This window comes from Delphinapterus leucas, chromosome 12 (genome assembly GCF_059928025.1).
Source record: "Delphinapterus leucas isolate spDelLeu-1000000601 "Yukka" chromosome 12, BTC_Dleu_Yukka2, whole genome shotgun sequence".
NCBI lineage: Eukaryota > Metazoa > Chordata > Mammalia > Artiodactyla > Monodontidae > Delphinapterus > Delphinapterus leucas.
Window position 1 is genome coordinate 67,213,726 of NC_143140.1, and position 144,179 is coordinate 67,357,904.

The 144,179-nt window shown below is 37.0% G+C and overlaps 1 protein-coding gene and 1 pseudogene across 1 annotated transcript; one reads left to right on the plus strand and one right to left on the minus strand.

The window, feature by feature from the left end:
• Positions 1-10,416: 10,416 nt before the first annotated feature.
• EYA4 (EYA transcriptional coactivator and phosphatase 4) lies at positions 10,417-81,211 on the plus strand (the record flags this gene model as incomplete). The annotated part of the gene is made up of 17 exons (XM_089921674.1): positions 10,417-10,564; positions 11,958-12,026; positions 18,820-18,912; positions 23,311-23,377; positions 24,605-24,747; positions 24,896-25,039; positions 26,759-26,838; positions 30,723-30,906; positions 38,759-38,895; positions 40,340-40,423; positions 59,143-59,232; positions 64,964-65,022; positions 65,130-65,290; positions 68,171-68,285; positions 72,236-72,357; positions 74,394-74,494; positions 77,830-81,211. Coding segments are annotated over 17 exons (1,878 nt in total), but the record flags the coding sequence as incomplete, so codon positions are not given.
• On the minus strand, positions 62,515-64,916 carry LOC111163347 (10 kDa heat shock protein, mitochondrial pseudogene; annotated as a pseudogene).
• Positions 81,212-144,179: the final 62,968 nt, after the last annotated feature.

A 144,179-nucleotide genomic window follows, 5' to 3' on the forward strand; every position in this document is an offset into this window, starting at 1 on the left:
GTGTGTGTTCCCCTTAAATGTTCATGGTTGGAACACATCTAACTCTATGCAATATTTAGACACCTTTTTGGCAGTGAGACTCATGGGACAGTGATCTCAAAGCTTCTCTCATCCTACATTTTATAGGCTACACATCAACTGATTTCAGAATTTAGGAGCAGCCATCTGTATTTTCTAGGCAGAATTTACAGAATGATTTTGCTTTGGAAAACGAGAAAAGTAAAGATTGCATGTGAGCCTAACAAAATACCATTCAATTTGCCTGATAATTTTTGCCAAGATTTTTGTCTTGAGGGCTGACCATAGAGCATTATTCCACACCCCCAGCTTTTGCAAACCACCCATCTTTTCCTAAGGGACCTTAACAGATGAAGCATTGAATTCTCTGCAGTCAGTGTTACCTCCCACCTGGGAAAAAGACAGCCCTGTAATTGAATCCCAGCATATGCATTGTCATCCCTCCTGCCTGTCCCTCTGGTGCTACAGCAAATTAAAAGATCTCTAAGCTCAGCCTGCCTTCCAGCTGCCAGCCCCTGGTAGACATGAGGGAGCCAGAAGGGACCAGGTGGAGCAGTTTTGAGTTGCATTAAACACACAGCACAAGGAGGTTGGCCGTAACTTCCCAATGAATATTTATACCAGCCCCATTTCTCATCTTGCTCTTTGGCATGGATCAGAGTGCTGAGCTCCTGCTGATTTCAAGGGCCCTGCATTGTGTTTGGACCTGCTCCGTGAAGTATTACGTCAGATGAGCAATGGGCCCCAAGTTCCTATCACTAAGATGGCTTGTTTGACTTTTTTTTTTAGTGGAGACTATCATGTTATGGGGTCATAAGGGTGGGGCAGTGGGGGAGTTCCCCGATGTCTCCTGGCATTGCTGGCTGTTCTGTGAATTACACACAGGAAGCAACCATTGCTTCCTGTGGAGTGGAACTTTAATTGCTTGTATTAAGAGCCGCACAACACTCCGGTTGGTATATTGGTATATTACTGCATTTTCTTCATTGTTTTCTTAGAGGTTTTTTTTGTTTGTTTGGTAAAAGGTCAGGCACTTATCACAGGGCTCCCTCCTCACATTTCACATTCTGATCCCCCGTGGCAGGTGCTAACTTCCTTGCGTTCAAAGTGAATGGGTTGAGTAACCTCATAAAGATACAGAATGTCTTGGCATAGAAAGGGAGAGAGTACAGAATGCCTGTCTGTGGAGGACTCACTGTGTTATTTCGAGAGCCGTGTAAACCTGAGAAGATATTAGGAAAACCATCTACACACACACCCATTAACTTTTCCTTAGTAGTAGATCATAGACTTAGATTCCTGTTCCTCCTTCCCCATCCATATTGTTATCTAATAAAGCACATGCCATATGTGTATTTTAGGATCAGATTTCTAAAGAGAAATCATTTTTACATTGTTTCATTGTGTGACACAATAAACTTTAGACCAGTGATAAAAAATGAACTTATTTACAAAACAGAAACAGACATAGAAAACAAACTTAAGGGTACCAAAGGGGAAAGGTGGTGGGGAGGATAAATTAGGAATTTGGGAGTAGCATATATACACTACTATATAAAATAGATATTTTATATATTTTATGTATAAAATAGATAAACAGTAAGGATCCACTACTGTAGAGCACAGGAAACTACACTCAATATTTTGTAATAACCTGAAAAAGAATATATATATATATATATATATCTGAATCACGTCACTGTACACACATATATAGGTGTGTATATACATATATATGTATATCTCAATCACTTCGCTGTACACCTGAAACTAACACCACTTTGTAAATCAACTATACTTCAATAAAAATTTTAAAAATTAAAATAAAATGTTCTAAATCAATCTCAAAAAAATAAAATTACCTTCTTAGATAACTAAATATAAATAATTAGAAAGAGGGCTGTGATCATGAGAATCCAGCATAAGTTCTCTAAGCAAAAGCCGTGCCAGAATAGCCTGACAGCAATACCAGAAAAGAGGAACAAAGGCCCACATTATACTCAGCACATGTGGCATTCAACAGCGTGTGTCTCAAAGCTCTTGATATATTTATGAGGAAAATACAGAAAAATAGAGACTGAAAGATAGTACTGCTATTAGCTCAATAACTATCTCCCAGTGATATAGATCTAAAGATATAACTCTAGTGCCTTCTTCAAGACCTGTCCTTGACATTGGCCTGTTCAACATGTTTATTGTGATTTGGCAATGAGCGCATGCTAGGAAAGTTTATGGGTGTCATGGCACAGGGAAAGAATACTTGGAACAGCAGAATCAGAATCTGACAGGACAAGATAAAACAGTGGACTCAATCCAACAAGATAGCATTTAAGAGGAACATATGAAAAACTGTTCACTTAGGTTCCAAATGCCAACGGCATGTGTTGTGGCTGAGAGAAAACAGGGCTCTAAAGCATCACATGGGACAAATCATAGGGGTTTGGTTGGCTGGGTTTCAGTGTATGTTCATACTGTAAAGTGTCTGATAGCAAAGCTAGTATACTCTGCAGACTATACTGATGGGTCCAGAGTGATCCTTTTAATATTCCTGCCATGTTTTGCACCTTTAAGGCTCTGAGTTGGGACATTCCTCTTTGAGGTTTGAAGGGAAGTTATGGGAAAGAAAGTTTAGACTTACCCCATGTCAATGGGTTAAATTTCTTCCAGGACCAAAGTTGCATGGAAACCATGTATGGAAGACTTTCTGATTAATAAGTGAGTGGAAAATGAAATGGGCTGCCTCTTAAGAAAACAATTTTCTTGATACTACAGGTTTTCAAACAGACAAATCAGACATTTATTGACAGCATTGTAGAAGTGACTTTAGTAATAGCTAACATTCATAAAGATACACTGTGTGCCAAATTCTGTGTAATTTGCGTGCGTGATCTTATTCACTCAGTAACCCTCCAGTGGGTATCATTAACTCCATTTTTGAGCCTAAAGTCCATTGACTGGTAAGTGATAGAGATGGAGTTTAAAACCCAGGTTTCAGCCTATAGGACAGGCCCTTAACATAGTACTCACAGCCTTGCGCATAAAATGGTATTTTTGCATTCGAGGACATTGAATGTCCCTCAAGACTCCGAAATTCCATCATTTTCATAGGGAGCTATCTTTATTGTGTACCTTATGCTAATGCTTTGCTCTTTTCAATTCAACATTCTAGCATTGAAAAACCCTCATTCAATCATCCAGTAAAATGTTTGATCCTTACTGGTAGAGTTTTTTCCTTAGAAAAAGAGTCTATATATTTCTTGGTATAATTAATGGTATTAGATGTTTTTATTGTGGCGGTATGGCTTTATTCTTCTGCTTACTGGAGGGAAATAATTTCCTGCTTCATTAACCATGGTTTGTAACTGATCTAACGAAACTTGAGTCCTGTACTATTCAAATAACGGTTGGAGAATTCATTGGGCTTTTTTTTCCTTTGTTTTCAAAGTAAAGGGGGGGGCTTTGAAAACCTAAATTTAGAGAAATGCTTTAGAGATACACTTTTTAAAAATTTACTCACATTTCTTGGGTGGGGAGACCATGTTTTATGTAAATAATCTGTTAAGAGTCGTAGTGAAGAAAGGGCCAGAGCTGTAGGACTCGTCTAGATCTGTAAGGAAGCCCTGGAAAGGAAGGACTGTAAAAGTGTCCAGAGAACAGTGTGTCCATGGCTTTATTTGCTGTTACTCCAGGGCCTGAGGTCACTCTGGCAGACGGGTCACTTGCACTGCAAGCATTCGGGCTGGCCTCAGGGACAGGCATGAGGTCACTGACAAATTGCAAGAATAGCTCCCATTATTCATGGCCCACTTCCCTGATCCTTGTTGATAGGGGTTTTCTTCCTCCAACATTTCCTTTTCTCTGCAGCAGAACCCAGTTCTGATGATGTCTGCTGAAATGGGCTGGTGAGGGCCTCCTTCTGGGACTGTCTGGCCACCTGACCAGTGACATAGACACCGTGCAGCAGAAAGCATCCACATCTCCCAGCCTAACTGAGCCAGGGGAGAAACTGGCTCAGGACTGCAGCTGGGACAAGGGTTTCTTGGCTCCTAATCTGAAATGTGTTCGTTTAAGGTGGACGGATGTGCTTTTTCCAGAGAGTGGGAATTGGCACCCAGTAGTGACATGCCTATGACTTTCATCCAATCTAAGTTGACCAAATGGCTTTATTATATTTTTTCTCGCACAGTGGTTTTCTGTATCCATGCAGGGCATCTTCCTCCCCACCCTCTTGCACGCTCATGGGTGCACACACACACACACACACACACACCTCACTCATTTGGGAGTTCTAACATTGCACATGCAGATATGAAACCTTCCATACACATTGACATCACAGTGCTAATCCCCGTCTCCCTCCACCCATCCCTTTGCTCTCCTACTAGCCTCCAAGCTCTCAGAAGATACTTTCTGGATTCCTAGAAATGTCCCTGAACTTCCTGGATGCTCAAGCAGTGTTTGTTGAACCAGAGTACTCTTGACTCCAAGTTATTCAAATCACTTCATCAGCATTTTTCCTATTCCTATTTTATTATTCATCCTTAGCACTCACTAAGTACCCCACACAATTCTAAGTGTAGAGGAAAAAAGCAATGAATAGAAAATAATCCCTGCCCTAATGCAACCTATACTCTCATTATTTAAGTAAAAGCTGATTTTGTTATTCCAATTTTTCAGCTAAGGAGGATGAAAAGGCTTATATTACATAAAAAAGGAAGTTATGAGTAAAGCAAATACCTGAACTCTTGCCCTTAAATGCATTCTGACGGTCCAAATGAAAATTGGCTAGTTAGGTAGACTCTGAGAGCTTGGGACACAGAGCCCTGCATACACACTGTCCACTTTATGCAAAGAGAAAAGCTGGCATGGGAGTGAATGCCTTTGAAAGTCTAGGATGTTTTTGCATTTCTTGGGTCATGAAGAATTGGTGGAATCTTAGCCTGTAAATAAACAGTCTATGACTCATTACCAGGCTCTGTGCAGAAGGAATCATGGTTTCTGAGTTACAGGAGACTCTAAATGCACAAGTATAAAGCATGCTCTTCCTTGGGTTTGAAGAGGATATTTAAGTCTGCTAGAAATAAATTCCACCTGTGCTGCAGAAGAATGCAGACAAGAAGTAAGAAAACAGCTGCAAGTGACCTGCAAGTCTTCTTTCTTTTCTTTTTTTTTTTTTTAAGAGTTTTTGTGTTTATGGATAAGTTTGTTTTTTATATTGTCCAGAAAGATGCTAGTATTCACATGGCCTTATGACATGGGTTGAAAGTGACATCTCGGAAGATAAAAAGGGGCACCTTTATACATATATATACATTCTTTTAAAAATTCTTTTCCAGTGTGGTTTATCACAGGATATTGAATATAATTCTCTGTGCTATTTAGAAAGGGGTCTCCTTTAAATATGGTAATGTAGATTTGTCAGAGTAGAAGCTTATATTGAGTTGAGAATTTTTTGAAAACCATTCAAAATGTGTTATTGCAAGAATATGCATTCCTGATTGTGGTTTCACAGTGTGAAAAAATTAAAGCCACTTTTAAAAATGGGAAACATATAATGTGACAGAAAGAACCTGGGCTCCGGCATCAAATAGACTTGAGTTCAAGTCTTGGTGCTGCTACTTTCAACCTATGAGGCCTTGGGCATGCTGTATATCCTCTCTGAGTCTCAATTTCTTTATCTATAAAATATGGAAAATAATATGCACATCAGTGTGTTAATGTAAAGATTAACAGAGAGGATATATTTGAAGTACCAAGCGTAGGCTGTGTCTTACAATATGTACTCAGTAAAAACTGGTAGCTGTTAAACATTTTCTGCTGTTGAACTCTAAGGTAAACTTTATATTTTATATGTTACATATTGTATGAACTAGACTTAAAAAGAATCTGAAGTTTAACATACAAAAGAAAGTACAGGAATATTCTTACTGTATAGTTTATAGCAATAATGTATAGTTTATAGCAATAATGCATGCCTATTCTCTAAAGGCTCTATTAATTGTAAGAAATATCAACCCATTAAAATAAATTCAAGCAAAGGAGACTTACTGTAAAGAGGCAGATAATTGCATTTTGGCTTCCTGGAAACTGGAATGTAAGATACAAAGGCTATCTTTCTTTTGTTTTCCAGGAGTGACATATTCCTGCTCCTCTCTGTAGTGTGGGCTCCATCCTTTCATTCCTGACTGATTTTCCTTGCTTCTTCATGTTGCATGTGGTTCAGATTGGCTGTGAGCCCCTACACTACCTTGCAGTTTCAGTAACACTATCAACCAGATGCTTCCCCTAGAACCCCTTCTTTGAATTCATCAAAACCCAGCTAACAATTTCTGAGAAAATTTTCTAGACTCTTTAAGTGAGTTCACAGTATTAATAGTAACAACACTCCCTGCCCCACTCCTTGGAAAACTCGCCTCTATAATCTCCCATCAACCCATCTTGGGTGTAGTAGTCTTGTGGCGCAGGCACCCTGCGCGCCAACAACCGCTGCTAACATCAATCCTCCAACTGATTTTTTTCATGACTCCCCAGATCAACAACCCTCGATGCCTCCTCATTGCCTATGGGTCAAGAATAAACTCCCTGGCGTTCCAGTGGTTAAGACTCTGCGCTTTCACTGCAGGGGGCGCTGGTTTGATCCCTGGTCGGGGAACTAAGATCCCACGTGCCGCATGGCATGGTCAGAAAAACCCAGAAAAACAAAAAAAGAGGGATAAACTCCTCAAGTTTGACAGCACATTCCCCTGGCACCCTAAAATGAGCTTAGTGTGATGAAACCTCTCTGGCCAAAGGTTTCTGTCTTGCTTTGGCCTCTGCTCCTGAATGCTCCCCTCTGAGGGCCCCATCCACCTCCTAACTCTTATGGAGCCTCTTACCTTCTACGCAGCATTTATCCCAACCACTTAAAGAATTTCTGTACAACTCCTTCAGGCGTAACCCAGTAGTGGACGCATGGTAAAGCTGGAAAAACCTATTCATATGTCTCCCAAGCCCCACAGGCCTCTGGTCAGAGGGAGGGAATGCAGCTCTCAATGACCTTCTCCAGGATGTGCCCCCAGGCTCTGTCTGGATACTTAATGTACTGTAGTTTTCTATGCACAGGATCTGCTTTCTCATTTAGATCATAAATTTCTTTGAGGGTAGGACCATGGTTTCTCCATTTAGCAAGCCTAACACCTGTGACAGTACTTTGCATGTAATAAGCAATTATTCATTTATTAGTTCAATTAAACTAAAAATATTTATGTTGGGTGGGTTCGGTAGGAGAAGATAAAATCATGAGCATTTGTTGTTTACCGTAATTAAGCCTGTTATCAGGAGTGTGCTACCGATAATACTTTTGGGGGTTCCTACTATTCTCCTCTCCTCTGTGTCTTTTTTATCCGATTGCTATAAAGATTTCTCTTTATCTTATTTTAAGAATTTGACTGTAATGTGCTGAAGGTTTGGTTTTCTTTTTCTTTTTCTCATTTATTATGTTTCAGGGCTTTATGGGTTGCTGTTTATTATCAAATTTGGCCATTATTTATTCTGAAATTATTCTGTCTCTTTCCCTTTCTTGCTTTCTAATAATATTCCACAGGTTACTTTTACTTTATTCAATATTTTCCCCAATATTTTGTCTGTCTGCTTCAGTTTGAATAACTTCTACTGGCCCAGTTTCAGATTTACTGAATTTTTTTTTTTTTTTTTTGCAGTGCCTTGAAGTCCATCCAAAGACTATTTTTTTATTTAATATATTATAATATTCATTCTAGAACCTTCATTTGGCTCTATTTTGCAGTTTTCATTTTTTTCTATATGCAATATTTAGATGTAATACATACACGTTATATTCATAATTACACATACATATAAAATATATATGGCACATATGTATATATGCCATATATGTATATATCCATATACGTGGCATATTTATATGTTTATACCTTGTGTACGTATCTTTTCCTATAAATTATTTCACATATACACAATAGTTTTTTAAATCCTTGTCTGCTAATTCCAAATCCTGAGTCATCTACAGGTCTGCTTCTATTTACTATGTTTTCTCTCTACTATGGGTCATATATTCCTGCTTCTTGTTATGACTCAAGATGTCATTCTGAACATTATGTACAAAATAATTTATAGTATTCTGAAAATCATGTATTTATAGTTTTCTGAAGATTATGTACAGAAACTCAGTAGAGACTGAAGCATGGTATTTGTTTTGTTTTATTTCCCAAAGTGTCTAAGTCATTTGTTCTGGCTGGCTGTGAAAACAAGGGTCTGAGCATTCAGATTCCTTTTGGAGTTGAGTTGAGCTGGAGCGGGACTGTGAATAACCCAACTTCCAACCTCCTGAACAGCCACTGTTTTGGTAGTTCAGTGTTTGAACTAGGAAGGCACTGACTGATGTTTCAGATATTTTTGATTCATGTTTTTATTTATTATTGGCAAGGCCCTTGTACCTGTAACTTTGGTAAATCCACCCATTAGTTCTCGTAGGGTTTTTCTTAATGGATTTCTCAGAATATTTTACATAAACAATTATGTTACCTGTGAATTAACAGGTTTTTTTTTATACAGCAGGTCCTTATTAGTTAACTATTTTATTGAATTCACAATTTTTCTTTCTAAGCTTTACCCCTTTTACTTATTCATTTTTGTTTTCTCCCACTGACTAAGAGTGCCAATAAAATGTTGTAATGAAGTGGGAAAAAGAGATACTCTTGCCTTAGTTCTGATCTTTCTTTAATGAGAAATCATTCAATATTTCATGAAATAAGATGTAGATTTTTCAAGAATGGTCTTTATCATATGGGAGGCAAATGCTTCTTTTCCTAGTTTTCTGAGAGTTGTATCATGAATGGATAATGAATATTGTCAAATGCACTTTACACCCGTTGAAAGTATATTCTGTTAATATATTGAATTACATTTATTGATTTTTACGTGTTAACTCAACTTGAATTCTTGGAATAAAACACACCTGGTCATCATATATTACCCTTTTCATTGCTGGATTTTATTTGATAATAGTTTTTGAAATATTGTTTCATCTATGTTCATGAGAAATATAAATCCATAATTTTTTTTTTCTTGGAATTGCCTTTGGCAGACTTCGGATCAGGGTAATTCTGGTCTCTTACAGTGGAGTGAAAAGTGTTACCTGCTATTTTTTTCTAAAAGAATTTATAAAAGATGGCTGTTATTTTTCCTTAAATGTTTGCTAGCATTCACTAATGTGACCATATGGCCATGGAGTTTTTTAAATGTTTAATTATGAACTCAATTTCTTTAATTGGTATAGGACAGTTTTTAAAAGTTGTTATAAGTTTTTATAGTTTGTGTCTTTCAAGAAAGTCTGATTTTATCTAAATTATTGAATTATTTGGCATAATATTGTTCATAATATTCTCTTATCATCCTTTTTAATATCTTCAGTATCTCTAATGATCATCTTCTGGATTTGTAAATTGTCTCTGTTGTTCATAGATTTTCTATTTCAGTGATTTCTGCTTTTTATTGTTTCCTGTCTTTTACTTACTTTGGGTTCAGTTGCCTTTCTGTCACTGGTTTCTTAAGGTAGAAACTTAGATCACAGATTCTAAACCCTTCTTTTCTTATGTAACCGTTTAAAGATATAAATTTCTCACTAACCACTGCTTTATTTGCATATGACCAATTTTGATTTGATTTTTCCTAAGATTTTATTTTTCAGGGTAGTTTAACACTTACAGCAAAGTTGAACAGTAGGTACAGAGATTTTCCATCTACCCCCTGCCCTGCACATGCATAACCTCCCCTATTATCAGCATCCCTCACCGGAATGCTGCATTTGTTACCAAGGATGAACCTACACTGAAAGTACATAGTTTACCTTAGTGTTAATTCTTGGTGCTGTACATTCTGTGAGTTTGCATGATGTATAATGACATACATCTTTCACTACAATATCATAGAGTATTTTCACTGTCCTAAAACTTCTCTGTGCTCTGCCTATTCATCTCCACCCCAATCCCACCCCTGGCAACTATTCTTTGTGCTGTTGTTGTCACATATACTTTTATCCTATATCATAAATTACACAGTTCACTGTCTTTCATGAATTAAGAGAAAAATAAGATAATCTTTTGTATTTACCTACAAATTTACCTTTCTGTCACTCTTCATTCCTTCCTGTAGATCTGAGTTTTTGTATGGTTATTACAAATAACAAACAAATGAGGAAGCTTAACTATCATGGAAGCTTTACTTATTTATTAATTTTTAATGGACCCGTCACGTTCACCTGATTAACCAAAAAGTCTTAGCTGTGGGTTTCAATTCCTATTATTGTGAGATCACCTGCATGCTCAGTAGAGTGATATACAGAGTTTATTAAGAAAGCATTGCTGAAATTTCAACTTTTTCTCTGTTGCTTCCTACTCCAACAGGTCTATGGAAATGCAGGACCTAGCGAGTCCTCATCCTCTTGTTGGAGGTGGCGATACTCCTGGTAGCTCCAAACTGGAGAAAGCTAATCTCAGCAGCACATCGGTCACCACAAATGGAACAGGAGGTAAGTGTACAACCCTGAAGACACCCAGCATCACGTTTCAAACTTTGTTGTGGCTTTACATGTTAGGGATCTGCTAGTAAATAAATATTATATCTCATAAGCAATAACATCACAGCATTATACTCAAGTAATATATAGTTAATGGATTATTTATTGTTCTGTTGATTTTCTTGAAATTTTTGCTCCTCCTCTATAGCTGGAAGCATTCAGAAAGAATAGATAGCCCCGAGCAACATTTTGAAGGCCTTTAGCAAGGCTTCCTTTTTGTATTTGCCCTTGTACATATTTTTCAAAATGTAAAAAATGTGGCCCAAGGATTTACTCTCTGATCTTACTTAACAACAACAAAAATAGAAAACGGAAAAGAAATTCTATTAGTTTTTGGTTTTATTTTGAATTTTAAGAGAAAGGCTACTCCAAAATTTTTCTTAAAAATGGTTTTGGGAATGGAAAAATGTCCATATCTGCTGCATTTTCTTTTCAAAGAGAGAAATACCTAACATCTATTTAAAATAGGAATTGAATTTTTTTCTAGATACCTTTTCATATGATTAACTCATAATTATGCCACAACATATGGCAACAATAATAACTATTTCAAATATTTCACCCTATTGTTTTTATAAAATGCATTCAACCTGTCAGAAAATACGATCTGATTTTTGCATCAGAATATGTATACGTAGAAAGCCTATACATATATATATACATATATACACATATATAAGCTGCATTTTAAATTACTCACAATTATTTTGAAGTTTTGTAGATTTAGTTGTTTTTGTCGAGTGAAAAATTACTTGAAAATTAATTTGTAAGCTATTCATATTATTAGATATCAGTATTTGCCACATCATATTTTCTTTTAAATTTTCAGTAAATATTTATTAAATCGATACACCTCTTTCCACTTATTTTAGAGTAACTGTGAAATCTAAAATTTTCTTTGTAAAGTTGTGTGGATTGCAACTTGCCTGTATTTAATAATGTTTTACATAAAACCCTTTGTAAATTAACATTTTCCTTGTTTATAGTGTTTGTCTCTAAACATGCGTCTATAATTTTGCCTAATTAATTATAGGATTGCAAATTTATAAGACTGTTTAGTGATAACTTGTGGAGTAAGAACATTTATATTTAAACCTTAACTTGGGTGCAAATAATAAGATTAAAAAAAAAAATGCACTCTGAAATCAGACTTTGAAGGTCACTAATCACCATGTATGTATATTTAACTGAACTAAAACATACCTGATAAACTAAAATGTAAAAGTGATACCATGCAGTTATAATTTTGGCAAAAGGGTCAGAAACCAGTACAAGCACTGAAGACTATTCTCGTACACTGAGCAGGCATTCAGACAATGAACCCTTATGCTGTTCCTGTTCTCAGGGGACAACATGACTGTTTTAAACACTGCAGACTGGTTGCTGAGTTGCAACACCCCCTCCTCCGCAACAAGTATGAGAGATGATGGTACACTGCATGTGTTTGGGTGTGTGGATTTGCCCTTCTGGTTTGCTTTCTGTTGCTATTTCTGTTTGCACTCTCTTTTCTGTGTTCAGTACTTGTTATAAAAAAAAAAAAAAAGGAGACATGAACACACCTTTTAGTTGTTTATTGATAACAGTTGGCTATGTTTTTCTTATCAACTAGTATTCTAATCTTAGGTCAGTAGTATTCTTTTCTTAGCTTTTTCATAATTTTGCACAAATGGGTGCATCTACTATTTTTCTATCAGTTTATTAAGTGATAATTCAACACAACTGTCACGTCAATGAGCAGTTGAAGCAGATTGCGCCTATGTACAAACTCAATCTCCATAGCCTATAGGCTTTCATAAATTAAATTAAATTCATAACATGGCAAAATGATATTTCCTATTTTACAGACTTAAATAAATATTCCAATTAAAATACCTAAAGTAGTATTAACATTTAAAAATCCATCATTTAAAAAATTACCAGTGATGAAAGCTATACATTTAAAATTATAAATTAATATTAAATCTCTTAAAATGTTTTGAACTATATATATTAACTACATTCCTATATTTATATATATATAATATAAATAAACTTTTTCCCAAACCAAAAGTTAATATGCTATCAAAATTTAAAAATTAAAACAAAACCACATAAAACTTCTGTAGAACCACCCAATTCTAGCATTAAAAAGAAGAGCTCATGACCTGTTAGAAATGTGCATTACAAGCAAGCAGTTAGAATAGGCACAGTTTGCCTGGACCTTGCTGTATGTAGATTAAATTAGAATATATGACCAGTGGATGAAAAGTACTCCATTATGCCCGTTATTTAAATTTTTTTCGTTTTAGTTTCTTTTTTTTTAACTCCACACTTAAAATATACTTTTCATACTTAAAAAATATGTTGCCAGAATTTAGTTCCTCTTAATTCTCACTCAAGGTTCTTTTTTTGCAAAGAACCAGACAGGAAATGTTTTAGGCTTTGTAGGCTATGCTGTCTCTCTCTGTCTCATCTATGCAGCTCTGTCACTGTAGCTCAGATGCAGCCATAGGCAATACGTAAATGAATGAGAGTGGTCAGGTTCCAATAAAACTTGATTTATGGACCCTGAAATTTAAATTTCATATAATTATCACGTGTCACAAAATATTCTAATTTTGATTTTTTTTTTAAACATTTAAGATGTAAAAAACATTCTTAGCTCACTGGCTGTTGTTCTATTCTGACATATTAATGTAACATAGGCAACTTTACAATAGTGAATATATACAATCAATATTTAGTAATTTACGTCTAATATCCAACAGAAAAATTTTTTTAAGTGTAAAACATCAAGTTTTCCTTGTTCTTAGTATAAATGTTTAAGAGTTGTGTGACCATGTGGGAAAAAAAAGGACTTCTGTGTCAGGAAGACCATGGATCTGAAACCTGGCACTACATTTACTAGCTGTGTCATCTTGGACAAGTTACTTAACCTCTCTGAGCTTTCATTCTTTTCTGCAAAAGAAGGATAATAATACTTTACTGGCAAAGCTTTTGTTTTAAATCATATAATGTATGTAAATTTGGGGCAATATAAACCAATATATTTTCCTTAATTAATAATTCAATAATAATTAGGCAACAGCTTTTTAAGGAAAATGGAAACATGCAGTCAGTGTGTTAAAAGACTCTCCAGTGTTTGGTCAGATAATAAATTTTTCTGCATTTAGAACATGTAAACTGGCCACAGTTTATTATTATTATAATAAAACAAAAGGCAAAAGCAAAAGCTAATTTAGTGGCTTTTCAAGATCTTTCCATTAACTTAGATTTTCAAAAAGATAATTTTGATAGTTTTTACTGATACGAATGAGTCAACAGTATCACCTTAATATCCTACCCTACTGCCTTGGTGCTGTTTAAATATATTACATTACTCCTGAAAGTAATTTTAAAGGGGTTCATCACCTTAATCCTAATTCTGTAATTACATCTGCAGATTTATATTAGAACCTAGATTTTCCTTTCAAATTTTTGTCACTTGTGAAATTGTTAAAATGAAGAACTGTCAATAAAAATATAATAAATATAATCATATCTTAGCATACAGATCAGTGGTCAACAAACTTTTTTTGTAAAAGGTCAGATAGTAAATATTTTCAGCTTTGCAGGCCATATGGTCTCTGTTGTAACTATTCAGCTGTGCTTTCATTGCACAAATGGAGCCATAGACAATATTTAAACAAATGAGCTTGACCATATTCAAATAAAACTTAATCTATGAACACTGAAATTCAAATTTCGTAAAATTTTTATGTCACAAAATTTTATTCTTCTTTGATATTTTTCAACTATTTAAAAATGCAAGAGTCATTCTTAGCTCACGGGCTATACAAAAACAGGCCATGGGGTAGACTTGGCACTTGAGATGTAGTTTGCCAACCCAGATATAGATTCATGTATGCTACTTCATGTATATGTATATACATGCATGTAAATGCATGCCAATCATGTGAAAAGTTACTTCCATATATAAGTAAGATTTTAATTTCCCTAATGGTGTCAAGATACATGATTAACTATACTTTATATACAAAATACTTAGATTTATTGGAAGTGCTTAGGATAGGGTCTAAATGTGAATTTTCACTTTCTAACTTAAAATGTATCAGGTTCCTATTATATGCCAGGTTCTGTGCTAGGAAATGGGAACCCAATGACCTATAGAACATGATACTAGCCATCAAGGGACCAAAAGTCTAGCAGAGGAAAACAGAAAAGAAAATAATGAGTGAATAATGTGTTCAAGGTGGGTGCACAGCAGAGGGAGGGAATATTTGATTCTACATGGAGATTAAGAAAATACTTCAAAGAGAAGATTTGGGGGAACCAAGATCAGACATTCTGATTTGGGGGAACCAAGATCAGACATTCTGATTGGGTTTATGGTGTTTTCTATATTTGAAATCTGTAGAGCATAGAAAAGAATCTCCCAGAGTTTTTAATATATAGATGATTGATTCACATGGGATGAATTTGTTTCTGAGTATTATGTGTCTGTGCAGTAGAACCAGCTACTACTGTGGCTCTACTCTTTTTAGATTTTCTTTCTGGAATGAAAGCCGTAAATTGGAAGCATCATCAAATTATTTTACAAAACTAAATACTTCATGGATATTTAGAAATGAAAGACACTTGGTGCTCATAGGTTTTTGAGTGAAAAAATTGATTTAGAAAAACATAAATCATAAAACTAGTAGGCAATACCTCTTTCCTCCCCTGCAGTGTTGTAAATTGTATCCTTCCTGATCTAACTCCTCCTGAAATTCTTTGTAGAACCTAAGTTGTCAGAGGTGGCTATGTGAGATTTTGTGGTTCAGGAAGGAGTATATTTGGAATTACATATATAGTCTTTTAAGTGGACACCAGTCTAAACACAAATCTCTGAAGATGAAATGTAAAATGTAAAGTACTTGGGTTACCTCTCTTTCAAGGGTTAATTAAGCCTAATATTGCAAAAAATGAACATGAGCATTAAGTTATGATAATAACATAGACTTCCTCTAAAAATAATTAATATATATTAATGTTGTACTTGAGTTCTAAAGATAATCTGAGGGCACTAGATTAAATTTGCTTTGAAAATACTTGTATGAGGGTATGCAAGAAGGTTGGGATGTAAAGAGAGAAAATCAGTGATTTAGTAGCCATAGCTGACAGTAATCTCATGCAATCTTGATTTAGTCCACAGAGATCAATTATTTTTGAAGGTTAAAAATAAAACCCAATCATGTCAATATAATAAAATGACTTTGACTTTTTTTTACTATTTGGCTTTATGAAAAACATCTAAGTTGCAAGTGGATAACTAGTGTGGAGGGGGCCTGGCAATATAATTATTTCTTGAAGTAATGGTTCTGTACAAAGTGTTATATGTATGTAGATTTTCCATCCCACCTTTTGGGAAATGAACCTTGAATCACTTATTTCGAGCATGTAGAAGAATAAAACCACAAAATTCTCTAACCTAAGAATCAAAAAATGATTGCGGCTTTTGAAATCAAAATGTTTATGTTGTAAGTTTGAATTTTGCTCATAAAGATGATACTTTTCTTCTATAGAAGGTTATTCTTTCCGTTTGATAGCATGGACTGTAATGATATTGGACACAGTCCTTAAAATAAATTAAAAGCCCTGTTTAACTTCTGTGTTAACTTAAGAAAAATAGAATACAGTAAAAAAAAAAATACATTTGAACATGACAGTGAATGTACATTCATAAACTTTTGGAATGAGTATTTTTATAAGTTTTAGAAAACAGATGCATAAAACTAGATTTGTTTCATTGATGAACATCTTTCCAATAGTGTCTTGCACATATTAAATGTGTGGAAACAAAAGCAAGACAAAAGAAAATGGAATACATTTCAAATATATTCAGACCTGTAGTGAAAACGACTTCCATTTTTCAAACTTTATAATTATCATAATGTTTACTTTATAGTCATTACTTGTTTTCTAAATATTAAGACACTTCTTTGTATTTTAACATCTTTTTAATAAATCAGCTAATCATATAAAGAATGCCCATTTCACTTCTCTAAGTTTTCTGTTCCTGAAAGAAAGTAATATTAAGTAATAATAAGTTTTTTTCTATAAGTTTTTTCTATAAAAATCAAATCAAAATAACTTTGCATCTTACTCAAGAGATGTTTGCTGATGCTGCCCTCCTGTGAACAAAAATTATTTTCTGTAGCAGCATGATTAATTTTCCCCCTTTTCCCTATTATTCACCTCTTACCCACATATGAAAAATAAGTTTGGATTAATGTGTAATGTTTTCCCCCAAATGTTAGCATCCATTTAACTATTACTTTTAAATCCATGTGTTTTAGTCCACTGAACACATCTTGATGTGTATGCTTCTCTTTATATACTTTCTAGTGATGCCTCTTCTCAGCTAAATGAGCCTCCTTTGTCTTTGACTAAAAGCAGACCTTTAAAATTTTAATGACAGATGATTCCAGGATAATGAATGCAACCACAAACTCTCTCTCTGGCTTTTCTTCGTTCTCCTTTCAAACTCTCTGGCTTTTCTTCCTTCTCCTTTTGACCACCTGAAACTTTCAAATTGAGGAGATTATAATCAACACCAATACTAAGTTTTTGAAATCAAACCTCAAAGTTGGGATCCAAAGTAACAAAACTAAACCTCATGTCTAGCTTGGTTAGTTTTTTAGATATTCTGCTTCCCCTCTCCCCACTTCACAAGTGAAATATATTTAACCATTAGTATTAATACATCTATTTTAAAAATATTGTTATAGATTTAGACATGTTTAAATAGGAATTTAGCCATGATTAGAATTTGGAAGTCTCTTATCTTAGTTTTGCTGGAGGCTTTGGACGATTCCTTTTTGTCATATGTCAGAAGTCAGATGGGGACATTGCATCATAGAGAGTAGCTTTTACACCTTTCTAAACCCTACTCTGGATCATCTCTATACAGATGAAAGGAATTCTTGGTTAGTTAGTGCTGCCTGTGAGGCAGTGTGGTTTAGAGTTTGGATTCTTTCCAACCTTTACAGTTCGACTCTGAATCTTCCAGCAAATCTTCATGACATAGTTAAATCCCGGATGCTAAATTAACCCCAGAGCTCACTGAGGGAGGGTCCAGCCAATTCTCTTCATGTGGAAAGGGAACATAATCATTACTGCATGTTTCTCCATCATTAATTGCTTTTCTAACAGAGTAACGTCGCTGACTTGCTTGCTTGGTGGGTACGCTCTGAGCCCACTATTCTTTTGGCCATATTTGTCCGTGGTTGGCTAGTCTTCAGCTTTCTTCTTTATAGTTTTCTGCTTGCTTCTGAGGTTTTGAACTGTGTCATTCCATTTATGACCAGGAAACATAAGAGGTGTTAAGCAGAAAATAATTTAGTTTATTCCCTTGCTGCTGTGATACATGGAGCTCTGGCCACAAAGGGAAAATATGGTGTGACAAAATGGGTAGAGGCTTGCCCCTGCCAAACTCGTTGCATCTAATAATGACAGTGATGTATACCTCAGTGGCTACATCATTGCCAAGTGAGGATTTTGCCAAAATATACCACCTCAAAGGAGAAATAATATATGAAAGAGTTTTCAAAAGATACAATTAGTGTTGTAGAAACCATCTCTTATTCTATGCTTATGTCTATAATGTATTAAAAATTGTTATACCATTAGAATAAAAAGCCCAATACCTTATGGCTCTTTTGGCTTTTGTAGAGCAGAAATTTACTGAGTGCTTCATTTTTCAACCACCATATGAATACACCCCTGGTTTCTGTATTTGCATATGCCTCGTTGTATTCTTAAGCAATCTTTTTTTTTTTAATGTCATCTTGGGAAGAATAAAATATAAGCAGTAAATCTCTTTGTTACGATTTGGATTAAATGTGCTAAAGACTGACTGACGATTCCTTTCTTCTGCCTTTTGACTGTAATACCAGAGTGTGCTTAGGTGATTTAAAAATGCAAATACACGTACTGCTGTTTCACTGTGTAAGGTTGACTGCCTTTATAAGCCAGATTCGAGAAAACCAGCTTAGGCAGAAGATTTTTAGATTAAATCCTCTATAAATGCATGTCCATTTAGAAGCTAAATTAACAAAACTCTCCTCATCGACTTCCCAAGTTTTCTCTTGCATGCCATGGTAGCTAGAAAAGCCACTAGTCGTACAGTCAGCATCTTTGATATAAAGTTAGAAATAAAACTCACATGTACTTATTCTTCTACGTAGTGTCTCTCCTTGCAGTCAAAACAGAGCCTTTGAACAGCAGTGAAACCACAACCACGACTGGAGATGGAGCGCTTGACACTTTTACTGGGTCAGGTAAAGCCTTAAGCTCGTGTGTTGTTCTGTACGCATTGGGGTCCACCTCATCCTCCTGGTGAATAAGCGAGAATTGGATTTTTATAAATTCAGCAATAAATTCACTTTTTGGAAAACTCATTGTCATAAAATTATGCTTTTTTTAGAAATGATGTTTAGAATAGTTTTGCTGAATCTGCAGTTGACAGCAAAGCAATCCCCTGACTTTCTTATTAGAAATAAGCAGAACTGACTTCTTTCATAATTATTTTATACAGTGCTTAATTTAATTATTAGGTTGTAATTGTTAACTTTGTTCCTTCAACTTACCCATTTAAATGACATAAAAACTGCCTTCTCTCCAACATTCGAGATGTAAAACTATCCATTTGATTCTTTCTAAATAACCTTGTTTCCTCTCTGGGTTTTAAAAAAAAAAACCTTCCTGTGTAAGCAGCTGAGTGACAGGTATTAAAGGTTAATGGGCTGCAGGAGAGCACATGCTGGTCGCATTAGAACCCAGCCTCTGAGAGCACGACTTTTGCTCAAATGCTTCAAAGAGAACAATAGTGTGTCTTTAAACATCAATCCTCTTTAAATATAAATACCTGATAACTCCCAGGTGGGCAAAAGGACAGGCAATAAGTTGACTTAAAGATTTTTTTTCGTTACTATATTTCGTTTGGTTGATTATCTGGTGAAAGGACGTTTTTTTTTTTTTAACCTGAGGAGGAATTTGTATAGCAGAAAGATGAACATTAAACCTAGAAAAGTATTTGTGATAATTAAATCTTGGTTCTGTTATTCTACTCTAATATATACTTATTCATGTTCTCATATACAAGGATTTTGTGTGGGTATGCTTCTCATGTAAAAAGAGCTGAGGTAAATCCTTGACTATAATGTCATTATAGCATATATTTGATTTTTATAGATACAGATGATCCCGTTTCATTGGTTCACACTGATTGGAAACAGCTGCCATGTATTCACTTAAATATTAGTACTCCAAACAGAAAGATATAATAATTTATACACTTTGTATAGAGAAGCATGTGTCCTAATTCACATCCTTTCTAGCAATTCTCTTGCCTCTTAGCAGATAAATAGGCACCAACTTACCCTAGCATTTATATTACTTACCATAACTGTTGTAAACTTTCTGCAAAGTAAATGCATATATGAACACAGTTTTTAAGGATAGGAATGAAATTAAGTGATTGCTGATATACTTAAATAGTACACTACAAGTCACTGAAAGATGAATGAAAAAATTATGGGATGTTAGCTCCAGAAGGAATTTCAGAGATCTGTGATGATCCGTTTTATAGGCAAGAATATGGAGGCCCAGAGAAGTTAAAGGTGGTTAAGGCCATACAGTCAAGGCCTCACAGGTGGTCACTGGTAAAAATGATTCTAGAATAATGTCCTGGTCAGTCCAACAATCTTTTCTTTAATACCCCACTGGAAAATATAAAGATGGAAAAAGAAACAGGTGTGAACTGTCAAGCTGTCTGGAATTTACTCATATTATATTTACAAATAGTTTCCCAGTTTTCTTTTAAGAATTATCTAGGGCTATGCTGTCCAGAAAAGTAGCCACTGGCCATATGTGGCTATTTAAGTCTAAATTAAATACTATTTGGTAAAACAAAAATTTTTTATCTAGTCACATTAATTACATTTTAAGTGTTTAATAGTTGTATGTGGGTTTTTTTAGTGGCTACCATAATGGACAACTCAGATATAGAACATTTCCAACGCCATGGACCAAGTTCAATTAGACAGAGTGCTTTAGGTCAGGGATTCTCAACAGCACCACTATTAAAAACTTGGCTAATTTTTTTAGTGTGGGAGAGCTGTCCTCTGCACTGTAAGGTGTTTAGCAGCATTCCTGGCATCTATCCCAAGTTAACAGTAGCTTTCCTAAGTTGTGACAACCAAAGATGTCTTCTAGCATTTTAAATGTTCCCTGGCAGGCAAAATTTCCACCCATCCCCCAACTTCATCTCCCACCTCTCATCCCATTGAGAGTCACTAATCTAAGGTGTTACAGTATTACCGGTAAAACCTTAAAACTGCTTGACACCACCCTATGAGAATCTGATAATATTCATTAAAATGTGTTTTAATTAATTTTCAGGACATTTTGAAGACAAGCACTTTTGCTAACTTTTGTATGCAGAAATGATGGAGTATAATGAGTTGAGTGCTTTGCATACATCTCTTGATTAATTAAATGACAATGGGGAATAAAAGGAAGGTCTCCTAAATTTGTACATGGGATTCCAGAAATCATACTGGAAAGATTAGGCTGCTCTGTGTAGGAACAGTCTTTACTTTGATCAGCATAATCTCAGCTCACTTTAATCCGATTTTGTTGTTGTTTTCAATTGTCTGCAGACTTATTAGTTAGAATAAAATATATACAGCTTCGTTAAGAAGCATAAACTTTCTAAGTTTTATGTAAACATAGTTTTCTGAGTCAAAGGTTTTGTTTTCTACCTAGAAAATGAACATATAGACATTAATATGAAATTTTAAAGGTTGAGCCTTTATACTGTTATGGGTACATTATTCTAATGGTATCTAGGTTCATTCATTAGAGGGAAGAAGCATCCTATATATTCGGATTTGTGTTCATATATGTGAAGCTTTTTTTCTGAAATAATTTTGTTCTTTGGCTAATTCAATAAAAGCTGCATGTTTCTTTTTATTATTTGATGTTTCTTTAGAAAAGCCTCGAGTTTCACAGTCTTGAGAGTAACTGATCAGTATAGTCTGAGTCTTGAGTGTACCACAACGAAGTTTTATAAATGAAGCAAAAAATGTGGAACTGAGCCTTACTTAAGTATATTTCTGCTAAATAGAGTATAATTATTGTGAATCAATGAATCAGACTGAATTTCCTGTGCAGTACACTGTTGCTATTATGTAGCCCATAGTGTGAGAGAAAAGGCCTGTTCTCATTGAATTGATTTGAAAGTTTTAAACATTCTTTATGTTTTTAATAAATAAGTAGAAAATTAGTGGTTCAGTGGTCCATGTGTTTTCAAATATACATAGCAAATTCACTTAAATTTGATTGCTGAAAATATTTAGAACATAACACCTCTAACCATATTCAGTGATTGTCAAAATTGATTCATAATATTCTTGAAAATGTACTCTCTGCATTATTGCTATGAAAACTGTAATATACTCTCCGTACTCAGAGCTTACAGTCTAAATAGCATTTTAAATACATTAAATTCTATGTGTTTATGAAGCAATAGATCACAAGGGTACTTAATAGCATTTGGATATAGAAATATATCATGTTTCATAAAATAGTTAGCAACCTAAGCCTATTTGTCACTTTTACAATTCTAAAAGTTTAGCTCCAGAATTATTATGAACAACTTAGAAAAGACATAGTACTTTGAAGTATAACTATGATTGATTAGACTAAACTAATTCCAGCACTGCATTGTATACTACTTTAATCTTTTTGAAAAGTGAATGAACAGCAGATGGCCTAATAAAGACACTCTGTGTGCTTGCCCAGTATGGATTGGCTCTGAAGGGACTGCCTTAACACTTTAGGGTCCATATATTTGCAGTACATCTGTCTTAGTCAAGGCAGATGGTTAAAGGAAAGAGAAACTTCCAAACTTTTGGATGCATTCCAGTTTGGGACTGCATGTTTGGCTGAAATGTTAATAGGACATGATTTTCACCTTTAAGTTCTTCTCAAAAAAGTACAATCTCTGATAGTTCAAAATATATTTATAAATATGATTGCTGCTGCTTCTTGCAGTTAGGTGTTTTTTTTTTTAATGTTGCATTATCACCCATGCTTTCTGTGTATATTCCAATTATTATTAGAATTATTTGGACCCTGCATTTTTAACTACTCATTGGATTGGCAAAATGAAAGGAAAGAGAAAACGATATCATTTTACAACTTGAAAATGAAGGTTGAAGCATCATATTTTTCTTAATTTTTATTATATTTCTAATAGAATAAATACACAGGAAGAGCAATATATTTGGAATTTAAACATAAAGTCTGCAAATTAAAAAATTTACCTTTAATCATGAAAGCTTAATTACCTATAGTCAAGGATATCTATCCATAGCATATTAATACGTAAGAGCATGCTACGGATTTAAGAAAATGGAGGAATGATGAAGGGGAATGATTTGTGAAAAAAGTTTGTGTCATGCTCCTAGCACATACGTGAAACAGTTTAATTAGAAGAAAATGTTCAGGCATCTGTTTCTGTCGAGAAAATGAGTGAATTTTCTGTTTAGAAAATGAATGAATTTTTTGAAACATATCTCTAACATAGTCATTTCTTGAAATAAGTTTTGCACACTCCAGTGAAATATATTTATAAAGCAACCTTTTTTTGCACTGGTTTTTGTGTCTTACAGTAATAACAAGTAGTGGCTATAGCCCCAGATCAGCGCATCAATATTCCCCACAGCTGTATCCTTCCAAGTAAGTGGTCAGTAGTCTTTCAGATTTGTTAGAATGATTTTCCAGCATTATCTTGATTAATCATGTTTATACAATATAACAACTTTAAATCAGGATATATTTATGTATATAAATGTTATAGATAGGCAGTTGAATTGATAGATACTTGGATAGATTCATTGGATAGATTAGACATTAGGTAAATACCCTTCACAAGTCTAGGAATACCCTCACTTATATCTAGACAATTGCTTTAATTCTGGATATTTATATACTTTGAGGAAAGCATCAAGCTCAAACCGGAATACACAGATTTTTTAATGAAAATTCAAAAATGCTGACTAGTTTAAAGAAAATCTAAAAAGATTACATTTTATTCAAACATCAACACTTCATAATTTGTTCCATCATTACAATATTTTTATTGGATTTCAAGTTCTAATAAACATTTTTGAAAAATATACACTATTGCTTTTATGACTAATATAGTCAACTTTCTGAGCACAGTGGTAGAAATTTCAAGTTTAACTACATTGGATGTATCTGAATTTGGTTACCATCAGCCAGATGTGTCAAGATTTTGGGTTCCTCCTGATCATGTACATTTAAAAGTTATTTTCCACAGCAGCTAGAGTGTTTATCCTTAAGTATAGGCTAGAGATTGGATATCCATTTTGGGAACATTCCATAAGATGTGGCATGATGAAGGGAATGGCATTCCATTTCTTTTCGGGAAGCTGCCTACTTTTTAATTTTTTTTTAAATTTTATTTATTTTTTAAGATTTTTAGTTCTCTGTAGAGAATTTTTGGTAGGGCCTTTAATGACTTTTGTAGTCATTACATAGCATTGGGTCATGCATGGTAACAGGAAATATGCTCATGAGTGTACTAATTAACTGGCCTGGGCTTTACTTTCCTCATCTACATATCAGTTGGAATACTATTTCGAATGTAAGCAATATAGACCTGGAAGAGACTTTAGGTGTGATATCTAAACCAAAGTTTTCTTTTCACAGGTGAGGTGTAGACTTAGCAAGTTTAAATTATTTGTCCAAGGTAACTAGACTGGTTTGTAGCAGAGCCTGGGCTCCTGACATTCAGACTCTTGTCCTTTTCCATATTGTTAAAATGATATTATGGATAAAGAGGATTACTTCCGGGCTATTATCAGGTTTCACTGAATCTAAGCTGTCTGAATTAATATGCAGTCTTTGTTGCCACAGTAATGCTATTTTTCTGATATTTAGGCCCTATCCACACATTCTTTCTACACCAGCAGCTCAAACAATGTCTGCCTATGCAGGCCAGACTCAGTATTCGGGGATGCAGCAGCCAGCCGTCTACACAGCGTACTCACAGACAGGACAGCCCTATAGCCTGCCCACTTACGGTATTTCACATCTTCTCTCTTCTTCTTTGGTTATAAGCACGTAATCCTGCTGGCTAGTAGTTGTATAGTCTAATATATTGATATGTTACAACTCAGAAGTAAGATCACTTTACTAATGAAATGGGTTGCACATGCGTTTTCCAAACAGATCTGGGCGTGATGTTACCAGGCATCAAGACAGAGGGCGGACTCTCACAAACTCAGTCACCGTTACAGAGTGGGTGCCTCAGTTACAGCCCAGGGTTTTCTACCCCGCAGCCAGGCCAGACACCTTATTCTTACCAGATGCCAGGTAAGTACCACACAGGAAACATGTTATGTGAGAAAGAATTCTTTGAATGAGACTCCTTGGCTTCAGACTAGGAATATAAAGTCATGAGGACAGTTTTAAATCTTACCACTGCTCACACGACGTCATCAGAAAAGACAAGTAACTAGGAAGAAACATGATGAAAAGAGTTCAGTATACATCAAGAAACATGACCCATATCAAAGTTAAATATTTAAGTTTAAGTTGCATGAAATTGGCAGGAAACTAAGTCCAAGCAAAGCAACCTCCAGGCCAGTCGCCACACCAGTCACATGTTTGGCATCTATTGAAGTGATTTCAAAGATTCATGACAAAACCCAGTATTTTCTTGTCAGGATTCCTTACATACGTAATGCTTTTTTGATTAAATTTAAAATTGAATTAGCACTTCTCTAAGTCCCATTTATTGTTGAACAATTGAAGATTTTTTTTGTTCATTTCTAAAATCTCTCCCCTGTTAATACTATATTTCTTGAAGAGGAATAATTAGATAATTTGTACCTCCACCTTAAAAATTTTTTCTCCATGTACAATCATTATTTAATTTTTCTTTTTGTTTTTGTCTCCAATTAAAAATTATTTTTGAACATTGTGTAGTAGTTGCAGAAAATATTTTAGTGACATACTAAAAACATTAAAAGGTTATTTCCTATCTGTCATTTTCTTCTATATGGTTAGTCATAGTTTGGGGGCTATATTAACATTATTTGAACTAACTGATATTGCCATTTTAGTTGACTGACTAAAGTGAAATAATTACTTAGACCTTTTTGGCTGAAACGACAGGTCTCTTTTTTCCTTATAACGTTGGTAGATACATCTATGCATACATGCCTCAACCACAATAAGCCACTGTGGGAAATGCCATAGAGACGTATCCATTTATTCCCCAGAATACTTTCATATCGGATATTCCAGGCCATGTCAGTTTGTGTCGATTACCTAATACGATTGCTATTCAAGACACATTGATAAAACTAGTAATCAGCTGTCTCAGTAGTCTTTTATTTTATTCCTTAACAAGTACATTCCATGAGAACATTTTTTTTTTTTGGAACCTGTAAATTGATAGTTCACTTGTTTTTGCTCTAATTTTAAAAATAATTAAATAACTTTCAGACCTTGTCGTAAAATTTTAGAAGGTCGTCAAACCTTAGATGATTGCAGTATAAACAGTTCTGCCTTGGGTCTGAGCCCTAGCTCACAGCTTTTTTTGTTCTAAAGAAAGGACATAGAGGAACAGAAAGATGGGGAGCTGGAAGCATGAACTCTAAATGGATTCCATGTGTTTATTTCCTAAGCTAGCCCCAGCCAAATGTTTGAACTTGAGTAGTTTTTGTATGTATATGCAGTTGATATGACCACTGGAAAGTTCCAGTAGTTTCCTGGAAGTAGTCTCAGTATGGATAATATCTTATTCTTTGAGTACTTCTGTACGTGTAGGCATTGACCCTTGAAGGTTAGCCAAGTCCTTGGTAAGACTGTTCCCACAAGCTCCTGTTTACCTCTATAGACTTCTAAAGAAAAGACTTTACCTGTTGTCACAAGACACAGCTAAGGACATTTTCCTTAGAAATCTCTCAATTTTCAATCTCACTGCCTCAACAACAAAATTTAATATATATTTCATTGAATTCTGTGAAATATTTTTAATATTTTTCAAGAAATATGTTTAAAATGCAATTTGTTCTTTACCTCTAGGTTCTAGCTTTGCACCGTCATCTACTATTTATGCAAATAATTCAGTTTCCAATTCAACGAATTTCAGTGGTTCACAACAGGTATAGTAGCTTTTTATGTTTATGCTTTTATATATATTTCAGATTTTTGAAGAATAGTATCAGGTTAGTAAGGTTTATGTATTTAAAATTGAGATGGCATTTCAGGGTAGTAAAAATGAGCTGTCTGGAATTCTTTGGATTTGTGTAATTCTGGATGTTTCAGTTTTCCTGATTGCTAAAGTTTTGCCCTTTAAACATTTAAGCCATGATTGTTTTAGTCATTTGACAGGAAATCTATTGCATATTTTCCTATTATTTTAAGCTATACTAAACATAATTTTATTTTTCTTGATAAAACAGTTATTATGAAAATTCATAGGTTGAACTATAATCAATAATCAGATTATGATGTAGACTATAAAACACTCTTGGTCCAAAACCAAATCATTTGTTCCTAAACAAAATGCCTCTCAAACTACTACTGGCTTTTATTTTTTAGTTCTATGATTTTTTTTTTTGATAACTGTTAAATTCCTACTGCCCTGACAGCTGTAATTTTTTGCTTTTGTCACCCACTACACTTGCTCCTAGAATTCCTTAGTCCTCATAGTGATGTTTGCTTAATAATTTTGTGTTTTGAAACCTGCGATTGTTTTTAGAATCGTGTTAGCATTATGTGTGGAACAAGCGTGGATGTGCCTGAATGAGTGAGTTAGCATGGAACGACATGAATTTGTGATATATTCAGAAAGTTTTGTCCCTATTTCCTGCTTCTCAGTCATGTTCAGAGTAGCTGAGGTAGAAGGGTAGCTGATTTCATGGGTAAGCAATACACTAACATAATCGCTGGACTTCTGTACATTCTAAAATATGTTACTGCATAAGTGTTTGCTCTTTGGATTTACTGAAGGAATTATATTAATTGCCTTCTTTCAATTTTTATTAAGGTAACAAGAGGCAAAGAGGGAAATTTGATGATTAAACACTGGAATAATGATATTTTTGACAGGATTAAACTGTATAGTTTGGCATTAGTTTGAAAAATGGTTTCTTAAAACAGTAAACATCAAAGTCAGTATGCATATTTTATTATAAAAAATTGAGAATTTTTGATAATCCAGGTAGCTTAATTTCACTTGCTCATTTATTAATACACCAAACATTTATTGAGCACCTGTTAGCCATTAGATTTTTCGACTGTGCATTGGAGATTCGAAGTCGGTGTTCCCTGCTCTCTGGAAGGATACAATCCTCCTGAAGACACAGACATGAAAATAATATGGACAGGGAGTGGAATATTTGGAATATAATGATAGAAATATACACTAGGCAGAGTGGTAGCATAAGGGGAAGACTGCTTTGTTCTTTGTTGGGAGGATTAAAAAAATGATTAATAAGGAGAAGAAAATTTATTGACAAACAGTTTTATATCACAAAATACATCCAGTACTAGCAGTATATTTAATTCAGTGGCCGCAATATAATATGTAATCTGTATTTTGGACCATGGTCTGAAGACTGATTCTTTTAGCAAATACTCACTGAGTGCCTATTAGATATTAGGAACTGGTCTGTATCCTGGGGAGCTGAAGGTAGGAGCAGCGTGAATGGAACCTGTTTCTTGCTTTAGGGAGCTTTCTGTCTACTGAGAAAAGCAGACAATAAATCAGTAAACACCTGAGTAAATATAGAATTGGAAAGCATGAAGGGAGAGAACAGGGTCCTATTAAAAATATTATGAGAGGGCTTCCCTGGTGGCGCAGTGGTTGAGGGTCTGCCTGCTGATGCAGGGGACACGGGTTCGTGCCCCAGTCCGGGAGGATCCCACATGCCGCGGAGCGGCTGGGCCCGTGAGCCATGGCCGCTGAGCCTGCGCGTCTGGAGCCTGTGCTCCGCAACAGGAGAGGCCCGCGTACCACAAAAAAAAAAAAAAAAAAAAATATTATGAGAAGGCTAATTTTGAGTAAGGGGGATTTTGTGGAAGGCTTCTCCATGGAAATGACATTTAGGCCAAGTCTTCCAAAAGTTAGGTGAAGACTGAGGGCAAGGGTGTTCAGGCATAGAAAGCAGCATGTATCACATCCCTGAGGGGTGAAAATCTTGGGGTGTCAGTGAACTCAAAGAAGGCTGGAGCTTAGTTTGCACCTGAGGGGCATGTGGGGAAACATCCATTTATGGAGGTAGGCTGCAGCCTGCTAATGTAGGGCCCTGTGGCTTATAATAAGGAACTTCAATTCTATTGCAAGCCCAAAGGGAAGCTATTAAAGAATTTTTTAGCAGGAGAATAACATCATGTAATTTATTTTTGAAAAATATTACTCTGGCTTCAGAGACTTTGGAAAAAGACAAAAATGGAAATGAGGAGAGCAGTTAGAAAACTGGTACATTGGCTACAGCAGGCAGTGAAGGTAGCTTGGACAAGGTGATAAGAGTGGAGATGAAGAGTAGGGGGAATCTTTGAGATATACTTGAGTGCAAAAGGACACTATAATCACTGGAAGCTGGTAGACTGGACCTTTCCAGTGAGTAACTTCATCTTCCTCTCCGGGCACTGGCAGCCCAGTGGAGAGCTTCCCACACAGATAGATGCTGGAGTCAGTCTCTCTGGCTTCCAGTTTGAGCCCTGAAACTTGCTGTCTGACTTTGGGCAAATCACTTTAAACATTCTGTGCCTTTATCCCTTTACTTCAGTGTAAAATAGAGATAGTAATAATACTGCATAGGAGGTTGTGGGATTTCAATGAGTAAATCTACTAAAGGCCTTAGAGGAGTGCCTGACACAAAGTAAGCACTGTGTTAATATTTGTGATCCATGTTTTACTCTTGAGAAAAATACGTTACTAGGAATTTTGTCCAAATACTGCCAAGAGTTTTCTGGTTTTTTGTTTGTTTGTTTGTTTTGTTTTTGACTCTCAGGTAATAGTGGGGAACATCAGATCCTGAAATTAACAGACAAATAGAATTTTCATTTTCTGCCATACTGCTTAACCCTTTCTGATGATACATATATTTGCTTATACATATATTTACGAACGCAGAGAATTTCCTCTTTTGGAAACCACATCAACCATGGATCTTTGTTTCCCTTAGAAACGTGCATTAGGGAATCTTCATCCTGACCAAGGATTTGTCATCACTGATAACAATTTGGGCTAAAACATGTCAGATATATTAAACACCAACTATTGCAACAAATACTTATTCCTTATCTTAATATGTAAAAGGATTTTGAAGGATTATTTACATCATTTTAAGATTATTTTAAAATTTTTTAATAAAAAGCAGGTGAAAGGAATTGACCCAATGGCTTTCTTTTTTCTCTAACAAATGATGCAAACTAAATATATGAAAGCCTCACGAAAGACTTTAGGTCAAGGCCTCAGGTGGCATGTAGCCTGTGAGAAACTGGGTAAGAATATCTTTTATTCATTTTCTTTTCTCTACTGTTTACCTCCTGCCAAGAAAACAAAATTATCAAGAGTAGCCTAAAAAGGGAACAAAAATCACAATAATGCAGCCCAAGGTCTGTATGGAAGCGGGGAGAGGGGCACACCTCCTCCTTGCTGGTGATATCAGAAGATGAGAATGAATGCTGTGGATACGAACACCTCCTTCTCTCCTCTTCAAGTGTATAAGACCCGAGGATGTCCATCCTTGGAAATGTAATTCTGGGGGGAAAGTGATGCATATACAACCTTTAAACAGATTAAAATTTGTGTACTGGACCTGGTTTGCAAGACCCGCAAGGTATTTCATTACTATGTGCGTGTAGGAGATGCCCACAGAATGGTCTCTGCTTATTAGGATCACCTCAAAGCTGGGGACTCCAGAACCAGTGGAGCCAGATACTAATCTTTCCATCGCCATTGTGATTGCTTTTCTTTGGAGTATACTAGAGGGTAATCTGTCTTTCAAACACACACACATGTCAATTATTATTTCAGGATTATCCATCCTACACAGCCTTTGGCCAAAACCAGTATGCACAGTATTACTCTGCATCAACATATGGAGCATATATGACATCAAATAACACAGCTGATGGCACGTCCTCCTCGACCTCAACCTACCAGTTGCAGGAGTCTCTCACAGGACTGACTAGCCAACCAGGTACAGATCTTCATCCAGGTGAAATACTTTTTATATGTTTTGCTGTATCTAATAATATGGAGAAAATGGGCATTTTAAAAACAAGGCTGAAAGCTTCCAGATAATTATGCTGATGTTCAGTCTGTGCTAGTACCACTGATTTAGGTGAGGCTTTTCTGGCATTCCAGAAACCTTTCTTTTAGGTGTGGGATAGTTAGGAGATTTTAATATCAAATGACAGAATACATATGAATATGGAGATAAAAGGTAAGTGGACCTTTTACCAGACTAATTATTTCATGGAGATCTTGACAACATAGAAAAGTTGTAATATTATCTTCTTTGGGTAAAACTGATAATATTTCCTTTATGCTTGAGAAACTGTATAACTTTTTCACCCTACGAGTCATCAGTAGCCCCAGCCAGTGAACATTTCCCACATTCCTAGGATTTTTAGAATCAGTGGTAGGTAGTTTAATATCTTTGTCTGATCAACACATATTTAAAATCCATCATAGTCTTCATTGCCAGAAGCTTGTCTGTATTCTTATTAGAATTGTATTTGCTGACACATATTTAACACAGCTGAAGAACTTAAAGTGAAAAGCAAGTTTAATAGAGATTCATTGTAACCCCAATCAAAATTCCAGCAGGATCTTTCGGAGAAATTATCAAGATGATTCTAAAATTACAAGGAAAGACAAAGGAACTAGAATAGCCAAATAATTTTGAAAAATAAGAACAAAGTTTGAGGACTCACATTGCCTGATTTCAAAATTTATAAGATATAATAATCAAGAATGTTTGGTATTGGAAAAAATATTAGATACATAGAGCAATGGAATAGAATAAAGAGTCCAGAAATATATATATTTCTGGATATATTTTGTATATGTTGTATATAATATATACAACATATACAATGATACAACATATACTAAAAGTTTGGTTTTTGACAAAGGTGCAAAGGCAATTAGAGAGAATGAATAGTTTTTCAGAAAATGGTGCCGGAACACTGACATCCATATGCAAAACAAAACAAAACAAAACATAAAACAGAATCTTGACTTGTAACTCATACCATATACAAAACATGTTAAAACTAAAACTTCTAGAAGAAAACATGGAGAAACTCTTTGTGGCCTTGGGTTACATAAAAATTTAATAGATATCACGCTAAAAACACAATCCATAAAAGAAAAGAAAAGCTAAATTAGACTTCATAAAACAAAGAACTTCTGCTCTTCAAAAGACACCATCACAAGAGTAGAAAGACACGCCACAGATTGGGAAAAAATACTTGCAAAACACATATCTGATAAAGCACTTGTATCCAGAATATATAAAGAACTATCAAAACTCAATAAGAAAATCAAAGTTAAGAAATTTTTTGTTTTTGTAAATACCATTTAGTATGTTCAAGAATATTTTTCTGACTTCCAGTTATTTGCAAGATCCAAACTCATCTCTGCTTCTTTTTTGTCCTGCTTTGGAAGGGCAAGAAAATAGGGACACATGGTCACAATACTGTAAATTCTTTCTAACTGGACCAGTGGTTCCAAGAAGACAAAAAGCCCATTAAACAATTATTCATTGAGTGCCTGTTAGGTACCAGGCGCTGCTGGTATTTCAGCAGTGAATATGCTCTCTGCATACATTTAACTTCATTTAGCTTCCATTTAACAAGCAAGCCAAGATCAAGCAAATAATTAAAATAGTATGAATGTTGAGAAAAGGAAAATGCTAGATAATGTGGGGAATATTAACGAGAAAACTAATTTGAACATGAAGAAGTGACAATGAAACATACTTTTGCGATACGCGGGCCCCTCACTGTTGTGGCCTCTCCTGTTGCGGAGCACAGGCTCCAGACGCGCAGGCTCAGCGGCCATGGCTCACGGGCCCAGCCGCTCTGCGGCACGTGGGATCCTCCCGGACCGGGGCACGAACCCACGTCCCCTACATTGGCAGGCGGACTCTCAACCACTGCGCCACCAGGGAAGCCCGACAATGAAACATACTTTAAGCGACAGAGAAAATGCAATTATATTCATGAAATGGCAACATTCTTTCTTTTTGGTTCACTGTTATATATGGGGTGAATAAACAACAAGGTCCTACTGTAGAGCACAGGGAACTATATTCAATATCCTGTGATAAACCATAATGGAAGAGAATATTTAAAAAAAAGAATCTCAAAATATTGTCTCTAATCTAACTATGGACCGAAGGGAAAATTGTTAATAGGTGTACTAGACTTTGATGCCCCTGCTACCAGTTTCTTTCCCCTTATCTTCTTTTTAGACCCTCCCTCCTGTAAACACATAGCCCCTTTGAACCTCTAGTCCTCATTCCCTCTTTTTAGTCGCTCCGCCTAACCTCCCCCTCTCTTAGCAGCCATATCTTATGTAGGGCCAGGATGAAGGGAAGGCAAGAGTTGCCTGGGGTGCAGAATGTAAGGGGGGCGTTCATTCTCACAGCCCTTAAATTTTACACCCTTGGCACACTACCTGCCTTAACTTCCGCCCAGCCTAAATCCCATGTTCCAATTCTGTCCTGATCCTCTTTGAGTAAACACTTACATTTCATTAAGAATCTTATCTTAATTTAAAGAATGAGTGATTTCAGAATCCTTGCTTACAAGTGGTGGAAGCACTTCAGGTGGGGAGATACTTGATGTTCTCGTCGCACTGCGAAAGGTGTTTCTCACTGGTGAATGCACGGGGAAAACAAAGTAGGCTGTGTTCAGGAGCAAAACCACAGACTAAGTATTTGATCATCGAGATATCAGAGACCGAGTGACAGGACTGGCAAAGTGTTTTGGAATTTACTAGAATTGAGCTACCAGGAATGAAAACCATTCAAATACCCCAAAATGGTTTATGCTGCCTAGAACTTTGGGTGGAAGGTTGGTTTTAATCTAATTTCAGTATGACCACAAGAGTTTCTATGCACGAAAGACACAGATGGGTACTCTCTATTAGCTAAAGAATAATAACTTTCAGAATAGCTATTTTATTTACATTAAAAATACTAAACGCAGACATGTAGATATTCTGAGTATGTGACTTTGAATGTAACACATTCATATGTGACATTCTCATATGCAGTATCAGAATGCTGCAATTTCTTCAGCTTTGCACTGGGTGCTAATACCAACGAATACAGTTTGACATAATTGTCAGATCTTACGAGACTTTCCATTGAATTTAAAGAAGAAATTATTTCTACTTGTACCCATATTATTCTCTCAACCAAAATCATAACAATACACGTGTCTAGATCTTTAAGGAACTCTGTGACCTCAGACCTTCAGTCAAGATAGTTTTAAGTTTGATTTTGCCTTTGCAGGTCTGGCATGCATCCAAAAAGTAAACAAGTTCATAACTATGGGATTTTTCTTTATTATTGATGAAATTTGAGGTATTTTGTTTAAGGGTATAAAGAGTATTTTCCACTGACTGGCTCTGCGTTTGGACTTAAAGCAGAGACCTAACAGTTAAACCCACAGTTTGTCATAAATCATTCACTGTTGACTTCTCCCTTGTTTAAAATGGAAACATACTTTATGTTCTATAAGAGACAGCTGGTTGCTCTGATTTAGCGATAAACCTAATGAAATAAAGTTGATTCTAAATATCCAAAACTTAGAAGGTGCAGTTATTCATTACGGTACTGATTAAAAGATAATTATTCAGTCATGTATAGTGTTAGCCCAGGAAAAAGCCTAGGGCAATGGGTAATGACTGATGTTATTTGGAAATTACAAATAGCATTCAGTCATTTATTTTACCTTATTAGGTAATTTGACAATGTATTTAAAGAAACATCACCATGCTGATTAACAACAGATATTTTAGTTCATTATCTTTGAAAAGATCTTTCTTTGCCTTTAACATAAAGGTTATCTTAGGTATATTATATTTTTGATTCGCCTTCCGAGTGTTTGATGACTGATAGCACATTAAGCTTAGTGATATTTTTATAGCTCCTTTTTAAAATTTTAAACATCTTTAAAATTAAATATAACTAGCAATTTGTAACAACATTCTGTAGTCTGAGACCTTGGCAAACATCTCAGATACATTAGCTAATTAAACTTTACAAGTGTTGCAGAAAAGTAAAGGATATGGTAAGATCACTCTTTGAAAAGAAGCCAGTTTCTTAGGCAGAACTCAGTAGACTTTCTAGGCCTCATGGCATTTCACATGAGGACAGGAAGGAAAGCAAAGTACTAATTCATTTCATTGAAGGAACAAGAGGACTTAAACGGAAAGGACTGACCACAGTTAACTTCTCTGCCAATTTGCATTTTCCCTACCTGCAGCATTACTGTACCCTAGTGCAATTACCTGAGTGAAATTGACAGAGGCACTGGAATTAACAGCTTTCTCCTTTTAAAAACAAATGTCAACAAATGTTTAATGACCAGTTGAGCTCAAGTTCCTGATTTTGCCCTTTATCAGAAGAAAGGCTAGAACCTTCACAAGATATGGAGGTCAGTTCATTTCCATCTGGGTGGTGGCTGTAGGAGCCCAAATACAGCACATGGCCTCTTAAGGACCTGCTCTTTTACTCTGATGCTCTTCAGATGAATTCCTTGGCCCTCACTCTCACAGAAATTGTGTAAAGTCTGTGTAACTCTTTTGATTAGTAGAAACAGATATACATTTGACCTTTTTGTAACCTGGACAGACTGGTGCTATTTGGGAGAGGAAGTATTACCTAGTGGTTAAAGCGGGAGTTCTGGAACCATATCAACATTTCACATACAGGCTATTTCATCTTGGTTAGTTAATTGAGTCCCCCATGTCTCCAGTTCTCCCATTATTAAAAGAGGCTAATAAAGGAACAAATTCACTGGGTAGAAGTGAAGTTTAAGTCATATATATGTGTGTGTGTGTGTGTGTAAAGAACGTTTCACAGTAAAGAGCTCTGACAAATCATTAAGAAAAAGATAACCCAATTTTTTAAAATTAGTCAAAGATTTAAACAGTTACTTCATAAAAAGTAGATACCAAGTGAGTAAGAAACAAAGTATTCTACATCATTACTCATCAAGAAAATGCTAATTAAAACTACAATAAGATACTACCAACCCCTACAATCGCTAATATAAAAAAGACTAGCAATACCAAGTATTGGTGAGGATGTAGAGCAACTAGAACTCTCATTGCTAGTAAGAGAGTGAATTAATACAACACCTTTGGAAAAGAGTGCTCAGTGTCTACTGAAGGTAAACATATGCCTTCCATTTGACCCAGCACTCCCTCTGCCAGGTGTATACATATAGGCATATGCCTAGTATATACATATAGGGATATGCTAGGAAGGGGAGCTTATGCCCACAGATATAAACAAGAATGTTTATAACAGCTTTATTCATAGTTGCCTAAAACTACAAATAACCCAAATGTTCATCAACAGAATGTATAAAGCATAGTATACATATGTCATGAAGTTCCAGCCATATCAAGGAAAAAACAAACAACTGCTCCAGGCTACAATGTGGGTGGATCTCAGACATAATGAGCAGTGACTCTAGCCAAACACATATTCCAATAAGCTTATTGAGACCCAGACACTTCCTATGACCAGTCTTTTCCCTTCCTCCTTCTACTCTTTTCACTCCCTCGTTGTGATAGCTGCTGACCTCCAGTTCATTCGAGTAGCTGAGATGTTCCTGCCAAACCCCGTCTTTATGGATCCAGTCAACAGTCAACCACCCATTAGTGAGCACAGTAACTTTGGGATTTTGCAAGATTTTGTCTATTCACCTCTTGCACTGTGGCAAGAACAAAGCTGCCTGATGAGAGTTAACTCCTGAAAATTGATCTATCATGGATAGAAAGATAGGTCTTAGGGAATGTCGACCAAAAAAATCTTATAAGCTTAATAAATGTGTGTTAATTTGAATCAATATTTTATCTGAAAAAGAACATTTGATTGGCAGGACATAGTAACCTTAGAAAAATTCTGTTTTATAAAAATAATTGAAAATAGAAAACATTTTGTGTGATATTTTTAAAAAGTAGATGTGTGTTTAAATACCCAAATCCCCATCTAACGCCTATACACGTAAGCTGAAACCTGATTTACTATGACATAGGGCTATATTCAGCATCGTAACTAAAGATCCTTTTATTATGCTTTCTACTCTCATGCATTCGATAGCAGAAACCCATGCAATGAACTGTGCTAGCAATGTTTTAAGAGCAAATAATATTTGGAACACAGACATTTTTTTTGATGCTGTCCTGACATGCACAGATGTTTCCCAAAGAAGACATTTGACCGTTAGAAATTATTAGAGGTTAGCTATGTAAACACTGTTTACCTAAAACATCTCAGAAAAAATGTTACCTAAGTGTGATCTAGTTTGTTCAGATGTGTTTATTTAGATTAATAACTGCTTGGCTGTCCTCATAATTATTTTACTTTAATTTTTATGATAAAGCATGAGAGTCATAACATCTTTACTTTTAAAAATTGTGTAACTTTAATATAGTTTGCCATTGGACTCTCCTAGACATTTTAACATTATGCATATGATTTCAATTAAACATAAATCAGATTTATCTCAGTAATACGAAAAGATAGCTGCTATTAACCAGGCTTTAGTATACAAAGAAACTGAGATTCAGAGAGACTGAGTAAAATGCTTGAAGTCATATAGTAAGTCCAACTCTTGTTACTTGTGAAGTTTTACTGCACCTCACTGTCGCCTTGGTGGATTTATCTTAACACCCTCTCCTACAGACTTGCCACTGCTCTGTACTCTCCACCTCATAAGATCCTGCATCACTAGCTTTAGACGTGTCGGACTTTTGGGTATCTGTGGGACATGCAGAACCCAATTAAACATTAAGTCTGAAACTTAAGATTTGACTTGGTATGATGTATGGGTCATCACGTAGAAAGTGACTGACCTATGAGAGGGTTAGATTGCCCACATGATGTGGAGTGGGGAAAATGTTCAAAGGAGACAAATGTGCTGTCCAGTACTGTAGCCGCTGACTTCAGTCTGTACTAGCCCCATTACAAGGGCTTAATAGGCACGTGTGGCTAGTACAGATTGAAATCAGCTCTAAGTGTCATATACACACAGGATTTTGAAGACTTAGCATGAAAACGAGATTATGTAAAACATGTCATTTTTATATTTATTATATGCTGAAATGATAATGTTTTGGATATATTAGAGCAATTAGCATATAGGAATGAAATTAATTTTACGTGTTTCTTTTTACCTTTTTTTAATGCAGCTTCTAGAACATTTAAAATTATATGTATGCGTGGTTACATTCGTGGCTCACTTCGTATTTCTGTTGGACAGCACTGGTACATGCTGTTCTTTTGAGACGGGTCCTTTAAAAAGAAAACGTAGCAAACAGATAGCTTGCAGATAGAAATGCAAGGTCAAAGGGAAGGACTTTTCAACTTGTCTGTGTGCCCCCCGCCCCCAGAAATGGGAGAGGTTGAAGGGAAGGTAAGAGAGAGTTTGAGAAGTGGAGCATGATTATTCTCTAATAGGTGAGGCACGTAAGTCATATTTGCAGGGGGAGGGATGGGATCTCATCCTCAGACATAAGGAGGTGACAACAGATCTAAATTTAGATAAATACATAGGTGGGGATAGAAATGGGAAGTTGAGGGCATCTGGGGTACAAAACGTCTTCAGGTTTAATAGATCACATAGATCGAAACTAGGAGAAAGCTGTGTGACCTGCAAAATTTTGACTGAATTCGAATTTTGTATATTTGTGATTATAAATCTTTCTTGTCATAAGGAATTTTCTGTTGTAGGATTTGTTAAAATCATTAATCATGAAGACTCATACCTGATCTAAAAATGAAGTGCTGTCCTTGACAGTATTCATGTTATTTACAGGAGAGTTTGATACTGTGCAGAGCCCCTCCACACCCATCAAAGATCTTGATGAGAGAACGTGCAGGAGTTCTGGGTCAAAGTCCCGAGGAAGAGGCCGGAAAAGTAATCCTTCCCCGCCTCCGGACAGTGACCTGGAGGTATGCTGACTTCTCCTTAAAAGGTGTAATGTGATGTTTCATTTTACTGAATGATATATTCTATACCGTACAGTTCTGTAAAGTTTCAGACTTAAAACAAAAAGATATATCATGAAATGAGTGGACCTACTATGAAGTAGGCATTTCACAGCTCTGAAATTGGAGATTTCGTCCATTATAATGGCAAAACTAAAAACAATAACAACTTAAAAATCATAATGCTCTATAAATTCTAGGCCTGAGATAGTTGCATCTTTTGATCCAAAAGACACAAACAGAAGGCACAAGCAGAAATTTGAAAAATAAAGCCATTGTTTGTGGAGTATTTATCTGAGAAGCACTCTTTCTGGGAGTACTAGCGTCATGAAAGATGTTTACATGAGTCAATAAATATTAAAAGGTAAAATTAATCTGTATGGAGAAAAAAAGGTGTCATCAGAAAATAAGAAAAATTCCAGTCATTTGATACATATGTTAAAATTTTTATACCTGTAAAAATTTCTGTGTGTCATTGTTTCCAGTTGGGACAGATCTTTTGAGATATCTCCATACTAAGCAGGTTGTTTTTATTATGAAACATCAGAAGAAACTATTCTTAACTGTAATGTGTTACTTCTTACACAGCTGCATATTTTAACTGTGAAAAAAAGTTAAATCTCCAGATTTAGTAAAGTCAAGTAATAGCCCTTGTTATCTCTTCATAAGAGATCATTTCCTTGATGCGAACAACAGTAGTAGATTCAAATGCCTTCAAGAACCCAGCAGGTGATATGAATGAGTGAACTGGGCTAGGGGGCCAACAGACTGGGAAGAGTGGGGAGCACTGGCCCAGTCTAAAGGGGCCCCTGCATCATTGCCACATGGACTGTCAGCCACCATTGCCACAAACTGGAAGTTTGTCTACTGCAGTCAAAACCCTGAACTTTGTGTGAAATCTTCTAATTTCAATAATTTGAAACCGTTCAAAACACTGTGCAGGCCAAACAACCCATCTTATGACTTAATCTGACCCAAGGGTCCACACGTTACAATTTCTATTTAGGGATTGTTCATTGATTCTTTAAAATATTTTTTAAAATATAATTCTTTGCATGGATTACAAAACTTCATGAATTCATGAGACATAAAATTTTATAAGAGCACACTTCTATGATAAAGTCCAAACGTGTCTTTTGGGTATTAACTGCAAGTACATATTTGAATGAATTCATTCAGATTAGGACATCACATTTTTAAGCCTTATTATTTTTGTCACTCTTGTTCCTCAGGTTTTACAGGGGTTAGATTTGACAAATTTGGAGGAAAAATTAATGGAGTAGCATAGATTTCCATATAATAGTATTAAGATTATATCCAAAAATAAAGTGAGAGGTCTTCTACTTGTAAAGAGATTTCTGTTTCCTTAGAACTTGATAATTCTTCGATATTTATCTTTTTTCTCCAGCGTGTGTTTGTGTGGGACTTGGATGAAACCATCATTGTTTTCCACTCACTGCTCACGGGATCTTATGCCCAGAAGTATGGCAAGGTAAGAAATCAAGAAATTTTACCCCAAGACACCTTGTTAGAATTTTATTTTAAATAAAATGAAAAGCCATTTAAAAATACCTTGTAGTGTTTTTATTGCAGTCTGTCAAGTCTGCTCTTAATTATTTATTTCCAGTGGCTCATTGTTCTTTAATGTGAACTGGCAAATTTTACAGAACTTAATTAGAAATCATATTCTTTTTCCTTTCTTCATAATAACTTTGAATTTTCTACATGAAAAACCAAGCTTATTACCCTCACATAATTATTTTAGAAAATGTTTTTGTAAATTGAAATGGACTTTAAACATTATAATACATATATTGTTGTCTAATAAGGGAACCTTAAGAAATTGTTTGGATTAATTTGTTGCACCAAATGTTGCTATAGAATGCCATTTGAAATAAGGAAGTAATCTTTTGTCTGACAGATCCTTTCCATTTATAAGTATAAGTATTTTTTGGTAACTTTGAGGAAGCATATTATAGAGACTGGGACTAATACCCCGTCACACATACAAATCCAGAGGCAGATGTTCTCATTACTTTCCTTTGTCTCTTGCCATTATTTTCATAGTCAGTTTGTTTCTTGTAACAGTGTTGTTATACACGTGTGTGAGTCTGTTTCAAAGAGTGATGCACCTGCAACAGGTTTTTCAGCTAGAAACACAGTTGTAGAGGCCATTTGAGTCTTTGATTCTGTAGGACTCACAGTCTAACCAGAGTCAATTCACAACATGTTGGCCTGCCTTCAATTACTGTATTCAAAGTTGTATCTAACTTTGGTTCCTTTTCATGTGACACTTACAGAACTGTCTCCCTTCATCTTTATAGTGTCACATTATTTCATAGGGTCTCATGTTAGCTCAACATGCAGTTTTTAACATCTTCTAGACTAGTTGTGATGAATTAATTGCACTCAAGCATTTCCTCCTAAATTGCGCTCTTGGTGAATTTGCATTGCATTTGATTCTTAGTATAAGTAATGAAAGTTGCTAAACATATGAAAGGTAACAATTTTATTTAGTGACCATTCAGAAAAAGGAGTCTTAGCTCCTTTATCACAATCATCGTCATCTAAAACAGTGATCTCCAAAGCAGGATGTATGCATATGTGCCAGATATACACAAGGTGCTTCACTGAGATAAGGAGAGAAAATAACACATTTATACCCTGCAATTTCTATTCTTATCTGTTTCAATACATGTAAATGATTATAACTTAAAGAATATGTATGTAATTTATAAATAAATTAACTATACATAAATTGGTGGCACACACTCAAAATTCTATTACTGATAGAGCGTACAGTCTAAAAAGTTTCCAGATGATAATCTAAAGCATTTTCTTCTGAAATAATTTTGGCTTATGTGGAATACACAGTAATCCTATTGAACTGATTACAGGATTTTTGTGCAACTTTTCATATTAGATAAATGTTTAAAATAAACAGCCTAACTTGAACACACAAATCCAAATAAAAGTTCCCTTCAAAATAGTCACCATTGGAGGCTATACCTAAGTATCCATGTTGCTTCCATTATGCCAGATCAGTGGTGGGACTCATCTTTCGGAATTACCTTTAGATTTTTAAAATATTTCCTGACTTCAAATCTTCATCCTTTTGTGGTAATTGTGATATTTAGAAGTAAAAGGATGATTTGAACCCGAGACGATAAATAAAGAGCATGGTCAAAATGTCACTATATATATATATATATATATATATATATATATATATATATATACACACACATTTTTTTTCCCTTTTCGTCAAAAATACCTTAAAGTTTCTACCATCCCAGAACTGAGCGTGGCCTTCTATTTGGGATATGAAGGGGTACCAGTAAAGAAGCAGAGGGGTGGTAAACCATCAAAAAACAACATCAAATAATGAAGCTGCTTTTCTTGAGTGACTGATAAACTGGCTCTAAGGGCAATTCCAAAAGCAAAGGTCTCCTACTTCCCTCAGCAGTGGTGCATCACTGAAATAACCCATCACCTCCCAGGATGGCCACCTGGTCATGCAGCATTCATCTCACAAACAAGTTCCGTTATTTTCAAGTATTGTCAAAAAGCTTTGTTCGCATAGAAAAGAGAGACATTCTCTATGCCTACAGAGGCTTAACACAGCCGAGCTTGCAGAAACGGCGGGAAAAGTGAGGGGAAGAAGGAAACTAATGTTTATTTAATGCCCACGATGTGCCAGCATTAAGCGTCACAACAATTTTAAGGGGTGGGTTCTTCTCCCCAATCTGTACGTGAGGAAGCATGCTCAGAGAGGGAATAAGATATGTGCAATCACACAGCTAGTCAGTGGTACTGATGACTCTTGGGGCCCTGGACTCTTTGACCTCAAAGCCCATGTCGTTTCTGCTTATAGAACATCACGTGGCGTAGACGATTAAGCTAACATGAACACAATATACAAGTGACATTTCCTGGAAGGAATAAGGACAATTACTGAGGTACTGTGAAGGCAGTTGTGTGAGTCCTCCTTTAAGTTGGAATGATTCTAAGTATCTTCTTGTAGACAGTTGGGATAGTTTTCCATCAAAAGGGAAAACTTAAGAAATGTTCAGTGAAACAGAGTGTGGTACACAGATACCAGTACCTCATGGTGGTGCAGAATCGGAATAGGATCAGAGGCACTGTTGGCAGGGTGTGGGGAAGATAAGCCTACATTTCTAGAACACCTACCACGTGGTAGCACCTGTGTTTGGCATTTCACAAGCAGTAGGGATGGGGGAGAAGGACAAGAGCCTTCGAGTCAGAGAAACCTAACTTTGAAAACCCAGCGCGGACGCTTACAGTTTTCTGAGCTTGGGCAAATTACTTAATTCTTCCGTCTCCATTTCTGTAACATGGGAATAATACTACCTATAGTGAAGGAGAAGTAAAGACACTACCATGTCTAATAGATTAGCAGAACACTTGGTGTGAACTAACGCTCACAAAAATTGTAACTGTGATTAGTCACTTTCACAAATGTTATCCAACTTAACTCTTATAATTACTCTACTGTAATGTATTGTGATCCAAGTTCTGTGGATGAGGAAACCTGGGTTATTGGAGTTTAAGAAACTTGACCAAGGTTGCAAAGTGATAAATGCTGGTCCGAGTATTGGAAACCAGGCCATTCTCATAACAAAGCTTTGTCCTTAATACTATTCTCTGCTACCGGAAGGGGGCCTGCTGGAGTTGACCATGTTGAATAATGGTTTCCTCCAGGAAATTAAAGGGAAAATGTTTTTAAGCTCTATTTTTTTCTAATCAAAATGAAAATTCCTTTATTGAGTTGCATGAAAAACAATTTAGATGACCATGTTTATTGAATTATTATTTATTTTTTAAAGTAATTTGATCATTGACTTTTTTCTTAATGTCAATAAGGAAATTGGTGTTGCCTTTTAGCTAGTAAGACATTAATATTTTGGCATGTTAAGAAGTGACTAAATAAAGGATGTTGTTATATGAGGCCCATCTTGTGAAGCTGGGGACCACATGTAGCTCAGGGGTCATTTGAAGGGGACAGAGAGGGTATTGGGTAGTTGCAGCCTCACCACACACCATAAATAAACTAGAGCTCCAAGGACAACTGTGTTCATCCAACAAATATTTACTTAGCACAGGTACACATGCTTCCTGCTCTCATGGAGCTTACAAGCAAACAAAGTAACTTCAGATTATGGTAACTGCTCTGAAGACAATAAAACTAGGTCAGATGGAGAGTGACTGGGTGGGTGACTGGGGAGAGATGACATTGATGCTGACACCTGAATTACAAGAAGGAGCTAGCTGTGCAGATTAGTGGGGAGAGGAGTGTGGAGGGGACCGTTCCAGGCAGAGGACATAGAAGGGCTCTGGGCAGGAGAAATCGTCCAGTGTTCCGGGAATATAAAGGAGCAGTGTGGCTGGAAGGTTGTAAACAAAGGAGAGTAACACAAGGTAAAAACAGAGAGACAGGCAGGGGGCCGCATCAGGTCCAGTGTCTGCCGTAAGGCATTTGGAATTTATTCTAGGTGCAGTGGAAGTTGTTGTAGGGTTTAGGTTGAATTGGGACCTGGTGGTTTTAGATCGGCTGCTGCGTGGAGAAAGGAGTTTAGAGGAAGAAGACCGTTTAGGAGACTGCTGCCTGGAGAAAGGCTTCTTGAACTTGAATGTGAGTCCCTGACCCTCAGGGATTGTAAAACCCAGAGTTTCTGATTCTGTAGGTCTGAGGTAGGGCCTGAGATTTCACCTTTGGAATAAACTTTCAATAAAGCTGATGGACCATGCTTTGGGAACCGCTAGAAAAGAGCATTTCCCCAACATTTTTCTTGGGAAAGCGAGTTCCAAAGTATGTTAATTGATAGTCTTTGTGGAAAAAAAAGAACCATGGCCAAATAAATTAGAGGAATACTTGAATTTTATGGCCATTCAGTATATGTTATCATCTTAAAGGTCCTGAGATGTTTTACAGTTAAGAATCCTTTGTAACCATGTTTAATTCCTCCATTCCCAAGTGTCTAAGTAATGACCTTGAGGACTGACTGAAATGAGGTCTTTCTGGTGATCAGTTGACAATTCAGAAGGACTTTGCCAATAGCGAAAGTGACCAGGGCCATTATTTCTGCTGAGGAAAAAAAAGACCCCTGTACTACGTAAAATTTATCTAATCTTGAAATTCTTAATGTCTTCAGTCCTTTTAATTTCTCGGATCAGTCTTGTTTCCACGATGTGCACTTTCAGAGTGTAAAAGTTTTGTATGACATAGTGATTTTTCTGTTCTTTTAACCAGAGGATCTTTTGTGTTCGTAGTATATCACGCTGAGTATCTTTATATAAAACATATAAGGGCAGATCTGCTCTAGGTGAAATGTAGAAGTTGGGGGACTGGAGACATCCCATTTCCCTCACGTAGACAATCCCTTCCCCCATGGTTCTCAGTCACCGCAGAAAGGTTTCCTGAGTCCTGAGAGTTGCTCAGAACACATTCTGTAGGGCAGTAATCCAGCTGAAGGAGCACCAAACTAGAGGTTAGGAGGAAGTCCTGTGCCTAGATGTACCTTAAGCTACTCATTTAACCTCTGAGCCTCTTTTCACATCTAAACATGGTTATAATCCATTTCCTTCCTGGAGTTACCGGATGGATTAAATGATATAATGTAAAAAAGTATATATAAAAGTAGCACTTAGCTCTGAAAACTATCATCCATGTCCTGTAGCGGAGAAATTTAATGCACTATTTCCCCCAAAAGGGGAAATGACAAAGGCAGAAATTTCCAGACATGCAGAAGGTCAATGTTTGCACAAAGTGGTACTGCAGTGGCCTGAAATATAGTGAGCTGAGAACTGGAAATATAAGCGCCAGTGGTGTAAAATCATGACCTGCCATGACCACACCTACCTACCTATCTACCTATTTTTCTCTCTCTTCCCCACCTCCAACCCTGGTAAAAATAAACAAACAAGCAAATAAGTAAGTAAGTACCATTTTTGAGCTCTTGCTATGTGCCTGGCACTTTTCTGAGTGTCCTGTTAAATGCATTACTATCTCCTTTGCTTTCACCGCCACCCTATGTGATTGGTACCATGTCACACAGCTCGCAAGTGGTTTGGCCAGCCGGAACCCACGTCTCTTCCACCTGCTCTGGATCTCTGCACTCTTTTGGCCTCATGTCTTTCCCCACCACCTATCAAAATAAAATTCATGGAACATAATAATTTAGGAATGCCATTTTTACTCATAAATTGCTCTGCGTAACTAACTTTTGTGTTTTAATTAAAAGAAACCTTTAGAAAAATCCTGCTTCAGTTTATAAATAAATAATATTATGAATTTTCCAAGGATCTTCCTAATATGTGATCACTTTGGACCCTGTTCAGTTGTCAACACAACATGTTCTTTTCCCAAGCAGAACTATTCCTGGATATTTACCGTGATGGCAAATGAGGGATGTCAGTATTTGAGTTCTGCTGCCTGTGGAGCTGGTGATGGGCTTTGCAGCTGAGCACCAGCTGGCATGTACACCTTTCAGCACTGCACAGCTCTAAAGCAGGAGTTTGTAAATTTGGCAGGACGCAGACCAGGAATCATCCATCATCTGTTAGAGTTTATGAAGATTATCTCTATTCCCTGATTAATTGTATATAGTATTTTACCTGATAAGTTGCAGTAATTCCTCTTTGTTAGAAGGAGGAGTGAAAGAAGCTAAATAAATTGTGCTTTAGGGATTTGGTTTATTTTGAAGCATTAATGTGTCATGTGCTATGAGGCCATGATTCTCTAAAAGTCATTCCACAGGAAGGATGCAAAGGAAATAGCCCAAGTCAGGGAAAAGGCTGAAGGAAAAGTGAACAGTTATATTGAGAAACTGAAATCCAAGCTCCCAAAACTACTTGCTCATTTTAGACAACATCTTATATAAAAGGAGCACTGGAGAAATGATATGTTCATCAGGATAAATCCACTGGTTACTTTTATATTAAACAATCTACACACACTTATGTGGAAAGGCTTCTGAAACAGCACAAGCTATATTTTAAATGATGAGATTGTCATGAAGATAAGTACTGACTTATGTGTATGTCACCTAAGGAAAAGCAACATGATTTGCTAGAATGTGGTTAGAATGAATCAAGTGTTGGAACCATGGATTGGAGGCCACTCTGATGGCAGCATGCAGGTGACCACCCCTCTGGGCATAATGGTTAGAGCATTCTGAATTTGGAGGGAGAAGGGACCTGAGCTTAAATTCTATCTCCACTTCCTACTATGCATGTGACCTTGGGTAGTTTATTTAGTCTTTGTGAGCCTCAGTTACCTTTTATATAAAATGGGGAGAATAATAACTTCATAATTTGATTAGAAGGGTTGAATGAGTCAGTGCATTAAAACTCAGCACATTACCTACCACAGAGCAAACATTCAATGAGTGTAACCTGTTTTATTTGGTTCCAAGGAAATCTGAATGTTGAGAAACTGAATTGGGGGGAAACTGGGTGTTTTGTCCAAAAATGTATGTGTTGTTTCATCTCATAATGTGAGATACTCAGCTCAATGTTGTAGAGAAGAGCGTGACTAGAGAGGGATCATGGCACATATAAATTGAATGAATGAGGAATTTACAAGTCTCAAAAACTTTAGTGATAGAGAACAGACTTGTGGTTGCCAAGGGGGAGAGGGGGCGGGGAGGGATGGATTGGGAGTTTGGGACTAGCAGATGCAAACTATTATATATAGTATGGATAAACAACAAGATCCTACTGTATAGCACAGGGATCTATATTCAATGTCCTGTAATAAACCATAATGGAAAAGAAAAATAAAGTGAAAAAAATGTTAGTGTTTTTCATGGTTGCTCATAGTATATGTGTTTAAGGGCACACATGCGTGTGCATGTAAACATAGTATAGTTGACCCTTGAACAATGCGGGGGGTCAGGGGTGCCGACCCCCCATGAAGTCAAAAATCTGAGTAACTTTTGACACCTTAAAAACTTAACTGCCAATAGGCTGCTGTTGACTGGAAGCCTTACTGATAACATAAATGGTTACCACGAATTTTGCATGTTGATGTGTTATATACCGTATTCTTACAATAAAGTAAGCTAGAGAAAAGAAAATGTTATTATGAAAGTCATAAATAAGAGGAAGTACATTTACAGTACTGTACTGTATTTATCAATACCGTAAGTTTGTCATCTGTTTATAAGGTGAATTGTCTGTCAGTACCTATGTCAGTATTGTCTTACATGGTATAAAACACTGTAGATGTGATACACATTACTAACACTAGACATCAAAAATGAAAAGATAATGTGAAAAATAAATTCATATTTATTTACAGACATAACAATCCATGCACTGATAACAAAGCAGCGATGTGATTGCTTTATGGTAGCCTAAGTGTCATCGATATGGTTGCTTCACAGTAGCCTAACCTATACACTAATGAATGAGTCATTGTAAAATTTTTATGACACACAGTACTACAGTCATATTCTTAATAGAGTATTGGAGACACAGTCACATTAAAACAAACAAACAAACAAACACTTACCTGTGACGATAGGCTGATATGCAGTTTCTCCAGTTAATAGAGAGGGGCATACTGTACAGTAATGTAACTCTTTGAAAGCAAAGTTATAAAACAGTAAGAAAACTAACACATTATTAATTTTATATGATATATCGCTCACCTTATGCACACGTAAGGATAAGCTGTTCACTTCAATACAAGTCTTTGCACACGATGTTCTACAAGACAAAAACTTAGGCGATGGTGATTATGGGACAAAAATGTGTCATACAGTTCTTGCCGTACAGTTATTAAATTTTCACACGAAGACATTCAACACACGTACACAACAGCTAAGGTTATCAACTGTCTGTCATGATGATTACTCTTCATTTAGTGGAAGTGGATCGTCATAAAATTCTTCATCCTCGGCCTCTTTATAATGAGTAGGCTGAGGATGAGGGAGAAGAGGAGGGGTTGGTCTTGCTGTCTCACCAGGCGGCAGAGGTGGAGGCGATGGTGGAGGTGGAAGGGGAAGCAGGAGAGGCAGGCACACTCAGTGTAACGTTATGGAAATACAGCACAATTTCTGTCTGACTTTTTTTGCTTTTTCATTTTTCTAAAAATGTTTCTATATGGTACCAATCTTTCCATCGTTTGCTTTAGTTTCAGCGCCCATATCATAGAAGGGTCCATGTCTTAAAAGAGATCAAAAGCAGTTTTGAATAATCAGAACCTTCTGCCAGACTGCCTAATGTCATTTTGTTTCCTGGCGCTGCTTCTTCTATGTCTTCTTCCTCGTTGTCTGGCACTGGTTCAGATGCACTCATCTCCATCAGTTTGTCCCCTGTTAATTTTTCTGATGTGGTGTCCGTTAGCTCTTGAATTTCTCCAAGATCTCTATCTTGAAACCCTTCGCCCTCACCTCTCTTTGCCGTATCCACCATCTCTTTCATGATTTTCTTGATTGGCTCTGTCGTAAATCCTGTGACGTCATGCACAACATCTGGACACAAGTTTCCCCAGCAGGCATTTATTGTTTCTGGCTTGATGGCTTTCAGGGTTTTTTCTATACCAGTGATGGCATTTGCAATGGCATAATCCTTTCAGACATTCATGATGTTCTCTATTGAGGTTCTCTTCCATAGCATTGACAATCTTTTCCATAGAGTACCATATATTATGAGCCTTAAAGGGCCGTATGACCCCCCTGCTCCCCGTTCTGGAGACTGAATTAGAGATGTTGTGTTTGGGGGCAAGTAGACCACTTTACAGTGCCTTCAGTGTTGAACTCATGGGGTTCTGGGTAGCCAGGGTCGTAGTCCAATATCAGAAGGACTTTAAAAGGCATTCCCTTACTAACAAGGTACTTCCTGACTTCAGGGACAAAGCCTCAATAGAACCAATCCAGAAAAAGTGTTTTCATTGTCAGGCCTTCTTTTTGTACAATCAGAAGACTGGCAGCTGGTGTTTATCCTTTCCCTTCAAGGCCTGGGGTTAGCAGCTTTATATATAAGGGCGATCCGGATCATAAACCTGACTGCATTTTGCACAAAACGGTAGTATTAGACTGTCCCTTCCTGCCTTAAATCCTGCTGCTAGCTTCTCTTCCTTATTAACAAATGTCCTTGGTGACATTTGTTTTTCCAGAATAGGGCAGTTTCGTCTGCAGTAAAAACCTGTTCAGCAGATATTCTTTCTCCCCAATGATTTTCTTAATGGTGTCTGGGAACACATCTGCTGCCTCTTGGTGTGTGAAGCTGCTTCTCCTGTTATCATGACATTTTTTAAGCCAAACCTCTTTCTTAAATTATCAGACCATCTTTGCTGACATTAATTTCTCCAGCTTTAGCTCCTTCACCTTCCTTTTGCTTTAAGTTGTCATTTAATGACTTCACTTTTTCTCAAATCATATTAGAATCTACACGTATGCCTTTCTTGTAGTAATCCTGAACCCACATCAAAGCTGGATTTTCCACGTGAGATAAAAAGGTATTTCTGAAAAAGAGCAAGGTTTCGAGCCTGCTGGTGTAACTGCAGCGATGGCTTCATGAATCTCCTTTTCTTCTTTACAATGGTCTTTACGCTGGATTTACTTATCTTGAGATGGAGGGCAACCACAGCTGAAGAACTTAAGCTATGGTACATATCAAGTAATTAAACTTTTTTTTTTTGTCATGTCATGATTTTCTCTGCTTCTTGGGGGCACTTCTAGCATCACTAGGGGCACTCGTATGGGTCCCCTGGTGTTATTTCAGGTTTATGGTATTGCAGTAAACAACGCAAAATACGCGAGAGCTGCAAGAGATCACTTTTTACTGCAATGTGCAATTTACTGGAGAAATGAACTGCTCACAAGGAGTTGATTAGCCTCACTTGGCATTTAAGCGGATACTTGTAACACTTGAGCTCACTGAAATAGTAACAGGAGGTGGCTATGAAATTACTACAGTAGTACAATATGGACTACAGTTAATTTTTTCAGTTATGATTTAATCCTGCATTTAATCCTGTTTGTATACATTTCTCTTGACTGTGAACAGTGCCGTGAACAGTCTGTGTGTGCATAGGTTTTGATCAATTTTAACTTTTTAATAGATTTGTGTGTATCTTATGGTATTAAATGATAAAATAGACTAGTATCTCTATATATTTTATGCATTCATGATATACCTAATTTAATTTTTTTTCCAATATTTCTAGGCTATGTGGTTGGTCTGGGAGTTTTTTTCAAATTATTGCAAATCTCCAAAAAATGTTCCAGCATATTTATTGAAAAAAAATTCCGCATATAAATGGACCAACAAGGTTCAAACCTATGTTGTTCAAGGGTCACTTGTACATATGTATGTAAAAGTAAAGCTAAATCAAAGACAGTGACACTTCTCAAACTCTCATAGGGAGTTTGAGAGACAGTGAAACTTGAAATTAATATACAAGAAAGATAAGTGGTTATTCATTTCTTAAAAGCACAAACTTCTGGAGGCACCTTTTATAACCTCCCTGAAGTTTCAATCTCCGTTTATGATCTTCGCTTATGAACATTCAATCTCACTCTGTATGACAGTCTCTAGTAAGTCAGAAAGAGAAAAATAAATATCGTATATTACCACATACATGTGGAATCTATAAAAATGGTTCAGATTAACCAGTTTGCAAGGCAGAAATAGAGACACAGATTTAGAGAACAAACGTATGGACACCAAGGGGTTGTAGGGGGTGGTGGTGGGGGTGGGATGAATTGGGCGATTGGGATTGACATGTATACACTGATGTGCATAAAATAGATAACTAATAAGAACCTGCTGTATAGCACAGGGAACTCTACTTCACTTTGCTGTACAGTAGAAACTAACACAACATTGTAAAACACCTATACCTCAACAACAACAACAAAATAAATACATTTTAAAAAAGCATTCCATCTCACATCTTGGGTGTTGGAGGGAGGCAGATTACATTATTACCTTGCCTTAAATTTCCATAACTCATCATTAATTTGCCTTTTTCGAAATTCATATCTCACTTATCTTTTCTACAGTCTTCCTCTAATATACCACCCACCTTTCTCCAAGTCCTGAGGCCTCAATTGGGTGGGTTCATTTGCCATCTCTGTCACTTTTCTCTCAGTCCTATGCTTTCTAGCTCATCCTTCCATGGTCATTCTCACCATTCTCTTTTCTTCTCCCTTTCCATCCGGTTGCTATGCTATACTATTATATATTGTATAATATAAATATGATACTTTACTATTTTTTATTTTTAAAAGTATTTATGATATATTATGGGCTGGAAGCAAGTTCCATCAATCAATAATCTCTACTATAGCAGTAGTATAGCATAGCAACTCTAGTTGTAGCATATTACTATTGCTGTAATTCTCCTTGAAGTATATTTAATCTGTTATTAGTTTAGTAAATGTGGGTGAGCATTATTCATTGGATTCTCTACTGATCGAAACAGTAGAAGCTGGTAGTGGTAGGTAAGCTGTGTGATGTCCCCTTCATGACTTCTGATTACTTAATTTGACTACTGTTCAGTTGCAAATATGATGCTTACATCAAATACATGGATTTTGAACAAATCCTTTTAATCCAGAGGAAAAATTAACTAGTTTTACACCTTTACCTGCTCCCTAGAAGGTCGTTGGCTACATGACTAAGAAAAGAGGCACCATGGGTCCTCTGGTCCTTGAAGTTAAGTCCACAGATGATCTTTATGGAGGTGAAGGTGGGGCAATTCACTCTTACTCATAACTGTGAGCTATTTCCAGGGAAGCCTAATTCCCAAGAAATTATACTGAGTCACCATGCTACTCAGTAATCAGACTGATTCAGGTCATAAGAGTCTTTTGGAAGCATCTCAGAGGCTTAACTCCTGGGAAACCAGAAGGCCATGCCAGCTCTGGTGTTCCCTAACCATCCCAGACCTTCAGGAGAGCTCTTAGACCAGTGCTTTATAAATATTAACATGCATATGAGTCACCAGGCAATCTTGTTAAACTGTATATTCTGCTTCAGTAGATCTCCGGGGTAGGGTCTGTGATCTGCCTTTCTAACAAGCTCCTAACTCAGTGCTGCTGGTCTGTGAGCCACACTTTGAGTAGAAAGATCTTAATCACTGATTCTCGGTCTTGTGTGCATTAGAATCACTGGAGAGCTTTGAAATTACTGATGCATGAGTCCCACCTCAGAGAATACCTGATTTAATTGGTACAGGGTGTGGCCTGGGCAGCAGGATTTTTCAAAGCTCCCCAGGTGCTTCTCATATGTGGTCAAGTTCAGGAGCCTCTGCCTCAGACGTCATCATCCCAACCCTGGATGACGCTATCACCCCGCTTTTGCATAAAGCCTCATCATCTTTATGCCTCTTTTTCTCCGTCAGGCTCACCTTGAAAAAAACAAAACAAATCAAGAAAACCCTGTCCAACACTCTACCTGTACCTCAACAGCTGAACGTGGCCACAAATCTCAAGTGGGTCCCAGCACACCGGGGCTAACTCTTCCAGCTGATTATTTCAAACCTTCTCTCCCCATAGCCCTTCAAAGCCCCCTCTCAATTCTGCACAAAACTCTTCCTCCATCACTTTAAGAAAAAAAAAAAAGCAAACTGGAAGAATCACTTTATCTTTGCACCATAACCGTATTCTCTTCCTGCTCTCTGCACCCCCATTCATGCCCTGGATCCAGGCCCTCTCACTTACCCAGTGAATCTCCTCCCAAAAAGACCTCCTTCATTCGTGAATCCCCAGTGTCCCACTTTTTCGGATTATTCCCATCACTCTTTTACATATCGTAGTAGTCCCATCACCAGAAAAGCCGTTTTCCAGTCACTGCTCTCTTTCTCTGCTCTTCCCTCACTTGCCAGTCCTACAACTCTCTTCAAGTCTGAGAAATGACCTTCTTGCCAAATTCATGGTTTATCTTCCTGGGGTCTCTCTCACTTGTATTTGACCTAGTTAATCACTCCCTCTTTCTTAAAATCCTTGGTCCATTTCACATCTCTCACCTGGGTCACTGTGCCTCACACTCTCCCGTACACATTTTTCTCACTGTCGCCTCTGTGTATGTTCCCTATCGCCATGGCTGTGCATGGCTAGTCCCCTCCCTTTTCTCAGGTCTCTTATCCTCCACTATCACCTCCTAAGAAAGGCTTTCCCTTCACTTCCTTTCAATAAGCCATCACCACCCATCCCCATAGCCTTCTGTGTCTGCTGACTGATTTTTTTTCCACCACCTAGAAGACTACATATTTCCTTGTTTTTTGTCCATGTATTCATCAGAGGGCTCATCCAGTAATAGTATAAACCCCATAAGGGCAGGGAGTTTGCTTATTTAATTTTCTGCTCTCTGCCCAGAATTTGATCATGTCTGACACATAGTAGACACTCAATAAATACATGAAAGTTCCTAAAACCCTTCTCCAATTCCCCCTGAGAGCGCTTAAGCCCACTGCCTGTCCATTACAGACAAACAACTCAATTGTAAAATTTCCCTTCTGATTCATGACTGAATGTCATGGCATTTCTTGTCGCTGATTAAAAGAGTTTAGGTATTCTAACAAACCCACTAGCTATTTCCACCTTGGTTCGTGGAGCTAGTTTGTCTTTCTTTTCCTGTAATGAATTTGCACATCTTCTGCCTCTGTGTGCACGTGTCCACAAATATGATTCAGGTCCCAAGGGAGTAACTGTTCCAAGAGCTTGAGTTCTTAAAAAAAAGTCCCCCATTTCTTTAAAAATACATAATTGCTGCCTCTCCTGAAATATTTTTACAGTGTGTCCCTAGAGGAGGAATTCCAGCTGATGGCCCAGTGCAGGGCAGAGGCCCATAGACAGACTGTCTGGCTCCAATTTATGCTCTGCGCTTACATGGCTAATAGGCATTAGTATTTTGATATAGAGAAGTGCTGTCCTTGATCCTGACTTGGTTATACACTGATCACATCCGGCTGAAAAGCATACAGTTAAGGGCCAAGAGCTACTCATTTTCTTCATCTCCCCTCTGTCTCTGTTTCTGTCTCTGTATCTCTTGTCTGTCTCTCTCTCTCCAACAAATGTCTTGGGAATAGTTTCAGTATTTTCATAGAACGCTACACAGAGTCAATTTAAATTGGCAGAGGTTCAGTTTGCCCCATATGAAACTCTGCTGTAGGCACTTTGAACCGATTGGAACTGTTATGCATGTATAATATGTATCAGAGCTACCACAAAACCCTGTTACTCACTTTATTATCCCACTTTTCCCCTCTATCCAAGTTTTCACTGTCACTTCATTGCAGACCCTAAACTCAACACTCACTACAGTCAAACTGAGGAAAGGCAATAACCCTTGATTCGTAAGGTGCCCATAATTCTACAAACATCTAATGAAAACGAGCAAACATCTCTGTATAAAAGTTGGCTTCAATCCAGAAGTATGTCTAATTCTCAAATGCCTGATAAAGCCGTGGGATTGCAGGCTGTGGCAGCTCCTGCCCAGTGCTCTGCAAGGGAGAGGGTGTCCAACATGACAGCGACACCCACCAACTTCCTGCCCATCTTTCTTGGATTCTTACATCTGGGGGTTCTTTAGCTGGAAAATGGGGTGCTGGAATCTTGCTTACTTAGAATTAGCTATCCCAGTGACTTAGTAAACTGGAAAAAGAAAAAAAAAGTAAAACCAGATATTTGAAAGTAAGCCCTCACCTGATGTTCTCTTAGAAACAAGATCAGCACCTCTTACAAGCACGGCTTTCCTTGGCTTGTGGCATGGCTCTTCCTAGCCCTTCTGTGTCAAGCCTTCGGCATAGGTGACAAAACACCTCCCTTTCAACAGGCCTTAGCAAAATACAGCCAGTTCACACTCAGGCAAACCTCAAACTGAAATGTCCCCGGTTAACCAATGAAGTTTTGCCAAAATGCTTACTAAGTCCTGGCTCTAGGAGCCTGTGTGATGTGGAATCGCCAAGCTCGAGAAACAGATAACTGCCCCTTCCTTTGCCATGGGGTTGCATTCCAGTGGGTGCTCAAAAACAGTTTTCATCATGTCATACGCTATGCTTCTTTGTTAGAGAATTCTTGTTGATTTTCTAAAAATTATGTTTGTTTGCGTGCCTCTCAGATGCACAAAATGCATTCTTCATGGTTTTTCCTATCACTGCTTAGGTAGCATAGAGAGTTACGTGCTACAGAAGCGTGGCATGGATGAAAGTAACAATCAAAAAGAAACAGTACATTTTCTCCCATCCCTGTAAATCTGATCTGTAAATGCAAAGAGTGTGAGGCATGAACATAAGAAATTGAAGAATTTTATCTAAAACTTGAAAAACAAAAATTGGCATATCATATGATAAGACTTTAACCAATCTAGTCTCAAGAAGGAAAACCTTTTATCGAAGACATTTCTGAACCCCCATCTGAAATATATATCTTTAGGGCAGTGATCATCAGAAACATAACAGAGTCCTGTGGAGCTCAGTTTTATTGTCTTGCATCAGTGAACATTCCTCAAAAGCATAGAGCATCACTAATGGAATTATATGTTTTCATGCTATAATTACATTTGATTTTTCCTGATATTTCTGTAGGCTTTTTGTTCATGGTTCCATGACTAGATGGAATATTTACAAGTTTTCTGTGTCCTCAGCCTATTCAAACCCCCCACCCCCATAACAAAGAGAGAGGGAGTCTAGAAATAGGAATTTTTTACAGGAAGAAGACACATGTATATTTTTAAATTTTTTTACCTCCAGAGATTTTCTTTCAGCAACAGCAACAAAAACATAAGCAACAACAAAAAGAAATAAGAAAAAAGAATTTTATATTTGAAGAAAACAGAACAAGAGATCCCTCTGAGTTTTGAAGCTCCTTGAGACACAAAATGGGCACTTCATATTTTTGTTTTCGTTCTTGAATGAATACTTGTTGGATAAAATGTAATTTATTTGACCTTTGGGTACGTTGCTCCAAACGATCCTGTGACTGGAAGACAGATGAATCTAGAATAGAGTCATACTGACCGGAGGACATAACACCGAGATGCCATCAAATATGTGAACCAGGGCTTCCCTGGTGGCACAGTGGTTGAGAGTCTGCCTGCCGATACAGGGGACACGGGTTCATGCCCCGGTCCGGGAAGATCCCACATGCCACAGAGCGGCTGGGCCCGTGAGCCATGGCCGCTGGGCCTGCACGTCCGGAGCCTTTGCTCCGCAGCGGGAGAGGCCACAGCAGTGAGAGGCCCGCATACTGCAAAAAAAATAAATAATAAAAATTTTAAAAATATGTGAACCATGAGTCTCTGTTTTTGAGAAGAGAGAATGTCTAGCTATGAAATCCACAGAAATCTCCAAGAAAGAGACGTAAACAGTTGGAAAATTATGTTGACACCCAACATACTATGATTGTCCTCTCATCTTCTCCCACATCAAGTCTTAGCTTTGCTCAACATCTCTGTGACCTTCTCCTCTCTCTCCTTCTCAGCACTCAGTTCCTATTCTGTAGGTTTTCATCACTACAGAATATGAGGCTGACATTCACTTCAAACATGGTTACACTCTAAGGTTTCCCCCCTCAAAGCATTATGGAAGTACAGAGGGAAAAAATTGGTTGTTGCAGTATAGGTGTGGCATAAAGAGGGTCTTCTTCTTGCAAAGTCGAGGAAGTTCGGGGGTGTTTATGAATACTGCTTGACCTGACCTGGGTTGCATATTCTTATCATAAATTGAAGTAACGTCAGCATTACATTTCCCCAAGTTTAAATACATTTCTTGAAATGCCATTTATTAGAACATTGAAAACACAAGTTTTGTTCTCTCTCCTCACATCCCTACAGTCTGGCTCCTGGCCCAGCCACTCAACCCAAATCACCCTCTAAGGTCTTCCAAAATAACTTCTCAGCCAAAACCAATAGTATCCGTCTAGATCTGTCAGCCTTATTTGAAACCATTTTCTTCTCCCTGCCAACACCCATTCTGGTCTCAAATTCTGAGGATTTGTCCCTTCCAGGTTTCCTCTTTTCTCATCTCCAGAGTCACATCCAGAGCTGTTCTCCTTTAGAGATATTCCAACTCTGATCATTTTAAACACAAGGTTTGTGCATGACTTATTTCCCTAGCCCTAAAATAAAGGTCTTACTTTTAAAAATAAAGTCTTACACCTCTCTCTTCCAGGCTTTCAACTGTAATTAACTGTGATAAAGTACCAACTCTGGTCTTCATTCTCAACTCCTTGCTGCTGTGTAATCTCTTAGTTTCTATAAAGAAAAATTAAGTCACTTTGACTTTTTACTAATCCCCTTACTTTCGTTAGACTTCTAGATGTATATATTTTATTTTTATACATTTCTATATTATATTTACTCAATTAATGTTCCTTTAGCCATACTCCACCCTTCCCTCTTCATCCCTAGTCAAATGCAGGCTAGATCAGACTCTACACATATTCAGATAAATATTGCCTGTTGATCAAAATACAATTAATAATGAAGTTAGAGCTGCTCTGCCAGCTCTTTCTATCCCACCTCCAGACGATATCATCTGCTCTCGTCCTACAAACATCCAATAGACCTACTTTTCTCTCTTTTCTACTTATTTGTTGTCATTCTTAAAAGGACGTCCTTTTCTCTTGGTAACAGATCTGCTCCATTCTTCAGTGTCCCATCCAAGTACCTTTCTCCAAAGGACTTTCCATGGAGTGTATGTAAACTGGGTCCTGTGAACTAGCTTGCTTCCTTCCTCCTCCACTCATGAACGTATAGCTTTATGTGAAAATGTATCTAAGTCATTTTTCTGTGCATATAAAGTCCTGTAAATTCACAGATGTAGCAGTATATTTAATATGTTGTAGATAACCCTTTAGAAAGGCACCTTTTCTGATAATTGGGAAATCTTTTGCATCTTAGGTTAAAAACCCAAACAGGGCTTCCCTGGTGGTGCAGTGGTCGAGAGTCCGCCTGCCGATGCAGGGGACACGGGTTCGTGCCCCGGTCCGGGAAGATCCCGCATGCCGCGGAGCGGCTGGGCCCGTGAGCCATGGCCGCTGAGCCTGCACGTCCGGAGCCTGTGCTCCGCAACGGGAGAGGCCACAACAGTGAGAGGCCTGCGTACTGCAAAAAAAAAAAAAAAACCCAAACAGTCTCCACCTCCTTACCCCCTACAGGCATATGCACTTAAGATAATTTTAATAATAACTGTGGTTACTGAAAATTTACTTCATTATATGTGCATTTCCTTTTCAGGATCCCCCCATGGCTGTAACCCTTGGACTCCGAATGGAGGAGATGATTTTTAATCTTGCTGATACACATTTATTTTTTAATGATTTAGAGGTAAGAATTTACAGAGCTAAGAATAGTTGTATCAAACTATTAAAACTCTTATATGGTTTCTATATATGCAGATAACCTCAAGAAAACCAGAAAGATAGAAATTTAGCTCAAGAGGACAGTAAAGTTCCTGTCAAGGGGAGACATTGTATATGCAAATATAAACAAAAGTGAAATTGTGTTAATGAATGATACATATTTACTGGTGCATATTTAGAACAAAAAGTGCCTCCAAAAAGGAGGTCTGCTTTGATGTCTCATACCATACACCCCTGTCCACTACTCCTGGTCCTTTTGGTGTCTCAGCCACAATTCATTCCATCTTTGTATCAGCATTAGCTTTTCCAGGTTACTAACCAGGATGCAATTTAGGTTAATCACTGCACAGTAGTTAGTCACAGATACTGTTCCTGGTTCTAGCGTGGATCATTAATTTTTAAAATTCTTTTATTGGAGTATAGTTGATTTACAATGTTGTGTTAGTTTCAGGTGTACACCAAGGTGGTCAGTTATACATATAGCCACTCTTTTTTAGATTCTTTTCCATATAGGTCATTACAGAGCATTGAGTAGAGTTCCCTGTGCTATACAGCAGGTCCTTATTAGTTATCTATTTTATACATAGTAGTGTGTATATGTCAGTCCCAATCTCCCAATTTATCCCTCCCCGCCCTTATCCTCTGGTAACCATAAATTTGTTCTCTACATCCGTGAATCTACTTCTGTTTTGTAAATATAGATAATCTGAAACCTAATTCTAGACATTATCATTCCCTATTTCTTCCCCTTCTGGATAAAACCATGCAAGAGCTATTTACATAGCACTTCTGACTGGTTTGATTACACTTATTTTCTCTTTTTTTCTTAATTCGTCTTTCCATTTCCAACCTCAAATGAAGAGAAAGTAAAAGCAAAAACAGCACACTAAAAGAACCCAAGAAAAAATAGCCTCAGGATAGCTAAATAAGTACTGTAATAAGGTATATAATATGAGTGCTAATGATCTGAGTTATTAGGCATTCAGATGATAAAATCTGAAATAACTGAGTAACTTGGGCACTGGACAGAAGTTCTTCTCTGTCAAGAACAGCTATGCTGAAATAGATTTCTCTTTCTTTTTTTAAATGACCCATTCAAATTGATTTTTTATCCCATGATTTCACAATGAAATTAAAGTGTTTATCTATAATCACATTATGAGTGAAGATGGGGATTATTATTACTGAACCTGCTCCTTGTGTTTGACATTTTATATTGGGCTTTCCATTAATGAATTAACAAACTTTTGGAATAAATATGTTTATCACATTATTTTTGTAGAGAAGAAACTGTAGGGCTCACCAGCATAAAAATCATGTCTAAGGCTACCTGCTAAGTGATAGAACTGGGATTTGAAACTCTGGAGTTTGTCTGGCTCCAGAACACATACCCTTTCCCCATACCATGCTGAAATTAACAGACGTGTGCAAGGAAAGTAAGCCAAGTTAGTGCTTTGAATAAGTTTTTTTTCAATTGACAAGGTCTTAAACCCAGTTTTAGTTGCATCTGAGGCATGAGTAAAAGATGTGTTGTTCAGTATATCCCATAAACGTATGTGTTGGAAACCTGTGTAATAGCATTTTCTTTCTTGTTCTCTCTGCAGTGAGTCACTGTTTTTACTGGAAAATAAAATTTAAATTCTGTTTAAAGAGGTTTTATTTTTTTCTTTAAGAGACACTATGAAAGATCAGTATTCTTGGGCAAGTCTTCCAGTTTTAGATAATAAGAAGTAATAGTCACCTCTCTAAAACCTGATTTAAATTAATCTTACTACTTATTACTGTCTACTGTATAGAATGACTTTATATATACACAATAATAGGAAACACACTTTAATCTTTTGAGAACTTGAATTTTTTACACATATATGGTGATAATTTTTTAGGTTGATTTTTCTGTTGGGTAAAATGGACGAGTCTCATTCTAAAAAGAATTCTAAGATTATTACTCCTCTCAAGCCTGTAAAACACACAAAAAAGAAGTTTGATATGGTTTTATCCAAGTTTTACAGTTTTATTTCATTTCATTTATTATTTTTACTAGAAATAAATGAAATAAATGACTCTAGGTTTTTAGTGGCACATTAGAAGCCAGATGGAATACATTTACCATCCAGCTTCTAACAGAACACTAAGGTGAGAACATATGATGAATTTGAATATACCTTTAGAAAGTTTGATGTGAATACTGGCATATCAGAAACATGTGGTCAGCTATGGTGCTTTAAGAATTTTTATTTTGGATTTGATACTATATAAGATATATCTTTCAAATACCCAACAGGATCTCAGGTAGAAATAGTAACTGAGAAAATATTGGTATTGACTTTCTCGTCTATGATTATAGCTTTTTAGTTGTGCTTTAGAATGTGATAAAAATTCCATTTTACTCAAACACTAAAACTTAGTATCCAACAATAATGTACTAGATCAATGAAATGATTTAGTCTCTGCATATAAATTGACTGAGTTCTCAGATGTGCACACACCCATGTGCACACACATCCAGGTGCCCAAGGAAACTCAGAGGTTTATACTAACTTAGGTGAGATAAACAAACAGTAAAACTAATAAAATCTAAGCCATAGCTTTCAAGATCATTCAGTACAGTTACATACATATCCACTATACTTCTGTATCTGATTTTGAAACTTTACTTTCTCCCAGTTTTTTATTTCAGTAAACCTCTTATAAGCAAAGATTGTCATGAGCTTCATAACTGGTATTAAGCTATGTCTGCTTCTACTGACAAAGAGAATTCCTCAAGAGAATAACTTCATTAGCCTATTATGTGATTTCCCCTTGTGTATTTAATCTCTCAGGGTTTCTTTTCTTAACCTAAAAATCTAATTTGAGACTCAAATCCTTCAGTAGATACTGCAACATATGTAGTAGCAGCTGCCCTCACATAATTCCTTAAAAGATACAAATTTAAATCCTCTTAATAGATACTTCGCTACATCCTGTCCAACTGCAGAGACGGCAAATGCTCACACCACTGTCCCTAAGAAGTGAATACTCTCTGTTTAAATAAAATGTTATTTCAGTTAAAATAACTTCCAGAAGAGAAGGCACCAGGGAGTTTAGGCTAACAAAAGTGAGAGAAGACTGCTATGGATTATAACTGATACAGATCAGTGACAACTTTGCGGTCACCTTATAAGACAAAATTAAAGAATTTAAGATTAGTGTCAGAATTATTCCAAATGTTTGAGTTCTTTCACTGAAGTTTGTTAAAGCCAAAGCATGACACTGTTTTTACTATTTTGTGTTTTGTCAAAATGTTTCTTATAAAGTTCCTCTGAGTGAACACTAATTGAAGAACAATTATTTAGATTTTTCTAAAAATGTAAGTGATTGAAGTTCAGGTTTCTTTCACTGGACTGTAATCCTTGGGCAATGGTCCAGAGTCAACAAGCATAGTTAACTAGACATAAATTTAAAGAGAAGTTCCATTTGGAAAAACCTCAAATATAACTTCAAATATGGAACTCACGGTCCAATAAGTTTGATATACTGATGTCCTCAGGAGTAAAAAGTAAATTTGGGGGCAAAATGTACAAATTAATCATATGAGTTAATACTTGAAATGTCAGAGGAATTTCTATAAAAATTAGATGGGAGGATATTAAATACAGAAATTACTTGTAATTCATAAGATCCCCCTTTTTTAATATCATTAGTTTATTATAAAATTATGGAAATGTTTTACATGATAAAAGATTTCAGAACCTCAGTGGAATCAGAAGCTTCGCATGATTCTGTTTCAATAGTGGTTTAATTTGGTCTTCATCCTTACCAAGAACGTCACCCACTCAAGAAATAATCCTTGTCATCGAGAACTACTTTGCTGCCTCAGTATTCTGGAAGAACTTTTATTTTCAACTTTCATACTAACTAGTTAAATCTCTTCACCCTTTCCTTTAGAACCCAATCCAAGAGCTACTATGGTTGCTTGCAATACTTTTCCCTGAGAATTTTCTGGAAGCATAATACCTTCTTTGGTTAAAGTTTGGGCTGTGCTCCTTTCAGCAAACACTCAGTCAAAATGGGGAAGAACCTCTCTAAATGCCTCTCCTGTAGCCTCAGCCCATACTCTGTTCTCTTGCCTTCCCCTCCAATCTTAATATAAATATCTTCTTACAGTCCTTACCATCTAGAATATTATTATTTTTATCACCTAACTTTATGTTAGAAAATTTAAATGATTGTGGTAATTCTGTCATGAACTACATTTGTTTAGAGTTCTGCCATTCATTCAAACAAAGAAGTGTTGAGTGGTTACTTCTTGCCAGAGAGTGCCTTAAGTGTGGGTATAGCATATCTGGGAGACCCAAACACCCCCCTCAGGGAGCTTCCAGTCAGATTAACTTTTTGAGGACCTTCCTTACTTATGAATATATTTATTCAAAAATTACTAAACCTATAATTTATGTACATAATATGAACCTTTAAAATTAGTTTACCTGGATTTTCAAGTTATGTACTAAAATTGTATTGATTGAGCTACTCACTAAGTTTTATATTTTAAAAGAAACCTAAGCCAACTAATTTATCCTCAGACTGCAACAAGATCTAATAAACTCAGTGTGGAAAGCTAGAGATAAAATATTAAATATTTCACCATCAGATACTTCCAAGTCCTATAATGATTATAAATAGTAGCTGAAAAGTCTTTAATATGGCATCTTATTTTCAAATTTAATGATTTTTCAGAATTGATTTTGAATGATGAACACTTAATATATATAATCAGACTCTGTGAGTTTGACTGTAGTTATCTGAGGGGAAAAAGTGAGGCCCAGAGGTTAGTAAACTAGTTATTGAAACGCCCTACCGAAATTCCACCTTCACATCATGTACTATTTCACTGGAACTATGCAGATTATTTGAAGATAGAAGAGGACTCTTAGAACAGCAAAGAAGAAATGAATTCTTTTCCAGAAAAGTTACCATTTGTTCTGAGTACACTATAACTTAGGTCAAGTATGTGGGCGTATGTACCTAAAGTTTATTTTCCTTTGAATTTGTAGCACATTGGAGTTGGTAAATCTTCATTACTCCCTTTTACTTTCAGTATTCTTTTCAGTTGAAAGACTTAAAACAACCACAAAAAGTGTCAGCTTCTATAGTTATTAGCTTTTTGCTGGTTGAAAGACCAGGACTTTTAAAACAACATTAGCATGATTCTTTTCATGGTGTCACTGGCCCAGCAAAAAGGAAGTCATAGAAATTTAACAGAACACCATAATCATCAAGCCCCTCTGTTGCTGCTCCAAAAATAATAAATAATAGTAACCACTGGGGTGTTCAGCCCAAACAAGTTTTGAGTATCTTCAGATTAGCTTTGCTTTCATACTTAAGTATGCTTAACAGAAATGGTGGAAAGTGATCACCAGTGATTATTGTAAAGATTCAAGAGAATTCCTTATCAATAATTTTAAGATTAAAATTATTTTTGTATTTGCTCTAAAGAAACTCACATGCCATATGTTTTCAGGCCCCTTTTAAGGTCCTCTTCTGGATTTAGATCTTACAGAGTAGAAACGGTGCCATTTCCCAGCATGAGAGGGTGGGATGGGTGGGCAAATGCTGCCCTCTTCTGGCCATGGGCTGATCAGGTGGAAAGATGGAAAAAGCTTCAAACATGGTGGCAAGCATCATTTGAAAAACGGCTCTTCCAATGTTTTTAACAGGAGTGTGATCAAGTTCACATAGATGATGTTTCCTCTGATGATAATGGGCAAGACTTAAGGTAAGCCATGCCTTTCAGTATGCTCTTTCCTACAGAAATTCAGCTGTGAAGTTTTGCACATGTAATTATTTCTTTTATTTCTTTTTAATGTATTTTGGGTGTTGCAGTACCTACAGTTTTGCAACTGATGGCTTCCATGCAGCTGCAAGTAGTGCAAACCTTTGTTTGCCAACAGGTGTAAGAGGAGGGGTTGACTGGATGAGGAAGTTGGCTTTTCGTTACAGAAGAGTAAAAGAATTATACAACACCTACAAGAACAATGTGGGAGGTATGTGTGGCTTTTACAATTTAATAAAGGTACTGCAGATAGAGGTACAATTTAAACTGTAGTTTCAAGTTTCATATTAGGAACTATCCTTCTGTAAGATAAATTACCAAGAGCTCATGCTGGACGACAGTGAGCCAGAAATTTTAATTTCTTAGAGTTAGTGGGGGAAGAAAAATCTAACTGCAAAATAAAACGTGCAGCACTGTCAAAGGAATTGGGAATTCTTTGTGCCCAGATGTTTGGTCAAGATTAATTGCAGGGCAGAAATAGAGACACAGATGTAGAGAACAAACGTATGGACACCAAGGGGGGAAGCGGGGGGGGGGGATGAATTGGGAGATTGGGATTGACATGTATGCACTGATGTGTATAAAATGGATAACTAATAAGAACCTGCTGTATAAAAAAATAAATTGAATTAAATTTTTAAAAAAAAGATTAATAGCAGGACATTTATTTTTCCCTTCCTCAAATGGGACGCTTTCAGTGAAAACCAGACAAAGGAACTGATACAGGCTGTGGAAAGAAGATCTGTCTAAACACAAGAGCCCTAGTCAGTGAAGCAGAATTGTTAGCAATCATTACCTTTCTGGAATGCTATCAAAAATAAATGCAAACTGTGCTTTATGTCATTTTGAAGACTTCAACAAGTTAACTTTATCCTGTCAAAAACTGCATATTATCTGACAGTATATCTTTGCCATGTATAGTGTTAACTATATCATAGTTTTTATAAATTCAAATACTCTGTAGGTAGTATCTAAACCATTTTGTACTCATTCATATATTACAGGTGATATCAAAACCTGTGACATCAAAACTTAGATCTTGGATGTGCTTCTTGGTATAATAAACCTTGATCGTCTTTATTATTAGGATCAATTTTAGGGCAACAAGATCGTAGGATTAGTTATGAGGTCACTTAAGATTCTTCTCTCAGGGCTTTTTGTTTGTTTCTCTTTTTAAAGAAAAGAGGGATGGTTGAGGAGTATAAACCAGAATCTAAAATTGAAATAAGACAGCTAAATATATATTTGTGCATGCTATACATGTGTATATTTACATATATGTCATAGAATACAATATAGTAAATAAAGTTTTCATCTATAAGGTATATACTACACCATACACATCTTAAGGTTGGCTGTGTGTCTATTGGCCTTGTATCCCAGTGCCTAGCTAGCTTGAAGCACATAATAGATGCTCAATAGATGTTCAGTAACTACAAGAGAACCAAAACATGTAGAACCATAGACAGTAATAATGTTAGAACCAAACCGGAGCTTAGATATGGAAGATCTTTATTTCCAAATGAGAAATAGTCTCCTGCAGGCTACTAACCTGCCCATGCGTTTAGACAGGCAACTTAGGTTTCGTAATTCACTCTAACACTCTATACAAGACATTTCTGTAAAATCAAATAAATAGGTATTCTATTTAAAAGCAATTGAGGGTAATAACTTTAACTTTAAGACAAATATCCCTTTGGGAAGTCTGAATTAACTTTTATCATTCAGGCATGTTATTATTTCCCTCTTAAAGGGTATTATTAAAATTATTTTAAAATTAACAAGATTACTAGTAAATAATCGTATAGCTTAAAAAGTTTAAACAATGAGATATTAATCCATTTTTTGTGATATGTTAATATCTCTTTATTGAAATAATGACAAATGAGGCTCAGTAGAAACTATAAATTTTGGTTTAAAAATTTATCCACCAAGGACTCCCCTGGTGGCGCAGTGGTTAAGAATCCGCCTGCCAATGTAGGGGACATGGTTTCGAGCCCTGGTCTGGGAAGATCCCACATGCCGTGGAGCAACTAAGCCCCTGCGCCACAACTACTGAGCCTACACTCTAGAGCCCGCAAGTCACAACTACTGAAGCTCGCATGCCACAACTACTGAAGCCCGCGTGCCACAACTACTGAAGCCCTCGCTCCTAGATCCCATGCTCCACAGCAAGAGAAGCCACCACAATGAGAAGCCTGTTCACCACAATAAACAGTAGCCCCCACTCGCCGCAACTAGAGAAAAGCCCGTGCACAGCAACGAAGACCCAACAGAGCCAAAAATTAATTAATTTATTTTTTAAAAAAAGTTATCCACATATAAATGAACTCTTAATATTCTGAAATATGATTTAACTAAGGAACTTTATTTTTTAATAGATTTACATGATCTTGTTTCCTCATGAAAGCAACAGCTTTTTCAATAAAATTAGTATGCCTACTTCTTTTCTTATCCTAACATCAATGTAGTTTTCAACCATCGTCTATAGCTGTATCATAGGCTTCAGGATTTTAAACAAAATTCTTAATTCCTTTGTACAAAACAATGTATTTCTGACAGCTTTAGCACTAGTATTAGAAACAAATTCTAGAAAACTCTATAGCTATATGCGATAATGTCATTATTACTGTTTCCAAGTGGTAATGGTTGTGATTATTAAGAAACTAAACATTTTCAGACAACCAAAATATTTGAGGTTTGTATCCCTAGGCTGGTAGACCCCTACTTCTTCTCCAGACCTATCCTGTCAGTCTTCTGGAGTAGTTGTCAAAGCTCCTCAGGTGATTGGCATTCACCGTGCCAGATTCTAGGATCAGTGAGGGCAGAGACTGGGACCCACACTTTCACTGTTATATCCCTAATTTTTAGCCCAGAATGTGATGTGCAGAAGTTGTTCAATAAATGTTTGTGGAATGAATGAATCAATGGATAATCAATTCTGAAATGGAAGATCAGGGTTGATATCAATCTCTCTCTTTTTGATATAGGTGGGAATAAAAATCATCTGGAGTAGACAGAAGGAAGACCAAACTAGGCATCCCAGAAAAATGTTCATCTCTTGACGCTGCCCTACTTTTCTGTGTTGCAGGACTTCTTGGCCCTGCCAAGAGAGATGCGTGGCTGCAGTTGAGGGCTGAGATTGAAGGTCTGACGGACTCCTGGCTAACAAATGCACTTAAATCTTTATCAATTATTAGTACTAGGTAAGTGGTATTGTTGCAGTTTCTATATTTATTGTATTGAAGATGTAGTTCTAATAGCATAGCATATATCAAAATGTTTTAATTCCCAGATTTGTTTTAGAGTTTGAAGGGACCTAAAATTCACTGTGTGTGTGTGTGTGTGTGTGTGTGTGTGTGTGTGTGTGTTTTGGGATGGAGGATGGGGGTTGCTGCTTCTCAGAATAACTGGGAGATCCATCTCTTTTTTTTTTTTTTTTTTTTTTTTCCATCTCTTTACTGTTCTCTCCTCATGACCCCTGATAAACCCCATGGGAATGTCATTTGACTTTCAAATTTAAAAAAAGCACTCTGTTGGTGACAAAGTACAGAAGATGATGGCAAAAAACACAATACTGTTTATACAATTAGTGCATGTTTTTAAGTCTTTTATGCCATTATAGAGAATATACGTAGTTTGAACACATCAAAAAAATCAAGAGAAAGCTCCTGAAAAACTTGTAACCTCTGTGTTGTTTAGTTCAAACGGTGAAATGCTGACTTGTTAGTGTGGATAATAGAACTGAATTGACATAACTAGTTGTGTACCATGTGCCATAAATGCTAATTAATAATATAAATCTGGAACATGATAGCTAGTAGGGTGGGAATGAATCTTTGTTCTATCCTATTCCTTAGTTTTATTTCTGTGTTGGATGAATAAATAAAATCATGCTTAGCAAATGTGTGGGTAACACAAAATTCAGAGAAGAGCTAATATTTGGACTGATTGAATCAAGATACAGAGAAACCTTAGCAGGGTAAAAGGAGAGTCTAATCAGAACATGGAAGTAAATGAGTGTGTCCCAAATCCCTCACATGGCTTTTAAGCATGTGGCATGACAAGCCACTGCATTTATAGCAGAGTCTCTAAATGGAGAGGGGAGGGGGCAGTAGATTCCCGGGTCAGGCTGGGGAAGCAGAACGGAGTACTTTGCTCAGTTCTGGGCACCTCATTCCAGCAGGGGCTGTGACATATTTGTAGCATCTTGTGTCCAGCAAAGTGGCCAAAAGAGTTTAGGCTGTGGAAACTACAGAAAAGGAACAGTCAGAGGGAGGAACCAAGGAGTTTAATCTGAAGAAGAGCCGTGTATGGAACAAGGTTACCAATTTCAACTACTTGAGATGCTGGGCTGGAAATAAATTACATTTCTCTCTGCATCTATGCAGGAGAGAGTTGGTCCCAATGAGTGGGAAGCTGGGGAAGGGAGGTTCTGGCTCCATGTGGGAAGAATTGTCTAACAATTAAAGCTGTTTTAAAATGGGACTTGCTGCCTTGTGAGCTCTGTGCAGTCACAGAGACATGGAGACCGAAGGGCAAGGAAGCTGGGATGTGAGGACAACAGCCCCTAAAATCGTGTGTAAAATGTAGAAGGTGCTTTCATTATTTTTAAAGAGGTCTCCTAGATAGTTAAACACCAAAGGGTATTACATTACATTGTATGTGTTACATTATTACATTATCTATGTGTAGCCATTGTATATTATATATAGATTATTATTAAACACACAGGTATGTGATATAAATAACTAACTAACTAAATAAACGTATGACAAGGAAATTAAGGGGAAAAATAAATCATTATACATTGAAGTTTTAAGTATCATGAAAGCTGCCAAGTTATCCACATCTGTTACCTTATTGGTAAATTTCACAAACTCTGTCAGAAGACCAGATGTTTACACCAAACACTGCTGAATTATGTATCAGAGCCTGTGGCAAAGTGTGTACCCGTGACTCTAATTCCTCTTCTAGGAACGTAGTCAAAGGACATAATCACATGCATAGGAAGACTTTATATGGAAGGTAGCATTGTTTACGATGCTGAGAAATCAAAACCATCTAAGTGACTAAGCTTAACTTTAAAAAATGGTGGTGCAGCCACAAGATAGAGTAGTTTGCATACATTATGTTTTGTTGGAGGGAGAGCATGATGGACAATATGACATATATAAACAGGCTCATGATAAAAACAAATGAAAAAAGTAAGATGTAAGATTACACATACAGTATGATCCTAATGGGAAAACAACCTACATGCAAGCTGAAAATCTGAAAATAAAGGCACAAAATGGGGACAGCAGTTATCATCTCCGGATGGTTAAATAATTGGTGCTTTTCATTTTCTTCTTTATATTCGTCTGCATTTTACAAGTCTATATATGCAATTTATAAATGTATGCAATGTTTGTAATTGAAAATTACAATGCATTATAAATTGCATATAAATATATGCAATGTTTGTAATTTAGTAGATTTCAAAACCACATCTATAAATTTAAAAAGCCCGTGCTATCTTTTATTCCACCGTGTTTTCATTCTGTAACACTCATCTATATATGACATTGAATAACATCTTATTTGGATGAAATATGATGTAGAACCTTGTGTCACAATACAGTAATGTGTTTGTGTATTATTCTTAGTAGTCTGCCATTATTTGGGGAAGTTTTGTCTGATCAAAGGCAAGTCACTTTCTAGCTTTTTATTTGTAAAATTTAATATTGTATTCATGATACTTATTAAACTTCTACCTCTAGAAGTCTTTGTTTCTTTGTCCCATATAAATTGATAACCTCATCATTTGGTCTATGGAGATAATTTAGAAATGAAAATGTTTTAAAAGGCTATCATTATAAAGGTTTTATAATTGTTTTTAAATAAATTGTAGTCTTCTTTACACATGATATGTCTAAAGAATATAAAGCATAATATGAAGAGTACTGGGGCCTAAGCATATACATACCTATGAGAGTTTAGCACTCAACTTGTCCTTCTAAGTTGCCCTTGAGACCAGTTTTCTGAAAATCAGTCTGCAGAATTCTAGAGAATATTGTATCAGCCCTTACAAATATGTATTAAAGGCTCATGATACAAAATATCTAGTAGAGAAAGGTGCATAGCTATATGCCTTCTGATTCCCAGTTTCAGGTGTGTGGTTTGAGCCCCTCCAGGCGGGACAGCTCAATTTCCCTGTAATCCAGAAGGAAGGGCCACAGTCCCTTCTTTTCCCTGACTCAGGCTAACAGTCTCCCCTCTCTTGGTGTTTCCTTTATCTCACCTTCCCAGCTGCACCCTCACCCCCCATCCTGTCTACTGTGAAAGAAACAGATGTAAGTTGCAGAGTGGGAGATTCTCACTCTCAAAGGGTAAGGCCTTAGTAGATGGATTAAAACAAGGCCCATTAAATGCAGTTTGCCCTTGGTTGTTAGAAGGAGATTGAGGAACTCAACCCCTTCTGTTCTAAATAAGAATCCTCTCTATTTTTACTTCTTCAGGATGCACCATTTGTCAGTACCTTGATTGGGACTTTCTGGGCTGTTTCTTGCACAAAATCTAAAAACTCCTCTTACACATCCCATCACCTCCTCCCTTCCTGTGTCCTCTACTTTCCCAGGCTCTAAAAACTCTGGGACATGGAGTCCTATCACCCTAAAAAATACCTTACCTGCCTCAAATAACAAAGCCCCTTGTGACTCTTTGTATATGTGCAAATTTTATGAAAACTGCTGATGTGCATACTTGTAAAACTCAGAGGTAAGCCATGCCCCCTTTAATAATCTTTCCATGATTGCCGCTGGCCGAGGTAGGTATCCTGTGAGGTTCCACAGGGACCTGAGGAGATCTTGGTTATAGAACACATTTCTTATTCGCAGGGGTCTATTTACTTGTCTCCCTCCCTGTCTAGCTTGTGATCTGGGTAGGAGGGCAAACTTATTTTCCTTCACTTCCTTCATTTTGGGATGTATTTCTGGCATCTGGCATTGCGCCTACGAGGTGATAGGTACCATAAACAACTGTTGAATATTGAAAGGGTAGATTGTCAGGGACTGTTCATTATGGAATTGAAAGACTGCAGGATAATTTAAAATTTGTACTGTTAGACATTATCTAGTATTAGAAAACAAAAATGCCTGTTTCCTCCTCATCTTAGGAGTAACTGCGTAAATGTCTTGGTAACAACAACCCAGCTGATCCCAGCACTTGCGAAGGTTCTACTCTATAGTTTAGGAGGTGCTTTTCCCATTGAGAATATTTACAGTGCAACTAAAATAGGTAAGAAAATTATTTCTAACTCCGTGTGAAATATGTTCGTATCTGTGTTTTGGGGGATTTTCTTAATGTGTGTCTCCACATGATTCCCTCTTTCATCAATTTTGCTGTAAGAATATCAAGCAAATTTGAATAGAGCTCAAATAACAAAGTCCCCTGCAACTCTTTCAGCATGTGCAAACTTTATGAAAACTGTTGCCTATGAAATTCTGAACTCGGTATCTGGGTAGCTCTGACTCTTTATATATACATATACATTTATATTATATCTGTATTTCATTATGGCACATGTTACCTAAATAATATACAGTACCTTTAGCCATAGTATTTAATATTTTACCTAACATGGTATATGGTATTACATCCTTGCATATGCAATAATCTAGATCTAAGATAAAAATACTGTTTTGGCATTATAAGGGAGTGTCAGATGGATTGAACTAGTAACCTTAATTCCAGGGGAAAAAAAATTCATGAATCAGAAAACATAATTGGAGCATTCATAACATATGAATGGCTGGAAATCCACATTTCCAGAAACGTTCAGTAGCAATCAAAGAACTACAGCCTTGTTTATTTAGATCATAGCTATCTGTGAAGCCATCTTTGACTTTAAGTGCCTTTCACAGGCTCTAAGACTTCTAATAAACTTTCAAAAACCGAAGCTCATCAACTTCCGCCATCTTGAAAGAGTTAAAAGAAAATAACTCATGTATTCTGTTGTCTGTCAAGGAAATGCCTGGGGAAATAGATGGGTTGTACAATGTGCCCTGAAGGTCAACAAACTGGCTCTGGCGGCTTGACAAGAGTTCAGAATCCTAAAATCCCCTACCAGAAATAACCTGCCCTGGGCCTTGCAGAGTTCTGATATTGGCACAGGCAGAAAGAGCCCCCAGCTACAGCTGTTTGGGGAGTATAGTTAAAGAGAGGCAAGCTTTCATAAAGTAAATTCCTCATTGTCCTAAGCACTGCCATTCAGAGCCCTGGTACCAATCCCATTCATTTTTTATGTAAGTATATTTATGCCAGCAGGATTAATACATCGAACCCGATTTTGCTTTTTGACAAATCAAGTAGTTTTACACAAGCATAAACATTTCCTCTAGTAAGGACAACAGTCTTTCTTATTGGCCAAATTGTTCCTTATCTTTAATCTGAAAAAAAAATCATTTTTATTTTTCCCTTTAAGCTAGTATTTTTTGGAGTTCTGAACTATCAGAGTAAGAAAAAGTGAAAAAGAAGCCATGGCTGAATGAACATGCTGGGAATGAAATTCAGAGAATAATGCCAATGTTGTAAAAACAAAGAACATGTAAAAATTCTGTGGTGTTATTCCCATAGTGCGATCAGAGGATACTAGTGTCACCAGTGCTGTGGCCCAAGCAAACAGCACCCTTAGTACAATTAATCTGAGCAGACTAGCTCCCAGCCACTTGAAGAAAGGAATTATCAAGATAAATCCATATCTTAGTATTTCCTCTTTCGTTCTAGGTGAACCTTCAGTTTTTCACAGTAATAATTTTAGCTGACTTGTCTATACTAATTAAAACAAACTAGATAAAATGTAGAATTACACAAATAAATGTAAAAACTGATAGTTGCTTGTAAAGTTGTTCCTATAGCCTTTTGATGGACTGAAAGATATAAAAGAGATATAAATTTTTTTTCCAATTAGATACTTAGCCCTACTGACTTTTTTTGGAGTGTGAAATACATTCATTTAATAATCTGTCTTAAGTAAAGACTTAGAGTATTCAACCATATTTGTTGATTTCATAAACCCAGAGTTTGCAAGCAAGTTTAAGTGATTGATGTTCAAGAGAAAGTAACTTAACACTTTATGAATCTTTCGGTTAATGAATGCAATGGCTGGAAGAATAAGCAGTGCATTGTTTTTCAGGCAAGGAAAGCTGTTTTGAGCGTATAGTGTCCAGATTTGGCACTAACATAACTTATGTTGTGATTGGAGATGGCCGAGATGAGGAGCATGCCGCTAACCAGGTAACTTCACTCTGAACTTTATCTTGTTTATCTTCCAGGAAAAGAAAGTTGCTTTGAACGAATAATGCAAAGGTTTGGCAGAAAAGTAGTATATGTTGTAATTGGGGATGGTGTAGAAGAAGAACAGGCAGCAAAAAAGGTAACCTGTTTCAAACAATGTTGGTGTGATCCTTCTAATGCAAGCTTTTTTGTTTGCATTCCTGTAGTTTGGCCCAATGGCAGCTTGACAAATGATTTAAATTTATAGATGCAAAGCAGTAAGAGCATGAGAAGGTCAGTACTTACATTCAAATAAACCATTTGGAGTCTAGCATTTTGTTTGCCTGAAACTTCATAGGAAATATAGGAACATTTAGTTACATTTATTTGTGTGTGTGCTTATGTGTGTTTGTGTGTGTGTGTGTGTGTGTGTAATACACACAGATATAAGAAAGATGGGGGGAAAAAAACGTTTTTGAGCACATGAAGTTCAACAAGATTAAAGACACTTAACGAGCTCCATAGAAAGCCATGTGAGTGGTTCAGTTCTTACCCTTTTCCCATCCATCCTCTATGCCATATGGTCCTTGCAAGTGCCTAGTAGTAATTGTGCGCCATGATGATAAATCTGAGGGTAGCTTTAATAGATGAAGAAGAAAACTTACTAGAGAAGTTAATAAATGCTATTGGAGTGGGATATATTATTCAAATCCTTTTGTGCTAACTTGTCATAGAGACTTAGAGGCAATGTCCCTTACATCTTCTAGAAGAGTGTTATTTGTTTTGGTGAGTCATTGGTACTTGATTGAAGCCAAGCAGCTGGCTTTGAATATATTCAGAAGATCTCATAGGCCCTAGGTATTTAAATCAGCCTTTTCATCTGGCCCATATTTCTGAAAAAATCAAGGCAATTAAAAAACCATTAACTGGTTGGTCCAGCATCAAAAGGAGAATGATATCAAGGTTGGCCCCAGATACCAGACTATCGATCAACACAACACTGAGATCTACTGCTTCCTTCACTGATTGATAGCAAAATACCATCTAGCCAGGATTAAAGTGATATAATTTATAAAACAAAGCAAAATGATGAATAAGTATTGTTGAATAATGACATGTCAGCATATATTGTTTTACAAGGAAAGAATATTGTCTTTATTATCCTGAGGAGACTTCAAATAATCATCTGATAAAGCCTTCACTAAACACTTGATGTGCTGGAGTGTTTATCTGATTTCTGTCCCCCCTCGCCCTCCCCCGGAAAAAAAACAACATAAACAGTTTCCTAGGAAACTTTATAGTGATACTAGAAAGGTAAAAGATATGATTTATGTTTGTGGTCAATTCAAATCAAGCAAAATGGAGAAAAAGAAGGAGCTTCCACTTTAGAAGGTTTGGTGACGCGTTGGAAGCCATACTTGAAATATTCCATGCTTTTCCGTAACATTAAGAGAGTTGTTTCAGACTCATCCTCCCGCAGTGCCCCTCCGTCTTAATTAGCAGTGTCAGTGACCCAAGCTGACGACCACTTGAAATCCTTCCGGTTGCACACAGTTGAAATATCTTCTGGAGTTTGTCAGTGTCCTGAGTCCTTGTTGTTTCAGTTTTTCATATTGGCACCATAATTACACACAACAAAGAGCAGTCAGTGCAGCCACCATAGCAAGCATTTTACATGTCTTTTAGCCTATGTGAAATTCACACACATCTAGGTCAGGACTAATAAAATTCGCTTTTCCAAACCAGAAATGGTATATGCCTTTGAAAATTAAAATTTATAAAGTCAACCCCATTTATGCGTGGTGTGAAAACTAGACTTGGTATACCAGTTGTTAACACCTTCGGCTTTAAACCCAAAACTTCAGGAGAAAAAGGCATGACTCCAAGTGGATAAGAACCTTGGTTAGAATGCTATTTCCAAATGGTTGTTTATGTAGGTACAGTGTTGGTGATGGTGAAGGCTTATAATTCTATTTTGAAACACAGGTGGTTGGCTTCTCTAGTATCCGGAATGCATGCTCTTCTTTGGATGTAGCTGTAATCGCATGTGCAAAAATATAAAGTACTATTTTGCTATTACAAATAGATCTGAGCTGAATTTTTAAAAAGTTACTCCTAGGTGAATTTTGTGCTTTAATTTGACCCAAAAGCATAGTTTGTTTTGTAAATCTAAGAAGAAATTTCAAAGTTTACAACTGAACTCCCCTATAGAAATATATGATGTGAGCCATATTTGTAATTTTAAATTTTTTGGAAGCTGTGTTTAAAAAAAATTAAAAAGAGAGACAGGTAGAATTAGTTCTAATGATATACCAATATACTCAAAATACTATTGTCTAAACACCTAATAAGTATAAAAACTATTCATGTGATATTTACATTTTTAAAACAATTCTAAGTCTTCGAAATTCAGTGTGTATTTTGAACTGGACTTGCCACATTTTGAGAGCTCAATAACCATATTGGGCTAGTGGCTACCATATTGGGCAGTAAAAAACTATATAACAATAGAGATTATTATTTTAATTATTCATTTTTATAATAAATTGTCTTTTCCATGTTACATATAATATACATATATTTCCATTTTACATGCAAATATATATTCTACAAGATGTGATCAGCCCAAACTTACAAATAAAGCTTTGGTTTTGTTAATTGCTACAGTGTATTATTTCCTTTTTTTCATTATTGTCCACAATGAAGTATTTTTAGACATTTTTTTTCCTAATTACAACCCTTCATGAAATTTTAATACCACGCATATACCATTACTGGTATAGCTTTGGAGAGCCACAAACCATTGTAATATCAAAGAATTTTTTCCCCACAAAAACTCATTTTTGTCCCCTTAAGGGGGTGATATCTCCCCCTTGAGCATGCATGCTGGAGTGCTTTCCCTCAATCCCACCCCAAGGAAATAAATCAGGTCAACTCTGCTGGCTTAAATTATTACTTCCCCCAGACAAGTAAGAAACTTGATCATCCCCACATTTTCTTCTACCTTATATAGTCCAGCTTCAAATTATATTTTAATGTAGAAAGGAATTCACCCTCTTCCTCTCAAATCGACAAAAAGCCTTGGATTTAGGAAGTTTATCATTTTTTCTGAGAGATGGACCTTAAGGAGTGACGTAGTAAGTAAAATTTGTTTTCCTCCAGCCACGTAGGATTTTGACGCTCAGCTTGCTTTCCCGGATGCTGAGATTAGTAATGATACTTTCCAAAATAAATATTAAGCTACTTAAGAAATCTCATTACTTTCTTTTATTATCATTAAAATCCAGTTCAGATCTATTTCTCTATTATTTTGACAATACCACATTGATGCTACCAAACCTTCAAATATGATCGTCCCTCCCTTAAACTCCCTCCCTTGAACTTGGGTGAACTACACTTCCTTGTGCGGACCGCTGCTTCACTGAGATAATAGTTATGCTCTCTCTCCATCCCTTCCCCTTCTCTCTCCCATCCCTCCCTCTCTTAACCACACAGCACAATATGCCCTTTTGGAGGATATCAAGTCATTCAGACCTCTTGGCTCTACATCAAGCACTGGAATTAGAGTATTTGTAACTGTGTTCTCTAGCTGGAGATCCGTTTTTTTTGTTTTTTGTTTTTTTTTTTATATTTCAAGTACACTGAATTTTTATGTGTGATTCAATGCCTCTGGCTTTACACATATAAATTGTCTTAAAGGATGAAATCATATTTGGAATGAGAATTCCAGAATGAAGAATTCAGATTGCTGAATGGAATTAAACTTTAGTGCTACAGAAAGGAAGCTCTATGGTCTTATATTTACAACGCTTTAATGGTTTTAAAAAAAAATCTGTGGAGGTTGCTGGTACACACCGAATGAGTCCTAACTGGAAGCAACAGCTTTAGCAAAGAGCTCTCACCCCGGCAAAGCACCAACACAGGCTCCGTCTGACAAGGTTCAACAACATTCCTCAAAATGGGAGATCTTCTCAGCCCTGAGGTTTGAATCTGACTTTAGCCTACCTAGCCCAGAAAATCTGAATTGGAATGCACTCAGACTGTGTAAGGACAGTCCTATCTAGACCTGTAATTTGTGTAAATTATTGATGAAAGTAATTTACTGTGACTTTATTAGCAGCTGACTTTGAAAGTGGATGCAATTTTTCTTTCATTTGTCGGGGAGGGTAGTGGGAGGGGAAATGGGAATCTAATCATGTCTCTTTTTTAAGTTTGGCAAACAGAATGTTCATACTGATGTGTTGTGCCTTAAAGACAAGACAGCATTTGTGTGTTACAATGTAACTTTGGTTAAAATCTCTGTAGATAATGAAAAACAAAAACCTTTGTGATCATTCTTAAGATGACCAAATTTAAAATTCAAGCTATCAAAGCTTCATAATGCGTCAGCAAGAAACTGAGTATTTGTTGCAATAAGAAAACAATAATAATAAAGGAAAGCTTGTGTTTTATTTGGGTTCTTAATAATTCCAATAATTGTATGAGGCAACTATTGGTGCATCCAACCAGAAGCAGAAGGTTTGGGAAAGACTGTGGGACCTTTACTTAGAAAGTGAAGTGTATGTTGAAACCTCGAATATCCTTTCTACAGTTTTACTGGAGAAAACTAAGAGCCATATTCATGATGACCTATACTGTTTGGAGTCTGACTCGTTGATACGTCTAAGTTGTACAGAGGAAAATATTCTGATGAAAATCATAAGCAAATATCACCCAAACTTTCTTAGAATATGCATGAACATGGCTTAAAATTCACATTGGGTGAACAAGGCTTAAAATAAAGCTAAGTGCATTTATTCCCAATGCCATTGCAAAAATGAAGTGTCATCGGTAGTGGAAGGTGAATGCCCCAGACGGTTTCTAAGGAAAGAAGTGAATCAATGAAAATTTTACCTAGACTATCATCATAAAATAAATGAACAAGTGAGCCAGATCTTGGCAGCGTTACTGAAGTTACAGCAGTGAAATAGTATCTGGTTCTCTGTCTTAACACATCCATCCAGTTTCTCTCCATTACAGACCTGCGTACCTTAGTTTCTGGCTGTACCACTTACTGCACAATGGACTTCATTCATTGCAAGGAGAGCCTGTCATCGTTGTGTTTGCATGTTTTTTTTTTCTTGGTGTGTAGCCCATGTTAGGAACACGATACAGGTTCTCCTGTCATTTCGTATGACATGATTTCCCTTGTGGAAATTTAAGACTTCAAGATCTAGGAGTGTTTTAATGGTGACTACACCTGCAGTTCTGTGTTTAAAATGTCACAATGCGGAACTTGCCATCCAGCTACTAAGCAGTGCTCCTAACCAGAGGCTGGTCCACGATAATCCATCATCTGAGGCTTCGGTGGCTTCCGAAAGATTGGTGCTTTGTACACTGATCACAACATTTGCTATGGAAATGTGATTTTATTTTCCAAGCTATAAACCTGTATTTCTTTACTGTACGCTAAGGCCATGTTTACATTGGGCAGAAAGAGATTGAGACCCTATTTTGCAGATTTTAAGATTGTGGTTTCATCACACGTAGACCTTAATCTTAATCTTTAAATTTTGTAGCTTTTGGCTACCTCTGCACCAAGTACTCTTGCAGATAGATTAAGGTTGGAATACTTAATAAGAATAAATCTTACATTTCTATTGGCCTTTAGCTTGAAAATAGTAGTTTTAAAAAATTAAAGAGCTGCATTGATTATCAGTACATAATTCTATTTTGTGCACTAAAACCTTAAATATTTATTACTGTGAACAAAACAAAATTATCTTTACTGTAGAGCCAGGTTCTTTAAATGATAGAATTTTGGCATTACATCGAAATTTTTCACTCTTTTTTTCATATCAGACAGGCAAGGCTTCTTATGCTGCTAAACCTGCAGGTACAGAAAGGAACACCCCTTTACAGGGCAAAGAGAAGAGTCACTGATTTTACATCAGCAGTGCTATTTCCCACAGACCTCTTCTCCGATGACGATGTGTTCAGAAGAGGCTGCCAACCTAAAACCTACATGCTAGGTTGTTGGAGAACAGCTCGTCTGGCACCACCGTGGTGCAGGCCAATGAGCCCACATCACAGTTTGTCCTGTGACTTTGAGCATGCTCAGGCTAGAACGCTTCTCTTCCCCCGCTTAGGAACCCAAGATCCTATTCCTTTCTGATCTTAAAAACAAAAGATAAACCAACAAACAAAAAAGCCCCTTTGGAAGTTTCCATGTTCTGTTGACATATAGGATATTGTGCCTTATTATAAACCAATCTGAAAATGTTTTGTCACGGACATGGGTTTTTGGTTCCTATATGTACAAACTTGTCATATCGCCGGGACAGGTCACCACCTCGTGTTGCACCTGAAGAATAGCAAAACAGGTGGCCCAGCTACAATAGTGTCACAGACAAGATGAAGTCATTACACCCTGCAAAGATTTGTAAATCAAATTCAGAGGCAAAAAAATATTTTAGGATCATGCAATTTGTGCACAAAAAGTAGATAATAACACTCTAAAAATGTTTTTTCCCTTAGTCTCTGGTGAGCTAAGATTCAAAATAGTGTCAACAGCATGCTCAGTATGAAGGTTTTTGGGGTTTTTTTTTTAATGCACATTTGTTTATGACAAGCCTGCATTCTCAGTGAATATGGCATTTAGTATTTCTTTTAAAAACAAACAAGCATCTTGAGCCAAAGTTGCATTTTTGACTCCCAACTATGGTAGCATTATGGAAATCTAACAAAGTCAAGGGTTTCTGTTACGTATTAGTAAAGTATAGATTATTGGGGCCTACATAATTTAAAGAAATGTAAATTAATATTAAAAGCTTGTAAAAATATGTATATCTTTACTATTTCTCAATAAATACCTTTGGAAATGATTCCGTTTTCTTCACCCTCCATGTCGTAGAGTTTCTGTTGTGTGTATTAAGCTTGATTCTAAATAACGTGAAATTTGTATTTAGGCTTCTTGCTGTCTTCTTACCTTCCCTTGTTTGTGCCTAAATTGCATAGTTTGCAGTTAAGGCAAGCTGAGCTGCAACACAGTAAAATGTCACTAATTAAGACTAAAAGTGGGCTGATGTACTGAAAAAGATGTGAGTACCTAGTTTTTTACATACAGGTAGTTACATTAAAGTATAATGCATAATGTGGTCACTAGTGACAGTGACTACATTAGTGATAGATGTATCATTAGTGATAAAATAATACCATTTGGAATATTTAAAGCAAGTTCCCTTTAGATGAATATGGGACATGGTTTATAAGTAGCTTCCAAGAGTGATAAAGGAATGTTTTTCTGAAACAGATATAACAGCTCCTTTATTATCTTGTGTATAGTATTGATTTACTTGCAAGTCTGTTGTTCAAATGCAAACCAAAGGGAAATTTCAGACCAAGCTCTTTCACAACTTTTTAAAACATCACCCTCCAAATTGATGAGTAGGTCCTTATCTCTAAAACTGCACATGCTCATCCAACACTTCTGTCATCTCCCTGCTTTACTGTTAAATAATACTTAGTCCTTATACTTATAGTTATCCAACATGACACATATTTTATTTATCTTTTGTATTAGATGACTCACCTAATAGAATGTATGTTCTGTGAAGGCAGGGATTTGTTTTGTTTTGTTTTCTTAACTTCTGTATAACCAGTATCTAAGAAAGTGTCTGGCATATAATAGGTACTCAAAAAACATTTGTTGAGTGAATGCATAAACCATAGGAAAACATCTATATGATCATGGTTTGGAATTAAAGAATTTAAAACGGTAGAGTTAGATTTTTTAAAAAAGAAGAAAAAGAAAACATACAGGTAAGTTTAGATGGGACCAATGTAAATTTTTACAACTTAGCTGGAGTGTTTACTGACCTAATAATTCATGAAAATAAAGAGACATAAGCATAGGTGTATTTGGAAAAAAGTTATACATGAGCTGGAAAGTTATACATGAGGAAAAAAAATAAGTTCATAATGAATCAATGATTTCTTCCTCTTCCTTTTACTCTTTTCTTTAAAAAAATAATATGCAACATCAGTAGATTTAGTTGATTTAAATTACTTAAAGCCACAAAATATTATGTAAAAATCAGATCTATGCAGACTCTGTGGTTCATGATTCTGAATCCCAGAAACAAAAAAATGAAAGAAAGAGAAGTGTATGATTTTCCTTAGGTAGCAAAAGGTAACCATTGTTTAATATCTGTGCATGGTTTGCATTTATTTATAAAAAATCAGTTATTGGATGTAGTGATACATATATTCTCATTCACTGGTCACTTCTCAAAGCCCTCTCAAATCTAACCAGGCCAAAGTCAATTCTGGGGATGTACTCTGGCCAAGAAAGGTGTTTGCACACAGCAAAAATAATTCCAAGCTCTGACTTTAAATGCCTGACTCTCCTCCAGAGGATCTTCCAGGATTGTGTTAGCACAGAGTTTGAAAAATGTGGAGACATAATGTGCTAAGAAATCTCTGACAAAGCAGATATATACAAGCCAGATGCTCATTTTCCCTCCCCATGAAATACTTTTTGATTGGGGCTTGTGCGGACACTGTCTCTACAGCTAAAGGGCACTGTCTCTACAGCTAAAGGGCACTGTATTGTCCTTTGTAGTCATGAAGTCTTGGAGTTTTGTGCCTGGGAGCTGCGATGATGATGTCAATCTAGTTCTCTGGGGAGCCTTCCGGGAAATACAAAGATTTGAATGAGAGCATATATCGGAGGCGGTGGAAGAGCCATCAAGTCAGTCTCCTACCACAGCTGGTAGGGCTGACCGTGAACTCAGCACACTCCTGACCCTCGGTTCGGTGGCGGAAGGTGTGAAGACAGTGTGTGAAAGGCACCACGATGGGTAAACACATGGTACGTGGCCAGTAACTTGCATATGCACCTGACCAGCCCACAAAGGGAGAATTCCTGGACAAGATGATTTCCAAGCTGGAACTCCACTGGCGAAATGGAGAAGGCCAGGGAAAAGGGGATGGGAAACACCCAGATAAAGTGGAAAATATATATGTGAGACTCTAGGTAAGAGAGAGAAAAGTAGAATGATGTGGTCAAGGAGCTGCAAATAATTCCTGTTTCTGAGGCACAGAGTAAAGATGGGAAATAGTAAGAAATGAGGCTGGAAAATAAACAAGGGCCAGATCATGAAGTGTTCCAATACACCGTGAATCAATTTTGATTTTATCCTGGGATAAGTAGTATTCAACGAACCGTTTATAAACAAAGGATTTATGCGTCTGGATTTATGCTTGATAACTGTTTCTCTGGCAATCCATTAGAGGTAAGGGATCTAAGAGGATCCCAGAGTTATTGATCTATTCCTGAATTAGGGGATGGCCGTGAATATGGACGTACACAGACTCAAAAAGATTAAGATGCTAAGAAGAATGAGGACTTAGCAATCATTACTGCTTCTCAGGTAAATCCAGCCTGCCTTCTATGTTTCTGGTTTGGGAAATTTGGAAGATGCAGTGTAGTCCACAGAGATCAGAAACACAAAAGAAGGAAAACAGCTTCTGGTTGTTGTTTTTATTGCTGGTGGTGGTGCTTGTTATTGAAGGAAGATAGTCCAGTGTTTGAAAGTGTTCATTTGGAAGAATTGTTCTGTGTAAAGCTGAATTTGCAGCAACTTCCCGGCTGTTTCTTAAACACCCTACTGCATCATAACTGAGTTACTGTGAAAGCAGTCCAAAAATCTAAATAATTTCATCTGATCGTATCAGTTAGTCATTTAAGAAACATTTAGCATTGTGCAAACTTGAGACAGCACAAGTGAAAGTTGGGAAAGATGGCGGTAATGTAGAATGTGTAGGCACAATGCACAACAGGGAAGATTATTGGGGATGACCAATTGATTTAACATGCTGCTCCCCATATCCTGCCTTACCCCAGTTTCCAGTAAAGATAAACCCTGGAGAAATTCAAATGCCTCTGTGAAATTTTCATCAGTAAATGACAGATGATTTAATCACTTATTCTTAGATGGATTCATGTATTCCCCCAAAATATGGCTTTCATTAGAATATATGTTTTGGTTGAATAAGCTATTTCATGAGAGTGGGCAGTAATAACATGTATGTGAACAGAAATTAAAATTAATGCCAAACACACACCTGCAAAGCTCTGCTATTTGGCTCATGAAATTACTTCTACATCAGTTATGGGAACAGCAGGGGGTGGAGGTAGGGGAGACACTAGAAAGGGCTCTGAAAAAAAAAGTGGTCTAACACATCATTTTTTAAATTTGCATTTAGAGTTTTACAAATGACAAGTGCATTTTCCAAGTTTTGAGGACCCACCCCTCTTCTCAATAAAATCTACTACCACATACTATTACCCCTTTCGGCAATATGCATTGTTACAAGGCTTGGCTCAAGAATTGGTTTCTAAGAATAGACAAGGGAACATTTTCTTTCTGTCTGTGCAGAGTGTGAATATTCATTCATGCTCCTTCTCTCTGTGTGAAGCCTTTATTGTTGTAGTTTCACTCGTCTGACCTCAGCAGTGTCAGCTGGGTGGAGACAGTGGGTACCACTGAAGTGAGGTGAGCAATGGGAATGTCTTGCAGTCTTGCTTTGATTTACGTGGTAGCTTTGGAGTCAGCTCTAAAGGGAGAGAGCATGCCAGAGGAGGAAGAGGAAGGAAAGTAACATTTGCAGACATATAATGAGCCAGGAGCTTACCCTATATGACCTCATTTAATGATCACATCCCTGAGAGCTGGTATTATTAGTCCTATTGTATAGTTTAAGTGACTTCCGGAGGTCACATGACTGGTGGGTGGCACAAATAGAACTGGAAGGTAGGTCTATCAGGTGGACCATCTGGGCTGCAGAGTTATGCTCCTTGCACTGTATCTGGCTGTCCAACTATTGTAATTGAGTTGCTCAGAACTTGTAGAATTATGACCTGAGGAAAAGTGCAATCAAGAGCAGGTGAGGCGAAGGATGGATTGGGAGTTTGCAGTTAGCAGATGCAAACTATTATATATAGGACGGATAACAACAAGGTCTTACTGTATAGCACAGGGAACTATATTCAATATCCTGTGATTAACCATAAGGGAAAAGAATATGAAAAAGAATATATATGCATATATATATATATATATATACACATACACACACATATATGTATACTGAATCACTTTGCTGTACAGCAGAAATTAACATAACATTGTAAATCAACTATACATCAATAAAATAAATGTTTTTAAAAAAGCATGTGAGATTGCAAGCAATGGAGTTAACTGTAACTCTTATCTCCCCACATGGGTATAAATGCCATCCAAGTAACATCCTATGTTGCCTATGTGACAAATGGCTCTTGTGCTATAAGAATGTTACTTTTGCAGATAAATGGTAAAAGGACTCTTAGCTGATGATTTGACTTAGTGATCACAGTTATATCCAGTTCTATATGGAAACCCAAGAGATAACTATCCAATGAAAGCTGCTGAGTTGATTGACATTTAGTTAAAAACACATTTTCCAATGTCCCCTTTTCAAAATGCCTTTCTTGAATTAACACATACATCAACAGCTTTTAGCACAACTGGCTTACAGGCTTCCTGACCTTACGGAGGGCTCTGAACAGGTGTCTGACCAGAGTGGGGAATTAGGAAGTTTCAAGAGCCACCTGGTATGAGGGGAAACAAACCAAGGTGGAGCACTGAAGAATCAGCATGATTTCAGCAGTGTCTAGAAGGAAGATGTTCAGAAGAAAGTCCCTAAAGGGTAAATGGAGAAAATTTTTTTAGAAACAGATTGGCCAACTTCATATCTTTTTAAAAATTCTATAGTGGACATGGGTTTTTTTTTTAAGTTGTAAAATATACATGAAATTCACCATCTTTACAATTTTTAAGTGTACAGTCAGTGATTTGAAGTACATTCACATTGTTATGTTACCATCACCAACCATCCATCCACAGAACACTATGTCTTGCAAAACTGAAACTCTGCACCCATTGAAAAATAAAACCCTTTCCGCTCTCTCAAGCCCCTGGAATTTGACTACCCTACGTACCTCATATAAACATAGTCGTACAGTATTTATCCTTTGGTGACTGGCTTATTTCACTTAGCGTAATGTCCTCAAGGTTCATCCTTGTCCCAGTGTGTGTCAGAATTCCTTTCTTTTGAAGGCTGAATGATATGTCATTGTATACATATACCACATTTTGTTTATCCACTCATCCAGTGATGAACATTAGAGTTGCTTCCAGCTTTGAGCTATTGCAAGTAATGGTGCTATCAACATGGGTGTACAAATACCCCTCGGAGTCCCTGCTTTATGTGTTGGGTATATATCCAGAAGTGAAATTGCTGGATCATATGCTAATTCCAGTTTTAAATTTTTGAGGAACCACCACACTTTTCCATAGTAACTACACCATTTTACGTTCTCATTACTAATGCACATGGGTTCCAATTTCTCCACATCATCGTTAACTTCTATGTTTTTTGATTGTAGCCATTCTAACCTGAGTGAGGTGATGTTTCATTGTGGTTTTGATTTGCATTTCCTGAATGATTCATGATGTTGAACATCTTTTTATGTGCTTATTGTCCATTTGTATACCTTGTTTGGAGAAATGTCTGTTCAGTCCTTTGCTTATTTTTAAATTGGGTTGTTTTCTGTTGTTGTTGAATTGTAGGAATTCTTTATATAGTCTGGATATTAACTTCTTATCAGATATATGATTTGCAAATATTTCCTGCTGTTCCGTGGGTTGCCTTTTGCATAGTAAACATGAGCTTTCTTGTGTACTCAATGTCTCCCTTTTTAGGGAACGACCACGCCTCTGGGCTCAGCTTTAGCCGATCCGCATATTCCATCCTATTTGCCACAATAATTTATTTGCCCAAAGATAGGTATAGGACCAAAACTTGGCTTATGGAAGCCCACCCCAAGACTTTTCTCCAAGTCTGTTGTGGGAGATGCACTGTCCTTCTGGGATAATAAGCTCTGGTGGCGTTTTCAGCCTAAAACACCAGGACTGTTCTTCCCACCATGCTGAGAGAGAACCTGAATATGAAGCCAGCACATGAGCTGAGAGATGGAGCCTGGTGATATTACTGGAGAATTTAGTTTCAGCATGTCAGGAGCCAGAACTTCTACTCAACAACCATGCCTGGATTTTTTTAGTTTCGTAAGCCAAGAGCGCTTCTTTCCTTTTCTTCCCTTTCCTTTCCTTTCATTTCCTTTTGTTCCTTAAACTTGTCGTCAAGAAAGTGTGCAGTAATAAACAACTGGAAATGGTGATTCCTGGAGCAAACAGCCCAAAGGATGCCCTCCAATCAACATCTGAGAGAATAAAGGAGGTTAGAATTGGTCAAAGTATGTTAAGTGGTTTGGGACTCCTGATTCTCTGTGTCTGCTCTTTCCAGTTACACTGCGGCCAAGAGACATGGGATCGGCAGGAAAATAAAAGGGAGGGAACTGTTTATCTTAAAGAAAGGGACCTAGGACTCCCCTCATGGAGTGATTAAGAATCCGCCTGCCAGTGCAGGGGACAGGGGTTCGAGCCCTGGTCCGGGAAGATCCCACATGCTGCGGAGCAACTAAGCCCTTGCGCCACAACTACTGAGCCTGAGCTCTAGAGCCTGCGGGCCACAACTACTGAGCCCACGTGCTGCAACTACGGAAGCCTGTGTGCCTAGAGCCTGTGCTCCATAACAAGAGAAGCCACCACAATGAGAAGCCCGTGCACCGCAACAAAAAGTAGCCCCTGCTCGCTGCAACTAGAGAAAGCCTGCGCACAGCAACGAAGACCCAGTGCAGCCAAAAATAAATTAAAAAAAAAAAAAGAAAGGGACCTAAAATATCTTAGAATAGTTTTAAATTGTTACTTTCAAATATTCCCCCCGCTAAATTACAGTGCCCTTGATCAATCCTGGCACCTCACTTTATGTCACCCTATAAATTGGCCGTACGTCCTGAGAACACAGATATGTAGGCCTGGAATCTCAGAGCTCCATCTGCTTCCCTCATCCTCCCTGCCCTAAATCCAGTGACCACATCACCTATCATCTGTGAAAAGCAGTTTAGAACAAACTTAGTCAACTGGATGCCAAATCCTGTGACCACTCTTTACTTTTTCTTTCTTTGGAAAAATGTTTAGCCTATCACCCTGACTCATGACAGTCCCTCTGATAGGCACACAATGTGTTCAGCAAAAAGGGCACTGCCAAGTCACAGCAAGTCCCCAACATTCTGTTTGATCAGAACTAACATGGTAGGACTTGTACAGGTTTTCTCTTTTCCCCTATTTTCATGTAACCCAAAACACTCATACAGGCGCACACCCCGAGAGCTTATTTACTTTGTTTTTAGATCAATCAGAACCTTTTTTTTTAACAGCTGAATGCTAAACCCTAAAAGTAAGAGTTTCTATTACAACAACTGACAGAAACTTAATGCTGGAGAACACATCATAGTAATGAAACAACTCATGACCTTGACAGTTGTGAGGCTGTTGTCTGTTGGTCTTTTTACAGGGCAGTAATTTAACCTTGTAGGTACTTATTTCTTTAACATTATGTATAGGAATAAGTCACCTTCCTAGCCTGAAATTCCCTTCTTTAACTAATAACCAAATTGTACATAATTAATTAGTGCATTTTTTAATGTTTTGTTTAAAAAAGTGGTCTAGTAGAGTTTCCTTCTAAACACTTAGCTTGAATCATATTTATTAACTACAAAATATGAGCTATTTGCCAAAATCTGACCATAAAGTATGCTATCTTGAGTTTCTCTCTCTGTTCTAAGAGAATAAGAAGAGAAATATCTTTAAAATAACCAATCCCATCCTGAGAAAAATTTCCAGTTGCTTTCTCTCCTTGGGATATTTGTTCTTAATTAAACCCAACCAAAGTGAAATAAAACAAATAAAAATAAAATGATCTGGAGTAGTGGAGGCAAGTCGAATTAAAGTAACTTTTCCATTCAAAACAATGTCTAAATAAATGTTTAAATTCATCAGACTTTCACTGCCTAATAATGTGACATGTTTACAATGTTGAAGGAAATCAGGTGTTTTCATGCTAAATGAAAATAAAATTTATGTACTGTTATTACCATATTCTTTGCCTGGTATTTCTCACTCTATTCATCATTAAAAGCTGCTCAATAAATACTGTGCAAACTGCCTGTAGGGATGTTATTCAGTAATAACTTAGGATCGTCTACAAGTAACCACTCCTCAGAGGCTTAAGAAGAGTAAAGGGCTTGAGAGGGAATGTTTGCACCACAATTGCTAAATTGTGAAAAAGAGAGTTATCAGTCTCTTTTCTCTTCATATTTGATATAGTAGAAGCAAATTTGGACACTAGTGCTCTAGCCTGAGATGAAGTCTTTATCCATCCTCATGTGAGCTGAGGCAGACAATAGGTTAAATGGTATGATTTTGGAGACTTAAGTTTCCTCTACCCAGCTATATCAGAAAAGCTGATGGAGAAAGACTTACTTGTCTACCCCATGTATTAGTTAGCCATTTCTGTGTAACAAATTACCCCAAAATTTAGCTGCAAGATTTAAAGTCATGTTGGTTTCTTCTACTGTCTACAAGTAATTACCACTGCCAATTTTGCATTATTTGTATTGCTTAGGGCAATGGAATAAGGATGCCCCTAGATCTTTCCAAGTCAAGTGGGTGTTCCATTTCAAGGCAAAAAGGGAGGCCATGAGCCTATTACTTGGTTTTATATCAGGAGCCAAATGTCAGCAGCTCAGAGCGGCATTAAGGACATTTTAATATGTGTACTTTCACTGGTTTTTTTTTCACTTACAAAAGATTTATCCCCAGATTCTTTAGCAGCAGATGCTCTTCAATTTCTATAAAGTGTGATTCAGTTCACGAACAACTTGTAAAAGCCGTATATGCCAAAATATTCTAGCTTACTTCCTTCTTACTAAAGTCACGCTCCCCTTTTTGCCTGTCAACAAGAGTGTCTCTAAGGTCAAGCATTGTAATATTTGCTCATGCCTGAGGAAAGAAGGAATGAATGATTTGAACAGGCCAGATTGAAACCTAGTCAAGGAAAACCAAGAGATTGCCTCTTTAGCATATCTGACTATGGGTTTACAAGATGTTTTGATATTGAATCAAGCTTGAAATCTGCTTTAAATTATATGATTTATCATATGTCCCCTTCTTCTCTTTGTCATTAGAATTCCTTTCTTTAGAGATATATTTTATGTGACTGAAACAGAACATGATCCTGTGTTCCTTCCCCCTCACACTCCTCCCCATCTTCCACCTGCCTTTTGTCTGTAGAAAAACTTTAGTCAAAGAATAAGTTTAATCAGAGAAGTGAGAAAATAGAGAAGCAAAGGAAAGCAGTCAAACAGGACAAACTAATAATAGTTTAGTCATTAAGCAAAGTCAAGGACCTTTAGTTCCTCTTCAAGGGCTGTAGATAATATTCTGAGCCGTATCCTCTGAGCTGTTTTGTAGATACTGAAACCCCCACCAGGTGGAAGAACTTAACTACATGATGACCAGATTATAGCCATGACATAAGCTTCCACAATTCCGAGAACTGGCCTCAGAGAAATGGGAACAAACCGACCCTGGCACTGAAGACTAACTGTACTTGAAACAATCAAGGTGATGCCGATCAGACCACCTCATGACCGATTTCAAGATGACTGTCAGAGCCAGCTGTGCTGTTTCTGCATGTAGCCCCTCCCTCCTTCTATACAAAAAAGCTCTTGCCCACTGTCAGTCGGGAGGAGTCAGCCTTTGGACAGGAGTCTGCCCTTCCCTCTGGTTGCCAGCCTCTGAAATAAAGCAAACTTTCCTTTCCACCAACTTTGCCTCTTTATTGGCTTTAGAATGGCGAGCAGCCAGACCCCACTTTTGGTAACATGATGACTACAAAGGAAGAAGCTAAGAGTAGTAGCTTGAAGTATCCAGAGACAATCATTGAGGAGATGTTTTCGTGGTTTAGTGTGGCAAAGAACCCATCACAAGAACTCTGCTCTCTGAATCTGATTTTAATGAAAATATGGACTCTAAGTTTAAATAGTCCAATAAAGTTGATACAAAAATGATGCTTAGAAACTGTTTTGGACTGATAGGAAAAATTTTTTAATGTGTAGAAAGACCAATTTGGGATGATGGGAAAAGCACAGGATTAAGAAGCAAAAAGCCTATTTCTTGATCTTACTTTTAGGGTTTTTTTTCCTTAATTGAGATATAATTGACATATTATATTAGTTTCAGGTGTATAACATAATAATTTGTTATTTGTGTATATTGTGAGATGATCACCACAGTACATCTAGCTAACATCCATCACCTCACAGTTACAAACTTTTTTTTGTGATGAGAACTTTTAAGATCTACTCTCTTAGAGACTTTCAAATATACAATATAGTATTAACTATAGCTGTATTAACCATGTTGTATATTACACCTCCAGGACTTAATTATTTTATAACTGGAAGTTTGTACCTTTTGACACCTCCACCCATTGTGCTCATCCCCACCCCACCCACCTCTGACAACCACTAATCTGTTCTCTACATCGATAAGTTTGGGGGGTTTTGTTTTGTCTTTATATTTCACATATAAATGAGATCATACAGTATTTGTCTTTTTCTGTCTGACTTGTTTTACTTAGCATAGTGCCCTCAAGGTTCATCAAAAAAATTCTTTTCTTTTCCCCTCTGTTTTTCAGGAACACTTATAAAGTAAAATAAGGGGAATGGAAATTATTGTTTCCAATATTCTTTCCTGTTTGGGGATTTGAGCATTTATAGTTGATTGAAAATTGGAAATGAACATAATATCAATAAAAGGAGTATGTGACTTCTGTTTACATTTAAGAAATATTTTGGCATCTGACAATAAAAACTTACTCATTTACTCAACAAAAACTTATTAAGCACCTATTATGTGTCAAGCCCTCTATTAGGCACTGGGCCAAAATAGCAAAGGAAGGAGGCCTTGTCCCCAAGAGGTGTTTGGAGTTCGGGGAGGGATACAGTTAGAAGCACAGACAACTACAATGCCTGGGATAAGTGCTATAATGAGAGCTGTATGGGATGGTATTTGGAATTGAATACAATTTCCAATTTAATAGTTTTTGAAGTGGAACCACTTTTCATCCGTGTCCAACTAAAATGGCTTCCTAATCTTACATCACAATATAAAAAATGCAGGCCTTCTGTTGATCTGCTGCAGAGATGGCATATGTGCGCAGAGACATCTGTTTAGACGTCCACTTAGCAAGCATTCTGTCAGCCTGTCAGGACCAGCACCCCAGCTGAAACACATATAGCCCCAGACATCAGCTGTAAGGGAACCAAATGGTGTCTTCTCAAAAATTACCTTAGAATTCAAAGTATCTAAACAGCTTGACAGGCACAACCAATGATTTATAAAGGAAACCCACAGCACACAGATGTACGTAGCCCCTAAGTTCAGTAAGCAACAGTCTGAATTTCAATTGTCTCACTCCAGTACTGAATTTAGAATCTTCTCCATTGAATGAGACAATGCATAACACCATGAATATAAGCCAGATGAAAAGACATGTTAGGTGCTAGCCAAATAATGGAAGATCAATTAATAATTAATTCATTCCTTATTAATTAATTAATAAATAATTAATAGGTAAAATTCCACAAATCTAAAACACTTGGCAATATTGGAAATCTTTGATTGCATGAGAGTCTGCTATTTTTATGAGACGTTTCGAACATGAAGAAGCTTTTTATTTTTAGATTTTCAGAGTAGTAATGCAGCAAAATGGACTATTAGGTCGTTACTGCATCAGTCTCATATCTATTGAGAATAATTAAAGAAAAACAAAAGTTCCCCCCATGCTCCCAGGAAAGCCTGAAAATTCTAAAGCTTTGCTAATCAGTAAAGACTAGAAATTCTTTTAAACCTGTTTAATCAATAAATTTCAGTTAAAGGGTGGTGGTAACAAGCAAACACCAGAGCTGATTTTAAACTTACCTAATCAATCAATGAGGACTTGCTGCAATGAAGCAACTCCGAAAACCAACCAATCAATGACAGCCTTACGTTTTCAAAGACAGCAATTGCGCAGCACACACTCTAGTGAACATGCTTTAAGGCTGAAATCAGACTACCCTTGCCCCTCACCAACACAAAACCCTGCTTCCAAGACTGTGGCAACCTCGTCTTGCCTCTGTAACCAACACCACACAAAACAAGTTCTTCCCCAAACCCTTTGTAAGATCTCTCTTTGCTCAGTATGACTAGCCGAGTTCTTCCTACTTCAGCAAGCAATAAATTCAACTTTGTATTTTGGGGATCCAATGTGTTGATCTCTTCCTTTTTTGACGCTATATACACATTATTTGAAATTATAAAATGACTCTAACTTTACTTGACCCTTTGCGTAGACTTGTTTTTCTACAAGATGACCCATGATGTTAAAATACTTTATTTAGGAAACATTCTATACTAAGTACAGACCCATACCCCTATGTAAAATCTGTCTGCCTTTTATAAGTTTATCTTTACTTACAAATTCTGCCCTTAATCTGTCCAACACACAGTTTGGACTCCCTATCTTTTTTTATGCCATAATTGTCCACCTCGTTCTCCAAACTATAAGCCTTGGACTTAGTAATGACCCTTCCTTCTTTCTTCCCTCTCCAGGCTTAGCAATACTATTTCTGAAATGTTCTTTAAATCTCTGTCCTCACCTCACGCCTCTGGCCCTAGCCCTAATTAAAGATTTCAATTCATTTTTGCCAAGAGGATTACCCAAAGTTCCTCCACACCCTTCTAATACATCACCTGTGAGCCAGACCACCGGGGTGATAAAGAACAGAACTAAGTTTGTTTCCTTGCTGTTTGAAAGTCTGTTTTAAAGACCCCAGGACCTCTTAAGGGACTAAGTAGAGACTCCTTCCTATGACAGTGTGACACCAATGCTACTGACTCACCCTCCTCTCTGCCCATTTGGATTTGGGGTTTCCCATGGAAATTGCTTGCTCTTCCTTAAACACCCTGTACTCTCATTGCTCTTGCTAATTAATTCCTCTTCCTAAAAATCCTTTTTGTCTTCTGAACACTGCTCATGCTAAAATCATCTCCCTATGTTTTGCAATTCATTCTGCTGGGAGAACATGGAATTCAGTGCGTTAATGCTCATCGGACAGTGCTTTCCGCCCTTACTGGAAGCAGCTTAAGACAAAAGCAAAATCTTATTTCTCTTTGGGTTCCATTGGTGAGAAAAAAAATGGTAATACAGAGTAATATTCCAGTAAATGTTAATTTAAAAGGATTTCATTGGTATATGGGCTATATACTAATATAGCAGCTGACCTTAATGTGTTCCTAGGACTTGTAGAATTTCTCTGCTGAAAACTCTTCATCGTGTAAATCCACTTGACCCTGACCTCCCAGCACTGCCTATATTAAGGTCTGTAAGTTTCTAGGAGCAAATGTTAGTCTCTGGTTTCGTTTTCGTCTCTGCTGGGCTCTCACTGAGCTATTCTTATGAGAGAATGCCAAGGCATTCCAGAATTAATGTTTGCATGTGTTTCCAGAGGAATGTTTCTTGGACTTTCCTGTCTTCACTGTCATTTTAAAGGAATGACTTAGACGGCAGCAGAGACTCCTGTTTGCCTTGGCAGTTGTTAGCGACGCTTTGGCAGATAGATTCCACACCTCCTGGTTTGGGAGGTGGGAGCTTAAAGAAACATTTATTGAGCTCTTACTACATGGCAGGTTCTAGGTTAGATGATAAGGCTACAAAGACAATTAAAACAAATATCTGTCCTTAAAAATTTGCACTCCAGTAATGAATGAGGCAGGTGTACATGCAAATAATAAAAACACACAAAGAAGGGGTGGGGTGCAGCCCTGAAGACTGTGTTCCAGAAGCAGAGAGATGGACTGGGAGAGAGAGCTTCCTGGGGAGGTGATGTTTGAGCATATACGCATATGCATATGAGCCAGAGAAACAGGCCAGAAAAAACGGTAGATTGAATAACTCACAGGGCCTCATGTAAACATGCAGCTCACGTTCTAGAGCAGTGGCAACCCTTTCAACTGAGGCTGCTGTTGGCAGTGCCTCTGTGTCCGCTTGACTTGTATACTCCCAACTCCCAGGATCAGTGCGGGGTGCTCTCATCCCTCCTGCTTAGCTCAGGGCATTAAATCCTCACCCTACATTGTACAGCTTCGACCCCGTGACAGGGGAGCTGACCCCAGCTTGGTGCCAGGGACCCAGCAAAATGGGAATTAATAAACGCCGCCCCAGCGTAGCCAAGATCTCAACAGCTGCTTCGTGCAATTAGACTTGTCATCCTTCTCTTAAGAAGCCCCTGTTGGTTTTTAAATCCTAATTGGCAGGAGACACCTGTTTCCCGATGAGAAGGATGGGAAGGGGTCATTCACTTGCAGCAGGCATAGGAGAGAGGCCGAGAAGCTGGATGAACTCGTGCAAATACCTTTGTCTCAAATCTGTTTACTTCCATTTAGAGTTTCTTTTTTCTTTCTTTCTTTTTTCCAAGAACAGCATATCCAGAGTCAGGCTAGTCCTTGGGAGTAAGTAAGAATTTCGCTCTGAATCTTTTGTTGTCGTTGTTGTTAGCAAGAACTTACCACTGGTCTCTCCCTAAGGCGTCCTCCTTACTATCCAGCAGTCCCTTCTTGGCATGAGTACTGTTTCCTGGCTACATTTTTTGCCAGGATCCTGGCTGTCTTTCGTTCGGTATTTAGCTATTTATGAACTGCCTGCAAGCTACCTAAACCCTGTAACCTACTTGCGCCTCTAAAGAGTATTAAGTATATTTTTAGTTCCTGTCTTCGCAGAGCTAGCCTTCTAAATAGAGGGAGGCGTTAGAACCACATGTAATAATACATGTAAAATATTCTTTTTCAGCTAACATGTTTGAGACAGTGTTTATGGGTAGAAAAAAGAAGTGATAAAGGTTCTCAGGACAGTCTTTTTCGAGGTTTGGGCATTTTGATTTTATCTAAAACTTAATCACCTTAGAGTTTCTGCTTAGATCTAATGCTTGAAGTTGTCTAAATGGTAACAACTAATGTCTAATAAAATCACTGTGACCATTTCTCTTAATTTATACCACTGGCTGTTTCCAACTTAAGTATTACTATTATTTGTTAGGCTCCGATCGTTAGGGCAAATATGTGGGATAGTAAGAAAAAAATAACTGGATAGAAATGTGGAAGAAGCTATGAATCAGTAAAAAGGGAGAAGCAATGGAATCATAATTCTCATTTTCATGTGATAAGAATTTATTGAACACTTAGTACATGCCAGGATCTTTCCTAGCACTTAGCCTTCTGGGTCACACCCGGTTTCAACTCAGTTTGGAAGCACTGTCCTCTGAACAGAACTTTGCCCACAGCCAGTTAAGCGCTCTCATCGACCTTGCGGTGTCCTTGTGGGCTTCAGTGAAATTAGGCAATCAGGGAAGACTTATCTACGCCCAACTGAATACCAATGAGATGTTCCTTCAATTATAATATAGTAAATTCAAATAAGGTTTTCAGTTTTGCTTGACTCCCTCTATGCCTTGTTTTATGTTTAGCTTCACGAGATTTTATGTCTTGTTTACATACAGTTGTATTGCCACTGTCACTGCTGAAAATGTAAAGGAAGTAAAAGACCTGATTATCGCCTGCTAGAGATTTGTATGTTGGCGGTACATATACATCGTGAGAACAACCACCTACATTCGGGCAATTATGCATGGAAGTTTAATTGAAGGCATTGTTGGAGCCCATTACACCCCATCACTCTTCAGAGAATTCCGTGGTGATTAGTAATCTGAAAGTCTTTTAAGATCCTGGATAAATGGTTCTCAAAATTCAGCGTCCAAAAAGATTACCCAAGAATCTTATTAAAATCCAGATTCCCAAGGCCCCCAACTCAGTGATTCTGATTCAGTAGATCGATGACGCGGGCTAGGAATCAGCATTTAGCAAGCACTCCAGATGATTTTGATGGAGAGGATCTGCACCCAACACTTTCAGAAACTATGAGACCATCCCTCACTGTCTGCAAATGGAAGGATAAAATTACAGAGCAATCATTTCTGCCCCTTTCATTTTTCACTTAAGACCAAGTGGATTTCAGTCATGAATGTCGAAGTGCTTCCAAGGCTCATGACTTGTTCCTTGTGATCCCGTACACGTAACTCCATTTGAAATGTGGTTGACTGTATATCTGCCTTAAATACATTTTTATCAAGTACAGAAACAAGCTACTCTAGGTCTTTGTTGATATTGCCTCTGACTTCCATGTTCCTTCAAAGGTAGGGCCCTGCTCTGTCAGTGGTTCAGAGCTCTAGTATTACCATGTAAGGAGGGGGACACCGAGGCCCAAAGCTCCTTTTAGATGTTTGGAACAAAGTGTGAGGCTTTGCGGCCTCCGTGTGTATGTGCATGACGTGAGCAACGGTGACTAGTGCAAGGAACTCAGAGGAGAATGGATGATTCATTCTGGAAGAAATAGCTTGCAGCTGTGAGGACGCCTCAGGCGCCACTTGGCATTATTGGGGTGCTGTATCAGCTGGGAGGCACCCTCTGTCCCCAGACGAGCTGACAGCTTGTCGATCTTGAGCAGACCTGAGCTCTCTCACTGTTATGTTTTGCTTTTGGAGTGAAAGCAAGCTTGTGACTCACACGGGAGCCGAGGGGCGGTAGGCGCTTAGTAGCATTCAGTCTTGGCAGGAGGGCGTCTGCTGCAGACATGGGATGCCATCTAATAAGCACATGTGTTCTTACAGTACGCCTCATGGCCAGGCCACTTTATCTTCAGTAATCCTGATCTATGTCCCAGAATCACATTATTTGGCTGGGGCTCAGACCCCATGTATTCTTCTTGGCTTGGGGAATAATGAAACGTGATCTCAAGACAAGATAGGATTATGATCTGAAGAGGCACTGATGGATTTCTCTCCCCCAGCAGCACAGCATTAATGGGACATGGTATCAGGAAAGTATATTTAACATGCCGCCATTAGAGAAGTTCAAACATTGCCTTTGTACGTGGAATCCTGCCTCTATAGTTTATGATGGCTGACAGGAACAAATTGATGTTAAAGATAAAAGAACATAGAAAACAGAGCTCCAGTAATAGGTAGCAGTAGCCCTAACTGAATCTGCTGTCATTGGCAGTAGTCATTCGTCTTTGAGAAGGCACTGCATGCTATTATATGTGTCATTCAAGGGCCATTTATCAAGAAAAGCCCTTCAGGGTACAATAATGTTAAAAGAAAAAACCCTTTGTGCTTAAAGAGTGCAGTGAATGGGACTAAGCCATGGCTAGAGCTAGGACGATCTCCTTTGAGCAAGCCCAGTGCAGTGGGCCAGAGTCTCTGTGATCTAGGTAGGGTCACTGGGAGGGCAGGCTTCTAGAAGACTTGAGGCAGATCAGGACTGAATCCCTGTAGCCACTGATGATCAGAAAGTGGCTGGTGCTGGATCCAGTCATGAGAAAAGGAATCATTCACTTTGGAAAGCCTGACTCTCTTGAAATCATACATACGTCATATAATCTCTTAAAGCGGTGATAGTTCTTTTCCAACTCCGTCCCATTTGCTATAATTAAAACTCTGGCTTGCACTGCAATCATCCCTTTTCAAAATATTAAATTATCCTTAAGCTCAGGATTCACACCAGGGACACATATGTAAATAGGACAGGTCAAAGTCATGACTGCATAGAATAGAAAAATAAAAAGTACAGCTAGCTGGGTGTGGTAGGGGAAGAATGCAAATTCTGTTGACTCTGTGTGAATATACTTAAGAAGTCCCTGTCCATGCACTTTATTATCTTGATATCTTTGTGTAACACAATTCAAAAAAAAAAAAAAACCCTCCAGGTTTAATTCCCCAAAAGCTCCCCAAAGGAAAAAATATATATCTATATATATTTTATTTTTAGATTTTGGTTCTATATTTTCAAAAAAATGAAGCTTTGTCTTCTTTTTTTTTGGAAAGAAAAATAGCAATGAAATTTGTTTTTTAGTAAATGGCCAGTAACCAGCGATACATTTTTCAGGTCTGACAATTTGAGCTGCCCTATAGCGAGTACAGGTAGCTAGAAAAAAGGCAGAAATAGTCAAACACTGCCACCTGCTGTTACTGCTGTTGCTGTTATACATTTGCTGTTAAAATTTAGGTTTTATTTGGCCTCTGTCACATAGAGGCAGACAATGTAGAGCAATGGCTCTCAAATTTCAGCTGGCATCAGAATCACCTGGAGGGTTACAAAAACACAGATCACTGGACCCCACCCTAGAGTTTTTGATTCAGTAGGTCCGGATGAGGCTGAAGAATTTGCATTTCTAACTAGGTTCCCAGGTACTGCTGCTGCTGGTCTGTTACCAAACCCAGGTTCGGCTGCTCGTCACTCACAAGCCAATAATTCGAGAGGCAAGTGTCAGTAGAAGGGAAAGGCACTTTAATCAGAAAAGCCAGCAATCTGGGGAGAAGGTGGACGAGTGTCCAGAGACCAACTCCAAAGATTCTGCTCAGCCACGGCAGTTTTTAAAGGGAAGAAATGGGGGAAGAATCTCAGTGAATCATAGAGGCAGGAGGCTGGGTTCTGCATCATTCTCCATCAGGAGCAGGCTGGCTGACTCGCCCTTCAGATGTTATCTTGCTGGCGTGGTCTGCCTGTAGGATTCCTTAGGAGGCTGTTGGGGGTAGAGAGCTAATCACTCTTTAACTACTTAAGTCTTCATTCTTACTTCTTTTTATTTAGGAAAAGAATCAACAAGTTAGACAAGGCATGTTGTGCATTCAGGAGAGCATAAGTCAGGAGTTACCTAGGTTCAATTGCTTAGTGATCTCATTCCTATAATTAAGCTTTTAAGTTTAGAGGGGGACAGAAATGGGTAAACAGGGAAGGAGCAAAAGAGCTGCTTTCAGATCCAGCCACTGATCTATTTTAAAATGCCAAGGATGCCCTGGGTTGCTTGCCTAAAGGTTTCCTGACAAAAGAACTCAACTTCTATGGCCCTATGAGGATTTACATTGTATTGCTTATTCTAACCTATCCTCTACCTCACATAAGAAGAATAAGTTGGGTTTGAAAGCCAAATCTGAAAGGAGATGCAATCAATAAGGTATGCAGGTTGCTGTGCTTCAGGCAGAATGATTATATCAGAGGAACATGGGGTGAATTGAGCTACAGGAGATTGTTTCTATAAAGAAATAACTTGGCCTGGAATGTGAAGGAGCTGCGCATATGTAAGAATACTGCTCTCAAACCAAATGGATAGTGCTGGTCTTGGAAGGTCTGGGCAGAGCCCCAATTTTTATGCCTTTCTTTCATGCGCCACATGTTAATTTGTCTTCAAGATTCACTTACTCTGAAAAGCAGATGGCCAGAAGTGTGAAATTTTGGTGGTATTAAGTGCTATCACTTTTGTCATCACCAATGTTTTCAGGAAAACTGGAGAGTTCATTGATTAACTCACTGAGCAAAGCTGTGCTTTTTGAACTTTGGAAACTGATGAGAAGGAATGTGCTTTAATCACTTTTTTTTTTTTTTTTGGTTAAAAAAACACCACGTGGCATTAAATTTACCATCCTAATCACTTTTAAGTGTATGGTTCGGTGGTGTTAAGTATATTCACATTGTTGTGCAACAGATCTCTCGACCCTTTTCATCCTATAAAACTGAAACTCTATAACCCATTAAACATCCCTCCAGACCTTAGCAATCACCTTTCAAATTTTTTTCTGTGATTCTGACTCTGACTACTTTAGAGTAGACTCATATGGTATTTATCCTTCCGTGACTGGTTTATTTCACTTAGCACAATGTCCTTAAGGTTCAACCATGTATACCCATCCATCACATATTGTAGAATGTGACAAGATTTCTTTCTTTTTTAAGGCTGTGTAATATTCCATTGTATGTATTTATTCATCTGATGATGGAGAGATTGACTGCTTCCATCTCTTGGCTAAACATGGATGTACAAATCTCTTCTCAAGACTTGGCTTTGAATTCTTCTGGATATATACCCAGAAGTAGGATCATAGGGTGATTCTATTTTTAATTTTTTGAGGAAACTCCATACTGTTTTCCACAACGGCTGCATGATTTTACGTTCCCACTAACAATGCACAAGGATTCCAATTTCTCCACATCCTGGCTGACACGTTTTATTGCCAATAATTTTTGTTATTTTCTGTTTATTTGATAGTAGTCATGCTAGTGAGTGTGAAGTGATATCTAAATGTGGTTTTGATTTGCATTTCTCCAATGATAAGTAATAATGAGTCATCCTCTCATGTGCTTACTGACAATTTGTATGTCATCTTTGGAGAAATGTTTATTCAAGTCCTTTGCCCATTTTTGAATTGGGTTATTTGACTTTTTGTCATTAAGTTGTAGTACTTTATATGTTCTGGATATTAACCATTATTAGACATATAATTTACAAATATATTCTCCCATTCCATAGGTTGCCTTTTCACTTTGCTGATTGTGTCATTTGATGCAAAAAGATTTTAAGTTTGATGTAGTCCCATTTGTCTATTTTTGCTCTTGTTGTCTGTGCCTTTGGTGTCACATCCAATAAATCATTGCCAGATCCAGTGTCATGAAGACTTTCCCCTATGTTTTCTTCTACGAGTTTCATCATCTTGAGTTTTACATTTAGGTCTTTAATTGATTTCAATTTAGTTTTTGTAGAAAGGCAGATAAGGGCCTAACTTCATTTTCTGCATGTGTATTCCCAATACCATTTGTTGAAGAGACTATTCTTTCCCCATTGAATAGTCTCAGAACTCTTGTCAAAAACCATTTGACCACATATGCAAGGGTTTGTTTATAGGCTCTCTATTCTATTCTACTCTATTCTATTCTACTCTATGTCTGCCTTTATGCCAGTGCCACACTTTTTTTTAATTTTATTTTTTTGAGGTACGTGGGCCTCTCACCGTTGTGGCCTCTCCTGTTGTGGAGCACAGGCTCCAGACGTGCAGGCTCAGCAGCCATGGCCCACGGGCCTAGCTGCTCCACGGCACGTGGGATCCTCCCAGACTGGGGCACGAACCCATGTCCCCTGCATCGGCAGGCAGACTCTCAACCACTGCGCCACCAGGGAAGCCCCACACTGTTTTGATTACTGTAGCTTTGTAATATGTTTTGAAATCAGGAAGTGTAAGTCTTCCATCTTTGTTCTTTTTCAAAATTGTTTTGGTTATTCTAGGCTCCTTGAGAGTCCAAATGAATATTAGGATAGATTTTTCTTTTTCTGCAAAAAATACCATTGGGATTCTGATAGGGAATATATTGAATCTGTAGATACTTTTTTTTTTTTGTAGTATTGACCATCTTAACAATATTAAGTCTTCCAATCCATAAACATGAGATGACTTTCCATTTCTTTGTACCTTTAACAACAATTTTAGCAATATTTTATAGTTTTCAATGTGTAGTCTTTCACCTCCTTGGTTAGGTTTATATCCTACAACTTTATTGAATTTATTACTTTTGACAGTTTTTTTTGTGAAATCTTAAGTGTTTTCTGTATATAAGATCATGTCATCTGCAAAAAGAGATAATTTTACTTCTCCCTTTTCAATTTGGATACCTTTATATTATTTTTCTTGCCTAATTGTTCTGGCTAGGACTTCCAACACTATGTTGAATAGAGAGTGGGCATCCTTGCTTTGTTTCCAAACTTAGAGGAAAAGCTTTCAGACTTTCACCATTGAGTTTGATGTTAGCTGTGGATTTTCATATATGGTCTTTATTATGTTGAGGTACATTCCTTCTATTTCTAATTTGTTGAGAGTTTTTATCATGAAAGGGTGTTGAATTTTGTCAAATGCTTTTCTGCATCAATTGAGATAATCATGCGGCTTTTGCACTTCATTTTGTTAACGTGGTGTATTACATTGATGGATTTTTGTTATGTTGACAATTCTTGTATTCCAGGGCTTAAATTATTTTTTTTTCAATGAAATGATTCTATGTTATTTTTTTCCCTCAAAAATGACCTGACAAGTTGCTACCACTGGAAAAACTGGGTAAATAATAATGGAATATTTCTATATTATTCTTAACACTTCATAGGAATCTACAGTTATCTCAAAATAAAAAGTTTTAAGAAATGACCTGAAGTAAGGAATATTAAATCAGAACACACTCAGTGAGTTTCTATTTTGTCTGGGGAAAAAAATATTTGCCACCTTCCTAAGTCAGCAAAAGTATGATTATTTTCTGATAATTTAATTAATTGTGCTAAAGACAAAAGTTCCTTCCTTTGCATGTGTATGCATCTCTTGCTTCCCCTAGTTTCTGCCCTCTCATTTTCTCTTTCACTTTTCCTCTCATCCTCTCCTTTCTCCATTTCTTTCTTTCTCATACATTTGTTCACACACTCTCACACTGTTTTTTTGAGGAATAGGAAAGCCAATTTTTTGTTTGTTTGTTTTAGATTTTGCTCCGATTATTACAAGAATTATCATTAAATATCAAGAAACATCCTTCTAAATAGACAATGTTTTAGATTAAAAAAAAATTTATGACAAGTTGAATACATTGATGGCCACAGTTCCACATCCACAGATTTAATCATCTGGGGATTGTATAGTACTGAGTATTTACTATTTAAAAAAAAAATCCACATATAAGTGGACTTGCACAGTTCAAACCCATGTTGTTCAAGGGTCAACTGTACATATATATACAGTATACACACTCAGCAAAGACATAATGTTTAAGTGAATTATGATATATCCATATGGTGGTATATTATGGAGCCTGTAAAATCACACTTATAAACATAATGAAACAGGAAAATGCTCACAACACAAAGCTGAGTGGAAAAGTAGAAACTAAATTATATATGCAGAATGAGCCATATTTTAATAGTTAGGGAAAACTGAAGACTGTACAACAAAATATTACCAGAGGTTCTCTCTAGGCCACAAGATTATAAAAGATTATTTTTTTCTTTTATTTTTCTCTAATTTTAATGCTTTTAACAATGAATATGTTTCACTTCTTTAAGATTATAATTTTTAGAATTTAATTCATAAGGTATTATTTTAATTAAAAATAACTTTTAAATAATAAAAAATTGTATTTGGAAATATATTAGTAATTAATAAATGTTATAAAAATAAGAGTAGAATCAAGTATAAGGAAGCTCAGATTTTAGCATGCCTAAAGGATCTAAAATTATCTCATTTATTAAGTAGTCTATGGCATAAAAGCTTAGAAAACCACTAGAATAATAATCCAGGGTTACAGTTAAAATTCCAACAACAGACAATAAAACTAACAATAAAATAGAACATATGGTGGCTTCCCTGGTGGCGCAGTGGTTGAGAGTCTGCCTGCCGATGCAGGGATCGTGCAGGGTTTGTGCCCCGGTCCGGGAAGATCCCACATGCCGGGGAGCGGCTGGGCCCGTGAGCCATGGCTGCTGAGCCTGCGCGTCCGGAGCCTATGCTCCGCAACGGGAGAGGCCACAACAGTGAGAGGCCCAAGTACAGCAAAAAAAAAAAGAAAAGAACATATGATAAATACAAAAATAAGATAAAAATCTTGGTCTAACTTAAGAATTGTCTCTAACCATTTAATAAATGTAGTCAATTTGTAGTGAGGTGGATGGACCTAGAGTCTGTCATACAGAGTGAAGTACGTCAGAAAGAGAAAAATATCGTATGCTAACACATACATATGGAATCTAAGGAAAAAAAAAAAAGGTCATGAAGAACCTAGGGCTAAGACGGGAATAAAGACACAGACCAACTACAGCATGGACTTGAGGATATGGGGAGGGGGAAGGGTAAGCTGTGACAAAGTGAGAGAGTGGCATGGACATATATACACTACCAAACGTAAAATAGATAGCTAGTGGGAAGCAGCCGCATAGCACAGGGAGATCAGCTTGGTGCTTTGTGACCACCTAGAGGGGTGGGATAGGGAGGGAGACGCAAGAAGAAATAGGGGAAGAGATATGGGGACATACGTATATGTATAACTGATTCACTTTGTTATAAGGCAGAAACTAACACACCACTGTAAAGCAATTATACTCCAATAAAGATGTTAAATAAATAAATAAATAAATAAATAAATAAATAAATAAATGTAGTCAAGATTAAGGACTCACAGCCTGAGGAGAGGGTACAAAATGGTCATCAAGTACTACCTGTAGCCTGAAAAATATCTCACACATATGCACTATCGTTTTACAAATATACGTAGATGATATTGAGAATAGTAAAATACAATCCTATTTAAAAGTGTTACCAAGTTCATGTAGGTGATTTGTCTTTATGTTCTTATCAATGGGTATCCCATGTGGGGATTCAACTACATTTTAGACATCGAATGTTGCATCCTCAACAAACCAACAGTAAAAACACGTTTCGGTACAATCTGGGAAATTGATTATGAATTAAATATCATATGATACCAAGAACTACTGTTAATTTTTTTAGATGTGGTAACAGCATTTATGTTTAAAAAAGCATCCATTTTGAGATTGCACATATCTAGAGGTGAAATAATATGATGTGGGATTTGAAATATTAAAATATTTCACCAAAGAAAACAAAGGAAAGAAAAAGGAATTGTCAAACAAAGGTAGCAAACTGTTGAATCTGAGGGTTCCCTTGTACTGTTCACTCTACTTTGGGGAATGTTTGTAACTTTTCATCGATATTTAAAAAATTTTAAGTGAACCAAATACTCAAATCTTGGTAAATATCTTATTAGATATCTTTTAAAAAGAGAGCAAATATTTTTTTAAAGAAAAAGTATGCAGAAAAAAAATTTAGTTTTCTATTTCTTAAATAGGGTTGTCTCTATTTTTAGGGTGCCTTGCTTACCTGTTGGGGACTCCTGTAGTAATATCGAGGTGCAGGTCCCACGGCCAAGTAGCCGTCTTACTGAGAATATTTATTGCATTCCTACAATTTGTGCATGGTAGATTTCCAGGCACAGAGTCAAACATTTCAAAATAACAACAAAAGGAGCAATCTTGGGTGGTTCCTCATGTACTCCCCAAAGAAGATTATGGATGATAAAAAAAACACCATGGAAGACCTAAATGGGAATCTATTTTATTATTCAGGTAAAATATTGGTGTCAGAAACCCAGGTTTACAATTTGTCAACAAATAAACCAACTTAAAATTGTAATAAATCACCAATAGGCAAAGGGCTTATAATATTTGGAAGTGAAACATTGCCATTCAAAAAACTGGCGTTGGTTCTTCTCAAATAACTGTACCTGCAGAATCAGTAGGGTCAACAGGTTTACCAAGACCAGAGGCCATCACTCAGATAAGCCATTAAAAAATACTTAAATTATCTACTGGAGGGGGAAATAAAGAAGAAAAAAAACCCCAGCTTTTTAAAAAAAAATTGAATTTGATTAGATTGCAATTTTTACTTGTGCTCAATCAGAAAGATGTCCTGAGGTCTATAAATTTCAGAGAAATTATTATTTTTTAATAAAGATGAGAAAGATGGGTCTCCCAGAAAGACATGAAGCGGGATCTATGATTTTTCTATTTCGTTCATCTTGGTCTTAATCTAGGTAACCAATCATCAGAAATCCGTCCTCGTTCCTAGTGCTGCCCACTAAAACTTGGTTCTCCTTATAAAATGTGTCACATTTGAGATTTATGGAGAAAATAGATTCATTGTATGATTTAAATTTGATAAGAAGTCAGGGGCTGCTTTTGAATTGCATTTTATATGCTAAGCACTATGGAACATTTTATTATGCTTGTTTGGTTTTTATTTTTCATTTGTTCAAGCTCCTGACGGCCCAATATCATACAGAAAGTTAAAGGCCTCACACATGGTTACCCAAATATAAACAATTAATCTGCACTCACTCCATTTATTAGAATGTAATTTTATCATTCATTAATTTATTTCCTCAACAAAATATTTATAAATCTCATTTTTTAAAACAAGCACATTCTATGCTAGGTGCTAAGAATACAAAGCGAATAAGACATAGTCTTTGCTTTTAAGGGGCTCCAATACAAATGGGATTATGTAGATCTGAAAACAACTCACAAAACTCCAACGGCTAAGTGCTACAGTAGAGATGAAAAGACGTAGTTTCAGAGAATGTGATGAGAATGGATTATGATCCTACTTCATCTCAAATTAATGAACAATTTCCAGATTCTGGATTGTACAGGCACACTACTGCTTATCCACCTTCAAGATTCAAAGAGGGAAGGGATATGTAGGTTAAAGAAAAGCAAACTAATTTTCAAAAGACTACCTCCATCATTCAGCCCAAAGTTCAGGGGATCTTCAGACTTTGAACCAACATGAATTGGAGACGTAATCTTTTTTTGTGGCATGTCAGTTCCCTAGATTGTGGCATAGGCCATGAGGAGTCCAAAGAAGACAAAACTGAAAACAAACATAAAACATGAGGGATGCAGAACCCTGACCCCATGAATTCCTTTCACATTTGTACTTCTCAGGTAGCTTCCCCTTCAGTCCCTGACCCACTATGTTTCACATCTCAGCCCCCTTTTGATTTTCTCGATTTGGATTTTATAATCCAGTCCAGTACTGCTTCCTTTCATGCTAGCTAAAACCCCCTCATACACTGCCTCTGAAGAGTACTTTAGGATCACCCACTCCGACTATACTCTAATGCCAAGTGCAGGCCTGGGGATATTGCTGGCCCAACTTCCCTGGCCTTTCATCACTTGGGGAGAGACAGGGGAGACACCAAGGTATGGCAGTGTTGCCACCTCCTCTCTCTAGGCCAACTTCTAGACTGAATTATAATGCACACAGAGTTTAATAACACATTTTTCCAGTGCATCTCCCTACACTTTGCGTGTTCTCAATCACACTGCAGTTGTTGAGCATCCTCATGATGCTTTCTTGCTCCTGGCCTTACCCACTTAATCTTTCCCCCCAACCAACATTTTCTGAACAGATCCCAATGTTCCACCTTTCCAACCTCCATTTCCAGTTTTTGATTCCCGTATGAACGAATGCCTCATCCTCCCAGGATTCAATTTCTGCCAAGAAAGGTTGGCTAACCTTTGAGTATAAGAGAATAATTCTCAAGTGCGTTTGAGACAAATTTGAGGACTCTCAGAAATGTGGGGGAAGAATTCGAGGGTGACTGGAATTCCCAAAAAGCAAGAGGAAGCTGATATTATGTTTACCTACAAGTTGGTGGGTTTCCCTAAATAATCAGTAAAACCTGGTAAGCCAGCAAATATTCGAGGGCAAAAGAGAAAATTTAAAGTATCTCCTCCATCTTTCTTTTAGCCATTAGCACAGTATCCGGCACATAGTAGAAGCTCAATGAATATTTTTTCATGGACTAACTGATTAGAATGACTACTCTCAGAGACCAAAAGATATAGGGTCTAAAGCTTTGATGGGGAAAGAACTGGCTAAGACTTGAGGGAAAAGAGCAGTAACATAAAATCAACAGAACCTAAGGAGTGAGAGAAGAATAAAGAGATTCCTTCGGTGGGTTCACAAGAATATCTCACAGCTGCTTCCTTGGAATTGTTGCAATGTATTCATTTAAAGGAGAAAAAACTCCATAAACTTTTGCTTGATTCCTCTTCAATAATACACGCTCACGGTTTTTGTCTCCTGATTGGCAATACTTCAAAGGGACACCAGAGGGCGGTCCATTTTAACTGTTCGGAATCCCTCTAACATCCAGTCTCTTTCAGAGTTCGAATCTCAATGCAGGAATTCCTCTAAGAACTAGTCCAGAAAATAAAGTCAGAAGTTGCATGACTTGTAGAGAAGCTGCAATGTTAGTTATTATCCTTCAATATGATTATTTAATTTAACACAGAATTTATTCTAACTGCACAAATACGAAGATTATTTGAAGTCTAAAAGGGGGCCAGTTCAGAGGAGGAAGTATTTAAAGCTTTAGAAAACGGTAGTTTGCTTCACACTGTGATAGCATCCTTCCTGGGAATAAGCTTCTTTTCTGCAACTACCTCCTTGATAAGTGTGATATTGTTACAAAGTTATAGGTAAAGCAATAAGAATTACAGGAAGCACATATGGTGCCATATAAAAACAAGTTCATATACACATACGTGCAGCATATATGTGTTTTGTATATTTGTATGTATGTGTATATCTGTACAAATTTTGAGCCCCTCAAAAAAACTATGCATATTCTCTCAAATATTAACGTTACAGATATCATTTCATCATTCTCTGACTACTGATTTATAGCAGTTTTACTGGGAATGGAGATGAGAGCTTTGGTGACTAAAAGCTTGTCTCCCCTCAGCTGCATCTCCAGGGTGTGTGATGAGGTTTAGCCATCCTGAGAAACGTGTTTCAAACCAGGCCCCACTGAGTGGCGATCTCAGCCCTCCCTCCAGCTAGAACCGGGCGATATCGCGCTAACTCTAGCACACCTGATTTGTATATGTTTCATATAAATGCAACTTTGTCAAAAAATACCAGAAATTGAGTTTTTAAAAGCAAACGTCCAATCCATTAATAAAAGTATACTGATTCTCCTGAGAGCTTAACAGTGATAAAGAAAACTGACTGGGTTAGCAATTTGCTTCCCCCTTCCCGCCCCCAATTCTGGCCTCTTGTGACCTCTTTACAGAAGGGTATGGCCCTGAAGTCCTGAAAACCTCTCTGAAACATAAGCTAAGATCACTGTCTCTTCTCCCAGACCCCAAAGTTTTATTTTCTGTGAAGCTGCATTTAATATTCAGAAATGATTCTGTGACTTGTCATATAACAACAGTTAAGGGGATGTGCAAAATGCAATTGACTCAAAATATACAAGTACTTGAAAGCATTTTAACCTGTAAATAAAGTCCTCTCAAACCCTAAAACATTTTGAAACATTTTAAAAATTCAGAAAATAATTTATTAATTCAAATAGTGATTCCAAGTTATTACTAATATTAACAAAATACTGGAGATTCAATTAAATTAACTCTATAAAAATCTGGAATCTGGGAATAGTATATTCATAATTTTTAGAGATGCCAAGGCACAAATATTTTACCTAGAGTCTCACATCAATATATAACACCCTGTAAACTAAATTAGTCAAAACTGCTGCTTCAATAATTAACTGCATTTGACGTGTTATGGTAGAGATCATTTTTAATGCATCAGAAGGTTAGAGATTAGAAACTTGCCTAATTTCTGTTCAAGTCCATATTTGTTGTTTATGTGCAATTTCTCTGAATCTCATTTTCCAAATTTGGACCAACAATTAGAAAAAGCAAATATTATTAAATAACAAACATGAAAATGTATTCAACTTCAGTACCAAAGAAATGCAAATTGCTACATATTACATAAGAAAAAATTTTAAATAATGAAATATTTTTAAATCGATGAAATATCCAGTTTTAATGAGGATGTGTTGAAACTAGTATCTTCACACATAGCTAGTTTTAATAAAAGTTAAAGCAGTCATTTTGCAAAGCAAATTGCAACACAGTTCAAAGGCAAGTTTCTATTCATTCAGAGAACAAAACAATAACTACTGAGTACCTCCAATACACTGATTTAGGGGCTAGCTGGAAGCACAGTGGCTAGCCTAAAGTGACACACTGGCTCTGTGCCCATGTTGCTTGTTGTCTGGTATTATTTTAAATTGAAAGGAAACAGCTGTCTGCACATGCGTATTCTCTGATATTCTCTGAACATAATCTAAAGGCTCAACAATTGGAAAGGCAATAATTAAATTTTAACCTAATGTGTAAAACCATATAACTATTAAAATGAGAGTTATGAATAAAGCAATTAGGAAAATGCTTCTGATATAATATTGGCTGAATAAAAAAATGGGTACTGATAATATGCCATGCATATAAAACCAAATATAAAGTCTAGAAGGGAACATCAGAATGAAAGGGTTAGATGAATTTAATATTTTATATTGTATTCCCCATTATTTTTGTCACCATAATTTTACATAGTAATTTGAAAGAATTAATAACTGAGAAAAATAACTTTTTCATGATTAACATCATAGAATTTGTTGTGCCTGTCAATTCTTCTAAAAAAATCTTATGTTTCCCAAACTACATTTTAGGAGAATTCTGTAAGGCTTTTAAAAAACTATATTTGATTTTTTTTGGAAATTAACCTATGAGATGATTTTTCACTGCTTACATTAACCTAAGCACACTATATATCTACTTTTCCATTATAACTATACTTAATACTCCTGGGTCAAATGAGTTTGGAATTGCCCAGCTAATAGATGTAAAAATACTTTGAAACCTGTAAAATGCTTTGTAAGTATAAGATTTTATTACTGCAGTGAATAGTTCCTTGAATCATCTTTTTTATTTCCCTTGTTAATACTGAGGATTGATTTAATAAGATTTTAACCCAGAAAAATCTTTCTTCTGTTCCTTCTCTTTATGAGTAAGAGAGAATGACTTCCCCAAAAGAATGTGAAGACACAGTTGGTCTGTTGTGTTTAAAACAGGTTTAACTGATAAAGCAAGCCTTTACATCATGAGAACTGTAAACAGTGGGAAACCGTGCCCTGAGGTGATCCACACGTATCACACAGTGTGACATTGCCTGAACCTAGGCACTCAGGAAAAGCCATTGTGACACAATTCTCTAGGAACGACAGCGCATCTGAAATTAGGAAGAAGATGTATACAAGGCAGAGGGCATGCTGGGGCTGTGTAGTCCTAATCTTCAGCATTTGAGAAAGGGAGATAGGAATTTTAGTTCAAGAGATGATAAAAGTTTTGTTTCCTATGCTTTGTTTTGCTACTTCTTTTTCCCTATGAGAATAGCAATAACAAATTTAGGCTGCAAATTACTAAGCTGAGAAGCTCTGTCCTACTCGGCAGCAGGGCTCCTGGGGAGAGGACCCCTGCCCCAGTCCCGGGCAGTGCTGACAAGGAGAGGTGAGCAGGCTCAGCCAAGAACCCGGAGAAGCAAAAGGAAAACCAAGAACTGCAGGAGACAATTTGATCCCCCCTTTCCAGTCATAGTTGTTAGGTCTTGTCCTTGTCTGGTTGGGATAGCTGATCCACCATATAATGTTGAAGAGAAGTAGGCAACTCTGTCTTGATGTGAATTATTTATTTATTTATTTTTTTGCGATATGCGGGCCTCTCACTGTTGTGGCCTCTCCCGTTGTGGAGCACAGGCTCCAGACGCACAGGCTCAGCGGCCACGGCTCACGGGCCCAGCCGCTCCGTGGTATGTGGGATCTTCCCGGACGGGGGCACGAACCCATGTCCCCTGCATCAGCAGGCGAACTCTCAACCACTGTGCCACCAGGGAAGCCCTTGATGTGAATTTAAAGTGAACACGTTAAATATTTTACCAAGTTGTCTGATGTTTGCTAAGTCTTTTGTATTCTTTTATTGTATTATGGAAGTTGCCTTCCACTCCTTCGCTAAGAGTTTTGATAACGAATGAAGGTTGGGGTCTATTAAGAGCTTTTCCTGCCTCTGAGATAATTGTTTGATTTTTTGATCTGTTGATATGTAAATTATTTTCCTTTTTTCCCTGAAATATATTGTGTAATATTTCAGATATACAAACAAGTATAAAAATGTGTGGCCACCACCCAGCATAAGAATAAAAATTTAGCATTAGAGCTGAAGTTTCCTAAAATACATCTACTTGATCAAATTTTCCTTTTTCTCAAAGGTAGTTGCTATCCTCATCTTGAGATTTAAAATTTCCAACCATTTTTTTTCACTTTTACTAATTAGAATATATATGCCTATATGATACACACATGCACACACACATCCCTAAGGAATATATAGTTTTGTTTTGCATGTGTTTATGCTTTATAGGAGTAGTGTCATGATGTACGTATTCCTCAGCAATTTACTAGCCTCACTCAACATTGTTTCGTGAAGTTCATTCTTTCATTCATTCATTCATTTTCATTGCTATATAGTAAGCCATTAAACGTCTATCTTTCACAATTTTTATTCATTCTTATGTTATGTTGTTCAGCATTAAGGTGTTTCCCATCTTCTTTAATATAAACATGGCTGTTTTGAACAATTTTTTATATTTTCTTTATACACATGAGTAAGAATTTCTCTAGAGATATAAGTTCACATGGAATTTCTGAGTTGTAAGCTATATGTATTTAACCAAATCTCTACAAAGTGGTTTTAACAAGCCACACTTCAACCAGAATTGTGTAGTTTTAATGTTCTTCTACATATTCCATGACAATAAGTGTGAAAGTTTTTTCCCCAGCCCAATGATCATGCGAGTGTATATCTTTTTGATTTTCCTTTACATATTCCAATTTTCCAGTATCCTTTCATTTGTTTACTAGTCATTTACTGCCTTCCTCTTTCAATTTACCTGTTCATATTTATGTTCAGTTGTCTATTAGATTGTTCTTTATTGGTTCATTTTTTTAGAGTTATTTATGTATTCTGTATACAAATTCTTTGTTTTATGCATGCCTTAAGACTATCTTTCACCTTTCTGTGGTTTGCATTTTTTCCCTTTTAAGGGTTTGGTATAACACAGAGAATTAAAATTTTAATAAGTTAATTTTTTAAAATAAATTTATTTATTTATTTATTTTTGGCTGCATCAGGTCTTCGTTGCTGCACGTGGGCTTTCTCTAATTGCAGCGAGCAGGGGATACTCTTCATTGTGGTGCACGGGCTTCTTATCGTGGTGGCTTCTCTTGTTGCGAAGCATGGGCCCTAGGTGTGCAGATTTCAACAGTTGTGACACGCAGGCTCAGTAGTTGTAGCTTGTGGGCTCTAGAGTGCAGGCTCAGTAGCTGTGGCGCACGGGCTTAGTTGTTCTGCAGCATGTGGGATCTTCCCAGACCAGGGCTCGAACCCATGTCCCCTGCATTGACAGGTGGATTCTTAACCACTGTGCCACCAGGGAAGTCAAAATAAGTTAATTTTTATCTTTTTGTTTATTTTGTAATTTTTTTATTTTGTAATTTGTGATTATTGTATTTTGTTTAGAAAATCATTTACACTCTAAAATTGTAAACACATTCTTATGTATCTCTCATGTATTTTCTTTAAAAGTTTCATTTTTTAATTTTTACACTAGATCTTTAATACACCTGCAATTTTGTGTTTGTGAATGTATTTGTGCATCTACGTGTGTGTGTGTGTGTGTGTGTGTGTATGTATGAGAGAGAGAGAGAGAAAGAGACATCCAGGTTTTCTTTTCCTGCAATAATTATACCAGTACTATTTCTTGAATACTCATCTTTTTCCCACTCATCTGAGAAGATAGTTCACCAGAGCTTGATATAGTTCATTATTTCTTATTTTAGTCATTCTAATAGATGTGTAATGGCATTTTATTGTGGTTTTAATTTGTATTTCTCTAGTGGTTAATTATGTTGCACTTAGGTTCACATGCCCATTGCCATTTTGATATCTTCTTTGATAAAGTATGTGTTCATGTCTTTGCTAATGGTTTAATTGTACAATTTGATTCATTTTTAATTGAATTTTGAGAGTTTTTTATACACTTGCTAAAAATTATTTGTAGATAATAAAATGATAGCTGTAAATCCAAGTAACTAAATGATAGGTCTCTATATGTGCTGTCTATAAGAAACTCACTTCAAATATAAGGATATTGGTAGGTTAAAATTAAAAGGATGGAAAAAGGTATACTGTGCAAACACTAATCAAAAAATAAGCCAAACTAGCTATATTAATATTAGTCAAGATACATTTCAGAGCAAAAGAAATTATCAGGGACAAAGAGGGACATTACATATGGTAAAAGGGTCAATTTATCAATTAGACATAATAATATTGTGTATGCATCTAACAACAGGAATTCAAAATGTATGAAACAAAAACATACAGAACTGAAAAGAGAAATAGACAAATACAGAATTATAGCTGAAGATTTCAATTCTCTCCTCTCAGGAGTAGGAAGAACTAGTATTCAGAAAATAAACAAGGGCATAAAAGAGCTGAACAATGCCATCAATCAACTGGATCTAATTGACATTTATAGAACACTCCAATCAACATAGCAGAATTCACATCTTTTTTCAAGTGCACATGGAACATTTGACCATATCCTGAGTCACAAAAGAAACTTTGACAAGTTTGGAAGAACTGAAATTATACAATATATGTTATTAGGCCATACTACAATTAAACTTCAAACAAAAAGAAAAATAAGAGAAACATCTCCAAATATTTAGAAATTAAACAACACATTCTAAATAATATATAGATCAATGAATAACTTTCAAGAGAAATTAGAAAAAATTATGAACTGAAAAAAATGCAAATGCAACATATCAAAATTTATAGGGTACAGCCAAAGCTGTACCTGTAGAGAGAAATTTATAGCATTAAGTGCTTAGAAAAGAAGAAAGTGTCAAATCAAAAATCAAAGCTTCAGTCTCATAGATATAGAGAACAAACTAGTGGTTACCAGTGGGGAGAGGGAAGAAAGGAGGGACAATATAGGGGTAGGGCAGCAAAAGGGGTTATTAAGGGAGTGCATGAAAGCGTGTGTGTGAAACTTTTGAAAATTGTAAAGCACTACAGAATTTAATGAACCTTTCATTCAATAAAAAAAAAAGCTTCTACTTTAAAAAACTAGAAAAGTAAGAACAAAACAAATCCAAATTGAGCAAAGAATTGTAAAAATAGAAATAAAATATAAACATAACTACATACAATATAATTATGATAATAAAAATCATGTTTAATAAGGAGAAGTCAATAAATACAAGTTAATAAAGAATATCCATGAAACCAGAAATGGTTCTTTCAAAAGATCAGTACAATTGATAAATGCCTGGCTAAACCGACAAAGAAAAAAGAAGACACAGATTTTCAACACCAAGAATGAAAGAGGACCTATTGCTACAGACCCTGCAGATAATGAAAGAATAATAAGGGAATATTACAGACGACCCAACATACTGTTAAAATAAAACAAAATGGAGACCAGGCTTAAAAATCCCCCAAGCAGACAAAATCATTTAAGCCATATAAGCAAAACGAAATCTAGCTAATTTCATGATCATAAGTGAAACTTACCTTAGATTATTTCTTGTAAATATCTGATAATCATAAAAGAAACTTATCTATATAAAATGCTACAGGATAATCACTTTTAACCCATCCCTTGCATGTGGAGGCTCTCCAAAGCTTTACAAACAAGCAAAAGCCAAGAGAACTCAACACCACCAAACCAGCTCTAAAACAAATGCTTAATGAACTTCTCTAAGTGGGAAACACAAGAGAAGAAAAGGACCTACAAACACAAACCCAAAACAATTAAGAAAATGGTCATAGGAACATACATATTGATAATTACCTTAAACATGAATGGATTAAATGCTCCAACTAAAAGACACAGGCTCACTGAATGGATACAAAAACAAGACCCATATATATGCTGTCTATAACAGACCCACTTCAGACCTAGGGACACATACAGGCTGAAAGTGAAGGGCCAGAAAAAGATATTCCATGCAAATGGAAATCAAAAGAAAGCTGGAGTAGCAATACTCATGTCAGATAAAATAGTCTTTAAAATAAAGAATGTTACAAGAGACAAGGAAGGACACTACATAATGATCAAGGGATCAATCCAAGAAGAAGATATAACAATTATAAACATATATGCACCCAACATAGGAGCACCTCAATCCATAAGCCAAATGCTAACAGCTATAAAAGAGGAAATCGATAGTAACACAAAAATAGTGGGGGAATTAACACCTCACTTACACCAATGGACAGATCATCCAAACAAAAAATTAACAAGAAAACACAAGCTTTAAATGACACAATAGACCAGATAGATTTAATTGATATTTATAGGACATTCCATCCAAAACCAGCAGATTACACTTTCTTCTCAAGTGCACATGGAACATTCTCCAGGATAGATCACATCTTGGGTCACAAATCAAGCCTCAGTAAATTTAAGAAAATTGAAATCATATCAAGCATCTTTTCTGACCACAATGCTATAAGATTAGAAATAACTTACAGGGAAAAAAACATAAAAAACACAAACACATGGAGGCTAAACACTATGTTACTAAATAACCAAGATATCACTGAAGAAACCAAAGAAGAAATCAAAAAATATCCAGAGGCAAATTACAACGAAAACATGACAATCCCAAACCTAGGGGAAGCAGTTCTAAGAGGGAAGTTTATAGCAATACAAGCCTACCTCAAGAAACAAGGAAAATCTCAAATAAACAATCTAACCTTACACCTAAAAGAACTAGAGAAAGAAGAACAAACAAAACCCAAAGTCAGTAGAAGGAAAGAAATCATAAAGATCAGAGCAGAAATAAATGAAATAGAAAGAAAGAAAACAATAGCAAAGATCAATAAAACTAAAAGCTGGTTCTTTGAGAAGATAAACAAAATTGATAAGAGAAGATAAACAAAATTGATAAACCATTAGCCAGACTCATCAAGAAGAAGATGGAGAGGACTCAAATCAATAAAATTAGAAATGAAAAAGGAGAAGTTACAACGGACACCGCAGAAATACAAAGCATCATACGAGACTACTACAAGCAACTCTATGCCAATAAAATGGACAACCTGGAAGAAATGGACAGATTCTTAGAAAGGTATAACCTTCCAAGACTGAACCAGGAAGAAATAGAAAATATGAACAGACCAAGCACAAGTAATGAAATTGAAACTGTGATTAAAAACCTTCCAATAAACAAAGTCCAGGACCAGATGGCTTCACAGGTGAATTCTATCAAACATTTAGAGAAGAGCTAACACCCATCCTTCTCAAACTCTTCCAGAAAAATGCAGAGGAAAGAATACTCCCAAACACACTTTATGATGCCACCATCACCCTGATACCAAAACCAGTCAAAGATACTACAAAAAAAGAAAATTACAGACCAATATCACTGATGAATATGGATTCAAAAATCCTCAACAAAATATTGGCAAAGAGAATCCAACAACACATTAAAAGGATCATACACCATGATCAAGTAGGATTTATCCCAGGAATGCAAGGATTCTTCAATACATGCAAATCAATCAATGTGTTAAACCATATTAAGAAATTGAAGATTAAAAACATATGATCATCTGAATATTTTCAGAAAAATCATTTGCCAAAATTCAACACCCATTTATGATAAAACTCTCCAGAAAGTGGGCATAGAGGGAACTAACCTCAACATAATAAAGGCTATATATGACAAACCCACAGCCAACATCATTCTCAATGGTGAAAAACTGAAAGCATTTCCTCTAAGATCAGGAACAAGACAAGGATGTCCACTCTCACCACCATTATTCAACATAGTTTTGGAAGTCCTAGCCACAGCAATCAGAGAAGAAAAAGAAATAAAAGTAATACAAATTGGAAAAGAAGAAGGAAAACTGTCACTCTTTGCAGGTGACATGATACTATACACAGGAAATCTTAAAGATGCCACCAGAAAACTACTAGAGCTAATCAATGAATTTGGTAAAGTAGCAGGATACAGAATTAATGCACAGAAATCTCTGGCATTCCTATACACTAATGATGAAATATCTGAAAGAGAAATTAAGGAAACACTCCCATTTACCATTGCAACAAAAAGAATAAAATACCTAGGGATAAACCTACCTAAGGAGACAAAAGACCTGTGTGCGGAAAACAATAAGACACTGATGAAAGAAATTAAAGGTGATACAAATAGATGGAGAGATATATCATGTTCTTGGATTGTAGGAAGAATCAATATTGTGAAAATGACTATACTACCCAAAGCAATCTACAGATTCAATGCAATCCCTATCAAATTACCAATGGCATTTTTTACAGAACTAGAATAAAAAATCTTAAAATTTGTATGGAGACACAAAAGACCCCGAATAGGCAAAGTAGTCTTGAGGGAAAAAAACAGAGCTGGAGGAATCAGACTCCTTGACTTCAGATTATGCTACAAAGGTACAGTAATCAAGACAGTATGGTAGTGGCAGAAAAACAGAAATATAGATCAATGGAACAGGATAGAAAGCCCAGAGAAAAACCCACACACCTATGGTCAACTAATCTATGACAAACAAGGCAAGGATATACAGTGGAGAAAAGGCAGCCTCTTCAATAAGTGGTGCTGGGAAAACTGGACAGCTACATGTAAAAGAATAAAATTAGAACACTCCCTAACACCATACACAAAAACAAACTCAAAATGGATTAGAGACCTAAATGTAAGACCGGACACTATAAAACTCCTAGAGAATAATGTAGGAAGAACACTCTTTGACATAAATCACAGCAAGATCTTTTTTGATCCACCACCTAGAGTAATGGAAATGAAAACAAAAATAAACAAATGGGACCTAATGAAACTTAAAAGCTTTTGCAAAGCAAAGGAAACTACAAACAAGAAGAAAAGACAGCCCAGAATAGGAGAAAATATTTCCAAATGAATCAATGGACAAAGGATTAATCTCCAAAATATATAAACAGCTCATGCAGCTCAATATTAAAAAACAAGCAACCCAATCAAAAAATAGGCAGAAGACCTAAATAGACCTTTCTCCAAAGCAGACATACAGATGGCCAAGAAGCACATGAAAAGCTGCTCAACATCACTAATTATTAGAGAAATGCTAATCAAAACTACAATGAGGTATCACCTCACACCAGTGAGAATGGGCATCATCAGAAAATCTACAAACAGCAAATGCTGGAGAGGGTGTGGAGAAAAGGGAACCCTCTTGCACTATTGGTGGGAATGTAAATTGATACAGCCACTATGGAGAAGAGTATGGAGGGTCCTCAAAAAACTAAAAATAGAACCACCATATGACCCAGCAATCCCACTACTGGGCATATACCCAGAGAAAACCATAATTCAAAAAGACACATGCACCCCAGTTTTCATTGCATCACTGTTTACAATAACCAGGTCATGAAAGCAACCTAAATGCCCATAGACAGATGAATGGATAAAGAAGATGTGGTACATATATACAATGAAATATTACTCAGCCATAAAAAGGAATGAAATTGGGCCATTTGTAGAGGCGTGGATGGGCATAGAGACTGTCATACAGAATGAAGTAAGTCAGAAAGAGAAAAACAAATATTGTGTATTAACACATATATGTGGAATCTAGAAAAATGGTACAGATGAACGGGTTTGCAGAGCAGAAATAAAGACACAGATGTAGAGAACAAACGTATGGACACCAAGGGGGAAAAGTGGAGGGGGGTGAGGGGGGCGATGGTGGGATGAATTGGGAGATTGGGATTGACATGTATGCACTGATGTGTATAAAATGGATGACTAATAAGAACCTGCTGTATAAAAATATAAATAAAATTCTAAAACTCAAAAAAAGAAAAAGAGTAACAAGCAGCTCTATATTTTTAGAACAAATTTTTCTGAGCTTATGCTTAATAAAATCAAATAATTTTTCTTTTATAATTTATTATGGTTATATATACCCTAATTAGTACATATATTCTCATAAAGGGACTTTTATTGCTGCATGCCATATTTATTACCACAATCTATGTTGTTAGATCTTGTTCTTCAGTAAATTTAAAGCAGGAGGTATATAGTAGTGAAGAAATTCATTCCTAAGTGTTTAGAAAGCTGAAGTTTATTGAGGCGGCAAGGGAATCTGTCTAAAGGGTAGTAAAGAATTGTGAAGAACAATTTTATGCCAATAAATTTGATAACCCAGATGAAATGTATGTATCTAAGTCATGAGCATATGTCACATGGCTCCTTTAAAACAATAGAGGTATTCTAGAATGCCTTTCCTTTGGTTATTATTAGAACCATAGAGCAAGTTAATCAGAAAACCAGGTCAGTAACCAGAAAATGTGGGAGAGTGGTGGGAATGGGGAAGAATGGGGAATGAGAGGTTTACCAAAGCCAAACTTCCTCACCACTTCATCCCTAAAGGGGAATTTCTGAGAACTCTGAAAGTTATGCTATGGATCACACTTTCAAGATCAACGGTTAAGGATGAGGGAGTTCTCTGTGAGTACACAGGAGGAAAGAATGAATAAAGTCTTCTTCCCAAATATTTGCCAACACAGCAACACTCTTTTAAAATAACCTGAAGAAAAAAAATCACGAGAAAAACTGGGAATTATTTTAAACCAAATAATGAAAATATAAAATTTGTGAGATATAGGTAAAGCAGTGTTTCTGTTACATGCTTATATGAACAGAGAAAAAATGTTTAAAATCAATTATCTAAGCTTTTACCTTTGGAACCTAGAAGAGAGGAGAAAAAGTTAAACCCAAAATTAGTAGAAGAAAGGAAATAATAAAACTAAGAGAAGAAATCAATTAGATAGAAAACAAGCAATAGAGAAAATCAACAAAACCAAAAGAATGTTGTTTGAAAAGTGAGAGAAATTAGTAGATTCCTAGAAAGAAATGACCTATGTCAGGAATGAAAGAGCAGATATGTCTATGGATCCTATGAAAATTAAAAGGATAATAAGACTTCCACTTCCAGGAAGATGGAATAGATGTAAGTTTTCCTACTTCTCCCACAAAGTAGAATAAAGACTGTGGAAATTATATATGAAACAAACATAAGAAGATTCTGAAAGAAGAAGGCAGAACAGTTACAGACCTTGGGAGCTAAAGGATGACACGTTGGTGAGTTTGCTGATTTTCTTTTGCCACCTAGTCTCCAGGCTGGGTGCTGGAGAAACCAGAAATTCTGATGGACACAGACTTTAAAATAGCTCCAACATAGACTGCTGGCCCTAGTCGAAGGCCCAGAGAATGTGTAACCTAGCAAGACAAAAAATTTTAGAAAATAACCACTCCACTCTCTAAACATCACACACACACACACACACACACACACACACACACACACACTGTAGTCCCAACCTCCCGTATGGCAGCCAAGAATGAGTGGTGACCCTACACTTCCCACCCTTCCCAGGCTGTCCCTCCAACTGCTGTCCCCCACAGGGATGGCATCAGAGGCTGAGTACGGAGCTGGGACTTTGATGCCTGATGGACAGTAACAAAGCTCTCCTTACAGCCATGTCCTGGAGACCACATGAGAAGCAGGGTCTTCCATCTCTAAAAGGCAGTAACAAGGTGCCCATCCCACCTCTCAAGCATGTTACAAATATTCTTGAAACAAATGAAAAAAATAGAAAGTAGCAGCAAAAAACTAGAAAGTCTCAACAGACAAGTAGAAAACATAAAGATGAACCCAGTGGAAATTTTAGATATAAAAAGTACGGTGAAAAAAGTCAATCCCAAAAGATTGCATAGCTATAATTCTATTTGTGTAACATTCTTGATAAAATTACAGAAATGAAGAACCAGTTTAATGGTTGACAGAGTTTAAGAGGTGAGAAGTAGGCAGGTGTGTCTATAAAAGGGCAACTTGAGGGCTCCTTGTGGTGAAGGGAATGTTCTGTATCTTGACTCTATCAATATCAATATCCTGGTTGTGGTATTGTATTATAGTTTTACAAGATCTTACTACTGGGGGAAACTGGATAAAGTGTATAGGGGATCTCTAAATAATTTCTTACAATGACACATGAAGCTATAGTTACCTAAAAATAAACAATGTAATTAAAAACAAGACATTCAAGCTAATAAAATATTATTTTCTAAAAAAATGCAACAAGAGGATATTACGAATGATCTTATGCTAATAAATGCAACCACTTAGATATAATGAACAAATTCCTTGAGAGACAAAATTTGTCACACCTGACACAAGAAGATATAGAAAACCTATGACTAGTTTTTAAAAACTGAATTCATAATCAAAAATCTTTCCACAAGGAAAACTCTACAATCAGGTGGATTCATTGGTTAGTTCTATGAAGCTTTTGAGGAATAATACTAGTGTGGCACAAAACTCTTTTGGAAGATAGAGTAGGGAGAAACCCTTCCTAACTCAGCCTATGATGTCAGCATAACCCTGATATCAAAACCCAATAAAAAAAGATGAGGTATATATATATACATGTATGTGTGTATATACACAAACACACACAATGGAATACTACTCAGCCATAAAAAGGAATGAAATTGTGCCATTTGCAGCAACATGGATGGACTTGGAGGGCATTATGCCAAGTGAAATAAGTCAGACAGAAAGGCAAATACTGTATGATGTCAGTTATATGTAGAATCTAAAAAATACAACAAAGTAGTGAATGTAACAAAAAGAAGCAGACTCACTAATATAGAGAACAAACTAGTAGTTACTAGTGGGGAGAGGGAAGGGAGAGGAAATATAGGGGTGGGGAAGTAGGAGGTACAAACTATTGGGTGTAAGATACGCTCAAGGATATATTGTACAACATGGGAAACCTAGCCAATATTTTGAAATGACTGTAAGTGGAGTGTAACCTTTAAAAATTGTATAAAAAACAATAATATTATAAGAAAAATATATTAGTGAATTGAATCCAGTAATATCTGAAAGGATAATGCATAACAACCAAGTGGAGTTTATCCTAGAGATGTGAGATTGTTATAATATCTATCTCTAATTACTTAAACCCAGACACCTCTGTGTTTGAAGTCTGATTTTCTGTTGCTTCAATGGGGTGTTGGAAACTGAGATTGGGAATCTACTAGAACAGGACTCGCTGTTTTGTAGTCTGTGCAGTGCAGGTCTAGTGAAGAAGGCCTGTCAGAGTCTGGTGAAGCAGGGATTTACACAGTGTCCTGGGAATGGATGAAGATCAACCAACACCTAGGGACAGAGGAAGAGGAGTCATCAGATTAGGTCATGGATGGCAGGCATCACTCGGCAACCAGAGCCATAGAATAGGAGCATAGAGATGCCTATAGAGCAGGCAGAGAAACATGGCAGTAGAGAAGCACCAGTAAGAGGCATGCATGAGCCTCTTGCTAGGGAGGACCAGACTATTATAGAGGAATTTGAAATAGACCAGAGCTCCTGGAATTCTCTCGTTGGAGAAAGTCTGAAAAAAACACATTTTTAGGACTTCCCTGGTGGCGCAGTGGTTGAGAGTCTGCCTGCCGATGCAGGGGACACGGGTTCGTGCCCCAGTCCGGGAAGATCCCACATGCCACGGAGCGGCTGGGCCCGTGAGCCATGGCCGCTGGGCCTGGGCGTCCGGAGCCTGTGCTCCGCAACCGGAGAGGCCACAACAGTGAGAGACCTGCGTACTGCAAAAAAAACAAACAAAAAAAACCCCCACATTTTTATAAAATCTGGAGCTAAGGTTCATGCATCAGTGAACAGGGGTTCCATTTCTATTCCCAACAGTGCTTAGCCTTGCACATGACTGTAAGTCTGTGGCTATTAATTGATTAATGATATATTTTATTGCTCTGCAAACTAGGAAAGTCAATTGTGATTCTGGCATTGGGGAGAAACTATATATACAAGGGTGTGTTATAAACCACTGGGCCTCTATCTGGTCTAGAGGGGCTACTGAGAAATTACTAAATTATTTCAGCTAAGATTCAGCTGAATCAATGCCAAATGGATTAGAGTTCTGGTTATCATGAATAGAGCTATGGGCAGAATTCCATCATGAGAAGAAATAAGGTTGTTTTGAAAGAAAAATGGAAAACTAAACAACTTGGTAGCTAAAATGCAAGCAAAATATGCTGTTTTTGCTATACTAGAGGTTTTGCTGAGAATTTTGGGACTTTTTTGTTTTTAAATTCCCACTCATGTAATAAATGTTGATGTTTATTTTGAATGGTATGGATAACACAATGAGTGTTCATTTGGAAGTCAATTCGTGTAGCTAAATAAAAGATGTCTCAATAAATTTCAAATTCCCAGTTTAGCATTTTTCACAGTTACATTTTTTGGTTGTGAAATATTTATGCTTTATGAAAACCAAAACTGTAGGGTTTCCTATGGGTAGGTGACTCCAATTACATAGTGGGTATTATGAATCTCTGACAGGTGATTTATTCTGCCTTTGAAATTTCCAAAAATTCCTTAATTGCTGGGTGTGAATTCCATGAACTCACAAGACGTTGTCAGTAGTAAGATTAAGTCTTCAGAACACAAGATGCCAAGACAAAATCTGCAGGACAAAAATGCCAAAAACCAAATGGAAAAGTATTAAGAATTCCACTTTTAGGGCTTCCCTGGTGGCGCAGTGGGTGAGAGTCCGCCTGCCGATGCAGGGGACACAGGCTCGTGCCCCGGTCTGGGAAGATCCCACATGCTGTGGAGCGGCTGGGCCCGTGAGCCATGGCCGCTGAGCATGCGCATCCGGAACCTGTGCTCCGCAATGGGAGAGGCCACAACAGTGAGAGGCCCGCGTACCACAAAAAAAAAACACACAAAAAAAGAATTCCACTTTTAAAGCAAACAATGATTGCATTTAACTGGATATAACTTTCAAGTGATTATATTTTCCCTGAATGATTGCAATAGTCTTTTTTACTGTTCTCTCTGTTCCCAGCTTCCACGCACTCTAATCTCCCCTACATTCTAGCCACAAATCATCTTTCTGAAGTTCAACTCTGATCGTGTCATTCCTCAGCTCATAAACCTTCAATGACTCCAAACTTGAACCAGCCATTCAATCTCCAAATTAGCTTCCAATTCTGTCTTCTACTTTATGGTCTTTATAGTTCAATTCCCTTTATGACCCTTAGAGTCCAATCATCTGGAACCACTCCTATTTTATGTGTACACCCTGCATATTGCTATCTAACTATTCAGTTCCCTTGTTTCTGATACTGGCAGTCTTTGTATATTTAAATTCTACCCAAATTTGCATGCCCAGTTCACATACCACCTGTTATGAACTGAATCATGTGCTCCCTCAAAATTCTTAAAGTCCTAACCCATTCTGTGACTATATTTACCAATGAGGCATTTAGAGAGGCAATATAGGTTAAATGAGGTTATAAGGTCGGGTCCTTAATCCTATAGGACCGGTGGCCTTAAAAGAAGAGGAGGAAGAAACAGCAGTGATCTCTCTCTCAGCACATACAGAAGAAAGTCCAGCTCAGGACACAGCAAGAAGACAATCCTCTGCAAGCCAGGAGAGAGCCCTCACCAGAAATCAACTCTGAAGCACCTTGATCTTGGACTTCTGATCTCCAGAAAGGTGAGAAAATAAGTTTCTGTTGTTTAATCCAGGGGTCCCCAACCCCCCGGGCTGCAGACCGGTAATGGTCCTTGGCCTGTTAGGAGCCGGGCCACACAGCAAGAGGTGAGCAGCGGGCAAGCGAGCGAAGCTTCATCTGCCGCTCCCTATCGCTCCCCATCACTCACATTACCACCTGCACCATTTCCCCCCACCCTGTCCTTGGAAAAATTGTCTTCCATGAAACTGGTCCCTGGTGCCAAAACGGTTGAGGACCGCTAGTTTAAACCACCCAGTCTGTGCTATTTTGGTATGGCAGCTCAAGTTGGCTAATACACAACCTCTTCCACAAATTCTCTCTGATCATCAAGATTTTCCCTCCTCTATTCTCATGGCATTTTATTTGTATCTATATAATATTACTTATCACTTTATGGCATTAATTACAGTAATTTAGTGTATCAGTTAATAGTAGAGCTTAATTGTTCTCTAATGTAAAAGCAGTGGGATGTAGGCATTTTAGGTCTAGTGTGTATGCTCAAAAAACCCAGTCTCGTCTTATCTTTTGATTTGTCCACTCTGCTATTTCCATCCTGAAGGTCACCTGATTGTTCAAGGTAATTGTTAAAGTTCAAGCTGCATGTGTTCCAGGAAACAGGAATGAGGAAGGTAGGAGAAGGAAAGGGGCCAAGAGCCCACCTCACTGAGTCACCTCCCCTTAGGATGTCTTTCCAGAAATCACAAACAGCACTCTGCTTACATTCCATTAACCAGAATCTAATTAAATGTAACACCTAATTGCAACAGGTGTGTAGCCATTTAGTTATATGTTAAAAAGAAATATTAACTGGTAAATAGTAATCTCTGACATCTTTATATTCATTTTTATCACCTTTAAAAGACTATAAGTTCCTTGAAAGCATGTTATGTCTGTGCATGTTGAACAGTATACAACACTACGATTTGCACATAAAGGGCACTCAAAATTGTTGAATGAATGAACTAACAAATATTAATTCACTTGAACCATGCATGAAAGCCTCTTAAGTAGAGCTTACCCATTTCCTGCTATCTGCTCAGGCTTATGGGGCATCCTAAGTGCCTTTTTATAGTAACACTGTCATTAGACTATAAATGTTGTATTTTATGTTGAATTTTTTTCAAGATGGAGGTTTCCACTCATTTCTATGAGGGTCAGGTAGTCTGTCTAAACTTTTCCACAGGCAGCAAATTTTTGGTGTGACAGTATTTCCATTTTTTGGTTTTTTTTGGAACATGTGTACCATTTTTATTTCTATATGTGGTAAATCTAGTAGGCAAACTAGTACATAATTCTTTTTTTTAAATTGAGGGATAGTTTGTATGTATAATATTATGTACGTTTCAGGTGTATAATATAGTGATTCACAATTTTTAAAGGATATATTCCATTTATAGTTTTTATAAAATATCGGCTATATTCCCTGTGCTGTACTATATATCCTTGTAGCTTATTTATTTCATATATAGTAGTTTGTACCTCTTAATCCCCTACCCCTATCTTGCCCTTCCCTCCTTCCCTCTTTCCACTGGTAGCCACTAGCTTGTTCTCTTTATCTGTGACTCTGCTTTTCTTGTGTGTGATATTCACTAGTTCATTGTATTTTTTAGATTCTACATATAAGTGATATCATACAGTATTACTCTCCAAGTTCATCCATGTTGCTGCAAATGGCAAGATTTCATTCCTTTTTATGGCTGAGCAGTATTCCATTGTATATGGAATACAGTCTTCTTTATCCATTCATCTATTTTTTTAAAAATAAATTTATTTATTTTTGGCTGCATTGTGTCTTCGTTGCTGGGCGTGGCCTTTCTCTAGTTGTGGGGCGAGTGAGGGCTACTCTTCATTGTGGTGCATGGGCTTCTCATTGCGGTGGCTTTTCTTGTTGCGGAGCACAGGCTCTAGATGCTCAGACGTCAGTAATTGTGGCACATGAGCTTAGCTGCTTCACAGCATGAGGGATCTTCCCAGGCCAGGGTTCGAACCTGTGTTCCCTGCATTGGCAGGCAGATTCTTAACTACTGCACCACCAGGGAAGTCCCTATCCATTCATCTATTGATGGACACTTAGGTTGCTTCCATATTTTGGCAACTGTAAATAATGCTGCTATGAACATTGGGGTGCACGTATCTTTTTGAATTAATGTTTTTTGGTTTTGTTTTGTTTTTGATATATACCCAGGAGTGGAATTGCTGGATCATATGGTAGTCCTACTTTTAGTTTTTGAGAAATCGCCATACTGTTTTCCACAGTGGCTGCACCAATTTACATTCCCACCAATAGTGTACGAGGGTTCCCTTTTCTCCACATCCTCACCAACATTTGTTATTTGTGGTGTTTTTGATGATAGCCATTCTGACAGGTTTTTAAGCTTCCAAAAGATTGTAAGAGCAAAAATTTTCTTTTTAAACAAGGGAAATAGTTTTCATATTCTTCTAGGAGAGAAAATTGTGTCTGCGTACATTTGTATTCTAAACTTGATGACTTTAGCATCATCAGACAATTTGCCTTCATCTTTTCCCATAGACAGTGGTGAGATGGAGTGGGTAGGATGCTACATTATTTCATCTTATTCTGCTTTGTTTAAAAACCTACCCTCTTCTTTTGGGATTCTGCTGAGGGCAGAGTACTTACACTGCTCCTTAAATGTACTATCATCTCTTCTACTTTTTTTATTTTCCTTTTCTTCACCCTACTCCCTCATGCTCTAAACCAGCATTAAAAATCACATAGGATGGCGAAGGATATATGAGATAAACATAGGTGATGGGGTAGAGATATGGGAGGGGTAAACTCCTACTCTCTCAATCCTTGCTTCGGTGTCCCAACTTGTGGAGGCACAGGGGGCATCCAGCAGAAGTGAATTCAGAAATGGAACTAGGTGACTATTGCTTGCCACCTCCTTTCATCACTTTCACAGCTGGACTGAGCCAAGGGAAGTCTGGTGAAGGTGTTGCCCCAATGGGTGAATGAGAGTCTCCTTTTAGACACTTCCAGTCCAGTCCTGCTCACAGGGATCCAAGTTTCTACTGAACTTTTCTCTACTAAAGCTATCCCTGAAACAGAACACAATCTCTGGTCTTAACTCCACTGTGCCATCCCCCGATGAGCACAATTAGCACAGAAGTAGTCACATCTAGCAAGGGATCTTTGCCAGGTCTAGCAGAAACACCTAGAGAAAAAGAGGCATCTCGGTTTGTTTATCCTAACTCCTCCTTTCTCCATTGTATCCAATCAGATCTATGGTAAATAACAGATGTTGTTAATAACATAGTAAGAGCCACTAATATGCCCATTTTCCCAGGAGTGCAACTGAAGGTTTTCCTGTGAACATAGTAACAAGTGACAAATTGTTCACGTTTACTTTCATGAAATGTTTTGACTGCTGAAGTTGTTCTATAGCAGTTCATTGAAAGACCCATAAAATATGTAAGTTTACATTCTATAAAAAGATCATCAGGAATTTCTTGGCTGATGGTATTCCTTCTACTAAGCATCTGTGTTCTATTTTCTAAAGGGCTGCAGCAGTGGTTGTATAACTGTATACTAGAAACAGTTGATGTAAGCTGCACGAAAATGTTGTAATTTCTTATTAAAGATTAGTAACCCACCAATGAAGCTTCCTTAGGAGGCAAGCAGCAATGTGTACGTAGCACATCTGGTTTCAAAATATTAAAAACTGATAAACACTCACCGATCTAATCCATCTGTTCCCTCCATCTACATAATTGTCTTATTTTTAAAACTAGGACATGCACTGAGCTTGACATTACACAAAGTGAAGAATTTTTTTTTCTCCGTGTCTAGACAGTAATGGATGACTGAGGTCAGTTTCAGAGGAATGTCATGTTTATTATTGAATATGTAGGCATTCTGGAAAAATGGTTAAAATCCAATTCCAATATAAAGTAGATTATCTTTGATTTGAAGTTGTGGCTAGAGTCAAGCAGATAGAATATGTGAGATCACAGACTAATGTTTTTGATGAAAGAGTGTCAAGAACTCAGTCAAGACTACCTAATTTAACACTATTAATAGCAGCTAGCACATACTGAGTGCTTAATGTGTATCAGGCCCAGTGCTAAGCACTTTACATGCATTATTTCATTTAGTGCTCATAACAACCCTTACTAACCCCATTTCAGAAAAGAAAACTGAGGCTCAGGCAGTGAGTGGTTTACCCAGAGCCACTTAGCTAGTGCATGGTGAAGCCATGATTCATAATTGGGAAACATGACTGCAGTGCCCATTCTCTTATGCTCTCTGTGATGTGGCACACAAAATGCCTTTAAAAAGAATATCGGTCTTCTTAGCCTTAACAGTTCTTTCCTAAAAACTCCATCTCTCAGATGTTAAGAACTTCTTCCCCAGCCTGCATCTCTTCTACAAATTTGTTAAATGATAACATGAATAATAATGATAATAATTAACAATTGTGAATGCTGTGTTTCAGATATTACTCTAAGCTCCTTACAGATTAACTTGGTTAATCAAAATAATAACCCTACAACATAGACACAATTCTTACCCCCACTTTTCAAATGAGGAAAATGAGGCATACATAAGAGGTTAAATAACTTGCCCAGATCAAACAACTAGGAAATGATGTTTCCAAGATTTGAACTCAGAAACTCTGGCTCCAAATCTATACAGGAAATCATTTGCTAGGCACATGCCAGGAGCCACGTTAAGTGATATATATACAAGGAGGAGTAAAACATTGTCAGCTTATTTCGGTTAGCATATTTTCATGGTTCATTCATGTTGTAGCATGTATCAGAACTTGTCTTTTTTTTTTTTTTTTTTTTTTTTTGCGGTACGCAGGCGTCTCACTGTTGTGGTCTCTCCCGTTGCGGAGCACAGGCTCCGGACGTGCAGGCTCAGCGGCCATGGCTCACGGGCCCAGCCGCTCCGTGGCATGTGGGATCTTCCCGGACCGGGACACGAACCCGTGTCCCCTGCATCGGCAGGCGGACTCTCAACCACTGCGCCACCAGGGAAGCCTAGAACTTGTCTTTTTTATGGCTGAATAATATTCCATTGTATCAATATGCTACATTTTGTTTATCCATTCACCTTTTGATAGGTACTTGGTTGTTTTCACCTTTAGGTTATTGTGACTCTGTTCGAGTCCTGTTTTTTATTCTTTTGGGTGTATATACCTAGGAGGAGAATTGCTGCATCATATAGCTATGATTTTTATGTTTTTATATACTTTAACAAATCAAATAATAGTAAAAAATGGTCTGTGTCTTTGGAGGACCCACAGGTTAATAGAAGATGAAAGAAATTTGAACTAATAATTAAAGTAATATGGTATGTGCTATAATGGTAGCATGTGCAAAGTGCTATGTGAACTAGAACATGCCTAGGATGGCTTAGTGTGGGCGTAAGGCTTTAGGGAAGACTGTAGAAATAACATTTGGGAAAATTCTTAAAGGACAAGGAGATATTCTCAAGGATGATGGTGATGGCTAATAGGACTGGGGGTGGGGAAGGTCAGGAGGGTGGAGAAAGCATTGCAAACAGAGGAATTCCCATGAACAAGGCTCAAATGCACCTAAGCCCAATGTGACTAATTTTATGTGTCAACTGGACTGGGTCGCCAGGTGCCCAGATATTTGGTTGCACATTTTTCTGGGTGTGTCTGTGAGGGAGATTTTGGATGCAATTAACGCTTGAACCTGTAGACTGTGTAGATTCCTCTCCCTAATGTGGTGGGCTTTGTCTAATCAGTTGAAGGTCTAAATAGACCAAAAAGGATGACCTCCCTTCAAGTTAGAGGAAACTCCTGCCTGACTTCTGAGTTAAAACATTAGTCTTCTCCTGCCTTCAGACTCAAACTAAAACACTGGCTCTCCTTGGGCGTTGAGCCTGCAGGTTTATGGACTGGAACTTACACCCCTGGCTCTCCTTGTTCTCAGGCCTTCAAACTAAGAGTGAAACTACACCCTTGGCTTTCCTGGGTCTCCATCTTGCTGACTACAGATCTTGGGATTTCTCAGCTTCCATAATCCCATGAGCCAATTTCTTGTAATAAATCTCTTTCTATATAAATATACATCTAGTTGGTCCCGTTTCTCTGGAGAACCCTGATGAATCCACTGACACATTATAGTTTTGTGTGGCTGTGCATGAAGGTGAGTGGAGGGGATGGGAATACTCTTTCACAGTTTCTAGAGTTAAAAACTTTACACTCCCGTTTGACAATTCTCTCTTTTTTACCTATTATGTGTTTCCAAATTCTATTGATTCATCTTCGAAATGACGTCTTAACTGTTGGTTCCTTACTAGGGCAATCAATGTATTTTGGCATTTGACTCCATCTTAGCTTTCATCTCCCTCTTCATGCCTGTGCATAACCTGTGCTTCAGCCATCCTTGGTTATTACTGGCATGTCCATCACATGCACTTCCCTCCCTCTGTATGTTTGCTCATGCTTCCTTCTCTTCCAGGAATGCCCTTTCCCCATCTCTGTGTGATTATATCAAAACCATGCTTAAAGATTTATGGAACAAAGTGAGTTCATAAGGGAGGACAAAGCTAGTTGCTTTGTTTGTGTATTCTCTGCTGTATCCCCAATGTGTAGGACAGTGACTGAAACATGAGATAGAGGGAGACAGAGAAAGAGAGAGAAATTGACAGAATTCAGGACCTAGGATGAATTATCAGAGTGTTCAGCTCCAGTTCTACCCTTCCTGCTTTGATTATATGAACTCAAATTCATTCAAATTTATTTCACTTGCAACTGAAAGAGCTCTGGCCAATCTACTATCTACAGAGATTTAGTCATTGAAAGTATTGAAAGAGATTTCTCACAAAAAAACTGGTCACAAGGATGAAGGTCCAACATTCTCCACTGTCTCATGCTCTTCCCATCCTTTAGAATATGTAAACACTAAAATTCTCCTGCAATCACAGGACCACTTTGAGCCAGGAAGAATATCTTATCTCTGAATACCTTTTTCTTTAAAAAATAGAATGTTAACTAAAAGCTAAAAGAAACACCTTGAAGTCAATTTATGAACCAACTGCTCTTAAGATAGCCAACTACTCTTTCCATTTGAAGTGAAGGCACTGCCCTCGCTTGTCATGTTTTACTGTGTCTAAAATTGTATGTTTCATTACTAGCTTAATAATTAGTTTAATAATAATAATAATATGTATACCGTTAGTTTAAGCATGTATCATTATTTCATTGTTTATTGATTCCATTATGTTCGTTTCCTCTATACTATTAAGAAGAAAAAATAACTAGTTTCATCACTTGGGATTTCTGCAATTATGTTTTTCCTTTTTAGAGTGTAGTGAAAGAGTTTTCTTCCTTTCCTATTACTGTTTTTGTTACAAAATTGTGCAATCCTGCTACTTTTTATATCATTCATTTGCATTCATATATATCATTCATCTATGGCTCTAGATGCTATATAAATATAGTTCAAAGTGTAATAAAATGCTCTTGGTCATTCTACAATAGATTCAGGGAGTGATTGTCCTAAAGGATTCTGAATGAATTTTACACACAGAGAAAATGGTACTTGTTTTGGCAGGGAGAAAAATATGGCAGACTGGCTGGAGTCTAGCAATTTTGAAACCGAATCTTGTCTCTGTACCCCAACACTGAATTAAATCTCGGAGACAGAGTTTTGAGTGAAGTAGAATAGAATAGCTTTATTGCTTTGCCAGGCAAAGGGGGCCACAGTGGGCTAATGCCCTCAAGACTGTGTGTCCCGACCTGGAGGGGGTAGTGAGGAGTTTTATAGTAATGCGGGATCAGCTCGTGGACATTCTTCTACGTGGTTGGTGGTGAGGTAAGTGGAAGTCGGCATCATCAACAATCTGGTTCCAACCGGTCTGCGGTCTAAGCCTTGTGGGCAGCATACTTCTCCCACCTGGTGGGGGGCTTGCAGTATCTGCAAAACAGCTCAAAGATATTGTTATGTGTATCCCTTGAGGGGGAACCAGGACTCTGCCCCAAGGCTGCACTATTGTTTCCCGACTATTCCTCCCTTGCCTCTGCATCCCCTCCCTTCCCTAATTAGCAGCTGTTTGAACCTGCCCTCAGAACTCAGGGAAGGTCATAGAGGCTGAATGAAGCCTATTTCCTGTAATCAAGAAATGGGGGACACAGAAAGGCTTTTCTTCCCAGGAGGCCCACAGGGTTCTGTTTGGTTTCAATTTCATCAAGGAAAAGATGAAATTTCCTCATTTATAGCATAGTATGTGTTTAATAACTAATCGTCAGATGAAACATTGCTTGAATGAATGAATAAACAAATGAATCATAGATATACTGTGAAAACACAAACTTCCAGGAGTTTCATTTAGAAAATTTTATTACTTAGAACAATGGAGGTTCCCTTCTCCCCAAAACGTGTAGGGCTTGCTGCATATGATAGAAAACATACATTTAGAATTAACTGAGATGGGATACAACATACCAAATGTAGTTTCAGATTTTCTTTACATAAAAATTATAGAATAGAAATGGATGGCCATTTGATTTGTGTTGTTTGGATGGTCTCCTCCCTAATAGAACTAGAAAGCATACTGATAACCCTTTCAGCATTTTGGGCTTATGAGGATATATAATCCAAGAAGGGTAGCTGGGCAACTGGCTTTACTTAAATTGGAAGAAAAAGAGCTCCATGGAAAAATGCAAGTAAAATATCATGGCAGGGTTTTTCACGGATGTTTCAGCTAAAGATAAAACAAAACAAAACAAAAACACTACAAGAGAAAAGGTGAGGTTAGATCTAGGATAAAATGAGTCATGTTTTTATGACTAAATGGAATCTTCAGATTAGTGAAACACAAATGCATTTATGTCAAAATATGTGAACTGGGGTAGAGTACACTAGATAATCACTGTCTTGATAGGGCTTTTTTTTACGAACCAATTTTGGTTTTCCTTTTACTACAGCAATTGTTATTCTTGCAAAATGATCTATGAATAGTAGCATTTTCCCTGTCTTAGTAACCTCACATTAAGAAAACACCCATATTTCTACTTTACTTATCACAGAGGAAGGCTGACTTCCCAACTTTAGAGAGAACAAAGTTATAGTCTTCTGAATACATGGGTGGTAATTTGAACTTGACCTAAAAAGTCAAGCTTACAAGTAGTCTAACTCCCAGAGATAGAATGCATACACCAAAGGCTAGAAATGCTATTTTCTTTTTGTAACTTTGAGGATGGCATACATTTAAAAAAATATCTCTGAAGGTGAATCAAAGATTGTCATGAGGGCCAATCTCTACCGCAGCTTTCTTATTTTCTATCCATGACACAAGAGTTAAACAAAACGTTTGAATGGAACATTTAATAACAAAAGACATTTATGATGTTTACTTAATGTTTTGGACCATTAAGCATCAGTGACATGAGTTATTGTATGTAATATCTGGCCAGAAATCTTTTGACCAGGCTGTGTTTTACTACTCTTGGAGCTGCCAGCATCCCGATTTGAAAAAAAATCTGTGGTCAAATCCTAGTTTTCTCAGAGGACTTTGGATTTGAAAATATCTCCTGTTGCCAGAAAGTACCTTTTGAAGTTTACATTAAGATGGATATTTATTTATTTTTTCTCTATAACAATGACAGTGGTTGAGATAAACTGTTTAATTCTAAATAGAAAACACATCTGCTGTGTCTGCATTGTTTGTGGTTGCTGGAGGGGTGACAATTTAAACCAAGTAGCACACATGACATTTTAAGTGAGATGTTGTGTGAGGGCTCACAGCTGCTGTCGTTGTCCTCTGCTGCTCAGCTGGGTCCAATGGGGCCGCCCGACCAAGCCAAAGCCCCCATTAGGGAACCCACTACAAGTAGACATCCAGAGATGTCTTCTACTTTCCCTCATCCTCTGAAACTGGGAGAGTGGAAAACTAGGACTTACAAACCAACATTTTCCCTAGTTATACTTACCTGTTGATTAGTAAAAACAAATTTAGAATATTTTTTTAAACTTCTTCTCCACCTCAAATCATATTGACTTTTGTCTGAGAATGTATGAAATCTATAGATTAATTTAGGGAATGGATATCTTTGTAATATCTATTTCTTCTATGTATTTTTCACATGCTTTATAAAAGTTTCAAAAATTTCTTCATATAGTCTTCCGTATTTCTTGTTACATATATGCTTAGGTATTCTGAAATTTTTGACATTTTAAATGAGATCTTGCCTATTTGTTATACTTCACAGTTTTCTGTTGTTTATATGAGGGAAAGTCAATTGTTTTTACATTAGTATTATAACCTGTATTCCTAACGATTTTTTAAATTATTTCTAATAGGTTTTCAGTTCATGCTCTATAAATATTTTTTTGTAATTTATGATAATGTTGCTTTCTCTGTTGTAATTATTATACTCCTTATATAGTTCTCTCGCCCAAGTGAATTATCTAGCACTTCCAAAACAATATTCAATGATGATTCCAAGAGTGGGCATCTTTTTCTTTTTCCTGATTTAGTAGAGATTTTCACCATTAAGTTTGATGCTAGTTTTGGTTCAGTTTACTTATTTCTCTTATTCAATCCATAAAAAATTTAGCATGTATTTATAAAAGATAAGGATATTTATTTTATTTTTCATTGAAGTATAGTTGCTGTATAATATTATGTAAATTACAGGTGAACAATATAGTGATTCACAATTTTTAATGTTATACTACATTTATAGTTATTATAAAATATTTGCTGTGTTGTATAATATATCCTTGTAGCTTCTTTTATACCTAATAGTTTGTACCTCTTAATATCCTACCCCTATCTAACCCCTCCCTCCTTCCCTCTCCCCCCGGTAGCCACTAGTTTGTTCTCTATATCTGTGAGTGTGCTTCATTTTTGTTATACTCACTAGTTGTATATTTTAGATTCCACATATAAGTTATATCATACAGTATTTGTCTTTCTGTCTGACTTATTTCACTTAGCATAATGCCCTCCTAGTCCATCCATGTTGCTGCAAATGGCAAAGTTTCATTCTTTTTTATGTCAGAGTAGTATTCCATTGTATACCTATACCACATCTTCTTCATTCATTCACCTATTGATGGACACTTGCTTTCATATCTTGGTTGGCAATTGTAAATAATGCTGCTATGAACATTGGGGTGCATATATCTTTTCAAATTAGTGTTTTTGTTTTTTTCCGAATATATACCCAGATGTGCAATTGCTGGGTCATATGCTAGTTCTATTTTTAGCTTGTTGAGAAAACTCTACACTGTTTTCCACAATGACTGCGCCAACTTACATTCCTACCAACAATGTACAACGGTTCCTTTTTCTCCATATCTTCACCAACATTTGTTATTTGTGGTCTTTTTGCTGATACTCATTCTGACAGCTGTGAGGTGATATCTCACCATGATTTTGATTTGCATTTCTCTGATGATTAATGATGTTGAGCATCTTTTCATGCCATCTATATGTGATTTCTTGAAAAATGACTATTCAGGGAAAAGATATATGCACCCCAACGTTCATAGAATCATTATTTACAAAAGCCTAGATGTGGAAGCAACCTAAGTATCCATCAACAGTTGAATGCATAAAGAAGATATGTCATATATCTATATATATATACACATACAGTGGAATATTAGTCATAAAAAAGAATGAAATTTTGCCATTTGAAACTACATGGGTAGACCTGAAGGATAGTATGCCTAGTGGAATAGGTCAGACAGAGAAGGACATACTGTATGTTAGCACTTAAATGTTCAATCTAAAAAATAAAACAAACAAATGAATATAACAAAACAGAAACAGACTCACAGAGAACAAACTAGTGGTTACCAGCGGGGTAGAGGCAAGATAGGCATAGGGGGTTAAGAGATACAAACTACTATGTACAATATAAATAAGCAGTAAGGATATATTGTACAGTACTGGGAAATATAGCCATTATTGTGTATTAACTTAAATGGCATATAATCCATAAAAATATTGAATCGCTGTATTGTATACCTGAAACTAATGTAATATTGTAAATCAACTATACTTTAATAAAAAGAAAAAGATGTTTTTGATATAGTAATATGACTCTGAAAACCAGAATGGCAGTAGACTTCCTGTCATTTTTGCTCTTCTCTGAACATCTCTTTATCTGCACTCCAACGCGTAGAAGATAACTCAATAACTCCCAATTTCAAAACCCTCGTTTAATTCATATCCTGAGAAAAAGCAATCATCACTGTATCACAATTGCAAATTTCCTGGAAAGGCAGATTGTGCAGATCCCCTGGCCCACACTGGGAAACGTGTATACCTATGTCTAATTCATTGTAGCCAGAGGAACAGGGACACAACCAAAAACGTGACTGTGGGGAACCTACCCCATGACTGCAGAGAGGCTTTCTTAGAGGAAGTGATCGATGTGAGCTAGGCAAAGAGCTCAAATCATATATTCTACAATTTCTAATTCATTTTATCAATGTTTTTAATAGATAAATCTTTAAAATTACCTAAAATGCCAATGTTTAAACAAATACATTTAAATAAATTTTGGTAAATGAACCCTGACATTATGTTTGCTACAAATGAAAAGCCAGGCAGGGTCCATTCATTAATCCATCCCTTTGAGAACGTGGTCTTATTTTCAGCTCATTACAAATATCTTTGGAGACAAGAGAGTTTCGCAAACATCCCTTTCCTCTTCCCCTACGGTCCTTTTTGATCCATAAGAAACTTTTTCCTTTTGTAACAGGGAAGAGCTAAATCGGACTCCATGTTTGATCTGTTTCTTCTACTTTAACCTTTGCTTTTCGTTGCTTTTGTTATTATAATCATACATCATGGCCTGCCTCAGGGAACCCTGCCCCTCTGCCTGAATGTTAAACTAAAGTGCCTCTGTTCAGCTCACAGGGAGTTAATTTGACCCTGCTGGCCTGTGGATAGCTGCAAGGAAGAAGAAATTAACACATCCCCTCACTGAGGCTGGTCATTCCAGGGGATATTTGCAAAACTTATGGCCTTTTTACTTTACTTCCTCATCTCCTCCCCCTCTCTGTACTGTAAAAGAAACTGGCATCCAAACCCTAATAAGATGGTTTTTCAGAGACACTAGTCTGCCACCTTTCCGAATAAGTCCTATTCTTTGCCTCAACACCTCGTCTCTGATTCATTGGCCTGCCGAGCCGAGAGCAGAGCGAGCTTGAACTCGGTAAAACTTTTAGCACCAGAATTCTTCTCCCTGTTGGATTTTCTCCTTTTCTATTTCTTTTTTACTCAGGATTCCAGCCCCATTCTGCCATAAGCCTCTGCATCCAGCAGGCACCTTCTGTTTCTCATGGATTCTTAAGTATTGGCACTCACAGCTCCTGTTATCTCGGGTCCTTACTGATTTTCAGAGAGGAGCACGTGTAAGACAAGCTAAGCACTCTCTTCTCCTGATGCTTGCTGTCTCAGAGAAGCTTACTCTGTTATTTCTCAAAGATCCCTCTGCAATTACAAAAGCTGCTGAGAAAGACAATAGGAGTAAACCATCCAGGCACAGTGATTTACAAAAGTTAACGCAGTTTTCATCCTGAAACATGAACAGATGTGTTAAAAGATACAGAAAAAGCTGTCCCACCTTGCCCTCATATCACCATTATCTTATTAAAAAAACTGTGATGGGAAATTTTTTAATTCAGTTGTCATCAGTGCTAATTTGTTTTAACCAAAATACCTACACCCCTAGGAGACTAGCAAAGTGGTAGTTGAATAAGCATTGGATTAAAAGATAAGGTCTGAGTTTGGGAACTTGATGCTAAGTTACATGATTTAAGAAATTCTCTCTGAGCCTCAGTTCACTTTTCTTACTTTTCTGTACCCTGTACCTAATAATACCTGCCCTACTTAAATTGCAAGGATACTGTAAAGATCAGTCAACAAATTTTATGATACAATATTTTTCAATTTATAAAAAATTTTGCTTTCTTTGGTTACAGGTGCCTATTTTTGGTCATCTTTGTACTCCATCAGGACCCAGTCAAGTGCCTTAACCATAGTCTGGTCTTGATTAATGTTAAGTAACAAATTAAATAATCTTTGACCCTATCATCCCTTTCTATTGTCTTGCCCAGCATGTTAAACCTTTGTAGACTCCTATTCTTACATCACTTTGTATCTGCTCCATGGTTACTAATTGCTCTCATGTAAGTTCATTTACTTTAATCTCTCTATTCTTTTGAGCAATATCAACCATACATCTGTTACCTTGGACACTCAGTGGAAGGAGAAAAATCTAGTAACTTATGTCTCTATATAACGGCACTAATATAAAGCAACTGCAAATTGAGAGAGAGATTTTAGAATACTAGATAGGTAGAGAATTGATATAGCCTCAACATGGATGAAACCTTTGAGAGTCTGGTGTTTATAAGAATAAAATCATGGTATCCTTAATGTTGTACATTTTGTTACCGAAAAAGCTATTACATGCTACAATTAGTTTACCTATTTATCAATACATGCTACCCACCATACGATGTTCCTTAAAATATGCTCCAATTCACTCTGTTTTGTAATCCCCAACAGTAGGGTACTCTCAGCTCAATTTCTCTTTATCCAAGGCTCCGTGATCTCCCAACCCTTCGCCAAAACAATAGATTGAATTATTCCATTCAAATAGTTATAGCTTTCCTAGTAATAAGATGATATATGTTTAGCTAAAGTATTCCATTCATGATTCATGAAGAAAAACATACATGAATATTTTAGGTATTTGAAATTATAAATTAAATTTGTTAATTCATTTGACAACTATACGTGTCAGTCCCTATAAAAGATGCTGGGAATAGAGATATTAATGGCATACAGTCTCTGCTTTCAAAGAGTTCAAACTCAAGTTCTGGGAATGACCATCACCTTGATCCGCATTCTGTGTAATGGTATGGCAAAAGTTAATTGATCTAACTACATTTAAGATACTTGAAATGTGGAAATAACTTTTGAAATAATTTACTTTCTCTTTACTACCTACCAAACATGCAAGATGCTTACAGGAATTATCTTATTTAATACCAACAATAATCTTGCGAGATAAGTATTATTGTCTTCTCACAGCTATTTCACCCAGTGTCAGCTAGTTGGTAGCAGAATCAGTTTTTGAACCCTGATCTTTGTGGCTTCAAAACTGGGGCTGTTAATTTCTATTTTACCCCATCTCTGATAAAGAAGACCAATTTGTCTTAAGGTCGCCTCGTGATTGGAGCTGACATACGTATCTTTAGCTTTCAACATCTCTCCATTGGAAAGACTGGGATGATCTCAGAGCAATCCATAGTTGGACAGGAACTTTATTATAAACCCTGGGGTGGGCAACATCTAGTCAGTAAAGGGCAGGGCATAACAGAAGTTTATTTAGAATAAGGAAAAATATCTTTAAAATTTTACTTGGGGAAAGCCCTAAGTTATAAAATATTGCTTTGTCATACTGCCACAAACATAAACAATAAAGGAAAACATTGATAAGCTCTGAAGAGGTACAAATCCAAACATCTAAGACATGTAAATGTTAAGAACAATCCATAAATAGAACTGAAATGCAAAGGGCAAACCAAGAATACATGGCAACATATAAAACAACCAAATATTATTAATATGTAAAAAGTATGTTTTCAAAATAAGAAAAAAACAAATCAAAAACTAAACAAAGAATAATAGTAAGAAATTACAAAAGAAAAATGTGAAATAACAGTAAATATTTGGTGAAAAAAAATTGTATCATTTAGTTAAGAAGGAAATGGAAATTAAAACAAAAGTGTTTGGAAAACTGATGATACTTATAGTTTACAAAAGTATTAGAGAAATGGGCAGTCTCACTGCTGTAGAAAACAAAATTTGTAAAAGATTCCTGGGAAGTCATTTAGTAATATTACATTAATACCTTTAAGATGACAGTTCTAGGGGCTTCCCTGGTGGTGCAGTGGTTGAGAGTCCGCCTGCCGATGCAGGGACAGGGGTTCGTGTTCCGGCCCGGGAAGATCCCACATGCCGCGGAGCGGCTGGGCCCATGAGCCATGGCCACTGAGCCTGCGCGTCCGGAGCCTGTGCTCCGCAACGGGAGAGGCCACAACAGTGAGAGGCCTGCATACCGCAAAAAAAAAAAAAAAAAAAAAAAAAGATGACAGTTCTAGGAATTTATCTTAAAGCAATTAATAAAGATGAACCTAACTATTTAGCTACAAAATGGTTAAGTGTGGCATTATTAAAGAAATCAAGCGGAAATGTCCAGAAAGAGAGGTAGATAAAGTATGGTGCATTCAGATGAAAGAATACTTAAGCAGCAATTTTAAATAAGCCTGTTTTGTTTAAAATGTGAAAAGCTGTTTACAATAAATTAAATTAAAAAAAAAAACAGGTCACAAAATAAGCATGTCTGGTTTTATCATAGATGTGTGTCTTTGTGCATGCGTGCGTGCCTCTGTTGGAAAGGCCAGTCACCAAAACCACAGTTGAGCCTATTTATGGGTGATGGTATTATAAGCACTTTAATTTTTGTCTTTTTGCTTTGATAAAAACAATGAATGTATCTTTCTTTTAGAATTTTTGTCATGTAAGGAAATTTTAAAATAAGCTACCCTATGATCTACCGTGCAGAAACTTGATATTGTCTATGAAATAGCCTCCCTTGTTCAGTTTTTAATTTCCCTGTTGAAATTTCACAACATCCCCATTTGTGTTACTGCAGGCATTGGTCAAGTTATTAGTCAGCATTTATTATGTGAGAACTGTATACTTGACTTTAAACAAAACATAAAGATGCAAAGGGAGCTGAAAGTAAATAAGAGGCCTGAGAGCTGTGGTGCTGATGGCCCTTTGGCAGAAGCTCTTCTAATGGGCTGGGATCAGTGGCATATTTACTGCATGGCCTCCTGACAAATGGGTTTGGACAGCCCTGAGAGGCCTCTTAGGCCCCAGTTGGCAAGCAGGAGCAAGGAGAGATGAGTAGGTGGTGAGGGAATTTAAGGCCACAGCCTGTATCCCCATAAGAAAACTGGATTCGGGGTTACGTACAAGGTGGCGGCTGCTGTAAGCTGCTGAAACGATGGCTTATTTACCTATCAGTACAGCATTTTCTATTTCAGCCCGTACATTCATAAATGCTAGAAACTACCTTGGAAATAGAGAGAGAAAAGGCTCTTATCAATGAGAGCTTAATATCTGCAACAGGAAGAAACCTTATCCTGGCTCTAGGGTCTACTCTAATTGGAGATTTCTTCCAGGAATGATGGAAAGCACAGTGGCTGGAAACAATAAAACAAGAAATGCAGATTGAAGGCTATTCGAAATCTAGGTCCCCACCCAGGTAATAACAAGTATGCTGTTTTCGCTCCTATTTCCTGTTTAGACCTTCTTAATCTCTCTCCCGAGATCTCTCCTGCTCTTTACACACACAAGACCGACAGAACCCATGACTCTATATCAGCAGTTCATGAAGTGTGGTCTCTGGTCCGCTGACATCAGCGGTTTCTGGGAACTTACTAGAAATGCAGATTCTCAGGGCCAACCCCAGCCATACTAAGTCAGGATTACTGGGATTGCAGTCCAGCCATCAGTGTTTTGATAAGTCCTCCCAAGTAACTCTGAAGCACGCTCAAGCTTATGAACCACTGGTCTAAATGATGCAACATCCAAAGGTCTCTGGGTCAAAGTAAAAAAAGTCCCACAGGGGAAAGGTGGGGGAGGGGATAAATTAGGAGTTTGGGATTAACATATACACACTACTATATATAAATAAATAATCAACAAGGACCTACTGTATAACACAGGGAACTCTACTCAATATT